The sequence below is a fragment of the Balaenoptera ricei genome, chromosome 2 (assembly GCF_028023285.1).
Source record: "Balaenoptera ricei isolate mBalRic1 chromosome 2, mBalRic1.hap2, whole genome shotgun sequence".
NCBI lineage: Eukaryota > Metazoa > Chordata > Mammalia > Artiodactyla > Balaenopteridae > Balaenoptera > Balaenoptera ricei.
In genome coordinates, this window is record NC_082640.1 from 137,649,001 (window position 1) to 137,754,614 (window position 105,614).

Below are 105,614 nucleotides of genomic sequence, written 5' to 3' on the forward strand. Positions count from 1 at the left end.
CCGGAACTCTGGTCCTACAGACCCCAGCTCTCCAGATGGATTGGGCCTGGGCAACTTTTCTATCTTGTCTACCCCTGAAATATTTTTACCTCTGGGAGTGTTTAGATTTGCCTATATTTCAAAGGGATCCCCCAGGCTCCTCATTTGCAGTTGTTTTTATTTTCAGAAAACAAAATGGTGGCTGGGAAGAGCCCAGTTCCAGGCTCCCCACTTCAAATCGAGGACACTGCCTGTCCCAGTCTCCACTGTAGATAAATGGAGACGACAATGCCTCAACATTCTGTGAGGATTTAAAGAAATGTGTATATTTAAGTGCAAAGCTATGTAAATAAAAGGCAGTAGTAATAATAACTGTCATGTATGAACTGTTTGCTATGCACCAGAGACTGAGGTCAGTCCTCACAATAACCATAACAATAGCAACTCTGTGACGTGAGTTCTATTGTAATCTTCATTTTTACTAATAAGGAAAGTGAGACTTAATGAAGCTCTATAAGTAGGCTAAGGTCATAGGAGTGATGATTGGAAGCTTGGTGACTGAAGAGTTCTAGGCACCCATTATCCTATTACATTCTCCCGTGGTTGCATAACTTTTAATCAATTGTCTTAGGTATTTAAGTCATTTGCATTCGTAACTTAGCATCATAATTTAAAGGAGTTCATGCACACGTTACAGGTGGGACGATGAGGAGGTGAAGCCTAAGTAACAGGATAACCATTAGAAGGGCTGGGAAGACACTCCTCATCCAGGCTTCTGCCACCTCTATGCTTCTACTACACCTCCCACCCTGCATCACTCTTTAAAGACAAATGCGTGAAGTTGGTTACAATAATTGAGTTTCTGGCATAAGGGATATTTTCCTGATTTTCTTAACCTTAAAAATTGTTCCTCTTATGAACTAGTGGTTACCAGTGGGGAGAGGGAAGACAGGAGGGGCAATATAGGGATGGGGATTAAAAAGCACAAACTGTTAGGTATAAAATAAGCTACAAGGATATATTGAACAACACAGGAAATATACCCAATATTTTATAATAACTATAAATGGAGTATAACCTTCAAAAATTGTGAAGCACTATATTGCACACCTGTAACTTATATAATATTGTACAGCAACTCTACTTCAATAAAAGAAAAAAATTGTTCCTCTTAAAAACAGAGTAGACCGGTGGTTACCAGGAAGTGGGAGAAATGGAGAGATATTGGCTAAAGGGTACAAACTCTCAGTTCTAATATTAACAAGTTCTAGGGATGGTGATGCATGGATGGTACAGCATGGTGATCATACATTCAATGTTGCTAAGAAAGGAGACCTTAAGTGATCTCACCACCAAAAAAGGGGGTAATTACGTGACGGGGTGTTTCTGAGATGGAGGTGTTAGCTCATGCTATGGTGAGTGGTAATCATTTTGTATTCATATCAATACACTGCAAACCTTAAACATACACAATGTTATATGTCAATTATATCTCAATAAAGCTGGAAAAAAATTGTTCCTCTTAAACCATCATATTCAACTACCTCTTTTCTACCATTCAGACAGGTAAACAGGAATTTCACTTTTTTAAAATTGAAGACAGGGTTTAGCTTCTCTCTGCAACTCCACATAAAGCCTTGTAACTGTGAGATTACTCTGCCATCTAGCTTCCTAAGCCTATACAGCTGTTCACGATACTCTCCTGGGGCATTATTAGGGCTAAACACTGCTTTGGTTTAAAATGTATTGTTTTAGATCACTTAACAACTGTTCAATCATCACACACACACACACACACACACACACGGCCGTAACAGGAAGCATGATGTCTCCTCAACAGGAAGAAGTCCTTGTCAGAAAGATCAATCTACAATGTGGTGAGAGAGAACTGAGCCACCTGAGATTTCTGCTTGGAAAAAAAAAAAAAAGAAATCAATGGAACAGCATTCCTTCTTTTCAAGAATCTAGAATGCAGATTTTAAGACTTAAAGTGAGTGAAGTTAACATGAAACGCCAACATATAAAACACCAAGCATCCATCTGTTGACTAAATCTTATAAATTTAGTTGAAAAGAGAATGTGTTTTCTAATAGTCTGTGTATGTTCTATAACAGCATTTTCTATAAACTTGCTACCCATAGGCTACTATAGGGGAACAGAATTTGCCACCCCAAAATGTGTCCCTTCGGAATATTTTAAGCTGGTTAATTTTGTAAAAGACAGCAGACGTGGGAAAAACTCTGAAAACCAAGTAGGAGTTAATCTTTTGTAAGAAACATTTACATTTGCCTGGGAAATCTCCAGTTGTAAGGCTATCTCCGTCTCCATATACCTAGTGGAGGAGGAGTGCTGGGCTGCACCCCACAGGCCTGCAAGGCTTGTAGTTGCCCAGACACAAGACCAAAGAAAGAGCCCAAAGGCAGCAGCAGAGACATCGATGGCTTAGTGGATAGGGAATCTTACAAGTCTGAAGCAAAAGGTCCTGGAGCGACACTACTGCAGCCAGAAGACAGGACACACCCAGCAATCTTCACTACTCAGGGGAGAAGGAGGCTACCATTTATAGGGGATATTGACGTCAGGTTGGTTCATCAGTTACCAGGGAAACCAGTGGCTAGGGCAGGAGGCAACCACGGAGGCAGTTATTGATTAAGCTCTGTAATTAAGAGGATTGGATAGTCATGTGAATGAAGCAGGGACTGGGTGAGCAGGAGCTGTACAGAGAGCAAGACAACAGCCATCTTGAGTGGCCTGACCATACAAGAAGGATGGCCAAATCTCTAGAAATTCTTATCAGTGGAGAAGGCAGTGACTTCAATCTGCATCATAACTTACCCTTGTTGACTGTGCTTTTCCAGGGAACCTCTCGTAACTGACTGTCCCCACCCTCAACATCCTCCTTTGTCTTTAGCTGAGGAAGGTGTTTAAGGCGAGGGCTTCAGCCATTTTGATGAGTTACTCAGTTTTCCTGGGTCTCTCCCAGGTATACATGTTATTAAACTTTTGTTTGATTTCTCCTGTTAATCTGTCCCATGTCAATTTTAATTCTTACACCAGTCAGAAGATCCTGTAAGGGTAGAGGAAAATTTCTTCCTCCCCAGGAAGTTGGCGATTCTGGTGTGATACAACTTTACTGGCTGGACACTACTTGCCCCAAAGCTGTTGCAGTTAAGAGATCCAGAGACACCTGACAAAAGCCAGCAGAAGGTGAAAATTCTTACCATGTCAGTCAGTCTCCCAAATCTTTGCCTTAGGGTCTGTTGGAAATGAGAGTGGTAAGAGTTTTTCTCTCTTCTAAAATTAGATTAGCAGAAGAAAATATTTGTAGGGCTAGCTCCTTGGACTCAGCAACTCTTGGTTTAAAATTTGGAAGAGTGCTCTTGGTTTCTTCTTTTCCTCCCAGAGATGGTCACCATTTTTCTTCATCTCTGTCTTTTGTGTCATTTTTCATAAGGAGGAAAACCGTTGACCTGATTAGGTTTTTCTTTTATCCCATTCTGTCTTGAGAGATTGGCTTACTGACCAGTGAGAAAACTCTCTCTCATCTCTGCCATCCTGAAGGTGCACACAGATACCAGTGTGCATTTGGCAGCCAGTTCAATGGACTGGAGTTCCGAACATCTCTTTGTCTGGCTATGCTAGCTCTCAGGGAAGTTCGTTACAAGGCGATTCAGTCCATAAGCATCCTTTGTCATCTCAACCTTCATTGCTGTATTAGTGATAACAATGAAAAGTTTTACTTTTGTAACTAAACCAAACTTAGGTCCACTAGCCCACCACGTAGCAAAGCCAATTAACTGACACCAGGTTGGGTGAAGTAAAGTACAGCATTTATTGCAGGGCCCAGAAAGGAGTACAAGCATCTCATGCTCAAAAGACCCAAACTCCCTGATGGCTTTCAGGGAAGGGTTTTTAAAGGCAACATTTGTAGGGAGTGGTGCAGGGTGCATGACTTTCTTCTGATTGGTTAGTGGTGAGGTAACAGGGTTATTTTCAGGAATCTTAATCATCTGGGGACTCCCTGCTTGTAAGCTTTTGGTCAGCATGTTGTCACCATCCTCCGTCTAGGTGGGGTCTTAGTTCTTGCAGAACAACTCAAAGATGTATGTCAGATTGTTACATATATCCTTGAGGGGGAACTAGGATTCTGTTATATTGCTGAACTATTATCATTACTTTTCTTACTTAACTGCTCTTCCTTTCTTTCTGCATTCCCTCACTTTCCTAATTAGTAACTACTTATGCCTGCTCTTTGGAACTCAGGGACGGTCTAGAAGACTAAAGCCTTTTTCTACAAACAAAAAACATGGGACATGGAGAGGCTTGTGGACCTGGGAGGGCCCCACAGGATCCTCCTCAGTTTCACTTTCTTAGATAACTTTTGGGAGTGAAGTCCCTGGATCCTGTGAGGGCTGCACCCCTTGCACTCTCCTGTGGGGATGCCTCTTGTGTCTTTTACTGGTTTGAGTCCCTATTAAGATCCTACTAGTAGTCAATCTAGTAGCCAATCGTCAGACGATGGATCCTATAAATAGGAAAAACTTCTAAATTGGTAAAATTTTTAGAGAACTCTCATCATAAACAGCTGTTTCATTGGTACTTAGGGAAACACCAAGTTAAAAGGTAAATGCAAAGAAATATAACAGCTAACCCGAAGAAATCCCTTGATTTAAAAAAAAAAAGTTTGTGAAGGCTTATTGAATTTGCAGTCTCAGCCTCCCCTCATGGGTCTCACAGATGCTAATAAAAACATTAGGTTAATTAACAAGAGAATAGGAAGAAGCTGAGGGGAAAATCGAGCGACTCTTCCCAATAAGGTGGAAATTTTTTAAAGGGTATTAAGAAATAAGATCAGTAAAGCAAATAGTAAAAGTGGTGGAATAAAGGGGAATCAGAAAGGGAAGAGTCACAGGACTCATTCCAGCAGGATAGCAATCTTTAGATGGTTATTAAGAAATGGAATAAATAAAATGGACATTGATGGGATTAAAACAAAGGTTTTAATACAGCACTACCTAAGATTGGATGGGCCAAAGGTATGCCTTTTTGTCCCCCAACATTAAAGGGCCCCAAACAATTCGACCCTATTTACCCCAGTTTAGAGAAATTTTAAAAGCTGAAGACAAAAATTACTCTAAGAAACCTGACCAGCAATTGCTTGGGACAACAGACCAATTAATCAGGTTAAAGATTGACAAAAGGGACTTCCCTGGTGGCGCAGTGGTTAAGAATCTGCCTGCCAATGCAGGCGACACAGGTTCGAGCCCTGGTCCAGGAAGATCCCACATGATGTGGAGCAACTAAGCCCGTGCGCCACAACTACTCAGCCTGTGCTCTAGAGCCTGCGAGCCACAACTACTGAGCCCACGTGCTGCAACTACTGAAGCCCGGGTTCCTAGAGCCCATGCTCCCCAACAAGAGAAGCCAGTGCAATGAGAAGCCCGCACACTACAACGGAGAGTAGCCCCTGCTCACCACAACTAGAGAAAGCCCGCACACAGCAACGAAGACGCAACACAGCCAATAAATAAATAAATATAAATAGATAAATAAATTTTAAAAGATGAAATAAAACAAAATAAAATTCACTAACACACACACACACATACACACACACACACAAAGATTGACAAAAGGGCCTGATCCCTTGGCTTGACCCCTCACTGGGGATCCACAGCCTTTTATACAGATATGGATAGAATGGCTTGGGGATTAAGAGGAAAAGTTTCTGGGACCCCTTGTAAGACTGAGACTTGTTGATGGGGTCCTAATGGAGCCTATGGTTAGAGATATAAGAGTTCATGCAACTGAGGTGAAAGTTTATAAGAAAATTGGTGTGTTTGAATGGGCTTCATGTAAGGTGGTTGCATCTCTTTTGCCTGATTGTATGGCGGGAATGGACATTGTGTCTAGCTGGTATGGCCTGGTATTGTAAAACAGGGCATATAAATCCGCCCTTCAGGCATTGTTAATTAAACATGCTAAAAGGAGCCACTAGGGTCACCTGAACCCACAGAATGTGAGGTTGAAACTGGGCCTGATATTCCAGGACTAATAGAAGCAATAATGGAAGGTTTTTGCCCCTAAGATAGATTGGTCTGGGGTTAATTTATGCACTCAGAAAGAGGCCCTTTGCCAAATTTTCATTTAGGAACTAGACTTACTATAACAATGCTTATGCTGTTTCCGAGAGTAAGTTATCTTTCATTAGAAGATGAAAGAGTAAGTGCATTTTAAGTTTAATTCTTTACAGCTAAAAGCACAAACTTAACTGTCTCACTGGTCAGGTTTCCTTAGAAGGTAGTTTTGTGTGACTAAGAATTGGCCAGAGTATTTTCAGGCTGGTATGATTTCTCTCTTTCTTTTAGAACTAAGTATTTTATCTTTAAATTGACATTTTTATTTATAGATGCTAAAGTTGGAAAAACTAATCTATGTGTATGTCATGTTTATTTTTTACTTGAAAAAAGTTTGAAAGTTTGAAAGGATGAAGACCAAAGCCAATTTATTAGTGTTTTTGGTCACTTAAAAAAAAAAAAAAACAGAGGGCCTTTGTTGAACACCTTGTGCAGGCTTTTGAAAGACATGATAGATTAAACCCTGAAGTTCTAGAACATAGAAATCTTTTTATTTCCGTTTAACTTGGAAATCATCCTGATATAAAGAAGCAAATTAAAGAACATGTAGTTGGACAGATCAGCCTGTTTATATCATTTAGGTGGCAACCCTAAGGAATTAAAAACAGCTGTCCTTGTTTTACAAATCTAGTCTTTACTGGACGAGAGGTATGGCTCCAAAAACAATTCAAAGCTCACCACTCCTAAAACCTTCCCTATTTATCTTAAGATGCTTGTAAGTACTGAAAAAAAAAAAAATCTGCCCTTACAGGAACAAAAGTCCTGGAAGGAACTTGAATTTCTTTCCCCATGCCTTTGAGATGTAAATGTTCTACCTAGTCTTCTCCAGGAACTCTTACCTACACAATCCCTTTAAAATGCAAATTTCAGAAAGATAACTTATCAAAAGGAAAAACACAAAAGGGGAAAAAGTCATTTGGAACTTGGCTTGTCAAGGACAAATATAAATCTCAAGTGTCTTCCGCACAAATAGTAATAAAAAGGGTGTTAGCTATCTGAACAGGTGACCTTGTTTTGTTCTATCTGCCAGAAACCCAATTTGAATCCAACCTCTTTTGTAACTGCTAGGTTTGGTGTTATTGTACCTGATTCATGGCTGAAATGTTAGAATGGGAGCTATGGTGTCTCTGTGTCTGTGTGTTTGTATGTGTCTATGTATTGTGTCTATATATTGTGTCCAACATATGTGTGTGTTGTGGATGTGTGGTATTGCTAAAATTAATTTGTAAAAGAGCTGTATCTAATTGGCTTAAAGAAAATTAAGCACTTATATAAATTCTCAGAAATATAATAGAAACTGACCCAAACGAATTTCAGATTCACTTGATCTGAGAAAATGTATTAAACTAGTTTAAGTTTGTTGGCTTAATTAATACAGAGATGTCTTTAGAGTCATCAACGTTAAGTGTAATACTTTTATTGTACCTAAATTTACTGAAAATCAAGTAAGTTCATGTTATCTCTGTTACAAAATTTTTCAGCAAGAAAAATAACTTTGTATGATGAAACTTTCGTAAGTAAGTAAATGTCAATGGGATAAGAGTTTTTAGGTGAACTTGTTAAGAGTAACTATGTTTTATGGTATGTCTACTTAAAATAGTTTCTCTAAGTCTTTTTGGTAACTTGAAACTTTAGAGTTTTGCTAAGTTAAATGATGGAAATTCATTGAATGTTTAGATCATTTACAAATAAGATAAAATACTGAAACATTACTTGCTAAACAAGTCTAAGTTACCTACTTTTGACTTTTTATTAGAGAAAAGCTAAAGATATTTAGGTTTATTAAATACATGTCATGTACCACATTGAAAAACAAAATTATGCTATGAGGAAATGTATGTTTCTAGAAGTTATGTACCCATAAGTTTGACAACCAAAAAAAATACTGGAATAACAAAAAGTTCACAGTTGGCTTCTTAGTTTTCGCTAGAAATTAAGGTTTTTAAAGGTTAAGAATTCGAATTAACATATGTAACTAAAACTACTAAAATTAATAAGGAAAACATCTTTGTACGCAAGGAGATTTTTTTTTTAAAGTACAAGAAATGGAAATGCATTTTGTTAAGGCAAAAGAAAGTAATTTTGTCCTAAAAAGAGGTTGGGGGTGAAGGGAGAGAGAGAGAGAACATGCATAGGACAAAATCTGAATGTAAAAAGGGAAGTTATAGAAGGTTGTGGAAAAGCAACACTGAGAAGAGTTTTGTGTGTGGTCAGGACTGGCTAGGATTAGAATGAGTTTAATTGGTTGGATGAATCCTAATATTAAAAGTAAGCTGGTGCAAAATTAGAATTTGGTTAAGAGGACAGAGTTTTCTTGAAATATTGATCTGCTTTTGATAACAGATTGTAAAGTTTCTTTACCTTTTAAATCTGTTTTAACTTTCTGCATTTGCCTTGGAAATCTTAACTATCACTTTGGTTAAGAGAATAAGTATTGTTTCACAGTGACCTATGATATTTGGTATGTTAAATTACATGGAAAGCATTGTCAAATGAATGATGATAAACCTTCTCAGATTATACTGTATGGGTAAATGTTATTAATAAAATGTTCTAGAAATTATATGAAATTCCTAAAATTTGGATATGTCCTGGTATAATATGTCATAATTCTAGTTATTATCTTAAAATGCTGTATGTTGCAGAAATAACCAAATTTCATTATCAACTGCATTCTAATCAGATCTTTAACCATGCCATTTTAAGACTTCATCATTTATAAACAGTTATTGTTTTACTCTGATGCCTTTGCAAAAAATGTTTCATCTTCAAGAAGATTCACAGAACTTTTTGACAAATATAGGCTTCTGATAACCTTTAAGGCATACCACCCAACTGGGTAAGATATTACAGAACTTTAATGGAAAATCTGATGGCTTCATAAAACTGCTAATAAAAGTTCAAGATCAACAAGAATTAATTACATGGGACTGAATACACTGATGAGGATGATTATAATTTTTATGACTTTTTGTTTGAAACATTGCTGATGTTTCCAGATTTAAGGAAAATTTTTTCTTCTCTCTTGAGCTAACTATAACTTAGAGCAATTTGGTAAAGTATACCCTTGTGAACAAATATGAAACAATTATCTTTTTTCTCCCTACCTGATCCCTCCAAAATTCTTATTGTCATGGGAATATAGTTATTTGCATAAGTTCAATCAGAATCTATTCTCCTTATAAGAGCATACAATTGGAAACATTAGCTATATTACCAAGGCTTTGACTGGAATGTCACATTTGAGAGAGACGTGTCAACTAAAAAAATAAAATTAAAAAAGCATAACAAAAATTTGAGATTTATTTTTTATTCAAGGACATTACTGAGGACTATAGCCCAGGAAGGCAGCCTCTCAGAGGCTTACCTCTGAGGAACTGTTCCAAAGAGGCAAGGGAGGAGCTAGGATATATAGTTTACTTAACATCCCTTTGTTCTTTGTCTGCAGGGCAGTATAATTAAGACCTTAAACTTTGAAGTCAGACAGCCTAAATTCAAATCCCAACTCTACCTCTAAGCAATTGATCTAACTTGTCTGAGCCTCAAATTTCCTTACGTGTAAAATGGAAAAATAAGCTATTCCCTCTCAGAGATTTTGTGAGGAGTTAAAAGTTTTTGGCAGAGACAAATGGATACAAAACCCTCAACAAATGATCATATTATTATCATCTAAATTTATTTTATATAAAACATATAATACCTTACAGTAATAAATAGGGTAAGAATTGAACCTGAAGACATTGTGATCTAAGATACAAAAAAAAAAAAGCTGTCATTACATTTGAGACCCACACTGCCCCCCATTCATAAGGTCTCCTCCAAGGTCTAAGCATCACTTCTTATTGTTGCTATTCCCAAGAGCATTGAAACCTTATTGTCACCATAGAAAGAAAAAATTAAGAATACCAGAGTTCCAGCTCCATTTCCCACCAAGAGACTGAATTCACAAGGACTACTGGCTCAGAGCCACTGGCTACCAGATCATCTCTGAAGGAACTATAAAGGGAAAAACATCAAAATACAGATAATATTTTGAGAAACCCTTGGGGAGACAGAGGGATGCCTTGAAATGGGGGTGGGGAGGTGGGCAGAGACAGCTTATACAAAGGGAGGAAGTAGTCCCATTCAGCTGCAAGAAGGATAAATAGAGAAAGAGCTGTTGTAGTTTATAGAAGAAGGGAAAAAGAACTCTTCTACTCTCCTAGGTTCAATGGCAGGGACCTGCAATCAAACTGATAAAAGATGTATTAAGAAGAGAAAAAAACAGGTTAATTATATACATACACCCAGTAGTTCATGAAGAAAAATGTGGCTCAAGGAAGTGGTCAAAATTTGGGGGCTTATGTATTATCTTCAGCTAGACAAAAGAAAGTGGTTTTTTGTTGTTTTTGTTTGTTTGGCTGCACCGCACGGCTTGTGGGATTTTAGTTCCCCAACCAGGGATCGAACCCAGGCCCTTGGCAGTGAGACTGTGGAGACTTAACCACTGGATTGCCAGGGAATTCTGAAAATGTATTTTTTGACTTGGAGGAAAGTTGGGGGGTAAATTATGGGATGGTGATCAGGAAATGTATATTAAGTCAGGGTTTTCTCATACTCTTTGATTGGAAGAATTAATATTGTTAAAATGGCCACTCTACCAAAAGCAGTCTACAGGTTTAATGTGATTCCTATCAAATTACCCATGACATTTTTCACAGAACTAGAACAAATAGTCCTAAAATTTATATGAAAGAATAAAAGACCCAGAATTGCCAAAGCAATCCTGAGGAAAAAGAACAAAGCAGGAGGCATAACCCTCCCAGACTTCAGACAATACTACAAAGCTACAATAATCAAAACAGCATGGTACTGGCACAAAAACAGACATACGGATCAATGGAACAGAATAGAGAGCCCAGAAATAAACCCGCACACCTATGGTCAATTAATCTTCAACAAAGGAGGCAAGAATATACAATGGAAAAAAGACAGTCTTTTCAGCAAGTGGTGCTGGGAAAGTTGGAGAGCCGCATGCAAATTAATGAAGTTAGAACACATCTTCACACCATGCACAAATATAAACTCCAAATGGCTTAAAGACTTAAATATAAGACATGACACCACAAAACTCCTAGAAGAGAACATAGGCAAAACATTCTCTGACATAAATTGTACCAGTGTATTCTTAGGTCAGTCTCCCAAGGCAATAGAAATAAGAGCAAAAATAAACAAATCCCTAATCAAACTTGTAAGTTTTGCACAGCAAAGGAAACCAGAAGCAAAATGAAAAGACAACCTAGGACTGGGAGAAAATATTTGCAAATGATATGACTGACAAGGGCCTAATTTCCAAAATATACAAACAGCTCATACCACTCAATAACAAAAAAAAACAAACAACCCAATCGAAAAATGGGCAGAAGACCTAAATAGACATTTCTCCAAAAAAGACATACAGATGGCCAATAGGCACATGAAAAGATGCTCAACATCGCTAATTACCAGAGAAATGCAAATCAAAACTATAATGAGGTACCACCTCAAACCAGTCAGAATGGCCATCATTAAAATGTCTACAAATAATAAATGTTGGGGAGGGTGTGGAGAAAAGGGAACCCTCTTACACTGTTGGTGGGAATGTAAATTGGTGCAGCCACTATGAAAACACTATGGAGGTTCCTCAAAAAACTAAAAACAGAGTTGCTATATGATCCACCAATCCCACTCTGGGGCATACACCCAAAACTATAATTCAAAAAGATACATGCACCCCTATGTTCATAGCAGCACTATTTACAATAGCCAAGACATGGAAACAACCTAAATGTCCACTGACTGATGAATGGATAAAGAAGATATGGTACATATGTATATATATATACCATATCTTATGGTATCCATTATATCGTATACACACACACACACACACACACACACACACTGGAATACTACTCAGCCATAAAAAAGAATAAAATAATGCAGTTTGCAGCAACATGGCTGGACCTAGAGATTATCATCCTAAGCAAAGTAAGTCAGAAAGACAAAGACAAATACCATATGATATCACATATATGTGGAATCTAAAATACAACACAAATGAACCTATCTACAAAACTGAAACAGACTCACAGATATAAAGAACAGACTTGTGGTTGCCAAGGGGAGGGGGGAGGGGGGAGGGAAGGATTGGGAGTTTGGGATTAGCAGATACAAACTAGTATATATCTGACAGATAGACAACAAGGTCCTATTGTATGGCACAGGGAACTATATTCAATATCCTGTGATGAACCATATGGAAAAGAATATGAAAAAGAATATATAAATATATATATATATATATATATATATATATATATATATATATATATAGTTGAATCACTTTGCTGTACAGAAGAAATTAACACAACATTGTAAAGCAGCTATACTTCAATAAAATTTTTTAAAATATAAAGTAGATGAAATTCCTGAAAACATAAAAAAATTTAAAAATAAAGTAAAATATGACACAAATGAACTTATCTACAAAACAGAAACAGATTCACAGACATAGAGAACAGGCTTGTGGTTGCCAAGGGGTGGGGGGGAGAGGGGGGAAAGGATTGGGAGTTTGGGTTTAGCAGATGCAAACTATTATATAGAGAATGGATAAACAGCAAAGTCCTACTGTGTAGCACAGGGAATTATATTCAATACGCTGTAATAAACCATAATGGAAAAAAACCCAAAAACCAAGTGCTTTCCTTATTTATTTATTTATTTATTTAGTTGGCTGCATCGGGCCTTAGTTGCGGCATGCAGGATCTTTGCTGCAGCGCGCAGGCTCTTCGTTGCAGCACACAGGCTTCTCTCTAGTTGTGGCACACGGGCTCCAGAGCGTGCAGTTTCAGTAGTTGCAGCGCGTGGGCTTAGTTGCCCCGCTGCATGTGAGATCTTAGTTCCCCGGCCTGGGATTGAACCTGTGTCCCCTGTAATGGAAGGCAGATTCTTAACCACTGGACCACCATGGAAGCCCCCAAAAAACCAAGGCTTTTTAAGTAAGGTGTGTTATGCAGATTTAAGTCAATGCCTGGGCCATTGATAAGAGTTGTTAAGAGTCTTCCTCCTCCTTCCTAGTATGAGAAAGGGAGACACCTTTACAAATAGAAATTTCCTCTATAAGTGTAAATTTTCCTTACAAAAGGGAAACTTATGCTCTCTTTTCAGAGCTTCTCCTGTGTCTGTTGTTTCTCAAGATAATCAGCTCAAAATAATCCTTATGCCAAAGAAGCATATTCTGGGTGGCATACTCTGGTCCCTTTTGAGTTCTATTCTTGCTTCCACACCCACATCCGTGGAAACCTAGAGACCAGGATGCAGGTATCCTCAGAGTTAGAATCAGGTGGCACAGAAGTCCCACATAAGTCAGGAGCTGAGAAAAATGGGTAGAGCCTCACCAGCTTTGGTGAGTCTGTATATGCATGTATATTACACCATACTACAATATGGTGGTGTGTTAGCCACTTAACTCTAGTATAAAGGTTAAATGACAAGAATATCAAAAATAACTATAGCTACAATAAGTTGCTAATGAATACACAATAAAAATGAAGTAAATTGTGAAATTAAAAACATAAAAGTGGGGAGAGTAAAAGGGTAGAGTTTTTGTATGGGACTGTAGTTAAGTTGTTATCAGCTTAAAATAGACTGTTACATCTATAAGATATTTTGTGTAAGCCTCGCAGTAACCACAAAGCAAAAACCTATAATAGATTCATGAAAGATAAAGAGAAGGGAGGGACTTCCTTGGTGGCACAGTGGTTAAGAATCCGCCTGCCAATGCAGAGGACACAGGCTCAATCCCTGGTCTGGGAAGATCCTACATGCCGCGGAGCAACTAACCCCGTGCGCCGCAACTACTGAGCCTGCGCTCTAGAGCCCGCGAGTCACAACTACTGAGCCCACACACTGCAACTACCGAAGCCCATGCACTCTAGGGTACACGTGCTGCAACTACTGAGCCAGCACACTGCAACTACTGAAGCCTGTGCACCTAGAGCCCATGCTCCCCAACAAGAGAAGCCACCGCAATAAGAAGTCCGTGCACTGCAACGAAGAGTAGCCCCCATTCACCGCAAATAGAGAAAGCCTGCACACAGCAATGAAGACCCAATGTAGCCCCCCCAAAAAAAAATAAAGAGAAGGGAATCAAAGGCTACCACTATGGAAAATCATCAGTTCACAAAGGAACACAGTAAGAGAGGATGAAAGAAACAAATGAGCTACAAAACACGCAGAAAACAATTAAGATGGCGTTAGTAAGCTCTTACCTATCAATAAGTAATGTAAATGAGTTAAATTCTCTTATCAAAAGGCACTGAGTGACTGGATGAGCAAAAAACAAGACACAACTATATGTTGCCTACAGGTGACTCACTTCAGCTTTAAGGACACACAAAGGCTCAAAATGACGAAATGGAAAAAGATATTCCATGCAAGTAGAAACCAAAATAGAACAGGGTTAGCTATACTTATACAAAATTGACTTTAAGCCAAAAACAGTAACAAGAGACAAAGGTCTGGATTGTGGAGAGAGAGCTCTGTCAGCCCTCAAGTTCCCACAGGGGCTCTCCCTCCAGGCCATGAAGATGAACCAGCACTCTCGCTGCAGCTCTTCTTGTCTTTGTAGGCACCTGCCAGCAGCCAGTGGAATGAAACCAGTACCCCTTCTGAAGACCTACCGCCTGCCTCCTGCATAGAGCCTCCCTTCTGGGACACTACAGTTCCCTGAAAATTAAGTGCATCCTCAATACCAGCTTCAGGCTCTGTGACACCTTAGAGTATGTATGGCAGCTGCAGAGTGAAGGAGAACTACTTCTTAGAGAAGTGCACCATGATCTGCAGTGGAAAGGAACCAGGACCTGGGGCCTGAGAGAGCCTGGCACCTGTGCTCCTCTGAGATGCTGAAGTCCAAGGAAGCCCCACATAGGGATAGGCTATGGCTGCTTTCTGAAATAGCTCAGCCTCCTCTTCTGCTCTCTTTTCAACACTACCCTCAGAGGAACTCTGCCTCTGTCATTCTCCCCATGGGCTTACTTGTTTTAGCTCTGTCTTATCCAGTAGACTCTAAGCATCATGACAGCAAGAACTATGTACATTCATCTTTTTCATCACTATAACCCTAGTACTTAGCACAGTTACTGGCACAAATGAGACAGTTCATAAATATTTGTGAAATGAATGAATGAATGCATGAGCATATCTTCTCTTCACTGGACTACAGAGTTATAGATTTGAAGCCAGGACTCTCTAACCCTAGCACGCATCCTCCACCCCACCATCACTAGGTTCTTTGCAGGTGGCAGCAGTGGAATTTTTGGCATCCAGTTCTGAGCATCAGTGGTGACAGGGGTATTTTCACTAAAGAAGCTCCCCACCCCACAGTAACGTAAGACATTTTCTTATTTGTAGCTTCAGACTCTCTGACCTTATATATAAATAAAATAATCTTTTAATTTAAAAAAGAGAAATACAAAGGTCATTATATAATGATAAAGGAGTCAATTCATCAAGAAGTATAACAATATTAAATATATACACACCCAACATTGGAGCATCTAAATATATTAAGCGAATACTAACAGATCTGAAAGGAGAAATAGACAACAATACAATAATAGTAAGGGACTTCAATATCCCACTTTCAACAACGGATAGATAGATAATCCAGACAGAAAATCAACAAGGAAACATTGGACTTGAACCATACTGTAGACCAAACGGACCTAACAGATATACCCAGAACATTCCATTCAACAGCAACAGAACATACGTTCTCTCAAACACACAGAACAATGAAAATAGGATGCTGGTCTCCAGAAAAAGCATGACCTGTTCAGATGCACAAGGCACTCATTCCATAGTGCTTTGATATTGTGCTCCCTAGAGCAGCAGTGCTCACAGAGCCAATACACTCTTCAGGCCCCTGGAGCCATGGCCATTCCAACTCTGGGTGACTCTTCGACGGACCAACAGAAGAGAGTTGTGTGCTCCTAGTGTGTCCAGCCTCCTCCTGAGTCCTCAGATGCCTAGACTTGTATCAAGTCCCCAGTCTTTAAGGGCCTGTACCATCCAAAACCATCCACAGTCAACTATCTGTGCGCTTTTACACGTTAACTCATTGGATACTTGCAATACTTCTTTAAAGTAAATATAATCATTATGTTTATTTTCTAGATGAAGTTATTGTCTTCTAGAATGACCCACATTTCACTGACATTTTATTATGAAAACAACTGCCCCATTAGTATGTTTAAATGTAAGAGTGGGAATCTTTCACTAGGACAGTAAGGATTATTTTGGGTGATTAGACAGCAGTGTAAACCAGCTATTCTCCTCATAAATATAAATCAAAGAAAGAAAAAAAAAAAAAAAAAGAAAGAGAAGTTGAACTTCCAAGACTAAGCAAGGAGAGATTTTGAGACTATTCTTGCCAGGAGGTCGCCAAAGCTAGATAAGATGCTGATCTATCCTACTTTACAGGCTCTCGAGAAATGAGCCTCACAAACTGTACCTCCCAACTCCTCTATCTCTCCACCTCTCTCCATCTCTGCCTCTCTCTCTCCCTCACCTCCTGGGAGGGCTCAGCTTCAGTTTTGCCCAAAGGCAGAGGAATTATATGACCTAGTAGTTCCAGGCAGGCCCAAGGATTCTTCTCTTGGCTCAGGCATCCAAATGGTACAATTAGGCCTCAAAACCTAGCACCCTGTGCAATTATAACAAGGCAGAGGCTACGCACTTAAGGGCCAATTTCTATCAAGAAGTTTTACAGAATTGTCTCATTTTCCCAATAGCATTGCATTAAAAAAGGTAGGAAGTAAACAGTATCCTGCAGGTGGCCTGGGGACTCCCCAGGTGTGGCTAGCATCTGTAATGAGGGCAGCCTAGTTGTGGACTATGAATTTTAACTTGTGGGGTCCGCGCTAACTCCAGTAGTTAGTGCCAGAATTAAATCTCAGTACACCAGTTGGTAACAGAATACTTTCAAATTATTGTTTATTACCTTTATAAGCTTTTTTTCCACTGCTTAATTGGTATACTTTTGTATTTGTGAAAATTACTTGAGTATCTTGTGGGGCAATGGAACACACCATAAATTTTTTCTAATAAAACTAATGAAAAAATTTTTTCATTTAACAGCTTTTAACCTAGTGACAGGGTTTTCAGAAACAAACTTAAGTCATTAAAAAGGGATAAGGTTATTTAGAAAACCTATAATGAAGGACCCTTACCAATGATTGGCTCCCTTGGTAATAAAGCAGCTAGGATACTCAGGAATCAGACAATAAAGACTCCTGTCCAAGAACACTTTAAAGGAAATTGTGTTTAAGGAGATTACCTACCCAAAAAGTTCCAAATATGAATTCGTTTTCACAAACCCTTTCCTTTCATGATTGACTGCATACATCATCTGTGCTAGATGTCCCCAGTTAATCTTTGTGAATGGTAATAGAAGTTAATTAGCATCAAAGGAAAAACAGATGCACATGTCATCAAAAATGGGATTTGTGGTTTGTGAAGAGAGCACAAGGTAAACCAGGCTCAGTCTATGAAATTCAACTAACTAGATTGCCAAGAAACGGGTTCCATTTCTTATTTTATGCTTTTATTGATTTGCCTGTGCTGCCATGAATGTTATCACTCTGTCAACTAGTTCTTTATTACGTAATCTTTTTATTATTTAGGAAATAAAACAAAACCTCCTTTAGCATTAACATATTGGGATAGTATTCTTTATGGGCAACTGTTAACAGTTTTAGTAACCTACGTATCTTTGGTTCCCTGGATAAAGGCTTATTGATTTTTCTAGCTCCTGCTGTTAATTCTTGATGTTTGTCAGTGGAGGCTCAGCTAGTCTACACAGGGGAGCTGTTTACACAATCAGCATAATTATTACAGGGTTGTATAATGTGCACGAGGCTACTGGTACTTAACACTCTTTACAACTTTATTAAGCAAAGCTGTTTTTTCCTTTCATTGCTGCAACGTCTAAAACCATAAATGTACCTACAATGATCCTATTCTGAAACCTGGATTATACACAGCAAGAAGTTACAAAGCAGCTCCTGAATATGTACCTGCCATAAAATGTGTTTGAAGAGACCACTGATGCCCTGCATTACTGGCCCTGGAACCACTGTCATATATAAGCAGAAAGAAGGCATGATTCTTCTCTTAACACTAGCTTCTCTCGCCCACTCTCCAGGTACCTCTTCGCTCTCCTCCCTTTCGTTAGGACCTTAGCAACTCCAGTTACAGTCTCTGTCAATAGAAATTCACGCCTCCCTTTCCTTTTGTTAACACTGTTATGTTCTAGGGTTAACTGAATTAGTAAAGGTTTTACAGTAATACAGCTGAGTGGCAGTCTGAGCAACAAAGTGAGTTGACCAAGGACATCAAAGCACTGGTCAGGAGGAGTTACTCAGAAAAGCTCAAAAAAGGTCAACATCATCATCCCTTAGATTCCAGTTGAATATCATGGCTGAGCACCCAAGGGGGTATTTAAATTCTGCAAAATAGTTCAAGACAGTGCTTTAGGCTAGTCTTTACCACTGAAACAGAACTGGGAGACTTTACAACTTATTTGTTATCTTCGCTATTGTTACCCCTCTTGCCTGGTAAGTTTGTCCTTTTGTTCTCCTAAGATCATTATTACTGAGACCTGTTCAAGGACAAGCACTGTGGCCAGGCTTAGCTCACAAAATGGTTTAAGCCAAAAATGGCTTCTCTTACATCAAGAAAGCCATGATTGGTTCTCTTTCTCTGGGGATCCCCCTACCCTACCTGCTTACAAAATGAGTCCAGGAAAGTGACCAATGGCAGACATCCCAAGGTGAAGGGAATGTTGGTCATTTTCACCAAGAGCATAGCTTCTTGAAATGCATCCTTTGAACTCTTAGGATGGGGTTCAGTTGAGGACCACGGCAGCCATTTCCAGAGCCAGAGATGTTTTAGTCCTTGCCCCAAGATCAGTGGTTCTGAAACAATTCAGGCAGGTAGGGATCTCTTCGTAAACAAATAAAAAGGTGTTTAGGGGATAAGGGGACTAATAGGAACAATGTGGGGGGTTAGGGGGTGAAGGGAAAGGGGGGCATTGTGGTTCTATAGGTCTTCAATTCATCTGTCAGGGAATCCAGCATTTGTTTATAGGACTCAGAAGGTCAAGTCTGGAATCAGCTCAAGGGAGTGGTCACCACTGACATACATAATAGGCTGAATTTAACTTGTTTGAATTATTTTCTCATTAACCAAATGACTTTGAATTTAAATTATATGATAATTAGCCCATCTAGATTAAACTTTTCACTTCCAATCTCAATTCCTTTAAAGCTCTTATAGACAGGGGACACCTGGAACTAGCACGGCCAATAGTCTAATCTAGTCTAATCTTTGGCCCCTATATAGCTTTGATTGCTACACACATATATACTCAGCAATATCAAAAAACTGAGCCTTTAATTTTCTAGATTAACCCTTGAGAAACATCTAGCAGCTCAGCCTTATCTTCCTTTTCTTCCCTTTTTCAATTTTTTGTGGATATTGAGGAAATTCAAACACCTTGTTTTACCCTTCTTAGTCACACCACTAGAAGGTGCGACCACCTCCTACCTTTTGCTATGCCTACCCAAAAGCCCAATTCTCCAAGGCACCAATTATTAAAGATAGTTTTCAACAAGAACTATGTCTCAGACAGAGCAGGCTGATTTAAAATCGTCAGGGGCATTAGCCATGTAGATAGCTGTTGAAGGCCAGGGTCTCTGGTCTTTCTGAAATGGTAAAAGAGGGCCCATAAAAAGTGAAGAAGCACTGATGCCCAAACAAATTAAAGGCATTACCAAATCTGTTCATTCATTCATTCTATTTTTACCACGTGCCTGCCTTATGAAACATGCTATGCCAGGCCCTGTCAGGATCTAGATGGAGTGGAATTCACAGGACACCAGAGATGGCTCTTAAATCAGGTCCTATAAGGAACAGTTGAAATAATCAGTAATGGTTAGCCTGAAATAAGAAGATTCCAGAAGAACATGAGTCCTCATGCCTAAATAATTAACCTTTTTTCTTGCAGAAAAGAGATTAGACTTGTTTTGTATAGGACCACATAGAATTAATATCAATGGATAGAAATCAGTGGAAGGAAATAGCAAGAACTTGCTATCAGAGCAATCTAAAAATAGAATGAGCTGTGTGGGGAAGAGCAGAAACCTAATTAGCAAAGTTGGTACCTGGGGCACTATACACTGTATCACTGGATACCCCACCCCTAAACAAATCTTAATCTGACTGCTTCAAAGCAAATCACCTGTAATTCTATTACCCAAAGGCAATCACTGATGACATACTGGCATGTTTCCTTGTTTTTTTCTGCGCACTTTTTTAACATAGTGAAATTGTACCATATATACAATTTCCCATTTTTATTGAAAATTATTTCTCTGGGCTATTTTGTAGACTACCAATATTTACCAAAGCTTTCTCTAATTGTTGTACATTTAGAATTTAATTGTAGGAGCAGCAGTTCTCAAGACGTCCTACTTGGTGGTTTGAATCTCACTGTGCTTTCTTCGAAAAGTTGTGTCTCAGCTGCCTCATCTGTAAATGGGGATTATACCTCACAGAGTTGTGTATTAAAGGGGCTAATTCAAGTAAAACACTGTAACAGGGAAGAGCCAAATCTGACATGTTGGATCTATTTCTTTCACTTTAACCTTTGCTTTCCTTTGCTTTTGTTCACTAAAAGGATACTGTCTATACACAGTGGCCTGCCTTGGGGAACACCGCCCTCTGCCTGAATGTTAAACCAAAGTGCCTTTGTTCAGGGAAGCACCCTGACCCTGTCCACCTGTGGATGGCTGCAAGAAAGAAATGAACACATCCCCTCCCCGGGGCTGGCCATTCCAGGGGACATTTGCCAAAACTTACGGTCTTTTTACTTTACTTCATCTCCTCCCCTCTCTGTTCTATAAAAGAAACTGGCATCCAAACCCCTATAAGATGGTTTTTTGGAGACGTTAGTCTGCCACCTTCTCGGTCTGCCGGCTTTCCGAAAAAAGTTATATTCCTTGCCTCAGCACCTCGTCTCCCGATTTACTGGCCTTGGACATGGTAATAGCACTAAGAAAGTGCCTGACATATAGCATTCACTCAAAAATGTTACCAATTACAGGTAAAAGACTAAAAGTCTGTGGAAAAAAATTGTGAAAGACTTCAAAATGGACCAAAAGGTTACTGGCTATTTTTCATGGAACTTAAAGCTCTGTCTAGTAGAATCTTGGGGTGAGGAAACCTGAGCCTTTTGTTTGAGCTATTTTACAACTCTTAAAGTTATACATAAATGATTCTTGTCCATGGACACACAAACTCTGTCTGGTGGATAAATGACTTCTCTCCCCTGTTGAAAAAGCCAGTTTTACATTCATTTATAAATTCATTTCAATATCCTTGATTCACCTATTAAGTGTGATGCTTTGAATTCTCCCTTGAACTGGTAGAAAACTCTTACTGGTTTTATTAATGAGTTAATTAATCTCAACAGGTCCTTTAACAGGTCCCATTCAGCCCTAATTCAGTAAGTCAACCAAGACTATATACTCCATGCTTCAAAGGTTGTTTAAACCTCTCATAAAATCTATCATATTTTGCCATCAACATTATTGAGCTTGGGCTTCCCTGGTGGTGCAGTGGTTAAGAATCCGCCTGCCAATGCAGGGGTCCAAGCCCTAGTCCCGGAAGATCCCACATGCCGATCAACTAAGCCCGTGTGCCACAACTACTGAACCTGTGCTCTAGAGCCCGTCAGCCACAACTACTGAAGCCTGCGCGCCTAGAGCTCTAGAGCTCGTGCTCTGCAACAAGAGAAGCCACCGCGATGAGAAGCCCATGCACTGCAACGAAGAGCAGCCCCCACGCGCCGCAGCTAGAGAAAGCCCATGCACAGCAATGAAGACCCAATGCAGCCAAAAATAAATAAATTTATAAAAAAACATTACTGAGCTTTACTAGGGAATTTAATTCAACTCTTCAACAATTCAGGACCTACTATTAATATACAAGGTATCATGCTACATGCTGTGGTAAATATGAAAATAGTAGTGCTTGCCATGATGTAATTAATTATCTTTGGGGACAAGAGGTACAGTCTTTCAACCTTACAGTGTGTTGTGGGTATTAAGAATATTAGCATTGACGTCAGACTCCAGTCTAGTTTTGATCCTTTTCTAACTTGTAATTACTGCAGAAATTGCTTAATCTCTAAGCCTTAGTTTCCTCAGCTATGTAATGAGGATAATATCCATAGAAGAGCACTGAGACTTGAAAAAGATAATACACTTAACACACTTAGCATAACGTCTGGCACATACATTTTAAAATAGAATCTTTAAGTTATTCAACCACTAATAGGGAAGACCAACTGTGCACACCAGCCTTCGTACCCACCACACACACACACACCCACCCACAGCAGGGACTGGCTAGGGAATGTTCCCTTCCACACATTCCCTCAACCAATACATAATTCTTACAGGTGCATTTACCCAGGACTATCCCACTAGAGCAGTGTCCATCTCTTCCCCCAAACTCTCATAAACACATACCAGACCTCATTTACCTAAACCATTATATGAGTAAACCTCTCTTTTTCACCTAAAAAACTTTTACAACTGCTCAGCTGCCACTGCTTCTCACCCACCCACTCTAACTACATCAGGAGAAAACTACATCCTCAATCTCCTCTACCAAAATTCTATCCACCTCCTCTTCCTGTTTAAAACCTAGCTGTTCCCTAAAGACACTTCCCCAGCAACACTATGTTAAAAAAACAAAAAAACAGAAACTTCATGGGAGGTCCACCATAGAATTATCATCTACTCCTGGGATTCAGGGTCAGTAGAGGTGAATTTACCATGAAGCTCTTGAGACCTAAGCTTCAGTGTCCCTAGCTTTCATGAGCTCCTTTTAAGGTTCTTAAACTAGCAATGTGTTGCACTGTTTTTGAAAATTTCGCAGCTAATTTAACCAGTCAGTTAAGATGCTTTTTTTCCACTCCAGCTTCCATTGGCACACTTCCTCTCCTGTTGGATGACACTGTACCAATCAATTTTAAGAGGCAGTTACAGTTGATCACGTCCTGCTTGGCTTCTAGTATACCACTTTTTGGTTCTCCTTCTGTCTACTTTGTTGAATCCTCATCTTCCCATCTGTTCCTGGACTAACCCAGAACAGTCTTCTCCATGTATTATTCAATCCTTAGACTTTAGGGCTTAGATCTCATCCAGTCACAAGGATGAGATCCACAAATAGCAGCTACTATTCATACTGAGGACAACCAGTTGAATCTCCAGTCCCAAGCTCCTGTCAACTCCAGATAAACGCCTACTTCACAGCTCCACGTGAATGTCTAATAAGCATTTTGAACTTAATATGCCATAAGCTGAACTTTTTCTTCCCTAAAACAACTTTTCAGTCCTAGCTCAATAGTAACTCTACCCTTCCAGGTGCTCAGGCCAAAACCCTTGGGAGTCATCCTTTGCTCTCCCACAACTAATCCTTCAGCAAATCCAGTCTTTTTCAAGAGGTCACTGTGACTACCTCAACTACTCTTTTCCTAGCCCAAGCCAAGATCATTTGCCTAAAATATTCCGATAGACTCGTTTCCCTGTCTCCACCCTTGCCCCACTAAGATCTACTTTTGCTCACAAGACCCATTTTACTTTTAATCACTCTCCACCCCACCCCTTCCACATACAAATAATTGAGAAATTTACAAGTTTTGCTAATTATACCAAAAGCTAGGACTGCCACCACCAGGTAAATGCTCAGAGCAGGTTTTAGTGCTAGCCTTCTTTCTCAAAATCAATTTTCAATAGTTTTACTTTCACTGCCCAGCTCACTGTAGCCAGTCAACTACTCAAAAGACAATTTGCCTCAGGTTATATGCTGGATGCTCCTATATATAGTGGGCACTTTATGGAACAAAAGATGTTAAGTATAAAAATAAAACTGGGATTTACCAGAGTCCAGCAAGAATACTTTTATATAACTGAAGGAAAATAAGACACATATTGTGAAGACGAATCCACTGAAGATAATTTTTAAAAGATTTCTATAAACAATTGGCTCTTACATTCACATGAAAAACATTCATAACTGAAGTTTTAAAATTTTTATTTTATATACAAAGAGTATTGTTTCTGAGGAAGGCAGATATGCGTGATGACCCATTCAAGAAGTTCACACTTAGTCCAACTGCAAAAAAAAAAAAAAGCAGATAGGAAATGAATTAATGCATAATGCTTTAAATATCCATTTTATTCTCAGGAAAAAAAATGGCTCATTACAGAATGAGGTTTAAACTAGAAATCTGACCCACCCCAACTAGTTATGGAGATCTAAAGAACTTAAATAATTACTGAACACCTACTACAGGCTGCTCCAAAAATCTCAACAATTATATTTTAGACAGGGAATTTTAATACTGGTATACCCACTTCTACCATCAAAGAAAGTTCCCGCTAGAAAAACACTACTACATAAAATGATCTTTACCAAAAACTCAGTATGGTCATTAAGTAGGTAACAAATTCTAACACTATTCTAAGGAACCGTTCATAAATTAACTCATTTAATCTTAACCTCTGAAAAATGGGACACAAAATTACCGGGCTTGGGGCCATTCTCTGATCTACTACCTCCAACTAAGTTATCTGAACTTCCACAAAGTAACACTAAACATACTTCTTAAGTATTCGGTCAAAGCCAAAAGTTCAAGATACTTTGTTCCTGTCACAGAAATCTCACGTTAAACAACTTATATCCACTGTAACATCTCAACATAAGGACACCTAATTTTAACAAATACATTCTACTCGATATTTTTGAGTTCTAACTATGAATAAAAAGGTAGTAACTGTTATTTTGTATCTCAAAGAGCCAATAAGGAATTAGTTTTCACTTCTAGCATTTAAGTGATTTTTAGGAGCCAAGAAAGCTTCATCTATACATTAATTTCTACAACAAACCTGCAATTTATTTTTCACAGGCAAAAACTTAGCTTTGAGTGACTTGACCAAAGTCACATGACTAAGATTCAGATCTCTGAATCCTAAAAAGGTCTACCTGGCCCCAAACCTCAAGCTCATTCCACTGCACGACCCTATCCAACATTTCAGGGCAGCGGACAACGTATGTATTCTGCTGAAAATTAGCTAAATACGATTAGAGATTTAGTATTTAATTGTTTCTGAAAAATAATTTTATGCAACATTATACATAGCACCTAAAACTGTCAGAAGTGGGTAAAAAGGAATGAGAAAGTCTACTTTTAAGGCCTTCACCCCACCCCCCCATTCTATTAACGTGACTGCCACAACTCTCAACAGTATCATCCGCTAGCAAGGAAGGGCCCTGCTACCTCCAAGAGGAAAGCAGCGTTGGTCAAATGCCCACACCACGAACTACCCGCTCGTCGGCCCCTCACGGAAACAGGAGAGCACGGCGTCGGCGGCCGTACCTTAATGAAGCCGATGTCCTTCGCGTACTGGCGGAAACACTGGCGGCACATATTGAGGCCGTATTTCCGGATCAGACCGTGCCGGTTTGAGCAGACGCGGCTGCGAGGAAAGAGATGGCGTTACCGCAAGTCGCTGAAAGCAAAGTATTCGGCACTCGGGAGGCCACCACCCGCACTGCCTGCCGGTCTCCACGGACCCATCACAGGCCTGCAATGGCGGCAGCCACAGCTACGATTCCGTCTCCCCCCGCCGCGCCGCCCGCGGGCTCCTCCACAGTACATTTCAAGCAGCGTCGCGCCCCAGAGCAACCCTTCCCTGAAGCTACATTCTGTTTCTCACCAAGAACGAGAACCCTGGCCGAATTTTCTCGGATGGCTCCAGTAGAGCTGCTGGTGCCCCATGTTGCTTTCTTGGCTGCAACGAAGCAAAAGGAAAGACGGAACGCACGCAGGCGCTCTTCAAAATTTTGAGACAGCCTACCCAGAAGGCAGTGCTGACAAAGGACGCGTGCGCAGTGTGGCTACGCTGTTTCGCGGATGTGAAGAGGAAGCTTGGAAATAATCTAGGCGGGCACAGCTGATGACGTCACCAACACCTCAGCCTCTAGTTTTCTCTTTCGCGGACTTCGCTCGCCGGGCGCGGTGGCGCGCGCCTGTAGTCCCAGCTACTCGGGAGGCTGAGGCAGGAGAATCGCTTGAGCCCAGGAGTTCTGGGCTGTAGTGCGCTATGCCGATCGGGTGTCCGCACTAAGTTCGGCATCAATATGGTGACCTCCCGGGAGCGGGGGACCACCAGGTTGCCTAAGGAGGGGTGAACCGGCCCAGGTCGGAAACGGAGCAGGTCAAAACTCCCGTGCTGATCAGTAGTGGGATCGCGCCTGTGAATAGCCACTGCACTCCAGCCTGGGCAACATAGCGAGACCCCGTCTCTTTTGAATCCCCAGAAATGAGTTTTGAACCCTCAAGAAATAAATGATGTCACTATCGTACCGTCTCTTCATCATCGTCTGAACCTTTTACATTCTTTTAATTAAAATTTTACACTTGGAAAAAGGATTTTTGCCTTAACTCAGTACTGACACCTACTGGGGCAAAATAACAAAATAACTTAAAATCAACTGTAATAACTAGGAGTCAACGGTAGGAGTTCCCGTTTTGTGAGACAAAATAGGTTTTCAAACTTTTTTTTAATTGACACACTGCTCCTAGAAATACACCTATACCATTCCAGAAGAATGACACGAGACTTAGTGTGTTTAATATTTAAATGTAGTTAGTTAAGTTTAAAGTAAGAAACAAGTAAATGCCCAATATATGTTGCTTTGACCAGATGATTAGGTAATAAAATAACTAGTGAAAACCAAATGCCATCTAATAATCTGAAAAATGTCCCTAAAATCCACATGGTTATTTATAATGTCTTTAGATAAACCTAAAATTGTACATGGCTCTGATATCAAAGCTTTAACTAGATCTATAAAATGTACCACAGGGTGCAATAATGCAGGAAACTTTACACAGGAATTCTTCTTTGTTGTTGTTTTTTGTTTTTGATTGTTTTTGGTCGAAAACAAGATGATGAAGGAAGGAGTCAAGCCAGAGATTTAAAAACCAGATATGACTTGATCCTGCCCTCAAAACAAATATAGTGAGGAAAATAGGATTATCTCAGAGCCCTTCCTTCCAGTTTCAACTTTTTTGTTTTGTTTTGTTTTCAGTTTCAACTTTTACGACTCAATGATAGGGATACAACTAAGTTAGTAGGACAATTGCATTAGATGATACATGTGCTCATAGAACACAAAAGGAGCAAAGAAGAAAGAGATTAATTCCAGCCTGAGGTTCATTTGAGGGGCCTTTGAAGTAAACCTTAAGTGAAGAGTGGGGTTTTTACAGGCAGCACTTGATGGAAGGGAATGCATAGTGAGAGGAAGAGTTTGAGCCCAAGAATGGAGTTGGAAAAAGCTTGGAGAGGATGAACAACCTTGTGTAACTAGAGAGGAGGATGCACGAAAGACCTAGTGATAGATGACTGAAAGGGTATTTTAACTTAAAGCCTGATCGTGAAGGGTCCAATGTCAAGCTTCTACAGTTTGCCTGGAATTTATATCAGTCATAGATGTGTAGTTTCCAAAATCCATGTGCCTCTCCAAAGCTAATCAAACATTTGCCCACCTATAGCCTTCTCAGGCCTTTCCCAATTGGTCTCCGTAATTTTTAAAAGATTACAATGGTTCTGAGATCAATTCCATAAATATTTTCAATACTCTGATATATAATCCTCTGGGCCAAAGGAAGTGAACTCATTTAAAACTGGGGGGAAGAAAAGACAAACAAGAAGCAATTAGTTACACTTGAACAGTAACAATCTCTTAAACTATCTTGATATTCAAGTAGTTGTTAATGTTTATTCTGGTCTTGAAAGTTATTCTTCTTGATGGAGATATTACAAAACTGCAGTTGAGAAGCTGTACTTCCTGCTCAGTCTTAAGATAATGTAGCACCATCTATCTCCACCGATGGAATTATCAATTTCTTTTTCAATAAAAAAGCTGAGAATACAGTTTTAAAAGTCCATTTTAACCCAATGTTTGTGAAGAGCTTTTAGCTTAATCCTATACTCTTCTTACAGATTCCTATTACTCTTCTGTATTTGGCTTTTAAATTCTTCTTTTAAAACATATTTCCCCCTAATATAATACATACTGAGTTCTCTTTCTTTCTTTTCCTTCTTTCTGTCTTTCTTTCTTTTTTTCTTTCTTAAATACAATGAAATACAAAGAAGAAGAAATATGCCATAATCTCCTAGCCCAGATAACCCCTATTAATATTTTCTTTTGGAAAAAAATAAAAGTAATACTTGTAAGACTGAAACATTCTAATGGGACAGAGTATAGATATTATTTTTGAATTTAAGCACATTGGAATGATCTGCATGTTAAGACACCATTATTCAGATATCTCCTATTTTCTTCCTTAAATTATTCTCACAATTATTTGTGATTCTACATCCATAATTTGTTATTTAAAGACCTACGTCTCTCTTGAGCTATCTTCAATTTCAGAACATATACATATATATGCATTTCAACAGATGTTGATATTTTAATTAATTGTATACTGTAAAGCAAAACACAGATACATAAAGTATATTTTTTAACTTTTTATTTTATATTGGAGTACAGTTAATTAACAATGTTGTTATACATAAAGTATATTTTTAAAAGTATGTTTTTATCCAACCCAGACCCCTATTTCTCCAGTCTCCCTGTCCAAACCCACATGTTATCAGGATCTTTAAAGAAATAAGTGTAGCTATCTATCTACCTATCTATTCATCCACTCACAGAAGTATATGTGCATATCTATGCATGTATACATACATACGTATAAATGTGTCCATATACATATGTTTGTATTTATATATATTTACTACATCTCTTTTCATTTATACAAACAGATGCATACCATACCCAATGGTATGCATCTGTTTGTACAGATAGATCATATCTGTTTGTACAGATAGATCATACAAATAGACCATAAAGCATCTTAGAAGAGTATAAATGCTATGGAGAAATATATAGCAAAAATAGGGAATGAAGTGAAATTGGAACATCTTTGAACATTCCTTTGCATACTTAAATTACATCTATATCTATATTATAAAGTATGTCTATAAAATAAAATTCTGGGAATGGGACTGTGAGGCAAAAGAATATGAACTTTTAAATTTTTGATAGAGATTACCAATTTGCCATCTATAGAAATCATAACAATTCAACCTCATACCCATAGAAAATATCTGTTTTTCCACACTCCCCCAACTGTGTGAATTAGCAAACTTTTTTATATTTGTCCTTCTGATAACCTAAAAATGGCAAGTGTTGTTTCAATTTGAACTTCGATGATGCAGAACATGTTTTGCTATGTTTACAAGCCAGCCATGTATCTTTATCTGAGAACTTCTTCCAGTCTACAACCCACTTTGGTAATATGTTGCTGGGCTGTAGTTTGTATACTTGTAAATACTTACATGGAAGAAAATTAGCCCTTTGACTTTCATGTTGGTTGCAAAGTTATTCTAGTCACTACAACCCCAGATTCCTATTTATTTCTATGTTTATGTTCCATGTATTCTTTCATGCAAAAAGTTTTAAAGTTTATGTATGAAAATTTATCAAATTGTTAGGTTACTACTTTTAGGTTTTGTGTCAAAATTCTAAACAAGTTCTACTGTGTTTTCTTGTACTGTTACATTTTTGGTTTTCATTTTAAATCTTGAATCCACCTAAAATTTATACCACCATCCCCCAGGAGTAAGGGAGAAATCCAGTTTCCCTCCCTCCCAAATGGCTAGCTACTCACTCTAACGCAAGAAATATTAACCAAATGCATAATCATCGGTAAGCTTACTCTATCCTGGCACAATGTAGGCTCTCATAAACATTTGTTGAATGAATATTTAGATAGTCATTTACTCATTCATTCTTTCCACAAATATGCATTGAGTACCTACTATATGTGAACACTATGCTAGATCTTGCATGTAACAGTAGTGACTCAGAACCCGTCCAGGAAGCTTGCAGTCTAGAGGTAAAGACAGGCATTAAATAAGTAATCATATAGCAATTATTTTGGACAAGATAACCTAAGATTCCTCTTGCTGTGAACACCCAAACTTGCTAGAAGAAATATGGTATGTTTTAAAATGCAGAGTTGGCGGCTGAGGGGCGGGGCGGGGGCAAGAGTGGCTTCTTTGCTTCATTGTGCCCTAGCGACGCCCTGACACCGCGCAGGCCGCCGGCACCATGAAGATCTGGACTTCGGAGCACGTCTTTGACCACCCATGGGAAACTGTTACAACAGCTGCAATGCAGAAATACCCAAACCCTATGAACCCGAGTGCGGTTGGAGTCGATGCATTGGACAGACACATAGATCCTTCTGGAAAGCTGCATAGCCATAGACTTCTCAGCACAGAGTGGGGACGGCCTTCCATTGTGAAATCTATTATTGGTGCAGCAAGAACCAAAACATATGTGCAAGAACATTCTGTAGTGGATCCCGTAGAGAAAACAATGGAAATTAAATCTACGAATATTTCATTTACAAATATGGTTTCAGTAGATGAGAGACATATACAAACCACTGCCTCAAGACCCAGAAAAAACTGTTTTGACTCAAGAAGCCATAATTACCGTGAAAGGAGTCAGTCTCGGCAGTTAACCTCGAAGGACTGATGGCAAGTACGATACCGTCAAATGCTAATAAAGGTCGAGAAGCAATGGAGTGGGTAATACATAAATTAAATGCTGAAACTGAGGGATTGACGGCTTCGGCAAGAGGGAGCATAAGGACACCAACAGCATTTGTGGAGAAATGATAATGAAAGTTGATAAACAACACCCAGTTCCCCAGGTCTCTGCAAGCTGGCAGTATATTTATTTGTTATTTAAAAAATACAACTATATTTTCGGTAGAATTTTTTTTTTTTAATAAGCTGAAGAAAGACTATGTGACTTGATCAAAACCAAGAGGTGCAGTGTTTCTAAATAAAAGGGATGGGCTGAAATCAGTGTTGTCTGAAATGACTGCCTGATTTTGAGGATTCCAGTATTTATGTGAAAATTTAACAATTTTTGAAAAGTACTTGAAAATTGGTATTGGCTGATTAAACCTCCTTAAGGTGGAATTTTAAAGCTTTTCACACACTGGAACTCTACCTGGTTTTGGACCAACCCCAGAACCAAGCAGAGTGACCTCTTACATACCCACGACTACCCTGCTGCAATAAACTTGTAGAACTTGCATGAGGGAACTCACTTTTAAAGGAGAAGCTGTATAGTTTTAAAAAGATATTGATTGTATAAAATAATTTGCTCTGCTATAAACCACCATTAAAAATCACAATGTTTTAATTTGGTACTTAACATTTTTGGAGTAAAAACTATCACGAAAGTAATAAATGACTCCAACAAAAAAATACTTTATTGTGTTAAAGAGTACTGTATTGATTTGCCAAAGTTTTGTAACTTAGTAAAGGTATTACCTTCCTTAGATTTGTACTTTATGACTTAGTATGCTGTATCGTGGGCCGGTTATGTTAACTGAAAAAGTCATTGCCAGAATTTTGCAGCACTCTAAACTTAAACAGAAGAACAGCTGTTCACATCTTTTAGCATTTCACATTTGCCTAACTTATAAATTGCCATGTGTCAAAATCATCGTTCTGTAATTGCTAAAGCATGATATGCCAGGTTATTTGAATCTAATTACTTTTTGAAGTTAATTATGACCACAAAACATCTTTTTTACGTGAAGAGCTGTACATCATTTGAAATTACTCAAATGATGTCTTGATCTGAAGCATAAATTCCAGGGACTTAATGTTTTTAATAATACCGTGTCACTGCGGGGGATGGGGGCCGTGGAGAAGAAAAAAGAATAATAGGGTGAAAAAAAAGCATTGACCTAAACTAACCAGTAGGTGAATTGCTTTGCAGCTTTTATTTATGGGAAATCCTTGCTTTGGATGCCAGAGGGCAGCTGCAGTCTGAAAACTAATCCAGTAAATGTATTTTGTTTTGTATTTTGTAGCAGGCAATTAATTATCCACCACTAAATAAATAAGAATATCTTTGATACTGGGAATTGTTGCATACAGAGTATTTTTGTTAAAAGGTGATGAGCTCTTGCCTTTATTTCACAGTACTTAAAGTGATAAACTTCTAGTCAGGTTTCCTATAAAAGAAACCAGTTAATATATGTACATAAACCACAAAAATAGTATAACAAACTATTGGAAAATTATTGTTTTTCTACTTAAAATATTGTTTAGCTTGAGACTTCTTAGGACATTTGTAAAAGCAAGTTAAAGCCAGTAAGATTTTTGGTCATTTTTTGTAACCGGAGATGGTTTTTACAATTAAAATAACATTTCAACTAAACAAAACATTGCTAAATATTGATATTTAATAAGTTGCCTTGTATAATTTCTGAAAATTATACTTGTTCTGAAAAGTGTAAGAATACCCTAATGATAAAGATTTCTAAACAAAATTTTATCCTGTTTGATTTTTTTACTCTGATCTAATGACAAAATTCTATAAATTTTCATTTTCCAGTGTAGTTACTTTTAGTTAAGTAGCTAGTAGTTAATGGCTTTTACCTGTTAAAATATAAATAACATAGCAAGCATCTGAGAGGACTAAACTGGAATAAGGTGTTCACGGGTTAGAATTAGACTCGGACTATGGAGTATATTATCCAATTTAATATTAAAGATGGATCTTATATGAATTAAGAAAAACCTTCCTGTTAATAAAAGCTTCCTTTTAACTAAAAATAAATAAATAAAATGCAGAGTTGAGCTCCAGGGAATCCCAAAGATCAGGTACTAAGTGGAAACTGAAAACCATAGAGACTCCTCTGGGGAGATTTGTCCGTCTAGGTAATAGGACCTGGATTCCAAGGGGAAAAGAGACAAGGCTTTGGGTAACTGTATTTAATTAAATTGTGGAGTGGAAATCCATGAATATTTTTGGGAAGAATTAAGCACAACATATGAGACTTAAGTTCTAGCACGATTTGTTCTAACAATGACTATCTATGAGGTCACAGGCAAATCCCTTTACTCTTTTCAGCTTCCATTCCCCTCGTATAAAATGAGAGAACTGAATTAGAATATCTGTAAATTATGTTTCAGCTCAACATTTTAGGATTCTGTGATGAGAGACACCTTTGAAAATTTAATTTGACAACAGTGTGGATGGTGGATTATTGTATTAGCCTCGTAACTGCTATTGCTGCCTCTAGGCTTGCTTTAACTGCAAATTAATCCCTTCACTGACCACAGTAGCCTTTCTTAAACAGGTCTAAATTTTATCCCCTGCTGGAACATTTTCAATCGTGTTCCAGAATTTTCAGGATGTTAAAAAGCCTTAGTTTAGCAAAAAAATTGTTTTCATCATCTGCCTGCTTTATACTCCTCTAATGTTCTCATCTAACATTTCTCCCATTATAGTATAATTATTGGTTTATTTGTCTCTTCTAAACAATGTAAACTCATCTTTGCCTTTTTTTATTTGAACAAGAAGTTTATTTAAACAGCAAGACGCTTGACTTGAAGGGAAAACTGTCTAGGATTCATTTCTTTTAGAGTAATTTAAAGACAGATTGCCCTACTTGTAACAGCTACATACAAAAAAGTTATAAAATTGTCCTTGGTTTTACAATGATAAATGAAAAGCATTAAAATTCTCCCATCAAACAAGGTATGCAAGGATTTTTATGTTGTTCTTTTTTTGTTAAACAGTGAGAGCAAAATAACTTACTGAAATATAAAGGCAAGAGCTGAATGAGCATGCCACTAATGGAGAAAAGGGGGTATTTTCACAGAACCAGTATTTTTCCCCAACCCATCTCCATTTGATGTCGGTCAAAACATACCATTGGCCATTTACTTTAAAAAAAGTGCACTATGCTTGTGCAAATACACCAGTTACTTTATGTACAATAAAGGAAGGGGGAAGGGGAAAATGAAAGAATAGAGAAAACTATACTGTAGTAGTCAGGATGTGGTGGAACCAAATTGCGGTTTTCTAATTGAGAATGTCTTCTTGGTCTGGAGGAACAGAATTCTGGAATAAAGTAGCAGGTTCCCTTTTCTAGTAGACACCTCCTGTCTGCTGCTGGAACACACCAATTGTATTTTCAGCCTCCATTTCCAACTGTGCAGGTGTGTCTGTTTCATTGATTGGCTGCCCATCAAATTGGAATCTGATCTGCCTCATTGACATACCCTGTTGTTCACAATAGGCTTTCAATAGCTTACTAAGTGGTGTATGACTCTTAATATTAAACTGCACCACAGAACCGTCCTGCCCCGCCACCTTCAAATTAATATGATCATTGTCCTCAGTCTTGACTCCTTCCTTGGACTTTTCATCAGCCATGGCGAGCACCAGAGTCTCCTCAGCTGCCGCTTCATTAAAGAGGTGCAGGTCCGCATCAAAAGAGCACACAAGCAGCACCAGGAGTGGCAGAAGAAGGAGGTGGCAGCGGTGGAGGAGGGAGAGCACCTTTGCCTTTTAGACATCTAGCACAGGTGCTGGCATACAGCAAGAACACCATAAATATTAAATGAATGAATAAGTGTACTGAAGTAAGAAGACCTGGTAGGTTTAGAAATAATTCTGGAGGGAAGTAATGCAGCTCTGAACTGACATGGCAATACTAAGAAGGGGCAGCTGGGTATTAATTAGGAAATCATAGTGGAAACACAACCCATAAAACATGATCAAAGAGTGTCAACAGGGAAAAGGGAAACCACACTCCATCTCAGATGGGACTTGAACCCACGATCCCTGACTTTAGGAAGGACCTCGAACCCACTATCTTTTCATTGAAACCACTCACCTAGTATAGGACTTACTGAAGCTCAGGTTCTTTTGTCTCGTTGCAGAAAAGGCAAAATGGCAGGCGAAGAGTGAGTTTATTAGCATACATAGGACGCTTGTGAGAGATACAAACAGGCAGGCAAGGCAGCCCCAAGAACAAAGAGGGCTATATTTTTATAATCAAACAAAACGTGGGGGGGGAGAAGACCACCTTCTTCCTCACTTTTTGGTACATGTCAAGGTGATAGGGACAGAGTAACAAAGTAGGTAATTAAATAGTTAATCCCACTAGGGCATTGTAAGTAGATAAAAAAGTGTCGGAGACCCCTGTAAGTTAATGATTACTCAAGAAAGCAGGTTTGCGTAACCACAAAACCAAGCAGGCTTGCTTAGCAATAAAACCATGCAAGAGAAGCATGAGACATGTCCCAAAACAATAAAACAATGGTGGTATGAGACCCACATCCTGTCCAGTGAACTCAGTAAGTTATTGATTCCTAGGACATGCTCCTCTGGGCACATTAAAAACAAAAATATAAAGAAAGGGTGACATTATACTGAAACCTGAAATGATTTAACCATTTTTAGCATATGTTACCACCTTTTTGCTTATTTCCATTGTGCCATGACAGTCCTGGCTTGACCATGTAGGGACAAGAAAAGTCCCCCAGCCGACATGGAGGAGGAACTGATGATGAAAGTGTGACGTCTACTCAGGAATGAGGAAGATGGTTGTCTTCCCCACCCCCAACTTTTCCTTTGATTATAAAACCATAGCCCACTAAGTTCTCGGGGTGCAGCACCCTCTCTCCCTCCTGCTTATAAGCCTCACACGCATCCTATTCTAATAAATCACTTCTTATCTATCACTTTGCCTCTCTCTGAATTCTTTCTTCCATGAGACATAAAGAACTGGATCTCCTTGGAGCCCCCTAGCGGTTTCAAAGGCTTACATCGTAAGTTCCTCCTTTGACCCTATATGGTCTAATCGGGATGGTCATGGCACTATTTAAGTCAAATATATATTAGCAAAAGGGTGGTAACATATACTAAAATATGGTCATTCATCTCAGGTTTTGGTATAATGTCCCCTTTCACCTACTTTCCCCTTTCACCTATATTCCCGTCTTGGCTACATGCAGAAATGCAACCCTTCAAGGACCACTAACTCCCTGACTTCATGTGACAAGATTCAGACTCCATATCTATTGTCTTGTGTTTTAACTATCAGGGTTTGTGGCTTGAGTGTGCCTGGCACTTGGATGCATCTGGTCTTCCTTCAAGTTAAGAGTAGATTGTTGCTAGATAACTGGATTCTTTTCTTGAGTGGTCATTAGCTTACAACAGTCTCCCAAACTCCCTTAAAATTTCCTTTCTGTCTTTAATCCCCTGGTGAGATTTCTAAACTATTTAATTATCCTACTCTATCCCTATCAAAAGCAGCACTATAAAGGTCTAATTCTTAGGTGTATATTTGTTAACTATATAGCTTTATTTAGTTTTTTAAAAATTTTATTTATTTATGTATGTCTGCATTGGGTCTTTGTCGCTGTGCGCGGGCTTTCTCCAGTTGCGGCAAGCGGGGGCTACTCTTCGTTGCAGTGCGCAGTCTTCTCATTGCGGTGGCTTATCTTGTTGCAGAGCATGGGCTCTAGGTGTGCGGGCTTCAGTAGTTGTGGCATGCAGGCTCTAGAGCACACGTTCAGTATTTGTGGCACACGGGCTTAGCAGATCCTCGGCACGTGGGATCTTCCCTGACCAGGGTTCTAACCCCGTGTCCCCTGCATGGTCAGGCGGATTCTAAACCACTGCACCACCAGGGAAGTCCCAGGTTTATTTAGTTTAGATGAAATTTACCATTAAAAAAACCAGCTCCAAGATCTGGTCCCAACGTGCTAGGGCAGACAAGTCTACACTGTCCATAGACTGTGTCCTCTCTAAGAATATGATGACATTATGATTTTACCAGCTTGAACCCAGCTGAGCTACAAACCTGAGTAAAGTTTACTGTGGGCACAAATTCGGGAAGTCAGAGATATTCAATTATCTGTTGAATGCCTGGTATGCACAGAAACCTGGAGAAATAAAAGAAATGAAAAGTAATTTTAGGGAATTCCCTGGCGGTCCAGTGGTTAGGACTCAGGTGCTCTCATTGGCAGGGGCAGGGGTTTGATCCCTGGGCGGGGAACTCCCATAAGCCATGCAGCGTGGCCAAAAAATAAATAAATAAAATAAAATTACAACAGTTTGTCCAACATTTAAAATGTTCCCAGCTCCCAACTTTTTCTATAGGTTCGGAGGTATATTTTAACATACTTGTTTATGCAGGTGTTTTACTATTTTCATCTATGTTATTACCCACTCAAAGAACAAAAAATAGGTAATTCCTATAAAGTCCAATTTCTTTGAAAATTCTAGGGTGTCGTTTTAGTTTAATCCTTTTTGTCTCTAGCCATAAGATTAACTGTTGGTAAATGCTGAGTAGTGCTTTCACGCTCTACAAGCAAGAATACTAAATAGGAAAACAAGTAATTTTTTACTACCTTATCACCACTTTTCATGAACCAACTTCGTTTTTCAGAAGATAATCAACGGATAACCCTCTAGGTTCAAACTGTTGTACACAGAGACGCTCATTCAAGAATAAATCATTATATTGTCACTAGTTTTGGACGCCATTTCACACTTGTGAAAGTACATCTTAGACAAAATGGAATATTTAATACAAGTCTGGGACCAGCGAGAGGTGAGCACTTAAAATTTAAGTGGGCGAGACTACTACCACCCTAAGTGTGAGAGACTCCCTCGCCCCACCCAGGGCCTGGCCCTTCTTTAATAAATGGAATAAGGAGTCCGAAGGATATGTATCTGGGGTCTGGACGGTCTTTCCAAGCCTTAGATGCAGTTAAGCCAGCCACTCCATCCAACCCACTAGCGGTTGCAAAGTGGGAATTTGTTCAACAGGAATTGCCAAGTCAAATATTGTCATATCAAGTTCCCTTCTGACGTGGCAGGTGTCGCCTCCGGAGCACCAAAAACAAAACAAAACACCAGCCCATCAGCGCCCGGAAATGTCTCGCCCCAACTGGCACTAGGCAACTCGCAAAGGGCCGAAGGTATCTAGGCAAAAAAGGCTTCCCCGGTAACATAGGAGCTGATGCCTTTCCTTGGGAAACTCAAGGACCCCACGTGTACGTGCAGCGCATTAAGGGTCAACAGCGGAAACTAGGACTTGGCCCCAAGCTATAACAGCTGCGGCCATCAGCGCGCGCTCCCGGGAAAGACGTGGCGCCCCCGCCGATCGCCGGTTTCGGGAGACGCGCGCCGGGTCCTCAGGTGGTCGGTGTCCGCCCTCCGCGGGCCGCAGCCACAGTGCGGACTTGACCCTGCAAGGGAGAGGGGACGCCGTCCGTCCCCGCAGGACTCGTGGAGCCGCTGTACAAAGAAACCGGAGACATCGGCACCACGAGCAGGCAGGCAGATCCCCGGACAGCCGCGTACTCGAGGACCCCGGTGGCGGCGCGGCGCGGCGCGGCGGGAAGGGGGAAGTTTCAAAGCCGAGAGGTGGCTGCTGGTTGCCGGGGCTCCGGCGAGATGAAGCTGCACTGCGAGGTGGAGGTGGTCAGTCGGCACTTGCCGGCCTTGGGGCTGAGGAACCGGGGCAAGGGCGTCCGGGCGGTGTTGAGCCTCTGTCAGCAGGCGCCCAGGACTCAGCCGCGGCCCCGAGCGGGGGGCGAGCGCGGCGGCCAGCACCCCGCCTGCCTGTTCATTTCCACCCTGAAGGACAAGCTCGGGACCCGCTATGAGGTGCGTGAAGCAGGGAGGTCAAGGGTGGCAGCCGGGCGCTCTTGCCCTAAGCGCCCGACTGTTCCCGAGGCTGGACTCCGTCTTAGGGGTTCCTGAGCGCCCGGCCCCCGAACCCCATGACCACCCGGACCCCGGCGTCTCCCTCCGGACCCCGAGGAGGAAAGATTTTGAGAGTGCACTTCTTATTTTTCTTGCCCATTTCTGCGACTTTGTATTGACAGCCTTGCTGTTTAGTAGTAGATGGCAGCCCCGCCCCTTTAAAGCCTTGGAAATTTCGGCCTGCCGGATTAAGCTATACACGAAGCATCAGTCCAGTTTGGGGGAACTGTAAAATGACTACACTTTGGTTCAGTAGATTCTGTTTCTCCCACAGGCTTTTCGCTAGTTTTGTCTGTTTGTTGGTTTGTTTGTTTTAAGGCTTTGTGGGGGTGTGTCTAAGGTCATTAGACTAGATTAGTACAGTAGTAAAGCAGTAATGCTTGGGTTACATCTTGATGTTTTTATTAAAGTTATTGGTTACTGCATCTCTCGCTCTTTTTTTTTTTTTCTCCTCAAATGTTTGATTTCCTAAGTCTTGATTTGTTAGGTCCAAGACTTTTTCATATCTACCTAGGAGTAGTAAACCCTCCAGAAGAAGTTGGAAGTTGAAGTAGAATTTTTTGAAATAGAATTTTTAAAGTTCAAGTTTTATAAAATCCTTTTACGTTGATTATCAAGCATGTTATTTTGTGAAAATGACTGGAATACCCTTGTGCCTACTATAATAAAATTGGGGCAATTCATCACCCACCATTGCATCTGACTCTTGACTGGATTTTATACAATTTCTGGGATTATTTCCCTTACAGTGTTGTACTCCGCAGTGAATACTCATAGTTGAGGAAAGGAGTTATTGCTGTTTCATTCAGAGCCACGTAAATGTTTGATGTGAGTAGTTGAAAGTCTAAATAATTCTCCCCCTTCCATGGAATCAATTCGTATAATTTTTTGAATTAAAAGGACTTTAGAAATCACTCAAATTTTAAAGATTAGAAAACTGTTAGGTGACAAAAGCAAACTCATAACCAGAATTGGGTCTCCCTTTTTTCCCTGTTGTCTTCCCTAAAACCTATCTTTTCATGCCCAGCTTAGGTACTGCCTATTTTCAGAGTCTGTTATGATCTCTCCTTTAAAACTTTTACTGCACTACTAGTCAGTAGCTGACCTAACCAAAATTTTATTGTAAACTGCTAGTTGAAGACTTACGGTGTGCAGGGTGCCGTGCTAGATACTGTGGGAAATTAAACCTGATTTAGTCACTGTTTTTCCAAGACTAGAAAGGGAGAAACAGAAACCACCACTTATAAAGGTGGGCTATGATAAGTGCTGTAATAAAGGTAGAAGCAGAGTAGTATAATATCAAAAATGAGGTCAATTCTGATTAAAGTTCTTGAGAAAGTTTTGTAGAAGAGGTGGTGCCACAGGGCTTGGGACATAGTAGGTGTCAAGTAAACATTTATTGGTTGAATTAAAGTGGTTTTGTCCTGGGCCTTGAAGAGTAGGTATTAGTGCTCAGTATGGAAATATCTTGGGGCTCTTTCTTACAACCCTCTACTTTTCTGTCCTGACTTCAGCTGTCATCCATTTGACTGTGATTTCCAAATATGTTCTTTAGCTAGTCCTCTCTGTTAACTTCCAACTTGAGCCAGCTACCTACTGGAAATCTTCACTTGGATGTGTAGCAGTATTTCAAACTCAAAATATCCCCAGATTAATTTTCCTTGCCACCCCTAACCCTGCTTTTCTGACAGTCTTCTGCAACCCTTTAAGTAGTATTCTGCCCCATCCAGGCACCTTAAAGCCTTTCCCTCCCCACATCCAATATATTATTGAATTCTTTCAATTCTACTTCCTAGGTAGCTTTCATATTTTCATACCTCCTTCCATCCCAGCTGTAATCTAAATCACCATTGTCCCTTGCCTGGCTAGTTTCTGAAAGGATCTCCCTACTTCTACCGTTGTCTTTTTCCATCCCATTCTCCCTGTCCCAAAGTTCATTCTTACACTGTAGTTAAAGGAAACTTTTCCAAATGTAGACCTAATCATGTTCCTATCTTAAAGTCCATTAGTGGATATCACTGTTCTTAGGATAAAATCCAAAATTCTTAAGATGGTTTACAAAATCTTTCACCATCTCATCTCTGTTTGCCTCTCCAGGCTCACCTGCCTCTTTTCACTGGATCTTTCAGGCATACTGAACGCCTTTCAGCTCCTCACAGTTACCAAGCTCTCTTACCTCCAAGGCTTTGAACACATTGTTCCATCTTATTGGTATGCTACCCCCTGTGTCTTCCCCCAGTATCTTCAGTTGCCTAACATCTCTTAATCCTTCATTTCTTACCTTTAAGGTCACTTTCATACCCCTTTGCTAATAAGGTCTTACAGCAGCCTGTACTTCCCTTCTTTTAATATTTGTTATGCTTGTAATTACTTGTTTAATAACTGTCTCTTATGAGATTGCCAACTTGATTAGTGTAATTACCATGCTGGTCTTATTTACCACTGTTGTCCCAAGCCCCCTGTCATAGTACCTGGTACATAGTGGCTTCTCAATAAATAGTTGTTGCATTGAAGTCTGAAGCAGAAGCAACATTAGTCATTAAAAATTTTTGAGCAGCTACTATGTGTCACTCACTTTTCTGGCTCCAGGGAAATAAAGGTGGACAAAGGAGACAAGATTCCTGTTTTCACTGAGTTTATATCTTGTGGGAGGCATGCCCACCCCAGGCTAATGGGCTGAAGTTAAGAAGGCAAGTAACTACTATTGGCAATGGGAGAAAAGAAGCATTCTTCTCAAACACAGGGGTTTCTGTTTTCGAAGAATAAAGAGTTACCGGACAGGGAGAACAATTACGTTTTTTTTTTTTTTTGGCTGCATCGGGTCTTCGTTGCAGTGCGCAGGCTTCTCATTGCGGTGGCTTCTCTTGTTGCGGAGCACGGGCTCCAGGTGCGTGGGCTTCAGTAGTTGTGGCTCGCAGGCTCTAGAGCGCAGGCTCAGTAGTCGTGGTGCATGGGCTTAGTTGCTCCACGGCATGTGGGATCTTCCAGGACCAGAGCTCAAACCCATGTCCCCTGCATTGGCAGGCAGATTCTCAACCACTGCGCCACCAAGGAAGGCGCAGAACAATTATATCTTACCAGAAGCTAGATAAGGAGTGTAAACACCCCAAAAAACAACCAAACAAAAACCTTTAAATTTTAAAACCACAGAACACCCAGACTTAAGGACTAAAGGCCAAACCAAACCTGGCAAGGTGACTGGCACATTCTAGTTGTAATAAATATTGACTAACAGTACCTGGTTTTGTCCTTTTGTCCCATTGGTTTTAAGCAGCTAAAGGAGAACATTGAGCAATTCTTCACCAAATTTGTGGATGAGGGGAAAGCCACTGTTCGGTTAAAGGAGCCTCCCGTGGATATCTGTCTAAGTAAGGTATGGTATTAAAAACATTAATGCTTAGATTGGTTGACTGTAAAGGGAATAGAGGCTGTTTTAGGATCCTGATACCCACATAGCTGAACAGAGACAGTCACTTGCAGGTGTGTTTGAAGAAGTGACGGCAGTTTCCCTGGCATGCATGTATGGCCTCTAAAAGGGCAGAGTCAGTCTCAGAAAAGTTGCCCAGGATGGGAAGGAAAACTGGGTTTGCTTCTGTGCCCAAGATGGAGCCTCAGGGTATTCTTAGACAGAACTCTATAAGGCAGGTGGCACAGGTCTACATTTTGCCAGCTGAATCACAGGTGATGAATCTAAATTTGGTGTTAAAAAAAAAGAATGAAGTACAATTAGAAACACTTCAGGGGGTATTTTACTTACTATAATCACTTTTTAAAATACATAAACCATTAGAATAAAAAACTATTTTCTTCTTTGCCTTATCTCACTTTTTCCTTTTCCCCCTTCCCGAGGGTAGGAGCAGTGATTTGTTCAACCTTGCCGTATCCTTAACCCCAAGCCACGTGCTTTGTAAACATTAAAAGTTTAATAACTGTTTAAGGTATTTGTATTGAATGGAGGTGTTTTGTCCTACCTCCTCCTGTTTTTGTGGTTTTTCATTTTCTCTTGATATTCAGCCTATCTTTCCACTAACTCCTTCTACCTAAAAACAAGCTGAGAGGTCTTACCAATTAAGAAAGTAGAATAGACAAATTTCTGGAAAATCAAGGCTAAATCTATTGGCTCCACTTTCTTGCTATCTCTTTTGACCTCTGCTTTCACTGGTTACTCACAAAACACTGCCTCAGAGATCAGTGATCTCCTTCCTATTTGCCAATCACATTGCCATTATTTCTTATCCTTTTTGAGCTCTGTAGAACTTGACACTGATGACCACTCTGGACCTACTTGCTGGACCTACTTCACCCAGGTCACCAGACTTTCCTCACTCCACTTCACTATGTATACTGCCGCCAAAATAGCTCTTGTCATGTATTCTCAACTCAGAATTCTTCAGTGATTTCCCACAGCTTGATCATTCTATCCTCCTTACCTTGGCATCAAGCTCATCTGTAATCTATCCCCGTACTATATTTCTCCTCTTTTACTGCTCTACAAAGCTCCTACATTCCAACCAAATAGGATCATATACTTAGTTTCCCAAACTTGCTGAAAGTTCACTAGTCCTTCACATATAAACTTTACAAAACTTCTAAAGTATCCTGCAAGTATTAGTTATTTTTATTGATGACTTAGTTCACTTACCAGTTTATTAGTGATTTCTATGTCCAGCTGGAAGCAGTCTCTTGCTTTTGATGTTTTCTAGTACTTTTGGCATTGAGTGCTATTTGGCCTTGCTTTTGACAGGGCCATTGCTTTTCACAATTCCTAGTGTTTGTGAATAACCCCCCCTAGTGTTTTGCAGTGCACCGCACTACCTCATTCTATCTCAGAGGCACTGGAGATTTAGGTCAGTTCATCTTTTCTTTTTTTTTTTTTTTTGACTTTGGTTACTAAGGTTAAGTAACTTTTTTTTTTGGATTATAGTTGATGGGTCAGTTCATCTTAAACCCCAATCTTAAGTGGAATCTTTTCATGCTTTCCTGTTTTATTTTATACTCTTATGGTTCCCCCGTGAACAGTTTTATTTAGCGTATGTCTCTCAATATAATTTTTTCAAAAACTTTTAAAGTTTTTTGTATCTGTATTGAAATTTAGTGAAAATAGAATACTAAAAAAATTTGTACAGCCATTTTCAATAAATGATTGCATGATTTGCATATATAACTTTACAGACTTTGTTTAGGATGGATTAGCATGGATGCATTATCTAAAATGGAATTTATAATTGTACAACTTATTTTTATGTATTCAGGCCAATTCCAGCAGTCTAAAGGGTTTCCTTTCAGCTGTGAGACTGGCTCACAAAGGCTGTGATATTGAGGCACCACTTTTAACCCTCACACCAGTGAAGACTTCAGAATTTGAAAAATTTAAAACTAAAATGGTTATCACATCCAAAAAGGACTATCCTCTAAGCAAGAACTTCCCCTATTCTCTGGAACATCTTCAGACTTCTTACTGTGGGCTTGTCCGGGTTGATATGCGTATGCTTTCCTTAAAAAACCTTAGAAAATTAGACTTGAGTCACAACCATATAAAAAAGCTTCCAGCTACAATTGGAGACCTCATCCACCTTCAAGAACTTAACCTGAATGATAATCACTTGGAGTCATTTAGTGTAGCCTTGTGTCAGTCTACACTCCAGAAGTCACTTCGGAGTTTGGATCTCAGCAAGAACAAAATTAAGGCACTCCCTGTACAATTTTGCCAGCTCCAAGAACTTACAGATTTAAAACTTGATGATAATGAATTGATTCAACTTCCTTTCAAGATGGGACATCTGACAAACCTGCGTTTTTTGTCAGCGGCTCGAAATAAGCTTCCGTTTTTGCCTAGTGAATTTAAAAATTTATCCCTTGAGTACTTGGATCTTTTTGGAAATATTTTTGAACAACCAAAAGTCCTTCCAGTTATAAAGCTGCAAATGCCATTAACTTTATTGGAATCTTCTGCGCGAACCGTACTATATAATAGGTAAGCCTTTGATAGCATCCTGGTATTCTCGTCATCCTCAGAGTAACAAAGTCTTTAACATAGCTTGTGATGCTGTGCACAGTCTAACGCTTTGCTCCAGTGGCCGTCTTGCTGTTCCTTACCTCTGCTTAGAATGCTTTTCCTCCAGAAAGTCTCACAGCTTACTTTCTCTTCAGTTCTCTGCGCAAGTGGCACCCCGGAAAGATCTTTCCTGACTACCCTATCTAAAGTTTTACCCCCCACCCCCTTACATTGCTTGATTTTTTTTGTCATAGGATTTATTGCCTGGAATGATATATTTTTTTTTAACATTTGTTCGTTTTCTGTCAGATATTCTCACTAGAATGTAAGATCCATGAGGGCATGGACTTTGCCTTATTCTCCACTCTTTCCCTTGGGTCTAAAATGTGATATCTATCCCCCATACCTGCAATATGTTAGGGAATGAATGAATGAAGAATGAGTGAGTGAGTGAATGAGTGAATGAATCGATGAGTGACATTGTTTCTCAGAGTCTGGTTCCCTGACCAGCAGCATCAGCATCACCTAGGAATTTGTTAGAGGTGCAAGTTCTTGAGCTTCACCCCAGACCTGCTGAATCAGAAATTCTGAGGGTGGGGTCCGGCTATCTGTGTTTTAACAAGTCCTCCAGGTATCTCTGATACAGTCTAAAAGTTTGAGAACTCCAGTCTGGCATAGTGGTAAAGTGTGGTCTTTGGAGTCAGACTTAGGTGTGATTCCTGGCTTCACCCCTTAGTGTGGCTTTAGCAAGTTACTTAACCTCTTTGATTGAATCTCATCTGTGAAGCAGGAACAATACCCACTTTACAGAGTTGTGAAGATAAATGACCTAATGTAATGGCAAAGCATTTGGCATATAGTAGGACTCAGTAGCTCCTGGTTCTCTTCCCTTGTCTTTGAACACTAACTGCAGTTGGTCATGAGACACCAAACTCCAGTTATTCATTTTATTCAGGCTTCTTTCATATAGGAGTGGAAGCTAAGATGTGAACCAAATTACTATTGAGTGCCTATAAAATGATAGGAACACCATATTTCGAAGAAGAGATTCTTAACTTTTTTTTAGTGGGGAGAGACTCTTAAAAAAAGAAAGAGGGCTTCCCTGGTGGCACAGTGGTTGAGAATCTGCCTGCCAATGCAGGGGACACGGGTTCGAGCCCTGGTCTGGGAAGATTCCACATGCCGCAGAGCAACTAGGCCCGTGAGCCACAATTACTGAGCCTGCGCGTCTGGAGCCTGTGCTCCGCAACAAGAGAGGCCGCGATAGTGAGAGGCCTGCACACCGCGATGAAGAGTGGTCCCCACTTGCCACAACTAGAGAAAGCCCTCGCACAGAAACGAAGACCCAACACAGCCATAAATAAATAATAAATAAATAAATAAATAAAAATTAAAAAAAAAAAAAGAAAGAAATGACAGAAGTTATGGGCCTAGAAAAATGCACACATGAATAAATACAGACTTTTGCATACAACTTTATAATGCTCATAGACCCCACTGAAACCCAAGCCAGTCTTTCCTCTTCACCATCCCTAGCTTAAGAGCTCTTATCCTAAAGCAGTGGTTCTCAAATTTTACTTCACATTTAGAATCACCTGAGGAGCTTCAAAAAATTCTGATGCTTAGTCCCCACCCCAGACTTATTAAATCAGAATGTTTGGGAGGGGACTTCCTTGGTGGCGCGGTGGTTAAGAATCCACCTGCCAATGCAGGGGACACGGGTTAGATCCCTGCTCCGGGAAGGTCCCACATGCCGTGGAGCAACTAAGCCCGTGAGCCACAACTACTGAGCCTGCACTCTAGAGCCCGGGAGCCACAACTACTGAGCCCGCGTGTTGCAGCTACTGAAGCCTGGGCGCCCTATAGCCTGTGCTCCACAACAAGAGAAGCCCGCGCACCGCCACGAAGAGTAGCCCCCGCTCACCACAACTAGAGAAAGCCCGTGCGCAGCAGTGAAGTCCCAACTCAGCCAAAAATAAATAAATAAAAAATAAATAAATTTGAAAAAAAAAAAAAAAAGAATGGGAGTAGGACCCAGTATTTTTTTAATTCCCCAGGTATTCTAATGTGTGGCCAGCTAGGATGAAGAACTGCTGCTTGCTTCTCAAACTTTAAGTGCATTCACATCACCTGGGAGTCTTGCTCAGCAGATTGTGCTGTAGAGACCTGCGGCAGAGATCTGCTTTTTAAGCCTACATTCCAGGCGAGGCTGCTAGTCCATGAACTACACTTTGAATGCAAAGGCTCTAAAAGTAACTAAGGGCTTATTGTTTTAAGGCAGTGATCCTCAAAAGTTGAGAGTGCATCACAATCATGCTTATTGTAACACAGTACTTACTAAAGCAGATTGCTGGTCCCCACCCTCAAGAGATTCTTACTCAGTAAATTTGGAGTGGGGATGAAGAAACTGCATCTATAACAAGTTCAAAGGGAATGTTGATGCTGCTGGTCAGGGGACCACACTTTGAGAACCCCTGGTTTAAGGCATTGACTCTTAACTAGGAGTTGAGAATTACCTATTAAATGACAATACATGTAAGTACCTAGAACAGTGCCTTGTTCATAATAGGTCCCAATAAATACTTATTGGATGTATAAATACAAGTAATTTGCTTCTCTGGCAATTAAAAATCAAATGTTGTTATCAATTGTGGAGGAGTTCCTAAATAATATAGATGAGAAATCCATATCTAGATTTTCTGGTAATATAGGTCCTAGATTCTACCTCAGACCAACTAGTTCAGAATCTCCAGAGATGGACACCTATAGTATGTCATATATTTTTAAAAATCTCCAGAAGTGATACTGATGATTCAGGTTAAGACCACTGATTTGTGAGAAGTCTAAATGGTGTCTTTTGGAAATGTACTGCTCCCGAGTTTCTTGTTCTATGCTTTCTCTGAGACTTCATATGAAAAAAATAATATATTGTACTTATTCAAATTTGAAAATTATGTCCAAATGAGAAATACTATAAATGGTTACTGATGATTTGAAAAGATCATAACAGATTGGCTAAGATGACTAATCTTTACTAAAGTATAATTTTGCATGTTTTCAGCTCCCTTGTTTTAAAAAGAATATAGATCCAAAGCCATGAGAACAGCATCTGTTATCTAGCTATTGATAAATTGTACTAACTGGGACTTCCCTGTAGCAGAGTGGTTAAGAATCCGCCTGCCAATGCAGGGGACACGGGTTCAATCCCTGGTCCGGGAAGATCCCACGTGCTGCGGAGCAGCTAAGCCCGTGCGCCACAATTACTGAGCCTGCGCTCTAGAGCCCGCACACCGAGAAGCCACTGCAATGAGAAGCCCGTGGATCGCAACAGAGTAACCCCCACTCATCTCAACGAGGGAAAGCCCTCGTGCAGCAACAAAGACCCAACGCAGCCAAAAATAAATAAAATAAATAAATATATTTTAAAAAAATTGTCCTAACTACTGGTTATAAACAGAAAGTTATAGTCTATTAGAAAAATATGTGGTAACTTAAATTATGTTGGGTAGAAAGTACAGTTTTTAACTTTCCTGTTTCCTTAGACTATAACCAATAGCCTGGAATGTAAACATGTGGTTTTTAAAAAAATTGTTACTTACACAAGTAATAAATTCTTACATGTGAAAAAATTAAAAATTGCAAACAAGACCAATACCAAATCCCTTAGGAAAAGTAAGCCACTATTTTTGATTTGATGTGTATCTTTTCAGACTTTTCTAATAGGGTTTTAAACTCCAGTTTAAATTATAATAGTAGGTTTTATTTATTTGTTGAAAAAGATCTGAACACCTATTACGTGCCAGCCTAGGTACTAGAGAAACAACAAAGAAAACAGTGTGGGGGAGACGCGCAGTGACGGCGATATGGTTGTGTTTAGCGTGGAGTAGGGAGCTGGGCAGTGGGCAGGCAACCTCAAGAGACTGTCTCTTAGTGTCTTGTAGATGAGGGTTTTGAGTTTGACTTGATTTTTTTTTTTGACTTGATTGGATTTTAATTGTATTGGGCGCCATTGAAATTTTAAGCAAGAGGGTGAATGACTTAATTTAAGCAAGGTTAAATTGCTTACTTGGCTACACAGTAAAACTAATGCCCCAAACAACATGTGTTTGAAATTTGTTTCACACAGTTTAAAATTCCCTTTTGAACACTTGATGCCTATGAGAATATATGCATTGATTGATTTATTTTTAAATTAATTTATTTATTTTTGGCTGCGTTGGGTCTTCGTTGCGGTGCACGGGCTTCTCATCAGGGTGGCTTCTCTTGTTGCGGAGCCTGGGCTCTAGGTGCGCGGGCTTCAGTAGTTGTAGCTCGTGAGTTCTAGAGCACAGGCTCAGTAGTTGTGGCTCACGGGCTTAGTTGCTCCGTGGCATGTGGGATCTTCCCAGACCAGGGCTCGAACCATGTCCCCTGCATTGGCAGGTGGATTCTTAACCACTGTGCCACCAGGGAAGCCCCTATATGGATTTATTTAAATAAATGTTTCTTCACAGATAGAACTGAGTAATTCTCTCATTACCATTTATAAGAATTGTATGACAGAGCCATACGTTTAAATTACGTTACACTGGTCATACAGTATAATTATATAAAGGACAGATGGCCCTTTCATTGTATTCAGTGGGTTATGCTATTAAGTGGCAGTGCTAAAAGATACTTTATGGAGTGGTATAGATCCTCTTAGGTTTACAAAATATGTCATATGCTGTTATCTAGTATATTTTCCCCATTCGTACCAGTTAGGAAAATAAAACAATGTACTGAGTTAATTAAGAGTAATTTTATTTTTCCATGGTTATAATTTCAGTGTCCAGTAATTCATGTCCTAATACATGAAGTTTTGAATCTAGTAACACATTAAAAGATATTTAAAAAATTTTTTTTCCAATAGGATTCCATATGGCTCTCATATCATTCCTTTCCATCTTTGCCAAGATTTGGATACTGCAAAAACCTGTGTTTGTGGAAGATTCTGTCTAAGCTGTTTTATTCAAGGAACTACTACCATGAACCTACACTCTGTTGCTCACACTGTGGTCTTAGTAGATAATATGGGTGGTACTGAAGCACCTGTTGTCTCTTACTTCTGTTCTCTAGCCTGTTACGTAAATTCCTGTGATATGTTAAAGTAATAAGTGATACCACAAAAATATTCCATTTAGTTACACGCCAATTTGGGACTCACTTATTGTTTAAATGTCAAATTGGAGAAAGGGAAGCTTTTCATGGGTTTTGTATCCTTGCTTGAGGGGAAGAATGTGTGTTAGTGTAACATTTTCAATCATTTGACTGTAATATCTTAATTTCATTAAAACCTAATTTTATTGTGGTATTAACTTTTATCAGTTTATTGCACTTGTGTTATTTCAGCCTAGTGTTTCCAGATGGGTTGTGGGGTTATTTTTTAATGTTAAACAGATATTGATCCCAACCACTCTGATCATATAATTTTCTTATCAATTTTCGTCTTGCGTTTCAGTTAAAGAAGTTGAATTTCTGGGACTTCCCTGGTGTTCCAGTGGCTAAGGCTCTGTGCTCCCAGTGCAGGGGGCCCAGGTTCAATCCCGGGTCAGGGAACTAGATCCCATATGCCACAACTAAGACCCAACGCAGCCAAATAAATATTAAAAAAAAAAAAATGAAATTGAGTTTCTGTATGCAGAAAATATACTTTGGACTAATATAGTCTAAACTGTAGTGAGAACTTGTTTGATATGAAACTACATATAAGTTTTTAAGCACTTTTATGTTTTTCAGGTATATTATTCTAAATATATATGGAATTTTATAGTCACTATACATAAAGTAGGAGTTGCTTTGGACAAATAGACTTCAGGTTTTACAAGTTTTATAATATTAATTCCATAATCTTTGTTGTGATTTCTAAGTTTTTTAATTTTTAGGCCTGGAATGAGGTTTTGGGGTTGGGTGGGAGTAGCAGAAAATTGCTTTGACTAAGTTCTGTATTATATGAGGGTGGTTCTTTTTCTGTTCGTTTTAGTCACTTAATATGTTTAAGTTTTTTAATTAAAAAACTGATAGCAATATATCAGCCACAGTAGACCAGCTAAAGGATGATTAGGATTTGAACTAGGGCAGAGGGTATATAAAAGGAACCAACTTAAAAGAATCTTGGAAAATGGAAGCAGAACTGTTTCATTCTCCTCATTCCCACTGTCTTTCAAATCAGCCTCTCTCCTAGATCACTGCCAACAGTGTCAGAACTAGCTTCTGGGAACAAAGGAGGGGAAAGAGTGAAAGTAACTGGAGAAAAATCCTCTCTGTGAACCTAGATTGGGGATTTCCAGCCCAGACTTTATACTGCCTTCTAAAGTTAATTCACTTTTGCTCTTTAAAACTAAGAATTCTGTAATTAAGTATCTTAGGATTTTCTGAACTCATAAATTGGTGAGACACTGCCTAAAAATATTATAAAACAACTATATTAAAACATGGTTCTTTAAAAAATGAAGTTTTGTGGCATAGTTAAAAGTAATTTAGTGCAGATCTGATTTTTACATGTTCCTGTAGAAAGACAATTATTTCTTCATCAATAAATGTAGATATAAAAGTCTGTGTTGGGAATAAGTGCCCACCATGTTATTCCTACACCCTAGCTCTTTGCATTCTTGCTCATCTACAAGCCATCCCCATTGTAAGCCTCTTAGCCTAAAATTCATATACAAAAAGCAGGGTCTTTATTTTTGGCTGCATTGGGTCTTTGTTGCTGCGCATGGCTTTCTCTAGTTGCGGTGAGCGCGGGCTTCTCATTGGATGGCTTCTCTTGTTGCGGAGCTCGGGCTCTAAGCCTGTGGGCTTTAGTAGTTGTGGCTCGCGGGCTCTAGAGCGCAGGCTCAGTAGTTGTGGCGCACGGGCTTAGTTGCTCCGCGGCACGTGGGAGCTTCCCGGACCAGGGCTCGAACCCGTGTCCCTTGCATCGGCAGGTGGATTCTTAACCACTGTGCCACCAGGGAAGCCCACCTTCTTTTTATATAAATACAAGATGCCAATTCTTGTAGAACTAAATTTAAATAATGAATTTGATAAGAGGATGAACCTTAATTCACTTACAAATAATTTACCATTATTTTTTTAATTTAGAGCCAAATTAGGCATGCAATTTTACTTATATTTTAAAAAATACAAAAGATTTGAGTAAGAATATCACTGTATTTATTCTCATACAGGCAATTTTTCTATAACTTCAACATTTTGCTCTCAAAAATAGAAGAACAAAAGATTCCCAAAACTTAGAACTGGATCACTTGGCCCTTTCTCTTCTTATCTCCTCCGAGTTCAAAATGCTTGCATCTCTTAATGGCCAGCATCCGCTTGGACCTGCAGTTGGGCTCAACACATTCAAGCCTCAGTACGATCTTCTTTGTGGTTTTAGCCTTCTTCCGGAAAATTGGCTTTGTTTGCCCACCATAGCCACTCTGCTTCCGATCATAGCGCCTCTTTCCCTGGGCATACAGGGAATCTTTGCCCTTCTTATACTGGGTCACTTTGTGAGGCTGATGCTTTCCACACTTCTTACAGAAAGTCCTTCGGGTTTTAGGTACATTGACCATCTTTGCAGTAGAGGTGTCTTCACGATGAAAACTGTTGTAAAATATTTAAAATATGGCAGCAAACGTTAAACATTTTGAAAATTCAAGTGTTTTATAAATATAGGAAGATAACATTACATAAGTCAGTAACATAATTGCACCAAGTATTCATTTTCCGTATGAGTAAATGCACATATAAGTGCACAGCTTTTTGGAATCCTTAAATTATTGGACCACTTATAGAATGAGACTCACTGAAAAACAGCAAGAGCAGCAGCACAGGGACGCCCAGTACAGTCAGTTTCCCCCCACAAAGTGGGTTCCTTTGGGGCTTAATTTACCGTGGTTGCCCAACAACTAAAGCGTAGTGGTGTGATACCTAATTTTCTTCGGCAGAGAAAGAAGGCCGAGGCTACAGTTTATTTTCGCCTCTCCGCGCACCCTCTCCCTCCATGTTCTAGCTCCCGGGCATGCCTGACTCCGGGCGCGGTGTAGAGCCACCTCCACGGCCCGCCCCGTCCCTTCTCCGAGGACCGCATCAGCCTGGTTTCACTTTTCCCTCCGAAGCATCGTCATCCTTCCCCCAGCAGCCCTGAAGGCTGACGTGTCCCTAATGAGTGCCTCCCGGCCCAGCAACCGCCATGCGGGAGCCCCTTTCCAGAAGGGAGAAGCCCGTTTTCGAAATCCACGAACCAAGGCGGCGGGCCTCGCCCTCCCTCTCCTACCAGGGCCCACACGGCCCAGCCCTGGATCCTGAGCACTGGGGACTCCAGCCGGGATCGCCACCGCCCCGCACCCCGCTTACCTGGAAACCCAGCGTCCACGTTCCTGCCTCGTTCTGCTCACGCCTCACAGGAAAGGGAGGAACGCGCCGGATGTAGGAACTGAGCCTGAGCGACAGCGCTGCGGCCCAATAGGCAGCGGGCGGCGACGGCCGTGCGTCTCCAGACTCGACCGGGAAGCGCCAACCGACGGCCCGAGGGGCGGGGCGGAGGGGTGTGGGCCCGGGGACCGCGGCGCTCGGCGGGCCAGTCGCTGGTTGTCAGGACAGTCGCCGCCGGAGTGGGGCGAGGGTGCGTCCCTCGGTCTGGGACGTCCGGGGCCGCGTAAAGATGAGAGCACAGAGGACGCAGGGCCGCTGGAAGCGCAGGTAACGGAGCCGGGGTGTGGTGGGGCCGCGACAGGCTTCTTCCCTGACCCGTCCTGGATGGAGAGGACCGAGGCGACGCCGAGCCGCGGCTCCTAGCGGCGGGGCCGGTGCCCGAGCTGCAGCTGCCAGGCGAGGATGTGTGGAGCCCGGGCGGCGCGGGGGAGCTGAGAGCCTTCGGGCCCCAGGACCCCCGGGGCCCGGGATGAGTTAGCGAGGACAGCTGCGGGGGCCAGTTCCGACTGCTGCAGGCCACGGCCGCCGCCCACCCGCCCCTTCCGCGCCGGAGCCGCTAGCTCCTTTCCGCGCCCGTCCGCCTGCCTGCGCTCCCGGCGCCGGAGACCATGAGGTTCCGCATCTACAAGCGGAAGGTGCTGATCTTGACGCTCGTGGTGGCCGCTTGCGGCTTCGTCCTCTGGAGCAGCAATGGGCGACAAAGGAAGAACGAGGCCCTCTCCCCGCCGCTGCTGGACGCCGAGCCCGCGCGGGGTGCAGGCGCCCGGGCCGGGGACCATCCCGCCGTGTCCGTGGGCATCCGCCGGGGCTCCAACGAGTCGGCGGCTCCACTAGTCGCGGCGGCCCCGCACCCCGAGGTGGACAACCTGACGCTGCGGTACCGGTCCTTAGTGTACCAGCTGAACTTTGACCAGACGGTGAGGAATGTAGGTAAGGCCGGCTCCTGGGCCCCCCGAGAGCTGGTGCTGGTGGTCCAGGTGCACAACCGGCCTGAATACCTCAAACTGCTGCTGGACTCACTTCGAAAAGCCCAGGGAATCGACAACGTCTTCGTCATCTTTAGCCATGACTTCTGGTCGACCGAGATCAATCAGCTGATTGCTGGGGTGGATTTCTGTCCGGTTCTGCAGGTGTTCTTTCCTTTTAGTATTCAGTTGTACCCCAACGAGTTTCCGGGCACTGACCCCAGAGATTGCCCCAGAGACGTGGAGAAGAATGCAGCTTTGCAGATGGGATGCATTAATGCTGAATATCCCGACTCCTTCGGCCATTATAGAGAGGCCAAATTCTCCCAAACCAAACACCACTGGTGGTGGAAGCTGCATTTTGTATGGGAGAGGGTCAAAGTCCTTCGAGACTATGCTGGCCTCATACTTTTCCTAGAAGAGGATCACTACTTAGCCCCCGACTTTTACCATGTCTTCAAAAAGATGTGGCAATTAAAGCAGCAAGAGTGTCCTGAGTGTGATGTTCTCTCCCTGGGGACCTATACTGCCATTCGCAGTTTCTATGGCGTTGCTGACAAGGTAGATGTGAAAACGTGGAAATCCACAGAGCACAATATGGGTCTGGCCTTGACCCGGGATGCGTATCAGAAGCTGATTGAGTGCACAGATACTTTCTGTACTTACGATGATTATAACTGGGACTGGACCCTTCAGTATTTGACTGTATCTTGTCTTCCAAAATTCTGGAAAGTGCTGGTTCCTCAAGTTCCTAGGATTTTTCATGCTGGAGACTGTGGTATGCACCACCAAAAAACCTGTAGACCATCCACCCAGAGTGCCCAAATTGAGTCACTCTTAAATAATAACAAACAGTACCTGTTTCCAGAAACTCTGACTATCAGTGAGAAGTTTATGGCAGCCCTTTCCCCACCTAGGAAAAATGGAGGGTGGGGAGATATTAGGGACCATGAACTCTGTAAAAGTTATAGAAGACTGCAGTAAAAAAATCACAATTACAAAAGCAAAAGTAGTGACAGTCTTCTATTTTTGATATTTGTCCAAACAGAATATACAATTGAATAAAAGGGTTTAGGAACTGGTTTCTGCTTTAATACAACAACAGAATTCTTGTAAAAGGTGTCCCAATATAGTAATCTTTTCCTTTTATGTCTGATTAAGATTTAAAACACAAGTTTTCATTTTGAGAATTGGGTTTTAAAGCTCAATGTGTATCTGCTAAAGGTAATCATTATTGTTCATTGATAAGCGAGAAGAGGGGAAATTTTATTTAAATTGCATCTATTAATCTTTTTATCCGGAACTTTGTACACTTTTCCACTTTAAAGACTTCTTTTAAGTACAGCAAAATTTATTTTAAATTGTCATATTAGTAAAAAGTATTACAATGAAATTGTTAAGAGTATTAATGGAACAAGCCCAGCTTCACTCTTGACACAGTTACTAGGAAGGGATTGCTTCACTGGTTTTATAACTCGAAAGTTATGTTTGTTAAACACCCTGTCAGAACAGAGTCATTTTCAGTATTAAAGATTCCTGTATTATTGTGTTAAGATTTGCCTGTGCTTTGGAACCTTCATAGAACACACTTTCTTTTGGAATGTATTTGATAGGAAAGTTTAAACACTGTTTTCACCTCAATGTAGAAATACAGTGTTTTTTTTTTTTTTTCTTTTAGTGCTGCCAAAATAAAATACTCATTTTTGCATAAAAAGATTCCTAATCATTTTGCAGAATAAATTTTTACACCAGAATCCAGTAAAGACATTCTACAAGGTTTAAAGTTAGCATTACATATTATCTGTACATTGTATAACTGAGTTTGAAATAAAGAAAACCCAGCTCTTGACAGTGCATCCCTCTGGAAGAAACTGGCTTTCAAATTAGTCAGGCATAGATAATGAGCAGTAAAAAGCTGCTGTGTAAGTGAAGTACAGCCAGAAATGATACAAAGTTCAGTCCTGCCAAAGTGAAACATGTTCTAGTGCCAGCTTTATTTTAACAGAAATCATACTTTTTAAAAGGACAGACACAGTAAATAATAGGAAGCAGGCTTAAAATTTACTCCATATTTAACATGGAAGTTTCCCTTAACAGTATATAATTGTATTCAACCACAAAGATAGACTACTTTCTGTGTAGGTACTGCAATAGTTATTTCAATCTAAGAAAACTGTACCTAATGGACAGTCTCAAAACTATTATTCCATCAAATTAAGATTCCTATTATGGTTGAAAAATGTCATCTACAACGGAGCAAATAGTTCTCTTGCTTTATGAGCTACCTTTATACTGCCCTCAGCCCTCTGGTTCCAGGTTTTACTGGGGTTATAAATGTAAATCAGAATGAACTGCTAGGCTTTGTACCAGTTTTTGGTGCTCTGACCTGACCTCCCTAGTTCAAAGGACTAAAGAAATTAAGTAGTTTCCAGGACTAAGGTAAGGCCAGAGGTTTGAATTAGTAGCTGTTTTTGGAACAGAAATAGATCAGCTCAAGGCCTTGGGGTCAGCGATTAGATCAACAAATATTTTCCTTTCTATATTGTCTTTCATGTTGTCCTAAAATTTTTTGTGAGGAAAAAAAAAATCTATTGAGATTTTCTCCTGGCCTCAAATAAAAATACTATGCCACAAAATTCATAACTTAGCCACTGTTAGATAAATTATCTGCTGCCCTCTTTTAGGTGTTATAAAAGAAATTGATTAGAAAACACTAGCTTTTGTTGTTGTTTTCATGTAATAATATAATGAAGACAGTTTTCCTATTGGAGCAAATTCTTAGGTCATTTTAATTGTCCTGTTCTAAAATTTGTAAATTAATTCTATAAAACCAAGGGATGTTTGAATAATTTCCAAATAATTCTTTTAAAATTTTGAATTTTCAAGGTCATTAATAACCTGTTATTTATATATGTATACACACGTATATATATACATGGTGACTTACATATGAGAAGAGTAAAATACAGAGTTGAAGCAAAAATACTAAATTTCAGTGTCTTTGTATTGTTTGGATCGTTTAATATTGGTTAGTAAAGTTCTTTCCTCTCAGAATCTCTATGACAAGCATAAGCACATCCTATTTAGTGAGACTTATAAATGCGTAGTTTTGAGATTCTCCTCCCCCCAACACATGCACTCTAGTGTGCTTCTAGTTAATTGCATTCTTTAGAATTACTTTGTGACAGACACAACTTAATGAATATTTATTTTGAAACTTTATTAAAGTAATTGCAAAAGAAGCCAAAAACTACACAGAAGTAAATATAAATAGGTTGTATTAAAACTAAATGTTTAACTATTAGAAAACATATACATCAGAGGAATCACAAAACTTATTTCCATAATTAAGGAAGCTTTGTATAAACTCTCTACATGCAAAAAAATAGCTTCAGTTTCCTCATGAGAATAAAAATTGCAAATTTTAATTTTATACTTTCTTGAATACCTTTGGTTTTAAGATAGTAAACAGAATCTATTTTTAGTCCATAAGTTTTTACTCAACCTTTAAATTCTAAGATGACACAGAATTAATCCAAGTCATAAAGCAAAGAATTCTGAAAATTGAATGAGCAATGAGTCACATGATCTTTAATAATCTGCACACTACCATCCTGCATATTGGTTTCCTTTATGTTGTCAAAACCAGGTGTATTGTGAACTGCAGTTTTGTTCAGTAATGAAGATGGGTGATCTCCATCTAATTCTTTCTCTTCAGTTATTACTGGTTCTTTTAAATTATCTTTTTCATCATTTGAGTGAACAGCACTTTTGTCTTTTGTAAATTCAGGTTCCATTTTTGACTCAGGTTGCTGAGACTTTGCAAACGGCTTTTGAGAAACATCAAGGGCCCCTTGTTGCATGCATGCAACTGAACCACAACTGTCTGTTTCTAGTACTTTGACTGCTACAGATGAATTGGAATCAGCCGAGGTAGTAGCATGTTCTAGACTTTCTTTTTCAGTTAGATGACTTCCTTCATTGACTCTTTCTTCCTTCTCGTGAAGCTGCTCAGAGTTACTACATTCTTGCAACTATGTCAAGAGAAACAGCAAATTAATAATTCTTTGAAACAAATAGAAAAGTAAATTGTACCCGCTGGAAACTTTTTTAAGTTGTGAAGGAATGACCCAGTAGACTTACAGATAGGCCCTCTGGCTTCCCCCTCAAAGTCATTCTCCAAATGCTGCCAGTCATATTTTAATCATGCAAACCTGGCATTGATTCTCTGATTAAATACTTTCATTGACCCTTCATCTCTTTCAGGATAAAATAATCCTGGCCTACAAACCTTTTAACATGGCCTATAAAACCCATTAGCAGTCATTCTTATAAGGGCATTCTTGAATTTCTTGAATTTTATTGTATTTCTGTGATTCTTTAGAGCCTCTTTCCCCTGAATTCACATTACAAGTCAATTGTGCTAGTTACTCATTTGTGTCCAATACTGAAGACTATAAAAATAACCAAACTTAAGTTCAACTAGAAAGAATGAACAAACTGGATGACATAGTTCCCATGGTTTGAGAGTCAAAAAAAAGCTGTTTGTCCCTGGACTAATATTCATAATTCCCAAATGTTAGTTTCTCTCTATTCCTCACTGGACAGTTATTTTGGGATTAAAGGAGATAACAAAAGTGAAAATGAACTGCAGATGTTTAATAGTAAAATACATATAAAAAAGTCTTTATTCCTCTTCCCAGCCATCATGTCCATTTAAAGTTATGATATAAAGAAAACCAAGAATTAAGTTATTTGTTAGGCTTCAACCTTGTCTCAAATCACTACTCTATAGAGCCCACCAAAATCCTTACCTTTGCATGTATTTCAATCTTACTATCAGTAACCTGAAGAACTTCAATTAATGGTGGGGTTAGGGGCATCATCTGTTTGAATGGAGGGCTCAGGACCTCTTCAAGAAACTCATTAACGTTTTCTTCACTGACAAATAACCTTTCCTAAAATAAAAAGAGAAAAAATATTCTACCTTATTGGTCATACTTGACAGAGTTGTATCTAAAAACAGCTCATAAAAGTTCTCACACAGTTCAGAATTGCACTTTTAAAATGTTTATTTTAATGTTATTCCTATGCTGTTTTGGCAAAAGAAAACTTGAGTATTGTATAGAGCAATAAGAACAGCAAGTGTACATACATATATAGGAAAAGACCCTAAAAGAAAAAAGTCTTAGTTCCTTTTCTAGGTCTCTATTAAATCTGAGGTATGTTTTCCCTCCAGGTAATCTTATTTACAAATTATCTTCCTTTTTTTTTTTTCGTCTATTTTGTAAGAATAACATCACCTCTAGAGTTATAAATGCAGTCCAAGCTAGAAAATGTAATTTAATTTTAGAACACTTCCTAATGAGTCAGCAAAAGATACACAGACAGGATCTATTTAAATTTTGTGTGACCAGTTTGCCTTTTAGTTCTTGGCTAGGTAAGAGCCAAGTGTAATATTTTATCTAACAGAAGTATATTCCATTTTTAAGCACTGCGATAATCACTGCAACACTAGCATATAGCTTTATATAAGAATAAGGAAACTGTAAATCAACTATACTTCAATAAAATTTTTTTTAAAAAATAAGGAAACACAACACTGTAAATCAACTATATTTAAATACAATTAAAAAAAAAAAAAGGAATGAGGTAGATTTCCAAACTATAGGATATGCAAAAATCATTTCCACCAGAATCCCAAACACAAAGTAATTTGTTCATATTCAAATACATCAAGTGAACATAGGTATATAGTTAGGGCTTTGAAGGAACAACTATATTTAAAATTCTTAAAATCAGTTCACCGTTGCTCCAAATAAAAGTATTTTCCTCTGTACTTGAATGTAAACAAATTAATTACAAATAAACACAATTCATTATTTGGTCCAGATTGGGTGGGGGGATCAGAAAGAGACAAGTTTCAATTTCCCTTCTATTAAACACTATTTAAACTGTGAACACCTACTAAACAAGTGAACTTTGGTGAAAGAAAAACTTTACATTTGGAGGACTTTGCCTTGCTGTTATTTGAAGATCTAGAATAACACTGTACTGCAGAAACATTCCGCTCCCCCCACCCCACCAAATCAAAAGCATTTCTAAGGTGCATGTCTCTGCAAAAGACTTACACGTTAACTGCAAAAAAATACACCAAATAGTTTAGTTACCTCAGGGAAGAATAATATTTATAATGGAACTGGTTATGATTAAAATACAAAGGATTTGCATAAACTTGCCTTCTCAGTCTAATGACTGATTTTACTATAAAAGATACTGAATTCAGTGGTCCTAATGCTCTAGGAAAATTCCCAGTGAATATTTAAGGCTTATAGAAATTTATTTTCTGCTTGTTTATGTGTAAAGTATCAAATTCTGACCTTGACAGCCACAAATTAGTCTCTATAATTATTTTCATATAATGCATATATTAATGTAATCATTATATGTCTACCCACAAAATACTCCTGTGATTTTTTTTTAAAATTCACTTTAATACTTACAGCCTGGTCCAGTAAAATGTAAAGAAAAAAAATTGAACATTATGGTTCCATCAGCCTCAGCAAATGTGATGATTAATTAAGTAATTATAAATCTATTCCAGCTTCAAAGATATAAAACACAGTTGCCCTGATCCCATTTTGGTCTTAGTTTCTTGCTAAAATAATGTTCACATACTGGAAAATCAGATGAAAATATATTCTTTAGTATTCTCTCAAATGCTTGTCCATATAGCTTTTATCCCACATTGTGAGTTATTTTCACATTTATTAAAACAATTACAGGAAAACGACTGCCCTTTCCTAAATTTCCCCCTTCTGATGACATAAACAAATAGTCGATTTCATATTGTATATTCTCACAAAGTATCTTACCTAGCCCTGGCTATTTAGCATTTTGGGAGGGTTTCAAATTAACCACTTCTCACAGAAGATACACCTCATAAAATAAAAATTTAACTTATTAGCAAATTTCTAGAAAAACACAGGAAGAAGTAAAACTTCCTGGCAGGCCCCAAACTTAATTTTTAATATATAATCTGTGCAACTAGTGTTATGAATTTGGGAATTTAACCCTTGAATATCTTAAAAGAGCTAAAAAAATTTACATGTAACATTGATACAAACCTCAATCCAAAATACCAATTAATTGTTCACTTATGAGTTTAAAAAGTTCTATAGAACGTCAAACATTTTTTTCTTTCCAGTATTTGCCAATAGTACTGGAATATTGAATCTCAAGATCCTCAATAATCTGAAAGGTATAGTAGCAACTACAAAATGATATCCTAGGTAAACTTGATAATGCGCAGCCCCAGTTTTTGCCCAAAAGAGATGTAGCTGATGTGATGTTGGTACCAACAAAGGCTTATATTACACTTTGTTAAATGCCAGCCATTGTGCCAAGTACTAGCAGGGAACAGATTAAAACAGATGCAAAAAGAGGTAATTTCAATGTAATATAAGGCCCACCAGAAGACAAACCCACCAATATCAGCGACTGAAATTAAGCAGTACCATATGGCCGAGAGGGAAAGGGATTTAGATTCACACCTGCGAGTTGGTTTTCCTACAAAAGAACTGTGGCACAGGCTGAGTTACTTTTGCTCTCCGGAAGTAAACTATTATTTACTTTCTAAGGTTGGAAAAAGCTATTTACCAACTTAAAATATGGCCATAATAGAATACCTCTTAAACCTATTTGTGTCACAACCCCTTTGAGAATATGACTAAAGTTACAGCCCTTCTCAAGGGCAACTGTGAAGATTTGAAACCCATCCACCAGAGAGGATGCGTTAAGTTTTTTTCGTTTTCTTCAATATGCGTTTAATGTGTACTTAACATCTTTCATCAAGTGCATCAATTTCAAGTCATCAGGAGAGAAGTTATAATGGAAAATCCTTTGTTTAGGACAAACTGAGAGTGTGCCTGTGATAGTAAGCGGAACAGAATATTTCAAATATTAGGACTCCAGAAAGAACTGTTACCTCCAAAGAATCGTTGTTTAAACCATAATACCACTCTCTCCACTGTCCATGGCACTCTGGAGATTTGGCCAGTTCTATCACTGCATTGTTTGAAGAAATGCTAACCACTGGTTCTTTGGTATTCAGCTTATTCCCTGGAGTAAATTGCAAAAAGAAGGAATAATAAACTAAGTCTTGGGTGGAGAAGGACAATTTGTACCAGAGGGGAGTCACTTCCCCTTGAAGACTTTGAGGCTGGATCCGAGGCACTTGAATGAGCAGAGTCAGGGATTCTTCATCCTGATTACACTGAAAAGGCGGACACAGAGGTTCCCCGCGGTCGGTACCGGGAGCACCCATGGCTCCATCAGCTGGCTCCCTGCGGGTGCCTTCCCGGGCCTCCAGCGCCTCCACGCCGAGAGTTCGGCGCGCACTCACTCTTCCTGCAGAAGAGCCCCTGTCAAGGTCCCCGGATGAAGTACTAGGAGCGCCTCCGCCACCGTCCCCAGGTGAGTTTCCAGCTCCGGGAGGCGGCTCCTCCCGGATGCCTGCTGTTGATCTCTCTTGCCCGCTGAAATCCCGCTCCTCGGGTTCTGAGACGCGCTCCTCCCCGTCGGCGTCCGGGGTGGTGATTCCGGCGTCTGCAGTCCCGGTTCGGCTGGGATCCGAGCCTCCGTCCGCCCCACCAACCCGCGCCGGGCCCGCCTGCCCCTGGTGAGCGGAAGCGCAGGGCGCGCCGTCAGTTCCGGGCCGGTCGGCGGCCTCTTCCGGGGTCGCGGCGGGCTCCGGGCGCGTGGCGGTCAGCGCCACAGGTAGCGTGACCACCAGCTGCCGCCGGGCCTTGTTGAATTGCGCCTTGCCGCAGCGGTCATCCACCGGGTACGGGAGAGAGAGCCGCAGCCGGTAGTCGGGTTTCCTCGAGTCGAGGCACAGCAGCTTTCCCGTCACTTCCAGCGCCGCCTGCTCGGCCGAGCGCAGCAGCGGCAGCTCGATGGTGACCACCAGCTCCTGGGGCACAGTACTAGGGGCCGAGTCCCGAGAGCAGCGGTAATCCTGGAGGTCCACGTGGTGGCGCTGCACCACGCTGTAGCTAGGCTCGGTGGGGGCGGGCTGCAGGACGGCCTCCGGAGGGGAGGGCGCCTGGGGCCTGGGGATCGCAGCGCTCCCGGCGGCCTCCGGGTACCGGTAGGGGTAGGGGAAATCGGGGAGAGGGCTCTCCGGCTCCCCATCGGGCCGGGCCGGGGAGCCCTCGGGCAGGGGCGTGCGTAGCACGGCGGCCTCCGGGGTCCCCTTGTACTTGACCTTCAGGATCTTGGCATTCCTGCGGTCCAACTTCACGCCGAACTGCTTCTCCACGGCCTCCAGGGCCGTGGCGTCCAGCATCTGGCGGAAGCGCTCATGGCGTCGGGCCAGCGCGAGCGCGTCTGGGTGGAAGACCACGTCGTAGACGGTGTAGCGGCTTCCGCGGCCCCCAGCGTACTCGCGGCCCGGCGCCAGGCTGTAGGGCAGGGACCACTGGCTGCCGGATGCCGCGCCCCTGGAGCCGGGCCGGCTGCTGGGCGCGCACACCAGGGCGTTGCTGCACACGTTCACGAAGCAGCGCCGGGTCCCATCCAGGCTGGTGCGCAACACGTGGCCCGGTTCCGGGTGCACGAACCGCACCTCCACTCCGCGCTCACGCTCCAGGGCCGTGATCTCCTCCTCGTAGCGCCGCCGGTTCTCGGGGTCCGTAATCTCCTCGGCGTACTCGGAGAACATTCGCCGGAACTCCGGGTCCTGGAAGGCGGAGGTGAGCTGCTGGACCTCCTCTCCGCTCAGGTCCAAGTCTTCCAGCGGCGAAGAGGCTGCCGCCTTGGCCATGCTGCCCCTCGGCTCCTTGCCCAGGGGCCAAGGGAGATGAATCTGAGGCCGAGTGGGAGGAACGCGTCGTAGAGTCGCTGGTCTGCGGAGAGTGAGGCGGTGGAGGTCTGTAACCGCCAGAGAACTGAGCCTCGGGCAGCGTGTGCTCGTTGCCATAGTGACACCACCAACACCCGGGAGGAGGGGCAGGAATAGGGGTGACGGAAATATCAGAAATAGCCTTAGTTTCTTCAAACCAACATTATGCATTTTTTAGATTCCTGTGCCATGGTGCAGTTACCTCTGCAAAATAACCATCTGAATAATTGTCATAATTAACAGCATCATGTACGTTATCCATTGTTCACAACACTTCAAGGTAGACCTAATCCCCATTTCACAGATAAGAAGATGGGACCTGAGAAGTTACCTGACGAAAGTTACAAAGCTAATACATTCACAAGCTGTGATTCTAACAACTTTATATGCTTTATTCACTTCGCTAAACCAGCATTTCAGTCTTCTAGATATTTCACCAATTTGCCCTGTTTACAACTCTCATTTGGTGCAAGAGATATTATGGGCAGGCTATTCATAAATAGCCAATGATCAGTAAACATATGACTTCGTTAATAATAAAAATGCAAATATAAGATACTACATATCACCTATCAGAATGGAAAAGGCTTTTTTTTAAAACAATTACTCTATTTCCTTGGGGTGGTAGAATTATATTAATAAAACCTTTCTAGGGAGTGGTTTGGTAGCTGTATAAAAAGCCTTTAGAACGTGCATACTTTTTTTGATCCAGCAATTCCAACTTTGAGAGCATGCTCAAGAAACATCATGATTCTAAAAGTTTGGGAAGAAGCTAAGAATTCAACAGTGGGACTGGTTGAGCAGATTTTGGTACAGCCATGCAATGGGATTCTATGCAGCCATTCAAATAGATATTATAGAAGAATATTTATTGATTGGGGTAGTTATTAATTGGTAGTTGTTAAATCCAGTGATCACTTTTCTGTTCTCATTTTGTTGCAACTCTCAGCAACATTTAACACAATGTTGGCATTACCTCAATGTCGAGACACCATCCAGGTTTCTCTCCTACCTCATCACATGCACTGGCACTTCCTGTGGTTTCCCCACACTGAGACCAAGTGTTGGCTTTTCTCACAGCAGAGAAATCTCAGCCTACTCCCATCTTGTGTGATCTACCTGGCCCCTAAGGCATAATGTCACATGACGGTGCCTCATACCCAGATTTCTGCGGTGCGGTCAGCCGTGCTTCAGCTGATAAAACACCAAGTCGGGGAGCACACCACTTCTCTGTGCCCCAGAGTATTAGCTCTGGATACCCTTGCAGTGCTGTTCCTCTGCTAGCCCATTTTTCAGACCTCTTTCCAGACAATGTCCACCTCCACCTGATTCTAGTTCCTGTCTTATTCTAATAATTATTGCCTGATTCTGGCAACTTATCGGCTCGTACATAGTTAACTGCTCTGCTTCATCTTACGTCACCTTGCTAACCCGTAAACGTACCCTATCTTTTTAGGCATTAAATGTGTTCCTAAAGAAATCTTTCATATTTAGCTCTATGGTTCTTGTAACTGGACCAACAACCTTGCAGTTTCTATTTCACTTTCAAGGCCCAAATTGTAAATTTTCCCAAGTAATCTAGTAGCTTTTGAACTTATGCCTTGATTTCACCTTTAGTCAAAATTTCCAGGCTATTCTTGAAATTAAAGCTCAATCTTGCTCTTCTAACATCAGACCTCTTCTAATACTCTGAAATTTTACATCCTTAAACCACATCTCAAATTGCCACTTCATCCTTAACCAGAATTCACTTATCACAACATTCAGATTACATTTCTTGAGGAATTTTCTTTCGGTGTCATTTTTATTTTTTTATCAGTATCTCTTCCCCAAAAAGCTTTGAAAGAAATATCTTCCATTCCAGGCTTTCTGTAATATTAAGATTATTCCTGGGACTTCCCTGGTGGTGCAGTGGTTAAGAATCCGCCTGCCAATGCAGGGGACACAGGTTCGATCCCTGGTCCGGGAAGATCCCACATGCCGTGGAGCAACTAAGCCCATGCGCCACAACTACTGAGCCTGCGCTCTAGAGCCCGCGAGCCACAACTACTGAAGCCCAAATGCCTAGAGCCTAAGCCACCGCAATTAGAAGCCGACGCACTGCAACAAAGAGTACGTCCGCTCGCCGCAACTAGAGAAAGCCCGTGCACAGCAATGAAGACCCAACGCAGCCAAAAATAAATAAATAAATTTATAAAAAAAAAAAAGTTTATTCCTACATTTGAAATACTCTTTGTACGTTTAACAACTTCCTGTCGTTCAGATTCATTTCTGGGCCATCATCATAGTCCCCCCCCCATAAACTAATAGATAAGTGCATGGTGTTGAGTTATTATACCCAAAATAGCAAAACAGTCTGCTTCAAAGTGAGTATTATTCCTTTTAAATGTAAAAACTCTGGGGACAGTGTGTTTTTAAATTTTCAGTGCCAAAAGGTAATTATGTAATGAATATCATAGTAATATCCTGAAACAAAGGTTTTCACTATCATTAGAATAGATTCTGTGACTTGAAATTTAAACAATTTGCAATTCTTGAATATACTATTAAAACTCTTATGGTGAACATTAGCGTGTAACTAGTACAGAAATAATGAAACTTAAAGTTTTAAACAAATGTATACTTGGATTATATATTTTTACACATTTTCATATTTTTCCTAAAAGATTATGCAGAAAATATTTTTCCTGTAAAGCTTTGTAAAGTATACCATCATGTTTATTTTATTTTATTTATTTTAAAAATATTTACTTATTTATTTGGCTGTGCCGGGTCTTAGTTGCGGCATGTGGGATCTTCGTTACCGCGTGCAGGATCTTCACGGCAGTGTGCGTTTAGTTGCCACGTGCGGGATCTAGTTCCCTGACCAGGGATTGAACCCGGGCCCCCTGCATTGGCAGCACGGAGTCTTAACCACTGGACCACCAGGGAAGCCCCCATCGTGTTTACTTTAATATCAAAATTTCATAAAATAGAAATTTAAGCAGAACATCCTAAAGTTTACCATAATTTTATTGTAACTTAATATCAAAATTACATAAAATATAAAATTAAGCAGAAAATTGATGAATTCTGTTTCTTCAGATGGTCTTTAAGAATCTCAAAACCCTTGGAGTTTGCTGAAAAAAGAAAATATTCATAAAATTAAACATTTTGGAAACCTAAGTTATTGTACATTTCTTAATATTTAGTTTTAGTTAATTTTAAAAATAGGTCAATACATGCATATTGTTCCAAATTCAAAAGGGGACACAGTGAAAAATAAGTCTGTCTCACCCTCTATTTCTGCTCTCCAGAAGCAACAGTATATCCTTATAAAGATTGTCTAATCATATACAAGCATGTGTGTGGGGTAAATGCTTTAAAAACACACAAGTGGTAGAATACAATGAACACTATTCTACCCCTCTTTTCAATTAGTAATAAACACATATTTATAATTTTTAACTAATCCCTTCCTCTATGGCTTTGAAGTTTAATATAAATTAGAAAAGTTCTGAATAACTTTTAAATAGATAAACATTTAAGCTATTTGTTTTGCAATTATAAAAACTACAGTAAAAAGAGCTGTACCCAATTTTATGCATAAACCCAAGTATACCTGTAGGATAAATTCCTAGAAATGGAATTGCTGATATATGCAGTTGAGGTCTTAAGAAAAAAGTTTTTACCATTTTTTATTCTGACCAACTCTGTGTGAGAATGGGCGTTTCTCCCCTACATCACCAACATTGTGTTTTTAAATAAAACAACTGTATTTGAGAGCACATGTTGAAACAGGGTTAAACCTTATCTACTTTGGCTACATTTCTGTGGTTAACTCTACAATATGATTTCACAAATATTCTAAGAAAAAAAATTCTTTTTGGGAGAAACTAAGTAGCAGTAAAACCAAATTATTTCACTATATCATGAAAATTTTTTCTCTCTCAAAAAAAAAACACAAAAAAACCATACATCAACCTGTTTGATCCAGCACTGAAAAAATTCCTCAAATTATCACTACTAAATTATAGTTTGGAAATTATGTCAAGGGTTTTCAGCATCTGACTCCACAGATGATAAAGGGACCAACTATTTCAACTTAACAGTGAATGTCAACTGCAAGTCAAGGACTGTTCTAGAAACTTTTAAGAGGGACAGGCACATAAGTGACTAAAACGGTGTGTTAGAACTGTCATAGAAGTCTGTATACAGTGCTTAGATTCTAAGCACTGTACTTAGATTAACAATTCTGCATGGCAATCAGGGAACATTACAAGAAATGTAACAAGTGTCTTGTGCTATCATAATAAATCGGTTAATTTCCTATTGTGGTTTATTTGCTTATCTCCCAACTCATTAAAAAAATATTAACTGGTTTGCCAAGATAGATATAATAAAAAGATAAAAGTAAGGAAATCAGGAAATTCAGGTAAGAGAAAAATACAGATCAGAAAAGAAGAGGAAGCCAGAGCCGCAGCCAACATTTATGCTAGTAATTCCTCTGCTGCTGTAGAGGTGGGCTGCACGTTTGGCTGTGCTTCCTGGCAGCTAACACAAAGGGAGTCTATTAGTAGATTTACAGTCTCCCCAAGATGAAAATAAACAGTTGCTTGGGACAGACACAGATTTCTCTTGTCCTGAGATCTGTTGAAAGTGCCCACTATTGGTTTTCATAGCAGAATAAGTTTTATATGTCTGTGAATTTATACCAAATCTCAGTTCAGTAAAAGTCAATCTAAAGGACAAAATAGGGAATTCCCTGGTGGTCCAGTGGTTAGGACTCTGCGCTTTCACTGCCGAAGGCCTGGGTTCAATCCCTGGTTGGGGAACTAAGATCCCACAAGCTGAATGGCGTGGCCAAGAAAAAATTTTAAAAAGGTGGACAAAATATGCGCCAGAGGTGACCTAATCCTGGGGTCACAAAATCACTGTCAACAACAGCGAGTGGTTGAGACTGGTCAGAGCGTTGCCTTTACCTAAAGGCATTCCAAGTCAAAAAAAATTTGTTTAAGGATTCATTGTGGGCTAGGTGAAGTCAAACACATGTTCAGCTTATGGAATAGAGGCTGGAATATCAGTGACTTTTATAAGAGTATCTGTCTGGTTATATTCCAAAAACTAAGCAGTGCCTGGAATACAGTAAGATTCAAATACACGTCAAATGAGTGAATCCAAGAATAAAATTTAGAATATCCCAAAGTGAACGGACTTTAATCCTCCATGAATACTGAGCAGCAAAAGTAATGCAGAAATTTTTTTCAAGAAATATATATAAGAAGCTGTTAATCATGGTTTCAGGGTTAGGAAACGGAGCTAGTTTTTCCTTTTCAATTTTATACTTTTAAGCATTGTTTGAAATTTTTATCATGTACTTGTGTTTTTATTTAAATAAAGATGTTAATTACAAAAAGTAAAAAAAGACAATTGGGTTGGGTGTTCAAGGTTATATTCTCTGAGAACCTGGAGGTATTTGGTTACTGTTCTTAACTGGAGGTGGGAAACAAAATATAATTAACCAAGAAATCACACGTTAGGATGCCTGAATCTAAGGAAAACTGTTAAAAATGCAGATTTCTGGGCCCTACAACTAGAGAGAGACATTTGATAAGTTTGGGGTGGGATCCTGGAACTTAACATTTTTAACAAGGACCCCAGAGGATTCTGATGCACGTGGTCCACAGGACACCCTCTGAAAACCACTACCCAACAGGTGATTATTCTTTTTTCCCCAAGACCTCCCCCCAACTCCAACCCCTCACCATCACCACACTCAACCCAGCTCCCCTACAATTCTTTGCTGCCAATTTAAGGCAGATTACCTAGGTTTTGAGAACCAACCATGTGGACGGCAAGGCTGACCTCTTGGAATAATAACATCATCAGGAGTCTGCCTGTAAAAGAACTAGCCCACCTCCACAGCCAGTCTGAGATTTCCCTCAGAAAACAGTTCTTGGTCTATTTCATACAAATGTGCCATCAAGTACATACAATTCTGTGTCTCCCAGCATGAACACAGTAAGTTCAGCCTAGAAAATTTCCAATGAGCTACTGTAGACTTTTAAAAACTTCAGCACACCTACAGAACATCTGAATTTTAGCAATATTACACCAAGAGACAGCTGTTTCTTGCTGTTTCTGAGGGCACACTTACCTATCTTCTACTATCTTACTGGAAGGATAAAAAACTTTGAATGAAAATCCACTTCTTGGAAAAGAGCCCTTTGGAGAGAAAAATGCCCATAAGTGAATACTCAACTTTTAAAAAAGAATCCCTATTTTTAAAATCAAACTCCTTGCTCCTAACTTAAAAATAAAGTTACAAGATGTGACTATAAAGTAATGAGACAAATTTTTGTATGCTCTTTATAGAGAAAAAATATTACTATAAAATATCTCCACTTGAAGCAAAAAGTCAAGTTGACTAGAACAGTTATGCTAACAAATGTGACTAGAAATGCTTAGGAGGGGTTCTACTTAGTATAAGAAATAAACAGTACTGGGTTATGCTAAATAAGCATATAAGACACTCCAACATCATGTTCGAGAAGTCTTTCCTGACCCTCACCCCAGTAAAAATCTGGGTTTGATGCCCTGCCATTGGGCCCCCAAAACAACTGAGCAGTAGTCACACATACAATTGTCTGGCCATTACTAAACTCTAAAGTTACTGAGCAGACTCTGTCTTTTCAGTCTTTGTGTCCCTGGCACTAGCTCAATGTCTGGCCCATTGCAGGTATTCATTAATGGGAATAAGTATCAAGAAAGGATGAAGCAATGTCAAAACCAAGTTTTGGGCTTGCCCAAAAGGTATAAATAAGGTTAAAAAGATATAATGATGGTGTAGGAACTGGTTGTTTACTCATTTACAGTATGAAAAAGTGGAAAAATTCAGAAATAAAGTGGTTTCAAATAGAGCATTAACTATGAGAATGCCCAAAGAGTTCAATTTAAATAAGGAAATAGCCTCATTGTGACAAGAATATTGAAATGTGAATAAAGATTCTACAAAAATTAGGGCCACAAATTTCAAACAATGAAACCAAATCAGCTGACTGTGCTCATCCTTAGAGCAGTAGCTCCCAACTAGGGACAATTTTTGTCTCCTAGGAGACATTTGGCAAGTATCTGAGGACATTTTCGATTGTTACAACTGGGGGCTGCTACAGGCATCTAGTGGATGGAGGTCAGGGGTGCTGCTAAACACCCTGCAATGCACAGGATGGTGCCCCAAAACAAAGAATTATCTGGTCCAAAATGTCAGTAGTTCTGTGGTTGCAGAAGCCAGACAAAATAAATGTGTGTGTGAGAAAAGCAGTAAGGGATGATGTTTCTAGGAATGGCCTAGATGAAATAAAAAAGTACTAAAGTTTAAAATTCACAAGAATCAAGGAAACATACAGATTAAAAATCACTAGTGAAGATATTTGACATAAAAAGCAACATTATGCAGCATTTAGTCCCCAAGTTCAAAAAGTCAACCATACTTGTATAGAAATTCAGAAGCAACTTGAAGATTCTGAAGCAATTTCAAGGTTCTGCATAAAAATGAAATATTAAACTGTGTCCCAGTAAGAATTTCCACATTTATCAGTCTTAGATTTTGGGGACTTGGACAATTTCCAACAACAACAATAACAACAACAACAAAAAATCCTCCTCAAAGGACAAGTACCATTAACATGTTTAAAGAGAACGGAATACATGCTCTTAAAGTAATTTCCAGAAAGGAATCCCAAGGAATCCCAAGGCAAGTTACTTTGAAGGGGAAAATACTCATCTGGATTTATAAGCTTTGGTGCATTTTTTTTTTCTTTTTTAAGAAAGAAGTCACATTACTTTATAGTCACATACTCTTTTGAAAGTTTAAGAACTTTCTGTTTATACCAAATTAATTCAGTGTTTCATTTATAGTATATTTTTACTCCAACAGTAATTGATTAAACATATATTTTAAATTTAAAGAAGTAACACTCTAATCTTGACAAATGATGACTACATAATGTTAACTACATTCTTACAGGGTTTATGCAGAGGCATTCGGTATTGGTCAAAGTAAAAGGATCGTATTTGTCTGCGATGACAAGTAGGTCAGGCACAGGGTACACTCTCAGAGCATAGTCATACGCCCAATACACCGGGCAGACATAAAGAGGGAGAGGAGTCAGGTGTCCTTGGGATAAGATAGTCTTTACAAACTACAAAAGAATGACACAAAACAAACTTCAGTGCATTTGTAAAAGCTAAAAGAGCAACAAAGAATTTCAAATTAAATACTAATTACCAAAGTGACTTAGAAAATTTGAGAAACAGTTGGAAAAACTGACTTACAAAACCTTGGGAAAACTGATATAAAATGAAATCAACTATCCTGTATTTTAGGAGAAATTTATGAGTTTTCATTCGACACCATAAAAGCTACTCCCCCAAATAGTTATTTTGGAGCAATTGTATTTTTAGCTGTATAATAAACTCATTTACTAATTCTGTTCATCTAAAAATAATTCCACAGCTTGAGTAACGCCAAGAATATATACTTAGCCTACATACACTTTAAAGGTTATAAAATACATACTAAAAGTGCTCTGTATGATCTACTTCCATACTTCCAAATGAGGGTACATGTAACCAGTGATTGACAACTGGGAATCTTGAAGCTACAAGATAAACACTACACATCCTCCTGATGTGGGCAAATCATAGGAAATACTTAATAAACATGATAAACATAAACATTTTATTTAAACAAATACATATATATATATAGAAGTACAATATAAGATTTATGAGTTCTAAAGGCAAAACAAGAACCTCCAAAGAAATTTCCTGCTACTTCGGGGCTTTCTTCTGCCCATTAGGGGATACGTCAGTAAGAAAATTGAGAAACACTGATTTAGGAACAAAAATTACCTTACTGACAAAAGTGTGCTGAAATTATTTTGAACTATAAATAAAAACAACAAAAGGGCAAGTGATTAAGTGGCTTAACAAAATTTTATATAAAGCCACATGTAATTAAGATACCTTAATAAAGAAGACACAACTTACATGATTAGGAATATCCAAATTGCTACTGGGAAAACGGACACAGTTTCTGCACATTTTATTCACTAAGTCTTCACGAAAGACAATAATTTCTTGTGTACAATACTGAATTCTGAAATAAAAACAGTAGTTGAATGTGACTTCCTCAGAACAAAATGTGAGGTAACTTTAAAGGCAAGATGTTTTATAGTACAAAGCCATTCCCACTTCCCATTGTTCACCACAGAAAAAATTCAACCAGAATCTATTCACCCATTCATTTGACAGTAATTTATTGAGCTCTTAATATGTGTCTGGCACTATTCTAGGAATGAGAATAAACAACAGATACAATAATTACACAGTATATTGGAAGATGATTAAGTGTATGGCAAAAAGAAAAAGGCTAACAGGAATCACTTAGGGGAAGGGAAGGTCTAGAAGGCTGGAGTATTAAATAGGAGTATTGGAACAGGTAGGGCTCATAATGAAGTTTGCTCTTAGCACAGACTTGAAGGAGGTGAGAGAGTCAAGCAGACATGCAGAGGAAGAACACTGCAGGCAGAGGGAACAGGCAGAGCAGAGGCCCTAAGATGAAACATGCCTGGCATATTTGAAGAACAAAAGGAGGCTGGAGTGGCTGGAATAAATGAGGAGGAGAAGAAAGTCGGAGAGGAAATCACAGAGGAAACTGGGGGCCAGATCATGCAGGCCATGACTACCATTGCAAAGGATATGGGCTGTTACGGAATAACATGAGGGGCCCATCTTTCTGAACCAGTAGGGTGGATGTGACATGCCTTACGGTTTAAAGGATCACTCTGACATTGTTAAGGACAGACTACAGAGGAGCAGAGGTAGAAGCTAGAGAAGAATGAGGAGGCTATTACAGTAATCAAGGCTAGAGAAGATGGTAGAGGGTTGTAGAGGGGGAGGTATAGAGAGGTGGCCAGATTCTGGATATATTTTGAAGTCCTTCTTCAAATTTTTGAAGGACTTCCTAAAAGCTTGCATGTGAGGAAGAATCCCAAAGGTTGGTCTGAACAACTGGAAGGATAAAGGTGTCAGGAACTACGATGAGGAAAGCTACAGAACAGGGCTGGGGACTGATGAGGGAAGAAGATCAGAAGTTCAATCTGAAGATGTCTATTAGACATCCAAGGGGAGATGATGAGTACACAACCAGATACGTAAGTGTGGAATCTGGTAGAAGGTTTGAGCTGGAGATATCAATGTGGGAGGTGTCAATACACAGAGGGTAATTAAAGCCCTTGGACTGGAAAGGTCACTGAAGGAGTGAATGTAGGTAGAAAACAGAGGAGAAACAACGACTGAGGGCATTCCCTCAGTAAGAGCCTGTGGTCACAGTGAGTAGCACATACAGTAAACGTGTAATCCTTTCAGTCTTCCATTGTAACTTTTCTTAAAGGATGTGTAATTGGAATATCTATTTTTAAATCTCCATCCATTATTTAAGCTTCTAAATTCAGTGTTAGTGAATTATTTAAATACAGTTAAAACATTTTTAAAGTTTTGAGAAACCTAAGATAGAAAGAAATTTTCTTTTCATTTTTATCCCATAACAATCAGAATTCAGAGACAAATTTTAAGAAACAGATTAATTTTTTTCCCACTTTCTTTTTTGTTTTTTTTTGGCCACGCCGCCCATGGCATGCGGGATCTTAGTTCCCCAACCAGGGATCAAACCCACGCCCCCTGCAGTGGAAGCGCAGAGTCCTAACCACTGGACCACCAGGGAATTCCCAAGAAATAGGTTAATTGTTAAATGAAAGGAAAAAACCGCAACACAAAAATACTAATATTTACCTGCAAGGATTAGTAGTAAAAACTGAAAATGGTACTCTTTGTCTGAATTCATTAGTGATGCTTTCAGCAAATGGTGGCCTATAAAAACAATTTATGTGATATAGTATGCATTTTTAAATTTTACAGAATTTTCTTTACTGTTGCAAATATCTGAATAAAACTTACCTTGGTAAGATGGAACCAAATCCAGGATCCTCTGGACCAGGAACAAACACAAATCGACTACTGTAGCAAAATTCAACATAATTCATTCTAAAAATATTGCACCACTATCCCGTAGTCTAAAACCAAGTTATTGCCTTTAATTACAAATTTTTGAAAATTAAATTTCATACATTTTAATAAATGAACTACTAAAAGGCTCCAGACCAATACCGTCCAATAGATCTTTTTGCAATGATAGAAATGTTCTAAACCTGTACTGTCCAATTATTGAGTGCTTGAACTGTGGCCAGAGTGACTGAATTTTATCTTTACTTATTTTATTTTTTAATTTTTGGCCACGCCCTGCAGCTTATGGGGTTGTTTTAGTTCCCCGACCATGAATGGAAGCCGGTCACCGCACCCCACCCCCACTCACCTGCAGTGAAAGCACCTGAGTCCTAACCACTGGACCGCCAGGGAATTCCCTTAAATAATTTAAATTTAAAGAGATACACGTGGCCAGTGACTATCATATTGAAGAGTGTAGCTCTAGACCCTTAGAGTAATGTCACCAAGAAATGTGGAATACGGTGGAAATTATCACTCTTCCTTTTAATACTTTTCATTATAAATCTCTACTAGAGTGTAACATACATTATCATGATAGCAGGTTAATTTTATCTCTTAACTGTACTAATTTTCTCAACTTTTTCTGCCATCCATTTCTTAACTTAGGATTCATTTTTTGTGTTTCTTAAATAACACTTTAAATAAAAAATATAGCAATAGAAATCATTACCTTTGGTGAATATTTGGGTATTCACATATTATATCTGCCAAAGTTTTTAGGGAATCTAAAATTTTAAAGGGATATTGAATTTAATTTGCATATGATATACATAAATCAAATTTTATTTGATTAGCTACAACTCTACATATTTTGAATGAAATTAAAATATTATAGATCATTTCTTATCAATTTAGTTTATACAAATGTAGAAACACTTATTAAACAGATCCTCAATACCTTTCAAAGCTTGAACGTGATTTTTTCCATATGGTACAGATGAAAAATTGCCAAACAGAATAAAGCAGGTTGGAGGTGCTGGTGAATAACCTAAAAATAAAAGAAGAAATGAACATACAGAGTGTAGAAATCATATAAAAATCTTTTAACCATGAGTTTTTAAATAATAAAACCGTACTATTTTTAAAATAATACCTTATTTTAATAACATTATTATAAAAAATAGTAATAATAGTGCCCATTTATTGAGCACTTATTTTGTGCCAGGCCCTGCAATGGCTTGATTAATCCTCACAACATCCCTGTAAACTGAGAGAGAGATTAAGTAACCTGCCCAAGGTATTAGACTGCAGCTTAAACCCAGTTCTGTCAAATTCCAAAGCCTAAGCTGTTCTCCACTCTTGTACTATTCTTAGGACTAATTCTCATTTATCATGAATACACAGACAGACACACACACACACACAGTTATTTTTCAAATGTAAAAATGTAAGTCTTTAAGATGAATTCATTTAAAATATTTCACCACTGAATCAACGTCTTTTAAAAACTAGACTACTCAAAAAGATACATTTTTTTTTTTAAGAATTTCGTTTTAAGACATGAATTCTCATTAGAGTTCAAAAAAGAATAGAAAAAATGACACCTACCAGAAAACATGGTGTGAAGTTTTTCCAATACTTCTACTTGGTCCAACCAAACATCAGATATAAACACAAACATGGCATCTTTGTTCTCATCCTCTAGTTGTTTTAGTTTTGCAGAAGTCTTCACAGATGTATTAGAAGGGCCTCCAAAAAAATTAATATTTCCATAGTATGCCCTAGGTAATTATAACACAATTATTACCTTCTATCCTATATTCTGTTGGAGATATTTTTCTGATATTCTACAAATTTAGCTTCTATCTAATGAGGTAATTGTCCCATCAATGTAAATTGGACCATGAAAATGTATTATTTGTAGCACAAAAAACAAACAAGTTTATTTAAGTGTTCTAAAATGAGAACGGAAGCAATACGGAAGCAGTAAACAAAGTACAGATATAGTATACCTGTACCTTTTAAAACTTACTAAAGCAAATATTAAAATAAATCACAATTTTCTATGTAGTTGAAAGTAGGAGAAATAGGTACTCAATTTGAATAATAAAAGTCTCAAAAAAAGTGCTAGCCATTTGACCAAGCAATTCACTTCTAGAAATCTGTTCTGAGAAATTAAGGATGTCTACGAAGACTAACGAACATCCCAGAATTGGGAAAATCTGGAAGCAACACTAAAGCTTGCAAAAAGGGTCACTAGGAAATTGGGGTGATCTGCACTCCCAGCCTCTACTGCTCTTGCCACCCACCCTTCACTGGCTGCCATCCTGCAGTTCCCAGCTTAACTGTACTACCCCAGAGAAGCCTCTCCTGAGGATCCCAAGAGAAGTTAGATTTCCCCATTACACACACTTGTAGGACCCTGCACTTCTCTTTTGTAGAACTTATCAAATTTGTAATCAGCTAATTATTTGGGTGACAGTTTAATGTCTATCTCCCCAATCCAACACCTAGCACAGAGCCTGGCAATATAGTATGTGCTCAAAATACACTGCTGAATGTAACAAATCATGTAATTAAAAAAAGTATTTCATGCTAATGGAAAATGTTGACTGCATATTAAATGAAGAAGCAGGTTGCAAAGCAGTGTACAGTATGTATCCATTTTTAGTGTCCAAAAAAAGGGAATAGATATAGACCTATATATTCATGCATTAAAAAGAAACTCTCCATGATATATATATATATATATATATATATATATATATATATCTTGTTAGAGTTGATTCTTGTTAGGTTGCTGTAATTATATCCTATAAAGTCACTGCAAACACTGCATTAGGGAATACTGAACCCTTGCTCCTAAGGAAAACATGTACATATCAGACAGATTGTAATATTAAATCCTAAAAACAAAAACAAAAACAAAAGAAAACCTCATGTTGGTAGATTCTATTTTCTTTATTTTACAAAAGAGAAAGCAAGGTTCAGGTTCAGAAGTGTTAAGTAACTCTCCTGAGGCCATCCCAATAGCAGGTACCAGTGTTAGGTTACAATCTTGTGGTTATCAGAGGAATGAAATAAGATGAAATTGTATGAAATAATTGTATGATGATTTCAATTATATACCCAAACATAAACCAGAGCATCACAGACAGAAATACCTATTAAGCTGATTCTTGAGAAATTAAAGCTTAGAAAAGCCTCACTAACACCTTCCATCCTTGGTACATGGAATACAGGAAGTCCCCTACATATGAACCTTCAAGTTGTGAACTTTCAAAGATGCAAATGTGCCCTGTATGCCAGCCGTTGTACTGTATTACTGTACTTTTCAAGGTACTGTACTGTAAGATTAAGAACATTTTCTTTATTTTTTGTGTTTGTTTTTTATGTATTATTTGTGTGAAAAATATTATAAACCAATTACAGTACAGTACTATATAGCCGATTGTGTTAGTTGGGTACCTAGGCTAACTTTGTTGGACTTACAAACAAGTTGGATTTACGAACGTGCTCTCGGAATGGAACTCATTCGTATGTAGGGTACTTACTGTATAATGTGCAAAGACAGGAGCAAGAGGAAGGCCTATTTTCCCAAGAAATACTCTAGGAATTCTAGGAACTCTAACAACACGTTGGGCTCAGAAAACACAAGTCACATGCCCTGTACCAGTGAAAGAGAGCAGCATGGCAATGAAATCCCAGCAAATCTGTATCCTAAAAAATTTATATGGTAGACTAGGCAATGGTGGGAAGGCATTAGGTCAGTTCAGATCCTTTTGAGATGGGACCACGTTGTAGACATATTTGTATTCATTTATCCTTTTTTTTAAATAGATTTTATTGATTGATTGATTGATTGATTGGCTGCGTTGGGTCTTCCGTTGCTGTGCGTGGGCTTTCTCTAGTTGCGGCGAGCAGGGGCTACTCTTTGTTGTGGTGCGAGGGCTTCTCATTGCGGTGGCTTCTCTTGTTGAGGAGCACAGGCTCTAGGCCTGTGACACACAGGCTTCGGTAGTTGTGGCTCATGGGCTCTAGAGCACGGGCTCAGTAGTTGTGGCGCACGGGCTTAGTTGCTCTGCGGCATGTGGGATCTTCCTGGATCAGGGCTTGAACCCGTGTCCCCTGCATTAGCAGGGGGATTCTTAACCACTGCGCCACCAGCGAAGTCCCTCATTTACCCTTAAAACAGTATTTTACACATAGAAAGAACTCAATAAAATATCTATTGTTGAATTCACTGACTGCCACCAGAATACAGCCTTCCGAATTTTACTTTGGAGGTATTTTAAGAGAAAAGTAATTTATAATCCTAACTGGAATAAAATGATTATTTTACTTTAACATACTTTATGACACCTCATACCAGTCTATTGGTGTACTAAACACACACAAAGCAGTTTAATTTAGAGAAAATGAGACAATTTAAATGGAAGATTATTTGAGACATTACAATGATGAACTCTTGGCTAAACTGAAACGAATGGTACTACTCATGGCCAGCTTCCTCAATTATTCCTCTCATTCAGACGTAGTAATTTTGAGGCTTGTATGAAACTAAAACACCAAAACAACAGCAATTATGCCTTAAATATAGTCCAAAAAAACCCCTACAATGATATAAACCTAGCTACAAACTAGCACTAAAAACATTCACTTAAAAGTGAGCTGGCTTGATGAGGGCTTCTATTCTCTGTGGCGTGAGCAGCACTTTCCCCCGGATTATGTACTTCAACAGGAAGAGAAGATGCACAGCAAAAGCTGCCTGCCAGTGACTCCCAGCCAGCAAATGTGGCCTTGGCACATGATTTATACAGGCATACTGGGCCTAAAATCTTAGTCCTCATACTTCTCCTTGAAATCATCACCATCATCATGGAATCTCAAGATTTAATTCCCCCAGATGCTTACAGGCTCCAGGAAGGTAATACTAAATATCAAAGCAGTGCCAGCAGAGGCTGACTAGGTGTGAGTGAGGGAGCACACACATACACAGTGATTGCACACAGTGGGCAATCACTGCAGTATAGATGTTCCAGGTGAGAATTCAGGTACAAAGTATGGCTAGATCTGATTGTTCAAGAGAACTCAGAAATCTACACTATTATGAGAAATCTCCTGATTTTTAAATATTGCAAACTAATTCAAAATGTGTTTTAACACCTCAAAGGGGAAAAATGAAATTTTTATAGACTACATTCAACCCACAGGCCACCAGCTTCAACTTCTACACCATTATTCAGCCTCTGCTCAAATACCTTGAGTGACAGGGAACTCACTCCTCTCAGAGAAGGCCCTTTTGGAACCACTCTAATATTATAATGATTTTGCATATATTAAAAAACTATATAACCCGCCTCTTGTAACTTTCACTCAGTAAAATACAAAAATAAGAACTTTCTATTAACATGGGAATTATATTCTTCTAAGTGTTTTCCTATCTCTTATCTCAGTTGAACTTCTCATCAATCCTAGAGATAAATAAGACCGATAGACTGGAAGTCTTTCCATTAAAGCCAAAGTACAGAGATGCTATTGCAACCAATCTGGAGTCAACCCGAAGTTTTCAGTTTCATATAAAGCCCAGTCTTTAACTCTCATTTTCCATTGCTCTTCGCCTTCTGACACAAAGCCTGAGGACTTGTAATAACTGAGATATGATATACTATCTTACATTCATTACTGCCGGTATTATAAAATCCCTATAGAGTTTAAGTCAAACATTTTTATACCTAGTAGTACTAGAGGGTTCAGTGGGTGGAAATCCAAAGGCATTGACATGAAACACCTGATCTTCAAACCAACCTGAAAAAAGATAAGTAACAAATCACTTTCATTTGTCCAATTCTCCTTCTTGTTTGAAAGGACAAAACTATGGAACACAAAGCAGTAACGCTAGGCCATCATCTCATCCCCTGTCGACTAACAACAGAATTATCAGTCCCACTGCGCTACAAAACAGCTTCAGGTTCAGAGACTGTCTCAGTTCTTTTTTTTTTTTTTTGGCCACACCATGCGGCTTGTGGGATCTTAGTTCCCCGACCAAGGATTGAACCCGGGGCCATGGCAGTGAAAGAGCCAAGTCCTAACCACTGGACTACCAGGGAATTCCAGACAGTCTCAGTTCTATAAAAAAAAAAAATTCATGAAATACTAACAGATTTAGAATTAAAACTTTTCCCTTTTTTATTTCACAATACATGTTAGAGTACAGACAGATAAGGTACACAGATTTTAAAATGTCTCATTTTATGACTCTATGTACAATCTGTTTTTTCAACTTCATTGAGATATAATTCATATATCATACAACCCTTTAAAAGTGTATACTTCAGTGGTTTTTAGTATATTCACAAGTTGTACAACCATCACCACTAATTTCAGAATATTTTCATCACCCCAGAAAGAAACCCCTCTCCCATGAGTCTGTTATTTAATGTCAGAAATATGCTCTCATAATCAGTGTTGTCCCGAGTTACATCATGTTAACATATTTTAACCAATATAGAAAGGGTTTTACGGTAGAATGATGAGGGGGAGGGGGAAAAAAGTATACTGACTTACCCTCTGCTAAGACAAAGCATGACTCTGTGTATAAACCGCTATGGAACTGGTACACAATAATTGAGGAAAATAATTCTACTTCTATGCTTGAGGTGGTGATAAAGTTAACATACATTTTGGGCTCCACAGGACTTCCAAATAATAAATTCAAAGACTTCACATTTAAAACTCTGAATAGATCATAGCTTAAAAAACTTTAGGTTTAAATATCCCCATATCTGATTCTAAGATGTAATATTGACAGTATAGACCATTCTTAGCATGTTATAAACTTCCTCAGTGATTTGTCTGGATTCTCCAAATAAGGGGGAATTACAGGGTTTTTTGTCTCTGGTTAGGATTATGTCTCCAGATTCCTACACCACCGTATGGAAGTTACACTAAGAACCCAAATAGGTAAATGTGAGAATGATATATGATCAATTTCCCCAACTCATGTAACACAGATTTAAAAAAATAAAAGTGAAGGATATAGCTTTACTAAGATCCAGTTGTACTGTTCCTGTAGGATCTTCCAGAAAAAATTTTCCCTAAAAAAAATTAAAAGAAGTATGTCCACATTTATGTAAAAATGAATACTATGACAAAAGAATTAAAATACCGACAATTTTGACAACACAATATAGTAGACAGTACAGTGGATTTTTAAAAAATCAGTAATTCCTAGTCTAGGCTTTTCCATTTACTAGTCTGGTGACCACAAACTAATCAATTAATTGAGACTCGGAGTCCTCATAGGTACCTAGACAATGACCACTGCCAAACAAGAGATGACCGGAGGGATACTCGCTGGCTGCCATAAGAGGGGCCTCAGAGAGCCAACAACAACTCCCAGGGAGCAGGATATGGTCTGCAGCTTTGATTGTTTAGAAACCCAGTACTCTCTGTTCAACCAGAGGTCACTGGGGGACTAATTTCAGGCTATGCAAACTGGTGGCCTGTATAAGACACTCCTTCCTGATGTCTACTCAGGAAACCAAATGCAAAAGGAAAGGTTACTTGGTGACTGAGGTAGCCACTTTCAATGACGAATACGCTCCCATGCCCTCTGTAAAAATCCTATATGTAACTGACATTTCATTAATCTGAAGGCTGAAAATAAAAGTTGGATGCTTATCAAGTTCAACTTACCTCTTTTAACTGAGTTATCATTCCAAGAATAATCACATCTCCGATCTTAGTTGTACTGCCCAATAGGGTTTCTACTGTCTTAAGCTAAAGTAAAACAAAATAAATTCTTAAGGACTGAAAATATGTTCTTTGAAGAAACTAATCTTTTTACAAGTAAGTAAATTTTGAGCGCACATTTTAGTATTTACAACTATTTTACAGTAGAAAATCAAATAAAACTTAGAAAATATAATTTTATCCTACAAAAAGCTAAAATATTAACTGATGATGGCTTGGAAGAATTGTGCCTAAAGAAACACCATATCAACACAGGCCCTAACCAATGACTGAAGTTTCATACCATATTATTTTGAATAATAATAAGTATATTTATCTTTAAAATGTAAAAAAAGAATATAAATTTTATTTATTTTATTTGGTCAGTACCTCTTCAGTACCTGAAAATTAGTGGGCTATTTAAAAAGTTATATTCTACTTTTATTTAGTATTTTGAAAGGCTGTCATTATTTACATTCTCAATCTGATCCTTATTTTTTATCAGAAAGTTAAAGGTAGTAATAATTGGGGCATTATTTTAAAAAATCCTTTCTGACCCTTTTCTATACATATAATCCTAAGTATATGTTAATACACACATATATAATTTATAAACACATAGCCATACAGTTTGTTTTATTGCAAAGATGAAATCATATTATTTGTATTATTCTTCAACTTAACTTTTTAAGTTTAATATATCTTAAACATTGTTCCATTTAACTATATATAGATACACTTCATTCTTTTTAATTGGGTAGAGATATCTATAGTATATATACAACAATTTACCAAACAACTTAAAGGACATGATCACATCATCCCATAATAATCACTGTTAACATCTGATATTGAAGTTCCTCTTTAAAAACATGAACCTCAAGCAACACAGGAATACAATGTTCATTTTAAACAGTTTTAAAAAATGAAATACTTAGGAATAAATCTGAAGAAAAGATATGTAAGACATGTATTCTAAAAACTGGCTTAGGTAAAGATTTCTTAGAAACAATACCAAAAATATGAGCCATAAAAGAAAAATTGATATGTTGGACTTTAACAAAATTAAGAACTTACGTACTTCAAAAAGACTGTTAAGAGAATAAAAAGACAACTTACAGACTGGGAAAAATATTGCAATTTGCAATCAATCAATTAAAGCAACACAGGAGTAAAAGCTGTAACAAAGTATTCATGAGGACACCATATTTGCAGTTTGCAAAGGGAGAATGCCATATAGGGACTATAGTTGGTGGTTTAAATAGATAATATACCAGCAGGGATACAGAATTAAACAGCTTGGCAAGATAACAAGAACAATAAATTATTTAGCTAAGCCCTAAAGTTACTCTGGCAAAGAGGAGAGGTGAAATAATGCTTCTGGGTTGTGGGTATCTGAGTTGCCATAGGAAACCTAATATATACAAGAAAACACATAGACAGTCATTTGTAGAGAAATATAAATAATGTCAATTTCCAAAACTCAATACAATTTTTTTCTCCAACAAAAGTTAAAAGCAGAAACTATCAAACTCTATAAATGTTTTCTCCCTATGGTGCTGCCATCAAACATTAATTTAAGCATTATCTAGTATTATCATTTTAGTAGCTATCAGACTGCTCATCACCATGAATTCTGATCTAACATAGTAGAGGACTGAATGAACCTCAGCAGAGGCTGGGCCTCTTCAGAAGCTATTTGGAACCCCACAGAAACGGTGGGTCCTAGCCAGAAGGAGCTAAGGACTATCCCCCAGCAGGGCTCTGTGTGCTGGAGGGGGAAAAAAGCCACAGATAGACTGACGGTGACCAGGTATGTTGCTGGAACAAAAGTGATGGTGCTGTTTGGTATCCACTTTCTGAAGTATTACAGTGGAAAGAGCACACACGGCAGAAAACATTCTTCCTCTCCCCAGACAACCCCATGGCCTGTCTGTGCTCTCTCATGCATTCTATAAATGTGGTTTCCTTAGTGCCTTCAGTAAAATTTTCACTCCAACTGATATAACATGTCTCAGCTGAACAAGTGTATGGGGGTCACTAGAGGGATGGGCTGGGCAAGGAGCAGGATTTCAGAGTATGAGTGAGGGCAGGAAGGGTAGTGTTGAGGGTTGGCCAGCAAGCCAGTGTATCATCCGGCAAATGGACCAGGAGGACTAGGGTTCTGTCTTGGTGGCCAGAGACCCAGGACACAGGACATGGACTTTACCAACAGTGGGCATGCACAGGTCAGTTAGCTAGTTAAAGTGTTATCAGTGGTTAATTTTCATTTAAAATTCAATAAATTAGAATTAAGCAATAAGTATTAAACTTGTATACATACACCCCCCTAAATAACTAGGATAACGTTCTAACCTGGAATTTGCTTCCGCTTTCATCAGGGTGAGAACCTATCACTGGAGGAGTAAATAATTCATGTCTGTGGGTCCTCTAGAAAAAAGAAAGATTCACATGAATTACTGAGGCAAACATTTAAAACTAAGATTCATTAAAATAGTGCCCTGACAAAGCACTGTCCTTAAACTAACGTTACTATTATTTATTCTCAACAAATTTGAAAATCTACATAGTTTAATGTACAAATATCTAGAAATGTAATTTGTTTAAAATATCATTTTAAGACTTTTTTTTAAAAAAGGTCTATCGTGTACCTGGCAGTAGTGCACTCTGGGCTGAGGATATGAAGACAACAAACCAAGGTGTCAACCTCAGAGCACAGGGGTCAGTGAGAAAGAAGTGTCAACAGGTCACAATACAACAAAGGACCCTGAGCAGAAGGGGCCATTTAATGAGATCCTAAATGATAAAAAAGACTTTGCTAGTAAGAAACAAAAGGAGGCTGAGACAAGACATTTCAGGCAGAGGAAGGGATGTGTCACAAGAAAGAGTTATTAAGAGTAAAGGAGTATTCAGGAAGTGATGTGAAGCTTAGTACAGCTGGATCATGAAGTGCACAAGGCAGCACGTGCGACAATGCAAGAGATGGGTTGGAGCCTCTATTTGGGAAAATGTCCCTCCCCCACTGTGGTCCACATAGTTTAGGTAGGGTTGGTGCCCTTCCCCCTCCAGACAGACCACCAAGGCCTAGCAAATCAAAGTACTCCATCCCCTTGGCCAGTGATTGTTTCAGGGTTGAGCAAGTGCCTGAAGCCTGGCCAATAGGAGACAGCTGCTAGAACTATTGGAAAAGAAGAACTCTCTAAGAGTTTCCAAGGCTACTAGTGAGTGGCCATCTCTGTCACCTCATAGGAAGAACTTGTTTGAAAGTAAGATCAATTTTTTAAAATTGCTGGGAGATGGAAAGAGGTAGATGCCTCATGACATTGTGTGAGCACCTTGATCCAGCCATGCTTGACACAGCTGGACCTCTAGACTTCTCCACAAGCCAAGAAGTTCCTTTTTCTGTTTTAGCCAGTTTGAGTTTTTGTAAACTCTAATAAAAGAGTCCCAACAATACAGACTTTGTATGCCAAACCAAGAAGTCTGTCTTATAGACAATGGAAAACAACAATTTTGAAGTAGGATGATAAAATCAGATTTGCTTTCAGGAAGATAATTGCAATAAAAATATGCATGGACTAAAATTCAACCCTTCTAATGAGGCTCGGGAGGGTTTAGTGATACCCCCAAATAATATCATAGGCTTTAACACATAATTTTTAAAAAGAAAGTGGTATTTACTGAGCATCTTCTCTGTGAAAAGCACTACACCAAAGGTGGCAGAGGAAATAAACAAGGAGTGTGCAGTCTGACAACAGGGACACACACCCCAAATGCAAGGTAGGGCCAACTCTAGTAAGCGTCGTAGGAGACACACTGAGTAGTCAGTGGGTTGAAAGCAGGAAGAGGACTTCCCTGGTGGTCCAGTGGGTAAAACTCCGCGCTCCCAATGCAGGGGGGGCCCAGGTTCGATCCCTGGTTGGGGAACTAGATCCCACACGCATGCCGCAACTAAGAAGTCCGCATGCCTCAATGAAGATCCCGTGTGCCGCAGCTAAGACCCGATGCAACCAAAATAAATAAATAAATATTTTAATTAATTAATTTAAAAAATTTATAAAGCAGGAAGAGACTGCATCCAACTGCAGATCAGGAAGGGCTTCAGAAAAGAGGAGGAATCTGAGAAGGCCCTTCCAGAATTAGGAGGGTTTCAACAGCAGAGATAAGAGGGAAGAGCATCAAGAGAGTGAATAGTATAAGCAAAGTCACAGAAGAAGTGGAAGAAACAGAAACAATATTTCCATGTTTCAGTTTTGGCTCTTCTACTTTTCAGAGGGAAAACTACAGATTAGGCCAAAAACCTATGACAGGAAGATTTGTATTTTTAAAAAATAGTTATTTATTTAGTTGGCTGCTCTGGGTCTTAGTTGTGGCATGCAGGGTCTCTAGTTGTGGTATGCGGGATCTTTTAGTTGTGGCATGCGAACTCTTAGTTGCAGCATGTGGGATCTAGTTCCCTGACCAGGGATCAAACCCAGACCTCCTGCATTGGGAGCATGGAGTCTTAGCCACTGGACCACCAGGGAAGTCCCAGAAGATCTGTATTTAATCCAGTAGGTGGTAAACTTCCTTGAAAGACTTGTGAGCAAAATCATGGCGTGATCAGCACTAAACTTCTGGAAGATTCACCTGGCAACATTATGTAGGCGATGGAGGCAGAAGAGAATAGACATCCTCAGTGCTCATTCTCCTCAACCTTTGTTCAGTGCTTATTCCTGCTGACCACCCTCTCCTCACTGAAACCTCCCTGTGCTTCTGCTATATAACACCACCCTGGCCTAGCCCCCAAACTCTATCATTCCCTTTTCCATCATCTCTCAGGGCTCAGCCCTGCAGTCCCATCTATTACTCTAGGCAGATGCCTCCTAAAACTCTCTCTACCCAGATCTCTTTCTTCAGCTCCAGATGTACATCTCACCTGATATCCTACTGGCAACCTTAACTCAAATGTTTGAAACAGAACCTGCCATCATCTTCCCCATTCTCTTTTTCCTATTTGTTAATATATTACCATTATTCTATCCATCCACTCTCTCAGGCTCAAAACCTTAATCATCTTTCAGTCTTCACTCTCTCCCTTCTCTTTCATGTCCAATCAGTCACCATGAACTATGGCTTCCACTGCTCCAGGACTGTCCCCTCTTTCTGCTCCCCTTACCTTCCTTTATTCAGGCTATCATTTATTCCAGGACTAATACCACAGACTCCTGTAAGTCTTCTCTCATACTCTAATTCATCCCAAAATCAGCTGAGAGAGGAAGTCCTCAGGGAACCGCTGTAAGTGAGTTGCTCTGGTATTTTAAGGCTCCTTGTACCAAGAGAACAGAGTCCAACTCCGAAGAGTGGCATCCAAGGCAATCCCATGATTTAGTTGCCACTTGACTTTCCAAACTTATCCTATGCTACTCCTCTTCACAAGCCTTCCTCTCCACACAAAGAAGGCTGATTGCTCATCATTTCCTGCATGGAGTCCACTTTTTCCTTTTGCTCTGTCTTTGTTCACACTGTTCACCACCTTTTCCCCATTTCCACAAGATCAGAGCAATCAAGGCCCATGTCAAATGCCATCATTTCCTTGAAATGATTTTTCTATAGAAAGCATTCTCTTTGTATTATATTTCTTCCATAGCATGTATAAAATTCTACTTCATATTTTATTTATGCAAATGTCTTTAACTTCATAGACTATAAGTTGCTTGAAAGTAGTATAGTGCAGGAGGCAAAGGTTGGGCTCCAGAGTCAGACTGACTGGATACAAATCCTGTCCCTACTTACTAGATGTAACCTCTGGGCTAGTGACTAAACTTCTCCAGGTCTCAGTTTCCCCATCTGTAAAATGGGAATAACAGCATTTATACATACATTGATGTTATGATGATCAAATGAGGTAATGTCTGTAAAGTGATAAACAATGCCTGGCCTATCAAAAGCATTTAAGGGCTTCCCTGGTGGCGCAGTGGTTGAGAATCTGCCTGCCAATGCAGGGGACACGGGTTCGAGCCCTGGTCTGGGAAGATCCCACATGCCGCGGAGCAACTGGGCCCGTGAGCCGCAACTACTGAGCCTGCGCGTCTGGAGCCTGTGCTCCGCAACAAGAGAGGCCGCGATAGTGAGAGGCCCGCGCACCGCGATGAAGAGTGGCCCCCGCTTGCCGCAACTAGAGAAAGCCCTCGCATAGAAACGAAGACCCAACACAGCCAAAAATAAATAAATAAATTAAAAAAAAAAAAAAAAAGCATTTAAAAAATGTTAGCTATGATTTTTATCACCATCATGATTGCTAAAGTACAAAAGTCCATCCTTTAATTATCCCTGAGTCTTACCTAAGCTGAAACAGTCTCTTTTTCCCCCTCCGACTTACCTGGTGCAAAATTGTGTATCGTTCACGAAACAGCTCTGCTTTATCTCTTGCTGTCCCAAATAAATTTGGTGCAGGGTGGTTGGTCATTAATAAACTAGGAAAAAAGGAATGCCTATTTATGACTATCATAATACACAAAGGTAGATCAGAAATGAAACAGGAGACTATATACCTTCCAAAAAAAAAATGTACATTTGAAATTAGCTTAACAGCAATAGATGGCATACTTACGGAAGAAATTTTTTTCTTTCTGAATTGTACACAAGGCGTGGGATATCAAATGCTCCTATGATATTGAAAATATGTTCTCTGAAAAACAACCCACAAAAACATACCTGATTTACTAAAACATAAGTATTCCAAGTGAACATGAAAACTTGCATTATAACCTTATGTCATATACACATACTTTTCACAGATCATGTACACAATTTCTTGCAGTGTCAAAAATAATATGGGGGTAAAGTTTTTAGCCTGTGCATTTTCCTCTCAGAGATGAGAAAGCACTGCCACTACTCTCAAGCAAACAAAAAATTTAATCAACTTCTAATTAAGAATGTTATCTGTTGAAAAAGAACATTTACATATAAAATAGTCACATCTTAAAGAAATCTCTCCTAATATGTACTCTTTTTATAAGCTACAATATTATTAAAAGGTATAATTCATTTCCAACAATTTTTTAATCCAAAATATCATGCAAAAGTGACCCAGGAAAAGATGTAAAACAGAAAAAGAACCCCCCAAATTCTGCCCATATCCTTGACACCTATAGTGTTAGAGAAGGATAATTCATAAAATAATTTACCTTCAGATACTTTTAATATCATAACCATGTTTGAATGAGGTTAAAAAAAATTCACAGCACTATTGCATAAATATTCCAACCTAAAGAATCTTCCCTAAAATTATATCTATTTCCCAAAATGAAAACGGACAAAAAAATGTCATGCTAGTCTGTTGGTAGCACCTAGTACAGAGTAGCAGAGAACCAGTGAACTTGAAGTAAGCCTGATTCTAGACACAGCTCCATGATTTTCTAATGGGTCAATCTTGGAAAGTTATTTAACTTACCATGCTACTTATTCATCTATAAAAATGAGAACCTCTCCCTTGTGCTATGATATAATGCCTTTCTGACAACTGGAGTTGCAAAGATCATTTACCATTCAGTCCCTACTCAACCTCTATATTGGCTGACTGTAGCATATGAATAGCTTGACAGAAACAACAGGTAACTTTAATGCCTATTTTAGGATTATAATCCTTACACTTTGATATAATCGTTTTGAATTTCTATTGATGGCTTTAGGAGCAAGTACTCCAGTATCTTAAACAATGAGTTGGCAAGGATAAAATTTAAATACCTCAATTTCTCTATTTTTTAGCAGCTCTAATAAGTTCTGACCGGAAAAAGATTAAAACTACTAACCAAAATGAGTAATGACTCCTTTCAATTATCTCCATTGCCCCAAATAGGAAAAAACTGTCAAAGTTAAGACTGTCTCTATCCATTTTCCCAGATGTTTTCCTTTCAGTTAAACCCTGTGAATTTGGAAAGAAGTATCATATTCAAAGGAGGAAAGGAAAGAGGTTTATCTCAGGGAGATAAAACCCAGAAAAATTACTGCAACATAAATTCCTAAGCTCTAACAGCATGAGACAGGGTAAAAAGTCCTAAAGCTGAGGTTCTACCCTCCTTTGCTGTTCACCATGTGACCCAAGTTAAGTCACTGAACTTTCAGGACTCGGCACTTTCCTAAGAAAAAAAGTAAATTATACCTCTGAATAATCAGTTCAATCCACCTGCAGCATATAGAATATTAAATCAAATCAGTTGGGTAAGTGGCAAAAGTTTGTCATGGTACAAACAACACCGAAATCTCAAATTCTAGGATAAAAATAGTAAAGATGAGTCATTTAATATTGAGTTTTAGAATGTAAGCTATCACTTAAAAAACAAAAAACAAAAAAACTAGGGGCTTCCCTGGTGGCGCAGTGGTTGAGAATCCGCCTGCCAATGCAGGGGACATGGGTTCGAGCCCTGGTCTGGGAAGATCCCACATGCCGCGGAGCAACTGGGCCCGTGAGCCACAATTACTGAGCCTGCGCGACTGGAGCCTGTGCTCTGCAACAAGAGAGGCCGCGATAGTGAGAGGCCTGCGCACCGCGATGAAGAGTGGCCCCCACTTGCCGCAACTACAGAAAGCCCTCGCACAGAAACGAAGACCCAACACAGCCAAAAATAAATAAATAAATAAATAAAATATGGTTTTTAAAAAAAACTAAGAAATAACCATTGTAGAAAGGTGACCACTGAGTATTTCCCCAAGAAAATAATTTAAAATAACCACTCAACAACACTTCCAACATGGGGAAAAGGTGAATTTTTCCACATACACAGTTTCATCTACTGAGTGACTGCATTCCTGGACTGCTGCTTCCACTACGGACCGTTCGATCATGTTTGATGACACTGAAAAGAGAAGTTCAAAGTTAAATTTTAAAAACAGGCATAAAAATTAGTTCTTTCCAAACACAGCTTTTTTCCTGAAAATAATCTGCAAACACTAATCCCAAGATTCTCATTACATAGATTTTAGGAGGAAAAAAGTGTTAGAACAAAAGCCGTATTTCAAATACCTTAATCTTCCACGCTCAGATACACTTACAATACCTTAATACACAGTCAAATGCCTTACTTTTCTAAATACTGTTAAATAATATACATTCAGGTATACAAATCCTTCTGTAAGCTCCTAGGTTTAATATGGTTACATTAGTATAACTTTTCATCACAACTGCTATGTTTCAGTAGGTATGATAGTAACAGTAATAACAATAACAGCCACCACTTATTAAGCCCTTAGTAAACGTGTGGCACCATGCCCAGTAGTTCACAAGCATTATTAGATAGATGTCCTATAAGACTGCTGTTCATAAGCCATGTCTTACAGATGGGGAAAGTGCAGCTCCAAGAGGTCAAATAACCAGTTCACGAACATAATTGGAAGGAGTAGAGAGCAATACAAACCCGAGCCTGATTCCAGACTGGGTGCCCTTAACCACTGTGGTATGTTCTCAGGCAAAATACCATGTACCATCTTTAATTAATGTATACTAATTTTCTAAATTTAATCATTTTCTAAATTTCCAACTGTAAGGAAATTTTTAAAGCAAAGGTATATTTAAAATTCTGCCTTTAGAAAAGTGAAAATGAGATATAATAGCAATTTCTCCTCTATTACAGAAAGTGTTTCCTCCTGTTTAACTGAAGAAACTAGCATCTATACAACATATCAGAGCAAGCTACACCCACTTCTCTCCTTCAGTGCTCTAGAAACTGGACAATTTTTTTCTAGAAGAGCATTTCTCTTTTGTAGGCCCATGCTTATGGTAAAAGGCTAAGTATTTAACAAAAAGATCCCTTAAGAAAGGCTGAAGCAGGAAGGGAAAGTTATTCTTGCTTACTTACTCATTTTTTCCCCCTCAAACATTTAAGAGTACCTAACTTAAGTAAGACAAAATAATAGGCAGAGAGAAAAAAGTGACCATAAAGGAATCAGAGGGGAATTCACAAAGGGGAAGAACTGTAAAAGAGTCTCTGGGAATGCCCCAAGGTTCCAACAGAACTAGAGGTTACTCCTTGGCAAGAAGTGCTACCAGGGGTATGTCTCATACCACCAGGACATTCAGTACGGAGTCCTCAACTTCAACTTAAATCTATAAATCTAACTGAGGATGTAGAGCTATATGAACAATTTAAGAGCTGTCAGAAAATGTTACTTACAGGGTTGCTTTTCAACTGCATCGATGATCTTTTCCAGTGCATCTTCAAGCTCTACTTCATTGATAGACTGAAGAGCTTCTGTGAGGTACTTAATAGCTTCACTGATAAGAGAGATTGGTAATTAAGGCTAAAAGTTTTATGCCAAAATCTGGCAAACACTCATCAATCTAGCATTGAAATTAAGATCCACTCACTCCTCCCTGCAAGCAGTACAAGCCTTCCTAGACCAGCTCTTCCTGCTGCAGTCTCCCTTTCCTTCTGAAATTGTTAAAAAAAATCTCACTTATAGATACCTTAGATCTGCTGTATCACATTAGCCTTGTACTATTTATTACCTGACATTAACAAACTCAGTCTGCTTCAATGTTCTGAACATAACAGACACCTAAATACATATTTATTAATTTGATAATGCATTTGCTTAAGTTCCAGTAATTTCATCAGTTCTCAACTGTAAAATAAGAAAAAAATTAGGCTAGAAAAAACTCTGACATTCGAATATAGTCATAGAAGTAATAACACTCACTAAAATCACAAGAATCCCTCTCACCCCTCAAAAATCAATAAAGCTGACAATTTTTTTAAAAATCACATGAATTCCTGATTTAAATACCAATAATACTCAGAATAAACACTGTCTACTTAAACAATTTGCTAATTCCATGCCACTCTTTATTTGTAGGCCACAGCTTTACACTTTGCATCAATATTATTGTTACAGTCATCGCACTAACTGTTCTATATCTTGGGTTGCTTATTGTTTCATGTGTGGGTGTCACATCCCTCCAATTTATTATAGATGATGCTCCTTGAGAAGGGGAACCGTGTCATCCTTTGGCGGAGTGCTAAGCACACTGAAGCTGGTCCACAAATACTTGCTGATTGAGTCCCTAAAATCACACACATATTAGGTGAATCTTGGGAGAGCTCTTAGCATAGACCAAAGTCATACAGGATCTGGCTCCTGCCAAATCTCACTAGTCTCACCCAGTGTCTCTGGCTTTCCTGGTGCTCTCCTGCCTCAGGGTCTTTATATGGTCATCCCCCCGCCCACTCTTCACCTAGTCAAGTCCTGCTCATCCTTTAACACTCAACTCAAACCATTCTTTTTTTTTTTTTTTAAACCATTCTTTAATGAAGCCTTCTTTGACTCTAGAACTGTTTATACACCTGGTTATACGCTATCATAGCACTTCCTTCCTCAGATCCTTTTCATAATTGAAATTAAATAATTGTGAATTATTTAATATCCAGGGTAGACAGACTTCTAAGGTGACCCCTAATAATCCACACCTCCTGGTATTCACATCCTTGTGCAATAGCCTCCCCTTGAGTGTGCGTTGGACCTAGTGACTTGCTTCTAACCCTAGAATATAGCAAAAGCGATGGAATATTTTACTATGTTGTAGTTTTAAAAATAAAAATTTTAAAGCAGCAAGATGTCACTTTCTTGCTTAGGTTACAAAAGACTGTGACTTCCATTTACTAGCAGACTCTCTTGCTAGCTTTGATGAAGTAAGCTCCCATGCTGGGCAGGCCCAACAGCCAGCAAGGACTGAAGCCCTCAGTCCAACAATCTTGGATGAACTGAATCCTGCCAATCACTGAATGAACTTGGAAGCAAATCCTGCCCAACTGACTCTGAGATGACCCCGTCCGGACTGCAGCCTTGCGAGACACCCTGAAGCTAAGGACCCAGCTAAGCCTACCTGAATTCCTGACCCACAGAAAATGTGAGAATATAAGTGCCTGCTGTTTTAAACTTCTAAGTTTGGGGGTAATTCGTTATGCAGCAATAAATATTAATACACTATCTGTCCCCCAACCTCCACATTGTCTTACCCTCTCCTACTCCCTTGCCCCAGCAGTACTTTGCAGCTAATAGATTTCAGTGTATTTCTGACTGAATTAATGAATGACAGCTCAATAGTAGGTCAAATTCTAAGTGAAAATAAAGAAAAATTAACTGATCAGTTGGTCGTATTTTCAAAATGTGGGGAATCAACTGAACAAAATTTATTATTGTCTCCTAGAGCTTATCCACTCTTGCACCTGTTCACCACTAACCCAAAAGTAAGGTAAAAGTCCCATGAAACTTATTACAAAAACGAACAAAAAAACCTCTACACACACAAGAGCAATCAAAACCTGGTACAGAGAAGTGTATCCCGTCCAGCAGGTATTTACATATGTAAGTACTGTATTCTTTTTATATAAAAAAGGCATATTTAATGAGAAAAATCTTGGAAAGGATCATTCTACAAGTCGTAGAAAACACGGATATGGCCAAAGAAGCACAGAAGTTCTAAAGGAAATCTAAACAAACAAACAAACCAAAAAAACCCAGAAGACTTAAGAACGTGCTTTAAACTACCCACTTCTTAACTCTCCAGGAATTCTCTCTCGGGAATAATACGTGATCCAAAATTGGGAAGGCTAGCAAGGCCCACAGTTTGTACAACATAATCTGACAGCTACCGACATACAATGGGCTTTCCCAGGTCTCTCGTTCGCTGTCTCCGTAACCACGTGAGCAGCGCTGTTAGGATTCCCAATTAGCGGAGGCAGAGACTAAGCTGGCTGAGAGGCGCCCAAACACAGTGCCAATACACCGCTGCTGCGACACTTACAGCCGCTTCTGCGGCTGTCTGGCACGTGCAGGAGGAGACCCTCATCCCTTCCGGGAGAAACTTTTCGACTCCGCGCGAATGTCGGGGAACTTAAGAAGGCATCGCCTCGGGCTTCCCTGGTGGCGCAGTGGTTGAGAATCTGCCTGCCAATGCAGGGGACACGGGTTCGAGCCCTGGTCTGGGAAGATCCCACATGCTGCGGAGCAACTAGGCCCGTGAGCCACAACTGCTGAGCCTGCGCGTCTGGAGCCTGTGCTCCGCAACAAGAGAGGCCGTGATAATGAGAGGCCCGCGCACCGCGATGAAGAGTGGCCCCCACTTGCCGCAACTAGAGAAAGCCCTCGCACAGAAACGAAGACCCAACACAGCCATAAATAAATAAATAAATAAATAAAAATTAAAAAAAAAAAAAAAAGAAGGCATCGCCAGGTCCCCCTTGTTTCTTAGAACTCTTTCAAGGTCTCTGTCATTTTAAAGGCCAAACCCCCTCCTGGCGTGCGGCGCGTCCCGCTGCCCCGCACGGCGGCCTGGCCCTCCCCTCCTGTCCCGCTCGCTGCCCAGCCCACTCACCCCCGGAGCAGCAAGCCGCGCAGCTTGAAGGCAGAGAGCACCCTGCTCCGCAGCCGCTCCGGCGCCATGTTCGCTTTTTGGCGCCACGGCTGCGGCCCCGCCCCTTCCCGGGCGCGCCCCGCCCCGTCTCTGTCCTGGTCCCGCCCCAGACGCGCCGGTTTTCTCTGCCACTGCTCCTCCTCCCTCAGTGCGTGGAGGCTTCTGTGTCGCACTCCTGGAGAGCTGCAGTCCCGAACCCACTAGGCTGCAGAAGAAGACGACCCTGCACTGCTTTGTTGCTCGGAGACTGAAGAGGGAGGGCGTCCTTCCCTGGTGTCTGGTTGGGAATGTGCTTCCCTATCTCAAATGCTTCATTGAGACACTTAGTACTCTCATCGCTACCCTCCACCTTCCGTGACTCCGGTCGGGCTCCTCCCGGACCCCGGGGCCCTTGTGTACTTATGTTCTCTGCTTCACACAGGCCCTGGAAATGCTTTGTGTCACCACAGGGTTTTCCCCGACATTCACTCGAAGCTGCTACACATCACGATCATTCTCACCCACCCCGCTTTTTATTTAAGTTGCGGGCTTCCTATGCACCATGTACTATCATAAGCGTTTTAATGTATTAATTGATGTATTGCTCCTAAAGCCTAATGAGTTGTGTGCTGTTTTTTCAACATCCTCATTTTACAGATTAGAGGAGTGAGACACAAAGATGGTAGATGGCTCACTCAAGGTGAAACGTTCTGTAAGTAAGTGAGGGAGCCAGGATTTGAACTCGGTCTGATTGCAGCAAGTGAGCTGTTCATCTGCCAGCTTCAAAACGGTTGCTTCAGTGAGGTAAATAAAACCGTGGAGTGCTTATAAGTGAACGCGCCGTCTCATAAAACGTGAGGATGGTTTCTAAGAACTGATACACGGTGACCTGCAGGGTATCCGGATAACAACAACAACAAAAAGCAAAATATGGTAAAGGAGGGAACATAAGAATATATATACATATTTATTTACTTGAATATGTATTTTTAAAAACCTCTGAAAGGTAACACTGGACACACCAAAAAATGGTTAACCTTTATGGCTGGAAGGGATAAAGATGGAAGTGAGACCTTTCTTTGTAGTGAGACTTTTAACTGTCAATCCATGTATATGTTTTTCATATTCAAAAAATAGAAAAGAAAAAAGTAAACAAAACTGAAAGCAGACCAAAACCAATGTACCTATGTATTGAATTGGTAACGTAACATCACAGAGAAAAGTGATTTTCTTTTATTAAGGGGGGGGGATCCGTCCCCTTCTTTTTTTTTAAAATGTATTTTATTTATTTATTTTTGGCTGCATTGGGTCTTTGTTGCTGTGCGCTGGTTTTCTCTAGTTGCGGTGAGCGGGGGCTACTCTTCGTTGCGGTGCGCGGGCTTCTCATTGCGGTAGCTTCTCTTGTTGCGGAGCACCGGCTCTAGGCGCGCGGGCTTCAGTAGTTGTGACTCGCGGGCTCTAGAGTGCAGGCTCAGTAGTTGTGGCGCATGGGCTTAGTTGCTCCACGGCATGTGGGATCTTCCCAGACCAGGGCTTGAACCCATGTCTCCTGCATTGGCAGGCGGATTCCTAACCACTGCACCATCAGTGAAGCCCCAAAAAGTGATTTTTGAACACAGCTCTCTGTATATTTTCAGTGAAATACATTCCAATTACACTTTCAATCCCCTTTTCCCTTTCTTCTCCTGGGATCCCTATTATGTGTAGATTGGCATACTTTATAATATCCCATAGTTCTCTTATATTGCTTTCAATTTTTTTTTTATTTGGCTTTCTGTCTGCTGTTCTGATTGGGTGATTTCCATTATTCTGTCTTCCAGATCACTTATTCGTTCTTCTGCATTATTCATGGTCTTTAGTTCAGGTTTCATCTCAGCAAATGAATTTCCTAATTTTTCTTGGCTCCTCCATATAGTTTCTAGTTCCTTTTTACAGTAATCTGCATTTCTGTTGATAAGCTTTCTTAATTCCTTCAGTATTTTCATTACTTCCTTTTTGAACTCGGTGTCTATTAGACTGAAGAGGACTGTTTCATTGTTTGTTCCTTTAGGGGAATTCTCTTGATCTTTTAACTGGGAGCGGTTCCTCTGCTTCCTCATTTTACTTATATTTCTCTTACTCTGTGAATTTAGGAGAAGCAATCATCTACTGTAGTCTTGGAAGGCTATTTATATGCAGGAGCATCCTTGTATAGCTTGTATTGGTTTAATATTTTTGGCCCTAGGGCTGCTTTTAGTTTGGATGCTTTCCACCTCTTTCCTAAGTGTGTGCTGGCCATTATCCCCTTGATAGGGGTTGTGCAGGTACGGCAGCTGGCACATGTTCCTGCGGGGCGGGGGGCGGGGGGCAGAGGCAGTGATTGTCGCCTGCTCCCAAAATACATTCCAATGACAAAAAAACTGCAATAAAAATTTGAACTTTTATGTAAGAAAGGAGAGGAAATAAATATGGATAAATAAACAGTTGATTCTCATTATTCAAGGTGATTACGTTCTAGACAGTCACCACCAACACTGAATTAGCAAATACTTGATCATTGCTCCTAGGGTAAGGGGTAACGTAAGGCTCCTCTGAGCCTCTGGTCACAGCATTTTCATCAACTGATCAATACATAACCTTGCTTTATGTGTGTTTCTGTTTAAAGACATCTTTAATATATACTGTTGATTCATTAACATTGAACTCAGAGTCAGCAGCACTATAATTCATGCCTGAAGAAAGCTTATCTAACACATGTGTTTTCTCCCTGAAGCACATGACAGCCTTCTTATGCTTTGGAACACTAGAAAGCACTTCATCACCATGCTTGGAGTCCATTTTAAATAGCAAAATCACCCAAGATTCTCTTGGGGGAAACCAGCTGCCCTCAAGCAGCTCTTGGAAAGGTCCATGTGTTAAGAAATCAAGGCCTCCTGCAACAGCCAGCACCAAATTGCCATCCACATGCCAGCAACTGTGAACAATTTCAGAAGCAGATCTTCCAGCCCTAGTGAAGTCTTCAGATGACTACAACTCTCTCCAGTATCTTGACTGCAACCTCAGAGAGACGAGACTGAATCACCCAGCCAGGCTGTTCCTAAATTCCCAACCTACAAAAACTGTGTGAGATGATAAATGTTTTTTATTTATTTATTCCCAATGAAATTTGGGAATCTTGAATATGGATTGGATATTAAATTATATTAAGTAATAACTGTTAATTATTACTTAAGTGTGATAATGATATTGTGGTTATATATATGAATGTCCCTATTTTTAGGAAATGAATGCTGAAGTGTAACTTTCAAATAATTCAGCAAAATGGAAAATGTAGACATACACATGTAAACAAATATAAAGCTATTATGGAAATATTAACAATTATTAAACTTAAATGGAGAGTACACAGGTATTCCTTGAACTATTTTTTTCAACTTTTCTTTATGTTTAATATTTTTCATGTTAAGAAATTGAAGATAAAAGAATCTATCCCAATTTCCCGGCTTCCTCTCACAATCTGACAATGATTCCTTTTTCTCCCATGAATTTTCAATTTCTTTTCCCTATGACTCCTTCACCTGGCCATAAAGTCCTAATACTTCAATGAAAACTAAATGCTGATGACTCCAAAATCCATATTTTCTCAAGCTTCAAATTCAACTCAGTATGTGCCCAAATGAACTTACCATCATCCCTCCAAAATCTGCTCCTCCTCCCAAGTTCACTACCCTGGTGAAGGACTCTACCCCTTCCACCCAGTGGCTACGCTAGTAAACAAGGCAGCATCCTATCCTTGACACCTCCCTCTCCTTCATTCTCCATAAACCAATCAGCCAAGTCCCTTTGGTTCTACCTTTTAAGTATCTCTCAGACCTGACCATTTCTATCTCTATGGCTAGGGGCATTACTAGGTTATCAGCCTCTCTAGCAGCAGGGACGGACCTGCCAACGGGTCTCCTTGTCTCCAACCTTGCCATCGGAATAAGCTTTCTAAAACATAATTCTTATTATGTCACCTCCCTACTTAAAACGTTTCCAAATCTCATATTAGGATAAAGTGAACAAGCCATCTCTTTCTTCCTCTCTCGTTCCATCTGCCAGGAACGCTCCCCTTCCTTTTCCCCTCCATTTGCCTAAACAACTTCCATTCATCCTTCAGTTCTTAGCTTAGACTTTACTTTCTCTTGGGAACCTTCCCTGACTCTCCCAGATCTGAGTTAGGGGCCCTCTTATGTAGCCCCAAGGTGCCCTGGACTTTTGCTATCATTACACTTACTGCAGGGCATGGTAGCTGTCTGTTTGCTGGTCTATAGCCCCCACCAGACTTTAAGGTCCAGGAGGACAAGTGGGTCATTTCAAAAATACAGTGCCAGTGTTACTAGTAACAAGCAAATGATACAGTGGTAACTTTAAATATATGTATTTTTTTATTGAGGCATAATTTACATTGCACATACATAAAGAATACATATGAGTTTCAATAAATGTATAAACCTATGTAATTACCACCCTAATCATGATATAGAAAATTTCCATCACCCAGAATATTTCCGTGTACTCAATTCCATAAATCCCCTCTCCCTACCCCCAAACAACTACTCTTCTGCTTTCTATCACCATAAATTAATTTTGTATATCTTGAATTTCATATAAATGAAATTATATAGCAGGTATTCTTTTGTGTCTGGTTTCTTTTTTTTAAATATTTATTTATTTATTTATTTGGTTGTGCTGGGTCTTAGTTTTGGCAGGCGGGCTCCTTAGTTGTGGCAGGGGGACTCCTTAGTTGTGGCATGTGAACTCTTAGTTGTGGCATGCATATGGGATCTAGTTCCCTGACCAGGGATCAAACCCAGTCCCCCTGCATCGGGAGTGCAGAGTCTTAACCACTGTGCCACCAAGGAAGTCCCGCATCTGGTTTCTTTTTTTTCAACATTATGAAGAACGATTGGCAAATAAAAATGGTAAGTATTTAAGGTGCACATGTGATGTTTTGATATATGTTTACATTGTGAAATGATTACCACAATCAAGCTAATTAGCATATTCATCACCTCACATAGTTACCATTTTGTGTGTGTGTGGTGAAAACACTTAAGATCTATTCTCTTAGAAAATTTCAAAGAAAATTTCAAGTATACAATGCATTATTATTAGCTATAGTCACTTGTAATACATTGCGTCTCTAGTATTTATTCATTCTATTACTGAAAGTTTGTACCCTTGACCAACATCTCCACATTTCTCCCACCCCTCAGCCACTGATAACCACCATTCTACTCTCTGTTTCTATGAATTGGACATTTTTAGATCCCACATTTAAGTCAGATCATGCAGGGACTTCCCTGGTGGTCCAGCGGTTAAGCCTCCACACCTCCACTGCAGTGGGTGTGGGTTCAATCCCTGGTCGGGGAACTAAGATCCCACATGCCATGCAGCATGTCCAATAAATAAATAAATAAATAAAATAAGTGAGATCATGCAACATGTGCCTTTCTGTATCTGGCTTATTTCAATTAGCATAATGTCCTCCAGGTTCATTCATGTTGACACAAGTGTCAGGAATTCCTTCTTTTTTAAGGCTGAATAATATTCCATTGTATATGTATACCACATTTTCTTTATCTATCCATCCACTGACAAACACTTAGTTTGTTTCCATGTATTAACTATTGTGAATAATGCTTCAATGAACATGGGAGTACAGATATCTCTTGGAGAGAGTGATTTTTTTCCTTTGGATATATACCCAGAAATGGGATTGCTAGATTATATGGTAGTTCTATTTTTATTTTTTTAAAGAACATCTATATTGTTTTCCATAGTGGCTGCACCAGTTTACATTCCCACCAACAGTGTACAGGGTTCCCTTTTCTCCACATCCTTGCCAGCACTTATTATATTTGACTTTTTGGCAACAGCCATCCTACTAGGTGTGACACAATATCTCATTGTGGTTTTGATTTTCATTTCCCTGATGATTAGTGATGTACATGTTGGTATTATACATCATGTACCTGTTGGCCATTTGTATGTCTTTTTAGGGAAAATGTCTGTTCAGGTGCTTTGCTCATTTTTTAATCTTTTTTTTTTTCTCTACTGAGTTTTATGAATTCCTTATATATTTAAGATATTAACCTTCACTGGGTATATTATTGGGAAATATTTTCTACCATTCTGTAGGTTGCCTTTTCATTTTGTTGATTATTTCCTTTGCTGTGCAGAAGCTTTTTAGTTTGAGGTAGTCCCATGTGCTTATTTTTGCTTCTGTTGCCTATGCTTTTGGTGTCATCTCCAAAAAAAATCACTGCCAAGACCAATGTCAAGGAGCTTTCCCCCTGTTTTCTTCTAGGAGTTTTAGGGCTTCAGGTCTTATGTTTAAGTCTTTAATGCATTTTGAGCTGATTTTTGCATATGTTAAAAGGAATGCTACTCCTGGGGGACAGTCTTGGAGGGGAGAATGTAGAGAGGAGTCAGCAGAATGTCCTGAGGCTAGGGCCTAAGGAGAGAAGGCCAGCGGAAAGGTGATCAAGACTCTCTTCTTGACCAAACTCTAGTCAAGCTCCTCTGAGCCCTATACTCAACTAAGCCTCAACCTTAACTTGTGAAAACTGCAGACTCTTGGCACAAATGATTTCGTCCAGACCCCGCGCCCCTGCCATACTAAGAGACTTGAACAAGCACTAGCATAGTTTCTAACTGCTCAAGCCCACACCCCTAGAATGACTCCAGTGCCGCTTAGAGTGCCTGCCTGAAAAAGCTCAAGGCTGCCAAGAGAATTTACTGTTTGTTCCAGCCCCAAACCTGGTGATTGGCAGATAGGCCCCTGAACCCTCCCTCCCACCCCCCCTTATAGCAGTTACTTTAGAAAGCTTGCAATTATAAATCCTTTCTCTGCCTTTGAGGTGTAAATCTACCAAACAAAACTGTTTCTCCAAGCATCTGAGAGTTCTTTGAAATGCAAACATATAGGGAGATAATTCTTTCTTTTTTTTTTTAATTTATTTTTTTATATTTTTATTTTTGGCTGTGTTGGGTCTTCGTTTCTGTGCGAGGGCTTTCTCTAGTTGTGGCAAGCGGGGGCCACTCTTCATTGCGGTGCGCAGGCCTCTCACTATCGCGGCTTCTCTTGTTGCGGAGCACAGGTTCCAGACGCGCAGGCTCAGTAGTTGTGGCTCACGGGCCTAGTTGCTCCGCGGCATGTGGGATCGTCCCAGACCAGGGCCCGAACCCGTGTGCCCTGCATTGGCTGGCAGACTCTCAACCACTGCGCCACCAGGGAAGCCCGGGAGATAATTCTTACTCTTGCTCCCCATCCCTGTGGGAAGATAAAGGCCTAATTTTACTGGGTACCTTGCTTTAACTTGCATCCTGCCTCTAGTCATAAAGACAGAAGAAGTTTGTTTGTTCTCTGGATATGCTCCAATTAACAAGCCCAGATGGCCTAGCCACAGGGATCAACCCTCTTCAGCACCCCTCAGTGCCTTCCCTCGGTACGCTGAAAGCTTTAAAGTCTCCTGCCTTCAGTTTCCACAAAGTTCAGTTCAGTTCACAGTGCATCCTCTTCCCCATCACAATAGTTTGTTACTGAACAAAATCTATCCTTGCCTCTTTAACTAGTGTCCGAACTGGTTTGTCTCTGACAAGGCCAGAATGGTGACGTGGCTGATGTGGTTTTAGGAATGAGGGTAATCATGTTCTATTTGAAATTATTTTCTTTCTGTGATATAAACCCCTTCTCTGTCATCTTTTTACTTTTACCTTTTACTTCAGTAAAATTTAGTAGAAGTACAAATGACCTTTAAGAGTGGGTTTTGAAAGAAAATACAATGTGCTTCTATGTTTCAGGTCTGGGGTGATGTGCAATAGCATGCTCCGTGGGGAGAGGATCCGTAAACCTGTAAATGGAATTGCTCCAGTAGCAGTAGGAGCTTAAAGCCAGAGGTGACTATGAGATTATAGCCCTAAGAATTCACAGAAATCTTGGAGAGGGCTTTGGCATTCCACTGCAGGTGGAAAGGGAGTTTCTGGGACAAAGGACCACCAGGTTCCATACGTTAATAACAACAACGAGAGCTGGTCTCAGCACCCCCAGAGCTAACGTGTCATTGCTAGGGACACAGGGTGCCATCTGGAGACGGACCCCACCTCACCCCTGGAAATGGAGGTCAAGGCCAGTGCTCAAGAGGGGTTACTACTACTGCTACTACCATTTATGAGCACCTACTTTACACCAGAGCTGTCCTGGGGGCCATCTGCTTTTCTGCCTTCAGTCCTGATCGCCTCCACACCCCACCGCCAATCCAAAGTAAAAGTTCTAATAATCAAGTTACATTATTTACTCCCCTGCTTAAGACCCTTTGGCCTTACAGTTAAAGCTCAGACTCTTTAGCATGACAAGGCTGCAAGATTGACTATTCCAGCTTTATCCTTGGCTGCTCCCTGCAAGCATTCTACACTCATAGGGAACTATTTATACAACTTGTAAGAAAAACTTGGAGGGCTTCCCTAATGGCGCAGTGGTTGAGAATCTGCCTGCCAACGCAGGGCACACGGGTTCAAGCCCTGGTCTGGGAAGATCCCACATGCCGCAGAGCAACTAGGCCCGTGAGCCACAACTACTGAGCCTGCGCATCTGGAGCCTGTGATCCGCAACAAGAGAGGCCGCGACAGCGAGAGGCCCGTGCACCGCGATGAAGAGTGGCCCCCACTCGCCGCAACTAGAGAAAGCCCTCGCACAGAAACGAAGATCCAACACAGCCAAAAATAAAAATAAAATTAAAAAACAAACAAACAAAAACTCTAGGTGTTGCTGAGACAAAAAGAAAAAAGAAAAACTTGTGTCTCCCTTTGTGCGCCTCCTGTGCCCAATAGATCGTGTATTTCCTTTCCTCTTTTCTGCTGTATTTTGTCCACGTTTCTACTATGCCACTTTTCATCCCACACTGCATGCATTTCTTTACATCTCTTTCCCTCTAACTGGACTTTGAAGTCCCTGTGGTAGAACTACGTCTTATTCATCTTAAAATTCATTTTGTTTAAAAAAAAAAATTCATTTTGTTTATTCATTCAGTCAACAGATATTCATTATCTACATATTTAGTATTTCTTTAGTATCTACTACTACAAGGCTCTGAGGAATCAATTATACTTGATTCCTTCAGCGTTTGGGTTTAACAGGGCCTCAATACCAACTATCTACAGCAAGCAGGCACTTAATAAATATATACCGAAT

The 105,614-nt window shown here is 39.7% G+C and overlaps 7 protein-coding genes, 1 non-coding gene and 1 pseudogene across 10 annotated transcripts; 3 read left to right on the forward strand and 6 right to left on the reverse strand.

Moving 5' to 3' along the window:
• Window positions 1–24,212: 24,212 nt before the first annotated feature.
• On the reverse strand, window positions 24,213–26,115 carry RPS29 (ribosomal protein S29). Its single transcript, XM_059915692.1, has 3 exons — window positions 25,988–26,115; window positions 25,648–25,747; window positions 24,213–24,383 (listed from the first exon to the last, which is right to left on the reverse strand). The coding sequence occupies exons 1-3, from the start codon at window positions 26,047–26,049 to the stop codon at window positions 24,375–24,377; spliced, it is 171 nt and encodes a 56-aa protein (XP_059771675.1). The 5' UTR covers window positions 26,050–26,115; the 3' UTR covers window positions 24,213–24,374.
• Window positions 26,116–30,440: 4,325 nt separating this feature from the next.
• LOC132360612 (PRELI domain containing protein 3B-like) lies at window positions 30,441–31,033 on the forward strand (annotated as a pseudogene).
• A 3,147-nt stretch (window positions 31,034–34,180) lies between these two features.
• LOC132360613 (small ubiquitin-related modifier 2-like) lies at window positions 34,181–34,604 on the reverse strand. The gene is made up of 2 exons (XM_059915693.1): window positions 34,451–34,604; window positions 34,181–34,393 (listed from the first exon to the last, which is right to left on the reverse strand). Exons 1-2 carry the CDS (start codon window positions 34,602–34,604, stop codon window positions 34,317–34,319), a joined length of 231 nt encoding a protein of 76 aa, XP_059771676.1. The 3' UTR covers window positions 34,181–34,316.
• Window positions 34,605–38,329: 3,725 nt separating this feature from the next.
• On the forward strand, window positions 38,330–50,258 carry LRR1 (leucine rich repeat protein 1). Of its 3 annotated transcripts, none has more exons than XM_059914172.1 (4): window positions 38,330–38,855; window positions 42,226–42,327; window positions 44,207–44,928; window positions 49,841–50,258. In XM_059914172.1, the coding sequence occupies exons 1-4, from the start codon at window positions 38,643–38,645 to the stop codon at window positions 50,079–50,081; spliced, it is 1,278 nt and encodes a 425-aa protein (XP_059770155.1). In that variant the 5' UTR covers window positions 38,330–38,642; the 3' UTR covers window positions 50,082–50,258. The 3 variants fall into 3 exon arrangements, with proteins under 3 accessions (XP_059770155.1, XP_059770156.1, XP_059770157.1); XM_059914173.1 differs by having other exon boundaries at window positions 42,229–42,327; XM_059914174.1 differs by lacking the exon at window positions 44,207–44,928 and having other exon boundaries at window positions 42,229–42,327; window positions 49,841–49,999.
• Window positions 50,259–52,099: 1,841 nt separating this feature from the next.
• RPL36AL (ribosomal protein L36a like) lies at window positions 52,100–53,404 on the reverse strand. Its single transcript, XM_059914175.1, has 2 exons — window positions 53,305–53,404; window positions 52,100–52,551 (listed from the first exon to the last, which is right to left on the reverse strand). Exon 2 carries the CDS (start codon window positions 52,518–52,520, stop codon window positions 52,200–52,202), a length of 321 nt encoding a protein of 106 aa, XP_059770158.1. The 5' UTR covers window positions 52,521–52,551; window positions 53,305–53,404; the 3' UTR covers window positions 52,100–52,199.
• An 81-nt stretch (window positions 53,405–53,485) lies between these two features.
• Window positions 53,486–55,900, forward strand: MGAT2 (alpha-1,6-mannosyl-glycoprotein 2-beta-N-acetylglucosaminyltransferase). The gene has a single exon (XM_059914171.1). It carries the CDS (start codon window positions 53,991–53,993, stop codon window positions 55,329–55,331), a length of 1,341 nt encoding a protein of 446 aa, XP_059770154.1. The 5' UTR covers window positions 53,486–53,990; the 3' UTR covers window positions 55,332–55,900.
• Window positions 55,901–57,628: 1,728 nt separating this feature from the next.
• On the reverse strand, window positions 57,629–64,268 carry DNAAF2 (dynein axonemal assembly factor 2). Its single transcript, XM_059914177.1, has 3 exons — window positions 62,335–64,268; window positions 59,162–59,305; window positions 57,629–58,381 (listed from the first exon to the last, which is right to left on the reverse strand). Exons 1-3 carry the CDS (start codon window positions 64,171–64,173, stop codon window positions 57,878–57,880), a joined length of 2,487 nt encoding a protein of 828 aa, XP_059770160.1. The 5' UTR covers window positions 64,174–64,268; the 3' UTR covers window positions 57,629–57,877.
• A 2,841-nt stretch (window positions 64,269–67,109) lies between these two features.
• On the reverse strand, window positions 67,110–67,182 carry TRNAG-GCC (transfer RNA glycine (anticodon GCC)). Its single transcript has one exon. It is a non-coding gene; the product is annotated as a tRNA-Gly (tRNA).
• A 108-nt stretch (window positions 67,183–67,290) lies between these two features.
• POLE2 (DNA polymerase epsilon 2, accessory subunit) lies at window positions 67,291–96,466 on the reverse strand. The gene is made up of 19 exons (XM_059915694.1): window positions 96,383–96,466; window positions 93,183–93,283; window positions 91,793–91,868; window positions 89,624–89,701; window positions 89,393–89,486; window positions 85,387–85,461; window positions 82,996–83,079; window positions 82,338–82,394; window positions 81,865–81,913; window positions 81,033–81,105; window positions 76,906–77,078; window positions 76,256–76,345; window positions 76,028–76,082; window positions 75,250–75,309; window positions 75,085–75,162; window positions 73,282–73,390; window positions 72,255–72,431; window positions 70,388–70,455; window positions 67,291–67,370 (listed from the first exon to the last, which is right to left on the reverse strand). Exons 1-19 carry the CDS (start codon window positions 96,448–96,450, stop codon window positions 67,352–67,354), a joined length of 1,584 nt encoding a protein of 527 aa, XP_059771677.1. The 5' UTR covers window positions 96,451–96,466; the 3' UTR covers window positions 67,291–67,351.
• Window positions 96,467–105,614: the final 9,148 nt, after the last annotated feature.

Bases quoted from the DNA above. Each gene is read 5' to 3' on its own strand.
- RPS29 (XM_059915692.1), bottom strand. From the start codon at position 26,049: ATGGGGCACCAGCAGCTCTACTGGAGCCATCCGAGAAAATTCGGCCAG. The intron at 25,748-25,987 runs GTGAGAAACAGA...CTTTCCTCGCAG, and splicing joins GGCCAGGGTTCTCGTTCTTG to CCGCGTCTGCTCAAACCGGC.
- LOC132360613 (XM_059915693.1), bottom strand. From the start codon at position 34,604: ATGGCTGATGAAAAGTCCAAGGAAGGAGTCAAGACTGAGGACAATGAT. The intron at 34,394-34,450 runs GTATGTCAATGA...TCAATGAAACAG, and splicing joins AGCCTATTGTGAACAACAGG to ACACACCTGCACAGTTGGAA.
- LRR1 (XM_059914172.1), top strand. From the start codon at position 38,643: ATGAAGCTGCACTGCGAGGTGGAGGTGGTCAGTCGGCACTTGCCGGCC. The intron at 42,328-44,206 runs GTATGGTATTAA...TTATGTATTCAG, and splicing joins TGGATATCTGTCTAAGTAAG to GCCAATTCCAGCAGTCTAAA. The intron at 44,929-49,840 runs GTAAGCCTTTGA...TTTTTCCAATAG, and splicing joins CGAACCGTACTATATAATAG to GATTCCATATGGCTCTCATA.
- RPL36AL (XM_059914175.1), bottom strand. From the start codon at position 52,520: ATGGTCAATGTACCTAAAACCCGAAGGACTTTCTGTAAGAAGTGTGGA.
- MGAT2 (XM_059914171.1), top strand. From the start codon at position 53,991: ATGAGGTTCCGCATCTACAAGCGGAAGGTGCTGATCTTGACGCTCGTG.
- DNAAF2 (XM_059914177.1), bottom strand. From the start codon at position 64,173: ATGGCCAAGGCGGCAGCCTCTTCGCCGCTGGAAGACTTGGACCTGAGC. The intron at 59,306-62,334 runs GTAACAGTTCTT...TTTTTATTTTAG, and splicing joins TAAACAACGATTCTTTGGAG to GAAAGGTTATTTGTCAGTGA. The intron at 58,382-59,161 runs GTAAGGATTTTG...CTCTTGACATAG, and splicing joins AGATTGAAATACATGCAAAG to TTGCAAGAATGTAGTAACTC.
- POLE2 (XM_059915694.1), bottom strand. From the start codon at position 96,450: ATGGCGCCGGAGCGGCTGCGGAGCAGGGTGCTCTCTGCCTTCAAGCTG. The intron at 82,395-82,995 runs GTAAGTTGAACT...AATTTTTTTTAG, and splicing joins TGATAACTCAGTTAAAAGAG to GGAAAATTTTTTCTGGAAGA. The intron at 75,310-76,027 runs GTAATGATTTCT...ATTTTGCTACAG, and splicing joins TACCCAAATATTCACCAAAG to TAGTCGATTTGTGTTTGTTC.